General features: G+C 37.3%; 1 protein-coding gene, 1 long non-coding RNA gene and 1 pseudogene across 3 annotated transcripts; 1 reads left to right on the top strand and 2 right to left on the bottom strand.

Annotated features, from left to right (window-relative positions):
- Positions 1–52,235: 52,235 nt before the first annotated feature.
- On the bottom strand, positions 52,236–55,642 carry FSCB (fibrous sheath CABYR binding protein). Its single transcript, XM_055361874.2, is given in 2 exon segments — positions 52,236–54,496; positions 54,499–55,642. Coding segments are annotated over 2 exon segments (2,565 nt in total). The 5' UTR covers positions 55,367–55,642; the 3' UTR covers positions 52,236–52,799.
- Positions 55,643–55,725: 83 nt separating this feature from the next.
- LOC134757104 (uncharacterized) lies at positions 55,726–96,764 on the top strand. Of its 2 annotated transcripts, none has more exons than XR_010130714.1 (4): positions 55,726–55,847; positions 57,031–57,108; positions 57,346–57,515; positions 96,387–96,764. It is a non-coding gene; the product is annotated as an uncharacterized lncRNA (long non-coding RNA). The 2 variants fall into 2 exon arrangements; XR_010130713.1 differs by lacking the exon at positions 96,387–96,764 and adding an exon at positions 86,626–86,833.
- An 18,680-nt stretch (positions 96,765–115,444) lies between these two features.
- On the bottom strand, positions 115,445–115,529 carry LOC115930732 (uncharacterized; annotated as a pseudogene).
- Between the last annotated feature and the right edge of the window lie 7,625 nt (positions 115,530–123,154).

Below are 123,154 nucleotides of genomic sequence, written 5' to 3'. Positions count from 1 at the left end.
GAAGCTACACCAGACTCATCTCTGAAGCTGCACTGTCAAGCTGCCCCTCTGAAGTCAAACTGCTTCTCTCCAATGTCCAACCATAGTTTCTGTCATCCAGCTGCTTCTCCTCTCTCCTGGCTGAGTTCTGGGATTTTTATAGGCACATGATGGGGGCAGAGTGGGCTATGGGTGGTATCAGAAAAGACAACATTCAAGCAGGAAAACAGGGATGTACCTTCTCACTTTGGGCCGCAGTATCAGGCTTTTTGGCTTGAGGGTGGGGCCCTTGTCCGGGACCAGCCCTATTGTGCCCAGAATTTCCCTGCCTCCTGTCTCTATCATTATCTCATCAGCACGTTATTTGTATTTCCAAAATTATTTCCTCCTAAACCTTATTCATTAGCATTATTTGTGAAATGTGGTTTCTTTTCTTTTTAGCCAATACTGAATCGAGTTTTCTGTTTCATAAATTCTATTTTCTCAGCACATTACATATGAAAAAATTGAAGCACAGAGAAGGTGAATATACCAAAATTCACACATATCTTAACTACCGGGTTAGAACTGCAACCGAGACCTGAGTTCCAAGTGATTCCCTGTCCCATTATATGACTCTGCCTCCCTCAAGTGCTGGTAGAACAGCTGAAGCAATGGGAAGTTTAATGTGAGAAAGAAGTGCAAAAGAGTCAATAGGCTGGATACGTTTCTACACGGGAGCTGGCTGTTCAATTCCAAGCTTTGGAACACAGGATATGCTAAAGACTCCAAGTTTGTTTCTGTACCTAGAAGGTACATGAAAAGTTTCAGCAGCTCCGCAAAAATATCTGGCATGAGAAAGCTGTGCCACTATGACTCATCTGAATAATGAAAGCCCATTAACAGTATAGTCAGGGCGCCATCTGGCAAGGTGAGGAAATGATCAAGAATATATATATTGAGTGTCCGTCAGAGGCAGCATTGTGTAGTTGTTAGGAAAGCAGATCTTGAAATCAAACTACCTGGGTAAGAATTCATTGTTCACATCATTGTATTCTTGTGACCCTGAGAAAATTATCTAATATCTCTCTGCTTCAAATTATTTACAAGTAAAATAATAAGAAGAATAGTATCTACCTCACAGCTTTGTGTGAGGATAAGTTAATATATCTAAATTGTTAATAAACCTGCTTACTATTTAGCAAGCCCTCAATGTGAGTTATTCTTATCATCAATGAGGAAAATGAAACTAGAGATTCATCTACTTTCTATTCTGCTTTTACCATCTTAGACTATCATGCTTCAGGCACTGTAAATGGGTACACTGAATAATCAATAAAGTAGTTAGCAAAAAGAAGTGGTTTTAAAAATGCACAGATGCTATATAGCAGGTAAGATAAGTATGGAAAGGCAGATGCCCACAACCAACATCTTTACTCAAAGCCTGGAAAACCTGACAGGTAATCTACCTAACTTTAAAAAAAAAAAACAAAAAAAAAAAAACAGGCAAATTCTGAATGTATTTCCATAACGGATTAGGGTCAGAATGGTTCAGTGGTCACACAGGTACTTATGCTGAGCAAGCTGAATACTTGGATTCAAGGCAGCAAGACTCATCCAGTGTAGACTGATGGCATTGAGGCCACTGAGAATCACTCAGACTCATTTAGGATATGCTTAGTTCAATGCACATTTGGTATATTTCCCACCAAGCTTTTACTGGCGTTATTTAGGGTACCACACCCTGAATTTCTTTAGAAAATGACACCCAACTGATTCTCAATCTATCTGGTTCCAGTGGTGATCCAACCTCAAAAAGGGGCAGAAACCCATGCCCTACTAGTTCTTTAGTTCAAGGTTAGACATGTACCCAGGTTGTTCCAATCAGAATGAAGGCCAGGATTTGATCAGAATACTCAGAAAAAGACACTTTCACTTCTATGGGATTGTAACCCAGGAAAATGTAGGTTTAAAACTTCTGTGTGACAACTTTCTTCTCCCACCCCATGAAGACTAAGAATGAAACCAACAGGGAAAAAGATAAGAAATAAAGAGGAGAATAAAATCTTGATCACATTGTTTGAGCCTATAACCAGGCCACACTTAAAATGAAACTATCCTCTGGATTTTCAAGTTATATAAGACAATAAATCCCCCATATTTTTAAAATCAGTTAGTTAGTACTCTGTCTTGTGCAACAGAAAGAATCTTAGCTGATACACTTAGGAACTGAAAGGGAAGACTTAGATGAAGACTGATTTCTGTAGCTGGCAAAAACTGGAATAGAAAAGTCATGGAGTGACATCAGTGAAATGCCAACTAGAGTTACCTGGCTCTCCCCACCTCAACAAAAAGGGACCAAAACAATAAAAAAAAAAAACAACAACTATATTTCGAGTGGAGTGACTAATCAAGTACCCTAGAGAACACCAAGGAGTGGTAAAAACCCTGTGGACCACAGACAATTAGGATACCACCATAGACAGGGGTGCAAGCTACCCTGCCACTTTACAATGCCTCCCCTACCAGGATAAGCTCGGAGATGGAGGGATTTCTTCTCACAGGAAAAAGAAAAGTTGAACCAGGAGTCCCATTATCATCACAGACGCTGGTGGTCCTTTCTATAGAAGAATCCCCTAGCCCTCACAGGACCCAAACTCACTTTGGAGAGTTGCTAGAAGTTGGCACAGCTGCATTGCTCTGGAATAGGAACCCACATTGTGAATCCCCCACTCTTGTGATGCTACTACATAGCACCATCTTAACACCAGACCAACTGCTAGAATGTGTTCTGCTCTGGGGGCCAGAACACACTGCCTTTATCCATTGCCTAGGTCCCAACATCATTCTTTCATGTTCACATGCATGCCTGAAACACTATGACCCTGGGTACTAGCAGTATAGGCCGGACAAAATGATTAAAACCCAAGTGTTTGAAACCATATGGCAACCAGCTCCTCTGGGAAATAAGCAGACTTGAACAACAGGGACACCACCAAACTACCAGCCAGGTTACTGCTCCCACATGTGCCCCCGTCAGGCAGCCAGACAGTATACAGTACATGTGAGAGCCTGTGGACAGCTTAACAGCCACTTCAGCAGAGCCCTGCTTTGCCAGAGGGTCCATCACTAACAATGGCCTGACACATCTGTGCCCACACTGACAGCCAGTCTGTTGGTAATCCAGCTCTGGGAGAGACTGCCACACTGCTGGCCGACCAACCATGCCTGCATGTGTCTGGCCCTGCAACCAGCTTGGCAGCCCTTCCCCCAGCAAAAATGCACCCTGGCTGTCACAAACTCCCACAGCTAAGGCACCAAGGCAAACACAAATATCGGCCGATGAGAAATATAGTTGAAGAAACTACACAGAGACCACACTACTGAGTCCACACAGACACAAAGCCAAGGCACCATACCCAACTGACACCCAGGATCCTCTACGAAAAAAAAAAAAAATGTTCCCCCTACAAAACCATTCCATAAAATTGGAAAAAGCAAACCTGTTCCACTAGATGTGTAGATATCAGTAGATGTGAGAAACAAACAAACAAAAACATCCAGGAAACAGGATGCCCCCAAAAGAACACAATAATTCATGAGCAGTAAAACCCCCACAAAGGATATTTACAAAATGCCTGAAAAGAAATTCAAAATAATTACCTTCATGAAACTTAGCAAGATACAAGAGAATACTGACAAACAATTCAATGAAATCAGAAAAGCAATTCATGATATGAATGAGAAATTCAATAGAAAGAAATAAGAAAAAAAGAAAACAAAAATATTAGAGCTGAGGAATTCAAAAAGTAAATTAAAAATACAGTAATACAATTAAGACCTTCAACAACAGACTCGATCAAGCAGAAAAAAAGAATTTCTGAACTTGAAGACAGCTCTTTTGAAATAACCCAGTCAGAGGGAAAACAGAAATAAGAATAAAAAAGAATAAAGAAAGCTTATGGGACTTTGGGAACACCATTTACAAACATATGTTCACATTATAGGAGTTCCAGGGAAAGAGAGATGAAAAAAAGGCACAGAAAACTTATTTAATAAAATAATAGCTTAAAACTTCCTAATCTTGTAACAGATATAAATATCTAGATCTCAGAAACCCAAAAGTCCTCAGTTAGACTCAACCCTTTCCAAGGCACATAATAATTAAACTTTCAAAAATAGAGAATTCCAAATGCTGCAAGACAAAAGTGTTAAGTTACATATAAGGGAATTGTCATTAGACTATCAGAAGATTTCTCAGCAGAAGACTTACAAGCCAGGAGAGAATGGGATGATATATTCAAAGTGCTGAAAGACATAATCGTCAACTAATAATACCATATTCAGCAAAACCATCTTTCCAAAATAAGAAGAAAATAAAGGCCTTCACAGATAAGCAAAAGCTGAAGGAATTCATCACCACTAGACTGGCCTTATAAGAAATGCTTAAGGGGCCAGGCATTGTGGCTCATGCTTATAATTCCAGGACTTTGGGAGGCCAAGGTGGAAGGACTGCTGAAAACCAGGAGTTCAAGACCAGCTTGGAAAACAGAGTGAGACCCTGTATCTACAAACAATAATAATAATAACCTGGGCATGGTGGCATGTGGCTGCAGTTTCAGCTACTCATTAGGCAGAGGTGGAAGGATTGCCTGAGTCCAGGAGGTCGAGCCTACAATAAGCCATGATCACACACCACTGCACTCCACTGTACACTCCTGGGTGGCACAGTGAGATCCTGTCTCAAAAAGAGAGACAGAAAAAAAGAAAGCATGAAATGCTTAAGGGAGTTCTACAACTGTAAGTAAAACAACAATAATTACTATCATGAAAACATGTGAAGGTATAAAACTCACCAGTAGAGGAAAATTCATATTTAAACTCAGAATACTGCAGTACTGTAATGATGCTTTATAAATCTTCCAATTTACTAGTATGAAAGGCTAAAGACACAATATTAAAAAAATAGCTAGCAGATAAAAATGTAAATTTTAAAATTTTAGGGCAACAAAAATATAAACTGTGGGGCAGAGGAAAAAATTCTACAGTATTTTCATGCAACCAAAGTCAAGTTGTTATCAGGGTAAAATAACCTATTATAATTACAAGACTATGTTAGTCCATGGTAACTACAAATAAAAAAAATTATAACTGATGCACAAATCAGAAAGAGAAAGAAAACAAAGTGTAGCATCACAGAAAACCTATAAACCAGAGGTAAACAATGAGAGAGAGAAAAGAACAAAAGATTTTAAAACAACCAGAAAACAATAAAGTTGGAGAAGTCTTTACCTACCAATATGTTTCTAAATGAAAATGAATTAAATTCACCAATTAGAGGAGCCAGGCACAGTGGCTCATGCTTGTAATCCCAGCACTTTGGGAGGCCGAGGGGGGTGGATCATGAGGTCAGGAGGTCGAGACCAGCCTGGCCAATACAGCGAAACCCTGTCTCTACTAAAAATACAAAAATTAGCTGGGCGTGGTGGCAGGCACCCATAATCCCAGCTACTTGGGAGGCTGAGGCAAGAGAATCGCTTGAACCCAGGAGGCGGAGGTTGCAGTGAGCTGAGATTGCACCACTGCACTCCAGCCTGGGCAACAGAGCTAGAATCCATCTCAAAAAAAAAAAAAAAAAAAAAGTGGCTAAATAAATTTTTTAAATGCCCAACTACATGCTGCCTACAAGAGACTCACCTCATTCTTAAAAACAAACAGTGAAAGTGAAGAGATGGAAAAAAGACATTCACCATACATGAAAACCAAAACTAAGCAGGAGTGACCGTAACAGATAAAATGAATTTTAACTAAAATACTGTAAAAATAGGCAAAGTCATTTCATAATTATATAAGGATTTATTTAATAAGAGGATATAACAAATGCAAATATATATGCACCAAACACTGGAGCATGCAAATATGTAAAGCAAATATTCTTAGTACAGCAAATGTAAGGTATTAGGTTCAGCTTAGTGCCTCAGAACTGTTTTCTCCCTAGCTGAAGCATATGCCAGTCCATTTAAATAATGGACAGATCATCCAGACAGAAACTCAACAAAGAAAGACTGGACTTACACTGCACCATAGATCAAAGGGACCTAATAGACATTTACAGAACATTCCATCCAACAGCTACAGAATACACATTCTTCTCAACTTCACATGTAATGTCCTCCCATATAGATCATATGTTAGGTCACAAAACACTCTTAACAAATTAAGAAGACAGAGATCATCTCTGATATGATTTGGCTCTGTGTCCCAACCCACATCTCATCTCAAACTGTAATCCCCATGTGTTGGGGTAGGGGGCTGGTGGAAGGTGACTGACTCATGGAAGTGGACTTCCCCCTTGCTGTTCTCATGACAGTGAGTTCTCATGAGATCTGGTTGTCTGAATGTGTGTGGCACTTCCCCCTTCACACACTCTCATTCTCTGCTGCCACCACGTGAAGAAGCTCCCTGCTTCCTCTCCACCTTCCACCATGACTATAAGTTTCCTGAGGCCTCTCAGTCATGCTTCTCATTAAGCCTCTGGAACTGAGTCAATTAAACTTCTTCTCTTCATAAATTACCCAGTCTCAGGTAGTAGCTCTTTTATAGCAGTGTGAAAATGGACTAACACAATTTCTTCTTTTCTGAGTAAAACCACGTACATCTGGAAATCAACAAGATAAATTTCAAAAACTTTGCAAATACATTAAAATTGAACAACATGCTCCTTAATAAGCAATGGGTCAATACAGGAATTATAAGAGAAATTTAAAACTTCCTAGAGAAGTGAAATGAAAACACAACATACCAAAACTTACAGGACACAGCAAATTCAGTTGTAAAAAGAAAGTTTATACCAATAAATGCCTACATATAAAAAAATTATAGTAAAAAAACCTAAAGATGCACTTCAAGGAACTAGAAAAACAAGAACAAACTAAGCCCAAATGGTAAAAGGAAATAAATAATGAAGCTCAGAGAAGACAAAAACAAAATAGAGACTTAAAAATTCAAAAGATCAATGAAATAAAGAGTTGGTTTTTGGAAAGATAAAAAGAATAAATTTTTATCTAGGTGAAAAAAAAGAAGGTGCAAAGAAATAAAATCAGAGATGAAAAGGAGACATTAGAACTGATATGACAGAAATACAAAGGATCATAAGATACTGTTATGAAAAACTATACACAAACAAATTTGATAACGTAGAAGAAATGAGTTAATTCCTGGACACATACAGCCTACCAAAATTAAATTATGAAGAAATAGAAAACATGCACAGACTAATAACAAGTAAGGAGATTGAATCAGTAATAAAAAGTCACTCTTCAGAGAAAAGCCCTGGGCCTGATGTCTTTACTGCTAAATTCTTCAGAACCTGTAAAGAACTCAGCAATTCTCCTCAAACTATTTCAGAAAACTGAAGAAGAGGAAATTATTCCAAACTCACTTTACAAGAATAGCATTACCCTGATTCCAAACCCAGACAAAGACATAACAAAGAAACAAAACTACAGGTGAATATCCTTGATAAAACGTAAATGCAAAAATTCTCAGCAAGATATTAACAAACCATATTTAATAACACATTAAAAAGATCATTCATATGACAAAGTGGGATTCATCCCAGGGAGTCAAGGATGGTTCACCATACACAGATCAATAAGTGTTATATATTACCTTAACAGAAAGAAAGGCAAAAACCATGTGATCATTGCAACAGATGCAGAAAAAGTGTGTGACAAAATTCAACAACCCCAACAACACTTCATGATAAAAACTCTCAACAAACTGGGTATAGAAGAAATATACCTCAACACAATAAGGGCCATATTTGACAAACCCACAGCCAATACCATACTGAACGTAGAAAAACTGAAAACTTTAAGATTAGAAACAAAACAAGGATGCCCACATTGCTATTCAACGTTGTACTGGAAGTCCTAGACAGAGCAATTGGGCAAAAGAAGGAAATAAAAGAAACAAACTGTACGTCAGAAAAGGGGTAAGTTTCCAAAATATATAAAGAATTTAAACAGTTCATCAGCCAAAAATAAAACTCATTAAAAAATGGTTGAAATACTTTATGAGACATTTCTTCAAAGAAGACATACTAATGGCCAATAGCTGTATGAAAAAAATGCTCGATATCACTAATCATTAGGAAAACGCAAATCAAAAATACAATTAGATAATCACGAATCACTGGGATGTTGTCACATACTACATTCTTGTTTAATTATGCATAATCAAGTTTTCCTTTATTTTATTATAGTGTAGTTTAATATCTCATTTATAGATACTTATAAGAAGAAATTTTTTTCTAATCTCCCCCAAAGCGTTGCAGTGATAGCATTGAGGGAAGCCGGTAGACCTAGAGGCCACTACCAAGTTCCCCTCCATGTGATTTGTTGAATTCCAGGTGGGTGCTCTAACTTTTGGACCATACTCTGAGATTGGCATCTTACAAGGCCAAGATGGTAGTGCCTGTCCTTGTGCCTGATATAGACTTTGGTTTTGCTATTTTATATCAATTATTTTAGACAATTAAATATTGCAAGATATGTAATCTGTCCGAAATCTTTTCTTTTTTTTTCCTTTTTTTTTTTTTTGAGATGGAGTCTTGCTCTGTTGCCCAGGCTGGAGTGCAGTGGCGTGATCTCTACTCACAGCAACCTCCACCTCCCAGGTTCAAGCGATTCTCCTGCCTCAGCCTCCCAAGTAGCTGGGATTACAGGCATGCGCCACCATGCCCAGCTAATTTTTGTATTTTTAGTAGAGATGGGGTTTCACTGTGTTGGCCAGGCTTGTCTCAAACTCCTGACCTCAGGTGATCTACCTGCTTTGCCTCCCAAAGTGGTAGGATTACAGGCGTGAGCCACCACGCCCAGCCTGCAATCTTTATATGCCATAGGATGTTATATTCACAAGACTATTGAATTTGATAATTAATAATTTATGATTCTGAAATTTCTAAATCAATACAGCTAAAAGAATCAAAATGCAACCTTGTCCAGAGATAGGAGGCAGTTCCAAATTTGAAAAATCCTCAAAAAGTAGACAAATGTGCTTCTCAGTCTGAAATTTAGATAAGACATATTGAGGCAGGCAAATAGGGTCTTTAGGCAGGGAACATAAGGCCAATTCACACTTCAGATATGACCGGAAAATATCTTCTCCATAGGGTGTAGGCCAAGTAAATAACTCTGCAACTTTACTTCATCCTCATTTACATTTACTGCATATCCCAAGTAACCAATGGAATCCTCTGGAGGGTACCTAATCTCCCCAAAATTCTGTAACAGGGCCCTTGAGCCCCTACGCTTGAGCCTGCTCCCACATTGTGGAGTGTACTTTCATTTTCAATAAATCTCTTCATTCCTTCCTTGCTTTGTTTGTGTGTTTTGTCCAATTCTTTGTTTAAGACGCCAAGAAGCTGGACACCCTTCACTAGGGACAATATGATGTACAGAGTTTGAAAGTCAGCATATTAGCTTTTATTGAAGCATGGGACCGCCTAGAGAAAGCTTTAAGGAGAGATTAAAATGATCACCTTATGTTGGGTTCCCTAGAAACAGTGTCTGAGATGGAAATTTTTGTTCAAGTTATTTATTGAAGTAGTGCTGTCAGGAGATGGGGAGTGAGGAAAAGGCAATGCAGGAAAAAAGCTATGCAAGTATGTGGTCTTAGACAAAGCCTAGCTCCATGAGGATCTCTGAATCTGCAAGATATTACAGAGTCGGCCCCACCTTAAGCAAGGAGGCCAACCTTTTAGAGCCCCTCTCCCATCAGAGAAGTGTTAGCTGCAGGCTGCACTGGGAAGGAAGCAGGTCATGGCTCCCACTTGAGGTGGCTCCTTATTCAGACAAATATTTAGAGAATATTTGCTCAGTTGTGAGGCACTGGCAGCAAACATCAACAGCAGCTGTTGAATTGAGTGCACTGGCAGTTAAAGAGGACCTGGATAGAGCATGAACTGTATCCACAACAAAAATTTAAAAATAAACTTTGGAGAATTCAAATGGAAAAATGTCATATGAATGAGGGACACCAATGTCCACCATATGAATGAGGGATGCCAAGAAGTCTAAGAAAGATGACAATAATGAAAGAGAATGGTATTAGTAGCATCCATAATAGGTGTTTCTGACCATTGCAACAGAAATGACAAAACTGAAAATAGAGCAAGGTGGAGTAGTTACAAACAGTGTGGTCAATTTATTGTCAGATATATAAATAGAATACAGAAGTCCCCATTTATCCACAGGGGATACATTCCAAGACCCCCAGTGGATGCCTGAAAACTCAGTACCAAACCCTCTATATGCTGTGTTTTTTCTTAAACATACCTATCTATGATAAAGTTTAGTTAGTAAATTAGGTAAACTAAGACATTAACAACAATAACTAATAATAAAATAGAATGGTTTAGTAAAATAAACACTGTAAGAATTAAAGAAAGAGGAGAGAAACAGGAAGGGTGGCTTTTTAGTCAACAGGGACAGGATTATTTTAAATCAACCTGAGAGGGGTGGCTAGCCGAGTTAGATCAGAGCCACACTCTCTTACAGATTAAGAGTTTTTAAGGATTCAGGGTGGGAGAGTTTAGCAGAGGCTTGGACTGCTTCTGTGTCTCTTTGTTGTGCTTATCTGGGAGGGAGAGTTGTGTGTCTGTTCCCACACATCTTTCTGCAGCTGCAGGCATATCCCTCAGTCTGCTTTTGGCCTCCCTATCTTAGTGCACCTGAAGGGAAAGGAATGTGCTTATTAAGGCCCACTGTTTTACTTGGGCCCATTGTATGAGGGTGAAGTTTGGCAGTTACCCAAGAGACTTTCCCCCCACCTCCCTCTGTGCCCCAGCTGTCTTATCTGTGTTTTACTGTCTGCTCTTTCTGGCTGCTTGTAATAAGAGAAGTGATTTCCTTGAAATGCATGACGCTAGAAAGGGAGCTGGAACTTAAATAGGCAGTGTTTGTCCAAGGTGATGGTGCTCCTGGTCTGTCACTATAATATCACACAAGCACTATAATATCACAGCAGTCAATTTGATAACTGAGAAGGCTACTAAGAGACTAATGGATGTTTAGCGTACACAGCATGGATATGCTGGACACAAAGATGATTCATGTCTCAGGCAGACAGAATGAGACGTGAAATTTCAGCATACTACTCAGAATGGCATACGACTTAAAATTTATTATTTATTTCTGGAATTTTCCACTTAACATTTTCAGATCATGGTTGACCATGGGTAACCATAACCAGGAAAAGCAAAATCATGGATAAGGAGAGACTACTTTCCTTTTTTAAGATTACATATCTTGCAATATTTAATTGTCTAAAATAATTGATATAAAATAGCAAAACCAAAGTCTATATCAGGCACAAAGACAGGCACTACCATCTTGGCCTTGTAAGATGCCAATCTCAGAGTATGGTCCAAAAGTTAGAGCACCCACCTGGAATTCAACAAATCACATGGAGGGGAACTTGGTAGTGGCCTCTAGGTCTACCGGCTTCCCTCAGTGCTATCACTGCAAGGCTTTGGGGAGATTAGAAAAAAAATTCTTCTTATAAGTATCTATAAATGAGATATTAAACTACACTATAATAAAATAAAGGAAACCTTGATTATGCATAATTAAACAAGAATGTACTATGTGACAACATCCCAGTGAATTGTGATTATCTAACCTTGAAAAAAGTCATAAGAATTTGTGTTTAGAATGTAATACTTTATTACATGAACTAGATAAAGAAAGGTACTGATTGAAAATTAAGGCTTTCAATTTCCAGTTTTACTAAATGTTGTTTCCTTATTAAGATTACAGCAATTGAGCCAATAATAATTATTAACCTTTAGTTATTTAAGGAGGTCTTGGGACTTACACACATAGTATCTTACCAAGCAGAATTCATGGAATATAATCAGAACACATTATGCTTTTGCCTCGAATGCCCTCTAAATGTATTATCTGGGGGTAGTTTTCCTCTCCCTTTGGCAAAAACTCAGTCAGGTCCCACAGTTTCCTCAGTGCTTGTTGATTACACAGCCCTAAACTGATTTCCCACACTCTTGATCCAGCAGATATTTACAGCTGGCTTTATCTGATGCGGTGAATTTTGGAGTTCCTCAGAGATGTCCAGCAACAGTGTTGACTCTCACATGCAGCTCCTTGACCCAAACAAATTCACTCCTTCCCAGTGGTTTTTAACTCCTTCCTAAGTCTCTGTAAATTTTGCAGTCACTTCTATCTTCTCTTGAATGTCCCATAGATCACCCTAGCCCTACTTAAGCTCCCTTGAGCCTGACTCACTCCAGTCTGGGATAACCTTTCCTTGGATGTGGCCTTCACAACCTGTAGGTGTGTAATCTGAGCCCAATGTCCCCTTCAGCCCATTTGTCAGCAGATATCCAAATTAAGCTTCCTGAATCCCCCCTCTCTTGCTTAAAAATGAAGGAAGACATGCCCCATGGGAAGAGAGTTACTGTGCAATTTTTAAAAATCCACTCTATTTTAATTTTTTTGTAGAGATGGGAGTCTCATGCTGTTGCCCAGGCTGGTCTTGCTTAAACTTCCTACAGCATCATCTGTTTCATGACTGACACTGGTGTTTGATATATGGGTGTCTCTTTTAAAACCTCCAATTTAGCATCCTTTTATATTTAAAAAAAATGAGAATTAAGCCCTGTATCTTATATAAAAGCTTTGGAAGTTGAAACAGTGAGAACACCCCAATATTAATAAACTAAAGTAGAGGAGAGGATGATAGAAGCACAGGGTTGAACCTTGGTGACAAGAAACAATCATGTAATGGTTCGCGGGAGATCCATGAAATCCTTTTAGCTCCATTCCATCTGTGCAGGAGAACTCTTAGAATGTGTGAGTAACCTGTCTCACAGCCTGGAGACAGGGGAGCTAGCGGGCATAGGGAGCTGTCCACTAACTAGAAAGTCAGCTTTCTTCACTTCTCTGTCCACTATCTCTTATACAGGCCCCCTTTCTTTCTTTTTTTTTTTTTTAAATATATTTGCATTAGGTACTAAATTTGGTTCACTGCTGTAGGTGGGTTAGGGAAGACTGGCTCAGAGGTTACCCAAAGGAACATTTTTAGCCTCATTAAACTTAATATTTAAGGAGAATCACTTTCTCACTTGAAGTATTCTGGTAATTATTTTAACTCTCTTTTTTTTATTGTTACCAGTATGAAACTATCCTAAGTCAACTAGAAATAAAGAAATCTGTGATGGAAATATATCCAATCTTAATAAAATTTGGATAATTAGCCTATAGGATTGAGCCAATATACTTCCCCCAAATGAACTAACTTTTGCATTCAACCGCAACACTTAAGATTTCTTTATAATTCACGTTTCCTTGTTTTTAAAACTCAACAATATACTCAAAACTTCACAGATTATAAACCAAGAGGCTGAGCTAATGTTTTATATTCTTTCATTGGTGCAAAAGACTATCATGGGGACCTATAAGGATATGAAATTTTTCTTCCAAAGTAATGACCTTATATTGCACCAGATAGCTAAAATACCACACTCATACATTTCATATTGCATCAAACTCCATATATACTTGAAGTTTTTCACTTTCTTCTAGAATAGTTATGAACAAATAAAATCATTCTGAGTAGAAATAATTTAGTCCTCACTAGTCTATTTTTACACTTGTCACTTTAAAGAAATTTTAAAAAGGAAAAATCTAATCAATCTAATGCAAGAGAAGATTATAGTACTTACCAAAAATGCCTTCTCCATTTACTAGTAAGCTTATGGAAGAAATGGTTGGTCATTTCTGTATCACCTGGTCAGACCCTAAACTTTTAACATGTGATAAATTCCAGCCGTTTTAAAGGCTTAGATGAAAAACAGCCTTTTTTCAGGCAAATTTAAATGTTCCCACCCAAAATAATTATGTTCTATTATAGAAATCAATAATCAAACTTGTCTCCAGTGTGAATTACATGAAAATTATCTTTGAAGTATTAACAAAATAATTTCATTGAGGTAGCAATAACCAATTTCACTTTTTTCCACAACTGTCAAAACTGTAACATAAACACATAAACGTTTTATACTTTTTTTTTAAGTTACCTTTTACATAATGGAAAAAGTAATAAAAGTAGAGCTCAAGTTTCAAGAAGAAAAGTTTTGTAGGAAAGGATTAGGCAGGGTGATGAGAGACACCCAGGGAAACTAGAAAAATGAAAGAACAGGAATAGAATTTTTAAATTTTTATTGATGTTCTTACAAGGCTTACAGCTGAATGAAGTTAAGCATTCTGCATTTCAATTATTTTTATAGCAGTAAGAAGAATGTAGAAAACAGTTACACATTCATCTTAACTTGTTGTCAGCCTACTGAGAGCAGTCTTCGGAGATTCTCCTCCAACACCACCTAGCTTCATTCTTCTGGTCTCAACACTCACATCAGTATTCCAAAAAGCCTGTGTATCTAAAATCAGAAAAGTTTATCATTTCTAGGTGTCTATACATTTACTCTATAGTAGTACTTATCAAATGTTAAAGTGCATAAATCTCATCATGTAAATGTGTTTAAAATACAGTCTAGCATATAGATTATCACCATAACCATCTCTAAAGATTCTAAATCAATTAATCTACATTTTAATAAAAGTATAACTTGTTCAAGGTTTGAACCACACTAGAGAAACACTGATCTAATTTTGGGTTCACATTCAAATTATTTAGGAGCTTTTAATATTATGACAACTACAATCAACTTTAACCTGTTACATCTTGGAGGATTTGATATAAGAATCAAATTAAATACACAGAAATAGCTAGATGATAGGTGGATGGATGGATACATACATACATACATACATACATACATACATACATACATACATACATACAATGAGAAGTGGGAACAAGAGATGAGGAGGGAATAAGGGGAGATGAAAATAAGTTTTTTTTAAAAAAAAAAGGTAGCTAAGACTAAGGTCTGCAAAATGCAAAACAACAATTTTAACTAAGTTTTACACTTAATTCATTGGTTGTTTAGCAATGTGTAGATACTTCCTTTAGCTACTTTAGAACCAGAACATAGTTTTGAGGGTTCTGTCTCTCTCTCTCTCTTTTTTTTTTTTTTGTTGAGATGGAGTTTCGCTCTTGCTGCCCAGGCTGGAATACAATGGCACGATCTTGGCTCACTGCAACCTCCGCTTCCCAGGTTCAAGCAATTCTCCTGCCTCAGCCTCCCGAGTAGTTGGGATTACAGGCACCCGCCACCACACCCGGCTAATTTTTGTATTTTTAATGGAGATGGGGTTTCGCCATGTTGTCTAGGCTGCTATTGAACTCCTGACCTCAGGTGGTCCGCCCACCTTGGCCTCCCAAAGTGCTGGGATTACAGGCGTGAGCCACCGTGCCCAACCCTGTCTCTTTTTTAGTCCTTCTGCATCTTCATGTCTCACTCATAACCAGATTCTCTCTCTCTCTGCTCAGCTTTCTTATCCTTTTGTGATTTCTTTCACTCTTCCCATTTTCTTAGTCACTTTATCAATTTACTATTTTACTGTCTCTTGTTCCTATGTTCACCTTTATTATGGGTGGTCTCCTGTATGGTATGGTTGAAAGTACTTCTGCTATTATTATGTCTTCCCCATGCCTTCTGGCCCCACTCTTGAAATCTTAGAACTCCTATCTTTTAGGTTAAGAATTGCCTTATTCACCAACTTCCTTTTAAAATCTATGTGCTTCTGGAAGAGATATATACTTCTGAAAGATCAAGTCACTATCAGCTGGAGACCCTTTATTTCTGTCAGTCATGAACCACTAGGCTTAAATGGCTTTGGACTTCTAACTGACATGGACAAAAGATGTCTCAGCCTTCCTTAAAATCTGCAGACATCTCACAATATGTACATACACACATTGAGCAACTTATTTTTCCATCTTCACTTAATTGCTTTGGACACAATTTTGATTGCTAGGAATAGCAAATTTTAACATTAAAACATTTTACTAGACTTACAGAGTCAGAAAAATTAAAGAAATAAACTAAAAAGATCAACAATCCATCCTCGAACTTCCTCCCCACCCCCATACTTTATAAAAAGAATTAAGCAATCTCTCAAAAATACAGTCTTAAAATACATGTACACATACATACACTCACACACTCAGGCTAGGGACATTAATAGTCACATACCCCTATATCTTCACCTCTTTTCTTGTCTAAAAATGTTCCACAACCTGCATTAATTGCCCAATCTAGCATTGCATTAGGCAATGATCATTGTTGAGAAATCTTTCCCATTATCAACTAAAAATTTCTTATGGTTTTTTTCCTTTTATTATGCCCATAGTGAGGATGAATAGCTAATCATTATCCTTTAACATTTTTCCATACTCTGTGCTTAAAGACAAAGGTTATACCTATCTTTATTTGCCCTTTTACAATGTACTAAACACTTCAGCAGAGGTCCTGCTAAGGATTTTTATTGTCTCTCCTTCCTCACAACGACCCACAGCTAGAATCATTATTAAAGCTCATTTTCATATACTGCTTATATTATCAAGAGATGCCTTCAGCATTTTAAAAATATTTTTAACACTCAGCACTTAAGAAATAGCATCCTTCAATATAAATGAAAATAGAAAATGATTAAAGCTTAAATTCATTAGGCACTCAATAAGTGTTTATTGAATTTAGCTGAAGTGTCATATTTTTCTATTTTTAATATTCATTATGATTTATTTTCTATTTTCATTTATTATGAGAAAACTTTCCATATTCTAAAAGATTAATTATATTTAATTTCTTCTCCCTTGAATAATTCTTTATTCCCCTGCTATTATGTGTAATATTTCAAAGTAAAGTATTCTTACTACAAGTCTCCTGTCTTCATGTGTCTTTTTCTTGCAACAAATAAACATATTAAATTTCTTCTCTTCTTACTAGTAATTCTTGCCACCTACCTGACTTACAGGAATATTTTGAAGATTGATGGGGCTATCAATAAAACACCTGAAATTCCTTGATGTTGTTTAAAAAAAAAAACAGGAGTGTATAAGGGAAGATAGTAATGCTGTATTTGGGGGAGTGTTTGTTTTTCTAAACATCCTACAGTAATTCCTTAGAGGATCCTTCTCTCCCCTTTGTCCTTGTAATAAAATTATGAGTAAACATGAACTTGATAGAATATGGATCCCCTTAATAAGAGCTCATTCATTTCTATTTGTTACAGAAGATAGGTTCACCATTGTCCATTCAAATAACAACTAAATGGGGCATGACCAGACCAACAGATTTCAAATTAAGATACAGCAGTTTAATAGTATATCGCAGCAGTTGGCTTCTTTATAGCCTATCAACTAACAGAAGAATGCTGTCTCTTAAAAATCAAGAACTATAAGGCTCCATTGTCAGGAAATTAAAGATTTTCAGGTAAATTCTTTACTGCTCTCTTTGTTGATTCTCCTCTCATAGTATTAATCTGTTACAACGGTTACATCTGTCATTTTGCATGAGTGGCATAGAGTAAACTGGACACCAGAAAACCTGGGTACAAATCCCTTTCCACCACTTACCAATTAAGCAACCTTGGCAAGTGTTTGTAAATCTAAATTGCCACGAAGGGATAGAATATTTTCTCTCACCAATTTATAAAGTTTTTGAGAGAATGGAATTAGAAGATGTCTGTGAAGGCACGGAATAAATTTTTGATTGCTGTTATGTATAAGACATTACGATGCCAGCCTACCTAGCTTTTTGGCACTCTACCCCTCAGTTCTATCAGTTGTGAATAGAATTGTGATTCTATTCAATCACATCATAATTCTCACATAAGAAACAAGTAGGAAGAAATCATTGGCACATTTAATCAGGTCTTCTATTTACTCAGAGCTGATCTACATGTCAATGTAAAGAGACTGTGATTTTACAAGGGGCTTAAAACACCTCTCAGTATTTTGCATGCTCCTTCCAACTTCCTGACCAACAGTCCTGTCTGTACCCTTAGCCAGCCCTGGTCTTTCCACCTGGAATAGCTTTCCTCTTGTGCTTACTGGAATGATACTAACCTTTGAAAGTCCAGCTTAAAAGTCACCTCCATTAAATAGTCTTCACTCTCTCAATCAGAAGTATTTTTCATCTATTTTTGTTATTCTAGCACCTACATTTATAGTCCATGTACTTCAGACTCCTCTCTAAGACTATGACCAAAGTGAGTCATAATATTTATCATATTTAGTCATATTTATTTATCACTAAATATTAGTACCAAATAGAGGAAGTTTAACATGAAATTTACTAAACAAATATCTGTTACTTTTACTCATGTCTCACACAAAATTACAAAATTAGTCTTTCATTTGTTTTTCCCACATATGATGCACAAAAATATCTGTAAATATATAATTTTACATCACCTATGACTCTAATTTAAATGTCTCAGTCCTAAACTCAAAGCCTTACATTTCTATTCACTTCCCCCTCCATCTTTCCTTTTTTTTTTAAATTTTATTATTATACTTAAAGTTTTAGGGTAAATGTGCACAATGTGCAGGTTTGTTACCTATGTATACATGTGCCATGTTGGTGTGCTGCACCAATTAACTCATCATTTAGCATTAGGTATATCTCCTAATGCTATCCCTCCACCCTACCCCCACCCCACAACAGTCCCTGGTGTGTGATGATCCCCTTCCTGTGTCCATGTGTTCTCACTGTTCAATTCCCACCTATGAGGGAGAACATGCAGTGTTTGGTTTTTTGTCCTTGCGATAGTTTGCTGAGAATAATGGTTTCCAGCTTCATCCATGTCCCTACAAAGGACATGAACTCTTCATTTTTTATGGCTGCATAGTATTCCATGGTGTATATGTGCCACATATTCTTAATCCAGTCTATCATTGTTGGACATCTGGCTTGGTTCCAAGTCTTTGCTATTGTGAATAATGCTGCAATAAACATACGTGTGCATGTGTCTTTATAGCAGCATGATTTATAGTCCTTTGGGTATATACCCAGTAATGGGATGGCTGGGTCAAATGGTATTTCTAGTTCTACATCCCTAAGGAATCGCCACACTGACTTCCACAATGGTTGAACTAGTTTACCGTCCCACCAACAGTATAAAAGTGTTCCTATTTCTCCACATCCTCTCCAGCACCTGTTGTTTCCTGACTTTTTAATGATTGCCATTCTAATTGGTGTGAGATGGTATCTCATTGTGGTTTTGATTTGCATTTCTCTGATGGCCAGTGATGATGAGCATTTTTTCATGTTTTTTCTGGTTGCATAAATGTCTTCTTTTGAGAAGTGTCTGTTCATATCCTTCACCCACTTTTTGATGGGGTTGTTTTTTTCTTGTAAATTTGTTTGAGTTCACTATAGATTCTGGATATTAGCCCTTTGTCAGATGAGTAGGTTGCAAAAATTTTCTCCCATTCTGTAGGTTGCCTGTTCACTCTGATGGTAGTTTCTTTTGCTGTGCAGAAGCTCTTTAATTTAATTAGATCCCATTTGTCAATTTTGGCTTTTGTTGCCATTGCTTTTGGTGTTTTAGACATGAAATCCTTGCCCATGCCTAGTCCTGAATGGTATTGCCTAGGTTTTCTTCTTGGATTTTTATGGTTTTAGGTCTAACATGTAAGACTTTAATCCATCATGAATTAATTTTTGTGTAAGGTGTAAGGAAGGGATCCAGTTTCAGCTTTCTACATATGGCTAGCCAGTTTTCCCAGCACCATTTATTAAATAGGGAATCCTTTCCCCATTGCTTGTTTTTCTCAGGTTTGTCAAAGATCAGATAGTTGTAGATATGCGGCATTATTTCTGAGGGCTCTGCTCTGCTCCACTGGTCTATATCTCTGTTTTGGTACCAGTAGCATGCTGTTTTGGTTACTGTAGCCTTATAGTGTAGTTTGAAGTCAGGTAGTGTGATGCCTCCGGCTTTGTTCTTTTGGCTTAGGATTGACTTGGCAATGTGGGCTCTTTTTTTGGTTCCATATGAACTTTAAAGTAGTTTTTTCCAATTCTGTGAAGAAAGTCATTGGTAGCTTGATGGGGATGGCATTGAATCTATAAATTACCTTGGGCAGTATGGCCATTTTCACGATATTGATTCTTCCTACCCATGAGCATGGAATGTTCTTCCATTTGTTTGTATCCTCTTTTATTTCATTGAGCAGTGGTTTGTAGTTCTCCTTGAAGAGGTCCTTCACATCCCTTGTAAGTTGGATTCCTAGGTATTTTATTCTCTTTGAAGCAATTGTGAATGGGAGTTCACTCATGATTTGGCTCTCTGTTTGTCTGTTATTGGTGTATAAGAATGCTTGTGATTTTTGCACATTGATTTTGTATCCTGAGACTTTGCTGAAGTTGCTTGTCAGCTTAAGGAGATTTTGGGCTGAGACGATGGGGTTTTCTAGATATATAATCATGTCATCTGCAAACAGGGACGATTTCACTTCCTCTTTTACTTATTGAATACACTTTATTTCCTTCTCCTGCCTGATTGCCCTGGCCAGAACTTCCAGCACTATGTTGAATAGGAGTAGTGAGAGAGGGCATCCCCGTCTTGTGCCAGTTTTCAAAGGGAATGCTTCCAGTATGATACTGGCTGTGGGTGCGTCATAGATAGCTCTTATTATTTTGAGATACCTCCCATCAATACCTAATTGATTGAGAGTTTTTAGCATGAAGGTTGTTGAATTTTGTCAAAGGCCTTTTCTGCATCTATTGAGATAATCATGTGGTTTTTGTCTTTGGTTCTGCGCATATGCTGGATTACATTTATTGATTTGCGTATGTTGAACCAGCCTGGCATCCCAGGGATGAAGCCCACTTGATCATGGTGAATAAGCTTTTTGATGTGTTGCTGGATTCAGTTTGCCAGTATTTTATTGAGGATTTTTCCATCCATGATCATCAAGGATATTGGTCTAAAATTCTCTTTTTTTTGTTGTGTCTCTGCCAGGCTTTGGTATCAGCATGATGCTGGCCTCATAAAATGAGTTAGGGAGGATTCCCTCTTTTTCTATTGATTGGAATAGTTTCAGAAGGAATGGTACCAGGTCCTCCTTGTACCTCTGGTGGAATTCGGCTGTGAATCCATCTGGTCCTGGACTTTTTTTTGGTTGGTAAGCTATTAATTATTGCCTCAATTTCAGAGCCTGTTATTGGTCTATTCAGAGATTCAACTTCTCCCTGATTTAGTCTTGGGAGGGTGTATGTGTCGAGGAATTTATCCATTTCTTCTAGATTTTCTAGTTTATTTGCATAGAGGTGTTTATAGTATTCTCTGATGGTAGTTTGTATTTCTGTGGGATCGGGGGTGATATCTCCTTTATCATTTTTTATTGCATCTTTTTGATTCTTCTCTCTTTTCTTCTTTATTAGTCTTGCTAGCGGTCTATCAATTTTGTTGATCTTTTCAAAAAACCAATTCCTGGATTCATTGATTTTTTTAAAGGGTTTTTTGTGTCTCTATTTCCTTCAGTTCTGCTCTGATCTTCGTTATTTCTTGCCTTCTGCTAGCTTTTGAATTTGTTTACTCTTGCTTCTCTAGTTCTTTTAATTGTGATGTTAGGGTGTCAATTTTAGATCTTTCCTGCTTTCTCTGTGGCATTTAGTACTATAAATTTCCCTCTATAAACTGCTTTGAATGTGTCCCAGAGATTCTGGTATGTTGTGTCTTTGTTCTCATTGGTTTCAAAGAACATCTTTATTTCTGCCTTCATTTCGTTATGTACCCAGTAGTCATTCAGGAGCCGGTTGTTCGGTTTCCATGCAGTTGAGCGGTTTTGAGTGAGTTTCTTAATGCTGAGTTCTAGTTTGATTGCACTGTGGTCTGAGAGACAGTTTGTTATAATTTCTGTTCTTTTACATTTGCTGAGGAGTGCTTTACTTTCAACTATGTGGTCAATTTTGGAATAAGTGCAATGTGGTGCTGAGAAGAATGCATATTCTGTTGGTTTGGGGTGGAGAGTTCTCTAGATGTCTATTAGGTCTGCTTGGTGCAGAGCTGAGTTCAAGTCCTGGATATCCTTGTTAATCTTCTGTCTCATTGATCTCATATTGATACTGGGGTGTTAAAGCCTCCCATTATTATTGTGTGGGAGTCTAAGTCTCTTTGTAGGTCACTAAGGACTTGCTTTATGAATCTCGGTACTCCTGTATCGGGTGCATATATATTTAGGATAGTTAGCTCTTCTTGTTGAATTGATCCCTTTACCATTATGTAATGGCCTTCTTTGTCTCTTTTGATCTGTGTTGGTTTAAAGTCTGTTTTATCCAAGACTAGGATTGCAACCTGTGCCTTTTTTTGTTTTCCATTTGCTTGGTAGATCTTCCTCCATCCTTTTATTTTGAGCCTATGTGCTTCTCTGCACGTGAGGTGGGTTTCCTGAATACAGCACACTGATGGGTCTTGAGTCTTTATCCAATTTGCCAGTCTGTGTCTTTTAATTGGAGCATTTAGCCCATTTACCTTTAAGGTTAATATTGTTATGTGTGAATTTGATCCTGTCATTATGAAGTTAGCTGGTTATTTTGCTCGTTAGTTGATTCAGTTTCTTCCTAGCCTCGATGGTCTTTACAATTTGGCATGTTTTTGCAGTGGCTGGTACCGGTTGTTCCTTTCCATGTTTAGTGCTTCCTTCAGGAGCTCTTTTAGGGCAGGCCCGGTGGTGACAAAATCTCTCAGCATTTGCTTTTCTGCAAAGTATTTTATTTCTCCTTCACTTATGAAGCTTAGCTTGGCTGGATATGAAATTCTGGGTTGAAAATTCTTTTCTTTAAGAATGTTGAATATTGGCCCCCACTCTCTTCTGGCTTGTAGGGTTTCTGCCGAGAGATCCACTGTTAGTCTGATGGGCTTCCCTTTGAGGGTAACCCGACCTTTCTCTCTGGCTGCCCTTAACACTTTTTCCTTCATTTCAACTTTGGTGGATCTGACAATTACGTGTCTTGGAGTTGCTCTTCTCGAGGAGTATCTTTGTGGCATTCTTTATATTTCCTGAATTTGAATCTTGGCCTGCCGTGCTAGACTGGGGAAGTTCTCCTGGATAATATCCTGCAGAGTGTTTTCCAACTTGGTTCCATTCTCCCCGTCACTTTCAGGTACACCAATCAGACATAGATTTGGTCTTTTCACATAGTCCCATATTTCTTAGAGGCTTTGTTTGTTTCTTCTTATTCTTTTTTCACTAAACTTCTCTTCTCGCTTCATTTCATTCATTTTGTGTTCCATCGCTGATACACTTCTTCCAGTTGATCGCATCGGCTATTGAGGCTTGTGCATTTGTCACGTAGTTCTTGTGCCATGGTTTTCAGCTCCATCAGGTCCTTTAAGGACTTCTCTGCATTGGTTATTCTAGTTAGCCATTCGTCTAATTTTTTTTTCAAGGTTTTTAACTTCTATGCCATTGGTTCGATCTTCCTCCTTCAGCTCGAAGTAGTTTGATCTTCTGAAGCCTTCTTCTCTCAACTTGTCAAAGTCATTCTCTGTCCAGCTTTGTTCCATTGCTGGTGAAGAGCTGCGTTCCTCTGGAGGAGGAGAGGCACTCTGAGTTTTAGAGTTTCTGGTTTTTCTGCTCTGTTTTTTCCCCGTCTTTGTGGTTTTATCTACCTTTGGTCTTTGATGATGGTGATGTACAGATGGGTTTTTGGTGTGGATGTCCTTTCTGTTTGTTAGTTTTCCTTCTAACCATCAGGACCCTCAGCTGCAGGTCTGTTGGAGTTTGCTGGAGGTCCACTCCAGACCCTGTTTGCCTGGGTATCAGCAGTGGTGGCTGCAGAAAAGCGGACATTGGTGAACCACAAATGCTGCTGCCTGATCATTCCTCTGGAAGTTTTGTCTCAGAGGAGTACCCGGCTGTGTGAGGTGTCAGTCCGCCCCTACTGGGGGGTGCCTCCCAGTTAGGCTACTTGGGGGTCAGGGACCCACTTGAGGCGGCAGTCTGCCCGTTCTCAGATCTCAAGCTGCATGCTGGGCGAACCACTACTCTCTTCAAAGCTCAGTTGGAAATGCAGAAATCACCCGTCTTCTGCGTCACTCACACTGGGAGCTGTAGACTGGAGCTGTTCCCATTCAGCCATCTTCCGTCTTTCTTAACTTCCTGTATATCATGTACCCAGTGTTCCTCCTCCTTAGCATCCTGGTGTTTTAAATTGCTATCTCCATTTTCCTATATTTTTGTCCTTATAGAATAGTCTATTTTATTAGTTATTTACAATCTAGTATAAAAGTTAGCTCTTCCAAAAGACCTCACCTGATTAACCCTTTCATACAGATCTTTTATAAACTCTAAGCTCTCAGACACCAGGATAATTTCCTTATAAAATGAAAAAGAGCATGTGACTTCATATTAGAAATGCATTAGGATAAATGGCCTAAAAGCATAATTGCCTTAAGGCAACTTATCAGTATCCTTCAGGGTTTGTTTCTACAGCATGAAACCAATAACAGCAGAGAATAATTTTTAACAGTATATACGGACAAATATTTTTCATCTTTACATTTTTGTGTGCATAAATAGCATTTCTTGAGATCAGAGCATTTTGCACTATCCCAAGGTTTACACTATGAAGATAAAATGTACAAGTAATTCCTGCTTATTTATCATATCTTTCTGGAAATTATTTTGTGAATAAGATTTTCAAGAGTGAATCAAAATTGCCCATTGAAAGACTACCATACCAATAGTGAACCTGACAAAGACTCCAGCATCAAATAAGTCATAGATATAACTAACAGTACTTTGAAGACATAGTAAGAAGTTTAAAGTTTTTTAACATTAAAATAATATTTTAATTTAAACAATAAAATATAATTCATGTTCTATAAAATTATTTAAAATCTCTAAATAATACTCTAATCATTAAGGATTCTAAATGACATGGAAAATATTTCTGAAAAACTGAATCTACTCTGCTGGATATAATAATATTTAATAGTTATGTTTCAAGAAATTTGGCAGGTGGCTCCCATGCAGGGACAATGGCTAAGCCTTGGGCCTGGCAACACATTCCCTCCATGCTAAATAGCAAAAGGCCCTTAATTTGAACTCTGTTATGAGATCTATAATCTGTAGGTCAGATGGTGAAATGCAAAGATGAAAAGGCAAATGTTGTTCTTTCCAAATAGAAAAGAATACAGACTTTCCTATTTCCACCTGGGTGTACATTCTACCTTGTAGCTGTGCAAATGTAAGTAAGCTCTTTAAACTCTAAACTCTTGTCTCCATAGCTGCAAATTGAAAACAATTATACTTAATAATAACTAAATGAATATCAAAAATTAAATGAAATAAAGTGCATAATGTGCTTAGCAAGTATCAAGTATATGTAGTAAATAAATATTCAGTAAAATCACTATTATAATATCATTATCATTATCATCACATAGGGTACACTCGCCCACTGACACATTGTAGATTACCTAATACATGTAGTCCATTCCTACCTCACACCTAGGAGAACAATTAAGTGCTCTCCTCAATACTAGGGATATGATCTAATAGACTCACACTGGTCTCAAGAGACAAAGGGCCTGGTGAGCTAACAGCAGAAGGAATGCTGACTCTCATAAATTTTGTCAGATATTTTTCATATGAATTGACAGAAAACCTCCTTTAGTTACTGAGGAGTAATTTAAGCTATGTATCACTGGCCAGCCACTATAATTAAAGTTAGATATCCTGAGTAAGATTTTTTTATGGCCTAATGATCAATTAATTATTTCTGCATGGGAAATTTTCCACACTACGATAGTCTCAAAGATGCTCTAAGGGTTTAAACTATGAGGATTCAGTCTTTAATTTGTTCAAGTGTTGGAGCCAACACAAAATTGAGTCTAGTTTTAGGAATGTTTTACTTTGCCTATGGTTGGAACTATAGACTGCTATCTCTTCAATACAGTGTCTTAAACTCCTTTATTTTAATAAAAGTATGAGAACGTTATCCTGTACTCGGTAAATATTTAAGACTTATGAATCTTCCCACCATCACTAACATAGAATAACAATACTGAAAGATTTGCCAGAAATTACCCAGGGTACCTCTCTGCTGCATCCTCAGAGGCCCCTGTAGAGCATGGCCTGCTGCATGCATGGTACAATTCTGCCGCTCTCTTGTTCCTCTGTGTTTATCCAATCAATCCAGACTATATTGTCTAGGCCTTCCTAGACAATAAAAGAATCACTTTTTAAAAATTGTGCTTTTGTTTAATGACGTATCCTATATTGAAAAATGCTATAAAAATGTTGTAAGAAAATCTTGTTGCACACTGTTTCATTCTGTCTCCCTTGCAACAACTATGGGGGAACTTCCTTTAGACTTCAAGGCCACGGCCTCCCCTCAAGCTGGTATATGTTATCATATGGACAATTTGAATCTTGCAACTTGTCCTGATTCCCTCTTGGTTTTGGCTCATTAGGAAATTCAAAACTGATGTGGTGTCCCACCTTCAGACACTGTGAGAATTTTATAGCACATAACTCTAGTTCTCTCTCTTGTAGCCCCATTTTATTATTCTTCCTTATTTTCCTTTCACCTTGTCTTTTATATTTTTTTCAGTCATTATGGCTTATGCACTATACTTTTGCTTGTCTCTTTAGAACTTAGGAGAAGTATTTGTAAGAGTGTCATGTTTTTAAAAAAAGAAAAAAAGGCTCTCCAGGGAAATGTTTCCCAGATTCTCAAATATATTTGCCAATGAACCTCCTCTAACAGTACAGAACCATTGACCCCAATTCCTGCACCAATTCTTACCAAGCTAAATATATCACTTGTCTACCTGGATTTACATTGCGAATGAGTCCTAGGTTCTCTTATGGTATGTATAGCTTGTAAGCTTTTTCTTCATCATCATTTTTACCACCAAGCCCTTGCCACTCCTATCAGGCTACCACTGGGTGGCATTCTGCCTTGAATGGACAGATCATCTAAATAAAAAAATGTCATTACCTATCTTATTTCAACCACCTGAATATTTTCTGTTGCTTGGCTAGTACCAGCCAGATTTCAAGTAGCTATCAGGATGTTACCATAGATAACGCAATACACACCTGGTCTTGCTGCACACATTATGCATTGTGCATTGAACTACCCTGTGCCTTGTGACAAATGGCTTGTAAAGGCCAATTAATTTTCTCAGCACCTATCTTATCTGGTTCCTGCTTTATCCTTCTACACAGGAATCAAATCCCCGCACACCTGGCACTAAAAACCTCTACCACCACCAAAATTCAGAAACATGAAATTGACCACCCAAGCGCTCCATTCAGAGATTATAACTGACATTTTAAAAACAGCCTATAGTTCCCTTATGTCAACACTAGATAGAGATTGGATTCCTGGACTGAATACAAAGATGAACTTTGTTAGAAAACTGAAAACAAAATGTAAAAAGCAACAAAGCAGAAGTGGATTGCTCCTATATATTCATATCTATGAAATGTATCCATATTTTCATATACGGTATAAATACATAGTTATAATTTTAAGGGCCCATCCTAATGGCAACAGTAAAGAGAAAGAATAGTAAGTTCACAATATTTCTTTTATTGTGTTTCCAAAGCTGTTGAGTAAGTTATAATGCCATAATTCTGGCAGAATTGTCTATTTTATATAAAATTTTTAAGATTTCCCCACAAAGAGCCAGGTTCAGACAACATATTGATGTAATAAAAATGTCTCCTAGAAATAGGAGTGCTTTTTAAAGATACTACTAATCCACAAAAATTACTCAACATTTCATTTTCAGCCATAAAACATATTTACACATACTTATACAATACTAACTATGGAATTTAACCCAACAGTTTCCAATTATTTACATTAAGATACACAAGAAATCACTACAAACTAAAACTAGCCCAATCCTTGAAGATAATTCTTAAAGTGTGGTCTACAGACCACCTGTTTCAGAGTTACCTAGGAAGTCTGCTTAGAGTGCAAATTCATGGGACATAGTCAGACTTCTAGAATTAGAATTTCTGGGGTTGGAACCCTGGAATCTGATTTCTTTATAAGTAAGTTCCCTTGATTCTTGAGTGCAGTAAAGTTGAAGAATCACAGCACATGGAGAAGGCAAGTGAAACAAAAAAGTCAGACTTGTAGTGAGAGTCCTTGTAACAGGCACTGCATAGCACACAAAGAGTGCAACAAGTTACTGTAGTCCACATAGGCAGCTGGCAAAATGAGGGAGGGTATCCTCAACTGCATCAATGCAACTGGGTTTGAAGCTTCACTACATGCTAGCTATGTGAATTACAAGGTTTTTCTTTTAACTCAATGACTTCTGCAATTGTAAAACAAGAATAATCTAACTTAGGCGTGGTTGTAAGGATTAAACAATTTAACACACGTAAAGCACTTACAGCAGTGATCTGGGAGAATATCACATAGGAAAGAATCATTCCAAAATGACTATGTCATTACCTATCAATACTACACTGCTAGAGGTAAGTAACCATGATTATCCATATTCTGGGCTATTAAAGCAAAACTGTGAGATGAAGTTCATCTTCATATCGTCCCCTTCCTTTTGGATATCTTCCATTCTTAGTATAAAGATCTGCCCTTCCTAACCTATACACTGTGTTTGTTCTCACCCGCCCACAATGGTGGTTGTTACAGTTTTACCCCACTGGAAATTATCTGTTGTATATTACATCATCTTATGACTTTGTGTTTCAATAATGGAGCTAAAATGATGTACTACGTTTTTAGAGGGACCGTTGCCAGGTATACATATCTAACGGAGGTTTGAGGAGACTAATCCTTTCCCCCATAGTTTTCTAATGAACTAAAGAATGTAATGGTGAAAAGCAAAGGAAGGTGAAAAAGATATTTCAGAGTAAGCATATCTCTTAGCAACCATCCACGAACCAGGCGTTTCATACCTGCAAATAAAACCTTGCAAAGAACAGTACACCAGGAGAAAAGCTACTTATACCAGATTAATTTTACCATGAAGAGTTTATCTTTTATCAGCTTTCCCACTCCCATTCAACTCAGGGATTAGGCATACTTTTTCCTTTCCTCCTGAATTTCACTCCTTCACTCTGAGTACATGATATTAAGAGTTACCAAGTAACATATATTTCGCCTTCCTGCTCTGCAACCTTAGAAGCTACCTGTGCTGCTCCCAGCTATTCCTCTTTTCCTTGAACCTCAGGGTAAAACATCTTCCTCCTTTTGAGAGTTGTTTCCACTTAGACTCTGAGTCCGATGTATTTTGATCTAACTTGGAGCTTTTTAAATTTAATTCCTTCTCTCTCTTCCTTGTCTTCAGATGACTCCTTCCCCTTATGCTATGTTCAATCTTAAAAATTCCCTTGATTTTTCAAGCATTCATACCTTCTTTCCCACAGCTTTCCTTACCTTCTATCAGATTTTCAAATTCCCAACACCCTGTTTTTGCTTTTATCATTCTACACACACACACACACACACACACACACACACACACACACCCATGACACTTAAACTTGATTGGCAATGGCCACCACTGACTTTCACATTGCCAAACCCAACTGACTGAAAATTCCACCATTTGACACTGTTGACTAGTGTTTCCTTCTAAAAACATTGTTCTCCCTTGACTTCTCTAACATCATCCAAAAATAAAGATATTTATTTCCCATCTCTTTTACTAGATCTTTTGACTCTGCTCATCCTTAAAATGTTTGTGCCCACCTGTCTTTTCACCTTACAATTCTTCCTTAATGTTTAAATTTAGTCTCATAAATTTACATCTATAAATATATGACTCTCAAATCAGCACCTCTAGCATCAGATACTTCTGAACTCCACAACCAAATATCTAGTAACCTACTGTAATTTCTACCTTGATATCTTTTGTCCTGTGGGTCATATCTTGATAAAAGAAATTATCTATGTAATCACTCATGCCAGAAATCGGGGAATCATTTGTGAACCCTCATAATTCATCACTTCCCATGTCTCATCAGAGCACTAGGTCTCATCAGTACAAAGCCTGTATACTAGGTCTTGTCAGTACAAAGCCAGTACACTAGGTTTTGTCAGTACAAAGTCAGTATAAAGCACTCTCTACTTTACTGCCTTCCCGCCATCTGCGTGTGCCACCACTGCCTTCAGAGGAAGCACATTGTCTCTTCACTTAGGACAGACAAGTTAAAAAAAAATTTAAGGTAACATGATAACTTTCATACAACTATAAAATAAACATGTGTCATAGATTTTATTTAACTAATTAATGAATGAGGGAGCAAGTAAGATGTTACAATGAGTTCAAAGGAGAAGTTAAAGTACCACACTTACATAGGTTAATAAGGGATGCTGAGAAGAATTTACCAATATATTCAAGCCTGGCTTTTTCCACAGTAGGGAGGAAAATTAATTTTCCATTCTCCAGACAATTCCTTTGCACATCTATGGACAAGAGTCATTTGCATCGACATGATCTGCAATTTACAGAATTTTAAATAGCTCAAAGACAATGAAAGATGCAAACTCCATAGAATCAAATAACTCAGAAGGGTGTGCTCTGTCCTTTAGACAACATATATTTCGATTGAAGACACCTAGTACAGTTTTTTGTCTATTTCAAAGTCTTTCACAACTTTTTCTGAAAGACTTTCTCATCGTTTGTAAAACTAAAGTCTAATAAAATCTCTCCCCCGTTAAAAATTCCTCATTGTCTCCCTACCAACACAAAATATCTAGCCTAGCTCTAACTGGCCATTCTGATCTCCTGCCTCACCACCCCACCCCACCCCACTTCACCCTCACTTTATATCAGTTAGAGAAATAACAAAATGCTCATTCTTTCCCTAATACACTTTGCTGTTTTATACTCATTTTATTTCACATGCCAGATTTTTCCTGGAATGTACTTTTGTCCAACTAATGAAGCCTCATTATTGTATCTTTTATGAATTTTTTTATTTTTAATTTTTATGGGTATATAGTATGTGTATATATTTGTGGAGTGCATGAGATGCTTTGATACAGGCATGTGGCCAGGCACGGTGGTTCACGCTTATAATCCCAGCACTTTGGGAGGCCAAGGTAGGCTGATCACCTGAGGTCAGGCATTCGAGACCAGTCTATCCAACATGGCAAAACCCCATCTCTACTAAAAATACAAAAAAAATTAGCCAGGTGTGGTGGCAGGTGCCTGTAATCCCAGCTACTTGGGAGGGGGAACAATATACAGGCAGGCCATGTGAGATAAGCACATCATGGAGAATGGGGTATCCATCCCCCCAAGCATTTATCCTTCGTGTTACAAACAATCCAGTTATACTCTTTTAGTTTATTTTAAAATGCACAATTAAATTATTATTGACTATAGTCACACTGTGCCATCAAATATTAGGTCTTACTCATTCTATTTTTGCACCCATTAACCATCCCCACCTCTCCCCCAAGTCCCCATTCCCCTGCCCAGCTTCTAGTAATGATCCTTCTACACTCTTTACTCATGTGTTCAATTGTTTTGACTTTTAGATTCCACAAGTAGGTAAGAATATATGATATTTGTCTTTTGTGCCTGGCTTATTTCACTTAACATCATGACCTCCAGTTCCATCTATGTTGTTGCAAATGACAGGATCTCATTCTTTTTTATGGATGAATAGTACTCCACTGTGTATAAATAACAGATTTTCTTTATCCATTCATCTGTTGATGTTCACTTAGGTAGTCTCCAAATCATGGCTATTGTGAACAGTGCTGCAATAAACATGGGGGTACAGATATCTCTTCAATATACTCATTTCCTTTCTTTTGGGTATATACCTAGCAGTGGGATTGCTGGATCATACAGTAGCTCAATTTTTAGTTTTTTGAGGAACCGCCAAACTGTTTTCCATAGTGGTTATACTAATTTGCATTTCCACGAAAAGTGTACACGGGTTCCCTTTTCTCCACATCTCACCAACATTTGTTATTGCCTGACTTTTAGTTATAAGCCATTTTAACTGGGGTGAGAGGCTATCTCATTTTAATTTTGATTTGCATTTCTCTGATGATCAATTATGTTGGGCACCGTTTCATATGCCTGTTTGCCATTTGTGTTTTGAAAAATGACTATTCACATCTTTTGCCCATTTTTTGATAAGATTATTGTTTTCCTATGGAGTTGTTTGAGCCCTTTGTATATTCTGTCTATTAGTCCCTTGTCAAATGGGGTCAAATGGGTAGTTTGCAAATATTTTCCCCCATTCTGTGGATTGTCTGCTCACTTTGTTGATTGTTTTCATTTCTATGCAGAAGGTTTTTAACTTGAGAGGATCCCTTTTGTCCATTTTGCTTTGGTCGTCTTCACTGGTGTGATATTAGTCAAGAAAGTTTTGCCCAGACCAACGTTCTAGAGAGTTTCCCCAATGTTTTCTTGTAGTAGTTTAATAGTTTGAGGTCTTAGATTTAAGTATTTAATCCATTTTGATTTGATTTTTGCATATGGTGAGAGATAGGGGTCTAGTTTAATTATTTTGTATATGGCTATCCAGTTTTCCCAGCACCATTTATTGAAGAGACTGTCTTTTCTCCACTGTATGTTCTTGGCAACTTTGTTGAAAATAAGTTCACTGTAGGTGTGTGGACTTTTGTTTCTTGGTTCTCTCTTCTGTTTCATTGGTCTGTGTGTCTGTTTTTATGCCAGTACCATGCTATTTTGGTTACTATCACTCTGTAGGTATAATTTAAAGTCAGGTAATGTGAATCCTCTGGTTTTGTTCTTTTCACTTAAGATAGTTTGGCTAGTCTAGTTCTGTTGCGGTTCCATATAAATTTTATAATTTTTTTCTATTTCTGTGAAGAATATCATTGGTATTTAGATAGGGATTGGATTGAATCGGTAGATTGCTTTGGGTAGTGTGAACATTTTAACAATGTCGATTTTTCCAATTCATGAACATGGAATATCTTTCCATTTCATGGTGTCTTCTTCAATCTGACTATTTACAAAGCCAAGTTCAGAGGCCATATTTTTCAGGAAGACTCCAGTCTCTCCAAATAATCATTTCCTAACAATGCCAATTATTCATTTTCATATCTTACTTTTCTAACAGACTGAGAGCTGCCTAGGGACAGAGACTGAAAAAGTTTATTGTATGGTGAGTAACAACAGAGACTTTACAATCAGATCTGGATTCAAATTCTGAATCCATCACCTACTAGTTGAGTGGCACGGGCAAGTTACTTAATCTAAATTTGCCTAAATTTCTTCCCCTGGAAGTGAAAGCATTATTGTTCAGAATATTGGTTTGAATTAGAACAACTGTTTGAATGTCTCTCACTCTTTACAATTACTCTCCTCCAAGGCAAAACACTTATCCTCGTTCCCTCAATTTCTTGATCTGTAAAACTCAGTTGATAATAATACCTCACGGAGTTCCTAAGATACAATATATGTAAAGCAGTGTGGTGATTAACCTTATGTGTCAACTTGTCTAGGCTGTAGTACCTAGACATTTTGTTAAACACCAGTCTACCTATTACTATGCAATCTATCTTTGGATAAAATTAACATTTAAATCAGTAGCCTTTTAGTGAAAGCAGATTATCCTCCATGGCAAGAGTGGCCACATCCAATCAATTCAAGACCATAAGAGCAAAAGATTTAATCCTCCTGCTTCCCCCACAGAGGAAGAGGGATTTCTGCCTTTGGACTTGAGCTGTAATGTCAACTCTTTTCTAGGTCTCCAGCCTGCTTCTTTCTCTGCAGATTTCAGACTTGCCAATTTCCACGACCTCATAAGCCAATTTTTAAAAATAAATTTCCCTCTCCCTCTCTTTCTCTAACTCTATCTTAATACACACACATACATGCACACACAGACTGTCATCCTTCAATATCCATGGGGAATTGATTTCAGGACCTCTCACAGATACCAAAATCTGCAAGTACTCAAGTCTCTGATATTAAATGATACAGCATTCATATAACCTATGCATATCTTCTTGTATACTTTAAATCATCTCTATATTACTTATAATGCCTTAAAAATGTAAATGCTATGTAAATGATTGTTATGCTTTATTGTTTAGGAAATGACAAAAAAACTATACATGTTCAGTATAGACACAATTTTTTAAAAAATATTTTCAGTGTGAGGTTGGTTGAATGCATGGATGCAGAATCCATGTAGGGCCAACTACACACACACACACACACACACACACACACACACCCCCATGTAGGGCCAACTACATAAACACACACACACATACATTCAGTTGGTTATCTAAATAACTATTTTATACAATCAGTCATGCAATATCTAGTGCATTGGAAGCACTTAATACATGTAATTTTTATTATTTGAACTTTCCAGAATAAATGAATTAATGTATACAAAACACAGCACATCTGGAACATGAGTCAATAGATATTATATATTCATAGTTCTTTATCATTTTTTATTTCCAGGGCCTAAAATAGTACTTAGTATAACTAATTATTGGAAGTTTGTTCACTGAGCAAATAGATGAATGAAAAAAATAAAATAGGCAAAATATAACAGTCACTTTTTTAAAGCTCACATATATAGTATATATTTTCATGTTTATTATATGGTATTTAATGTTAAATACTAAAGGTTTGTGTATTAGTCCATTCTCACACTGCTATAAAGATACTACTTGAGACTGTAATTTATAAAGAAAGGAGGTTTAATTGATTCACAGTCCTGCATGGCTGGGAGGCCTCAGGAAACTTACAATCTTGGTGGAAGGGGAAGCAGGCACATCTTACATGGCAGCAGGAGAGAGACAAGAGAGCATGAGAGAGCAGGAAAAATTACCACTTATAAACCATCAGATCTCATGAGAATTCACTCACTATTACTAAAACAGCATGGGGGAAATCGCTGCTCCAATCACTTCCCTCCCTCAACACATGGGGATTACACTTCAAGATGAGATTTGTGTGGGAACACAGAGCCAAATCACATCAATTTTATTCAGCATATTCTCCCTGTGGAGTATAAGAAACTCAAAGAGATGAAGTGCTTGCAGAGAGGTCAAAAGGTCAATTGTACTTTGTAAAGAGGACTGGGCTGGGGTTAGAAATAAGCTATGCAAGTACATTTTATTTTAATTACTTTTTTATTGTAGATTCCAGGGGTACATGTGCAGGTTTTTTTACGTGGTTATATTGCATAATGCTGGAGTTTGGGCTTCCAGTGAACCCATCCCCCAAATAGTGAACATTGTAACCCATAGGTACTTTTTCAACACCTCTTGCCCCTCTCATCCCCTTTATGGATTTCCCAGTGTCTATTATTTCCACCTTTATGTCCACATATACCCATTGTTTAGCTCCCACTAATAAATGAGAACATGTGGTATTTGATTTTCTGAATAAAAAATATTTATATATTGGCTCTAACTCCATCCATATTGCTGTGAATGACATGAATTGAATAAAAATACATGAATATTAATGAAAGATTTTATTTTCTATATCCATGCAGTATTCCATGGTGTATATATACAACAAATTCTCCTTATCCAGTCCATCACTGATGGATACTTAAGTTGATTCCATGACTCCGCTATTGTGAACAGCCCTGTAATAAATATGCAAGTGCAGGTGTCTTTTTGTAAAATTATTTATTTTCCTTTGGGTATATATAGTGGATTGCTGGGTCAAGTGGCAGTTCTATTTTTAGTTCTTTGAGAAACTTTCATACTGTTTTACACAGGGATTGAACTAACTTGCAGTCCCTCCAAAAGTGTGTACATGCTCCCTTTTCTCCATATCCTCGCCAATATCTGTTTATTTTTTGACTTTTTAATAATAGCCATTCTGACTGATGTGAGATGGTATCTTATGATGTTAATTTACATTTATCTAATAATTAGCGATTTTTTTCATACATTTGTTGGCCACTTGTATGTCTTTTTTGAGAAGTATTTGTTCATGTACTTTGCCCATTTGTAATGAGGTTATTTGTTTTGTTCTTGTTTTTTTATGTTCTTCATAGCCTCTGGATATTAGTTCTTTGTTAGATGCATAGTTTGCAAATATTTTCTCCCATTCTGCAGGTCGTCTGTTTATTCTGTTGTTTATTTTGCTGTACAGAAGCTCTTTAGTTTAATTAAGCCCCATTTGTTATTTTTGTTTTTGTTGTATTTGCTTTTGAGGTCTTAGTCATAAATTATTTGCCTAGGACACTGTGTAGAATTTTGCCTAGGTTTTCTTCTAGGATTATAGTTTCAGGTCTTACATTTAAGTCCTTAATCCACGTTGAGTTATTTTTTGTATATAGTGAAAGTTAGGGATCTCATTTTGATCTTCTGCTTGTGGCTAGTCACTTTTCCCAGCACTGTTCATTGAATAGGGTATCCATTCCCCATTGTTTATTTTTTGTCAGTTTTGTCAAAGATCAGTTGGTTGTAACTATGGCTTTATTTCTCGGTTCTCTATCCTGTTACATTGATCTATGTGTCCATTTTTGTATCAATATCATGTTGCTTTGGTTACTATGGCCTTGTAGTATATATAGTTTGAAGTCAGATAATGTCATGCCTCCAGCTTTATTATTTTTTTTAGGATCGCTTTGGGCATTCAGGCTATTTTTCAATTCCATATGAATTTTACAACTGTTTTTTCTAATTTTGTCAAAAATGATATGGTAATTTGATAGGAATTGTATGCAATCTGTAGATTTGGGCAGTATAGTTCATTTTAATGATATTGATTCTCCCTATCCATGAACATGGGAGGTTTTTCCAATTATTTTTGTCATGTATGATGTCTTTCAACTGTGTTTTGTAGTTCTTCTTGTAGAGGTCTTTCACCTCCTTGGTTAAATGTATTCCAATGCAGATCTGCCAATTTCTTCTTCTAGCCATGGCCCTCTGTTATGCAGGAAGTATATAGTTCTTTTGGGATATGCTTGATCTCAACATTGGTAACCTCCGTGTTCTATATCTCCTTATATTAATATCAATTATTCCCAATCCTTACACTATCTACCTCTTAATTTAAGTTCTTCACCATTTGTAGATACTTGCTCCCTGAAGAGAACTCTCAGGTTATCTGCTTCACCGATACTGTGGTTCCGAAATCTGAGTGAATCTGAGAATCACCTAGAACCACTTGTTAAAAATAAAATTTCTTGAGTTCCATGTCTGGAGATTCTATATTTTCAATAAATACTCAAGATAATTCCAATGGATCTGATCCTAGAACTAGAATTTTAAAACCACTTTTAAGGGAAAGATTCTACTTTGACTACTTTTTCATTTTGTCACTGATATTGTTAGCTATATATTTATTTCCACTCTTTTTTCTTACTGGTGATAGACAAGTAAACTTCAGATAAGTTCTGCAATTTGAGTTACAAAGCCCAAGTTTTCTGGTTGTAAAATTATAATACATATGTCTTCAGGAGCCCAAACACACTTTTCTCTGAAATGTTTCCGTGTTGAAACAACTGCAGGACATTGAAAAAGGCATCAAAGAAAACTAGCTAAAAATCTGCGTGAGATTTCTTTTTTTCAACTTAATACAGAAAAGCTATCTGCCCATTAAACTTTGTGAATGTATTAAAACTATCTGAGTCACTCAATAGCTACTAGAACTGATAGCCCAGAAAATTTTTAATAATTTTAACTACAAACTGCACAAGAAGATAGCAATCAGTTTAAGTGGGATAGCAGAGGAGGACAATGGTCTTGGAAAATGACATGAATTTTGGTCTGACAAGTAATAGAAAAAGTTTGTTTCTGTGTAAACATTAAGACCAAGTTTTTTGTTATTGTTGTTTTTTCAGATGAAGTCTCACTCTGTTGCCTAAGCTGAAGTGCAGTGGCGTGATCTCTACTCACTGCAATCTCCGCCTCCCAGGATCAAGCGATTCTCCTGCCTTAGCCCCCCGAGTAGCTGGGACTGCAGACACGTGCCACTATCCCTGGCTAATTTTTGTATTTTTAGTAGAGATGGAGTTTTATTACGTTGGCCAGGTTGGTCTTGAACTCCTGACCTCGTGATCCGCCCACCTCGGCCTCCCAAAGTGCTGGGATTACAGGCATGAGCCACTGTGCCCAGCCAGAACCAAGTTTTAAAATAGAAAGTCATGAGTGATTCTCTAAGTCACAATAACTTTAGATTCAGAAGGAATGTGCTGTAATAGTGATGTAAACTAGGATAATTACCCTAACGTTATTGTGTCCAAGATTCAGTGGAGGCATAGAAACACATCTTTAGCAGTTAAGTAGTCAGTAAGATTGTGCTGCTTTGTGAAGGTACCATCATGACCCAAATTTTATTCAGTCTCTGAGAAGACAAAACCAGTCTGTCCAATGACAAATACAATCACAAACCAAAACTATGTAGGCCTGGGCACTAGCCAAAACAAATTTTCTGATTCGCCACATGGACATTCATTTTAGGCACATAAACAAAATGCTTCTCAATTGCCTTTATCATGTCAGGCTAACAGAAGCCTTTCTAAGCATCTATTGAGTCCCAACAAATCACTGGCAATATTTTCCAAAGGCTGGTCATGTGTTCTCAGCTGATTCCAGGGTCTTGTGAATAATGCCTTTCATGATGTTTGTACAGCTTTGAGATCAAAAGAATCCATGGAACTTAAAAAGCTAGGCTCAAATTCTGGCTCATCTGTTACTAGCTGTGTGATTTTGATCATGGGTACTTATGATAATTTAAAGTTTTATGTTAAATTTAAATATTTTAAAACTATGATGAATATAATTTATGTGAAACATTGGTCTTGAAAAATGGAAAACTGGTCTGACAACTCATTGTAATAATGGGAGACATTCTACCACTATTTAAATACAACAGCTGATTTAAGTTTAAATTTTAAAAAAATAGTAATAATAATGCTAGTTGAGCATGTATAATCTGAAAATGTACTATCTGAAATGCTTCAAAATTTGAAACCTTTTGAGTAGTGACATGACACCACAAGTGGAAATTTCTACATATGACCTCATGTGAGGGATCACATTTAAAATACAGTCAAAACTTCTTTCATGCACAAAATTATTAAAAATATTATATCAAATTACCTTCAGGCTATGTATATAAGGTGCATATAAAACGTAAATTAATTGACTGTTTAGACTTGGGTCTCATCGTCAAGATGTCTCATTATTTATATGCAAATATTGCAAAATCTGAAAAAAACCTGAAAAAAATCTGAAACCCAAAACACTTCTTGTCCTAAGCGTTTCAGATAAAGGATATTCAACTTGTACAACACATGAGATAAGATTGTTATACTTGTGGCCCCTAATACTATGGCTTATCTTATAAATAGATGCAGGATTTCAAGAATAGTATGTGTGGAAATATCTGAAGCATAATGGATTCTTAAAAATTACATACATATGTATCATACTTAGGCTCTATAAATAAGTTTGTATTGCTCAAATCTGCAGTAAAGAATTCGACCTTGCCCAAAGAAAGGCCTGGCTTTTGCCTTCAATTTTTGGGATGTAATGTATGTCATAACTGAGAGAAGTATCTTTGCTTGGGGTAGGGGCTGGCCACACCCTGAATTTTACACCCTAAAATATGGTTGTCTTTGGAGTGTGAAATTTGGGTCATGCATCTGTCAACCTGGCAACTGAAATCAAACACAAGGGCAATGAATCAATCAGTCATGCCTATGTAATGAAGCCCTAGTAAAAACTCTGCACACTAAGGCTTGGGTGGGCTTCCCTGGTTAACAGTACTCTGTGCATATGGTCACACATCAATGCTAAGAGAGTAACACATCCTGAAGACACCAGACGTTTCACATCTATAACTGTCCCAGACTTTGCCCTATTTGTCTCTTCCTTTGGCTGAATTTGATTTGTGTCCTTTATCTGTAATAACCCATAATCATGAGTATAATAGCTTTCAATGAGTTCTGTGAGTAATTCTGGTGAATTCAAAACTGAGGGTGGTTCTGGGAGTTCCCCAAAGATGCAATCGGTGTCAGAAATAAGGACAGTCTTGGGGACTGTATCCTTAAAGCTCACATTTTGCTAACTCTGAGTAAAATGATATTGTATCATTTAAGTTCATGTAAATGACAACCCTCGACACAAACTTTACCATTTGTTGTAAAGCCTTAAACAAAGATAAAATAAGTGAATTACTGAACATTTCTTAAACATTACTATTCTACCAATTATACATTTTTATTATAAGTTAACCAATAAAAAGATAAACCTCTAATAACAATCTTTGGTTGGCTGAAGATATGTTTATTTAATTGTGTCTGAAGGCCATTCCCTAGGATCAATCCAAATATTCAAGTTTTTGCATAATTAAAAAAGAGTTAAGCCAACAGCAAAATTTTGTCTTTCTATAGAATCATGATGAATTAGTCAAAGTTGCCATATCCAGGTCACAGTCTGTGACACCTCACAGATTTTTTATATTCAGGAAACTACATCCTATCTACTTCTTTTCTGTATTTGGAAAGCATTTATATCCCACCAAGGTCAAGCTTCACAGTCTATATAATGTCCTGGAACTATCTAGAGGGGTAACAAGCTAAAAGACCAGATGATTACTACAGCTTTTTTTTTAATTTTCGGTACAAAGATTGTTGAAGTTTTATTAAATTACAATCAATGCTGTAGCATTTCTCTAGAGTAGTGGTACTCCAATGAGTGTGATTTTTCCCCCAAGGACATTTGGCAAATCTAGAGATATTTTTGGTTGTAAAAATTAGGTGGTGGGTTCTACTGTCATCCAGTGGATAGAGGCCTGAGATGCCACTAAACATTTACAATGCACCAGATCGCCCCTCCACAACGAAGAATTGTCCAGCCCCAAATGTCAGTAATGCTAGGTTTGAGAAACCTTGCTCTTAACATAAGTCTTAGTTTCAAACTGAACTTTCATCGCCAAGATTAGTATAAAGGAATTTTATCATGGTTCTTTCTGAATATATCACTCTTCCCTTATTTAAAGGGGGCAATTTTATCTACAGACCCAAATCAAATATCCTTCCTTATTTGAAATAAAATTCTGAAGTATTTAAGCTTCACAGGGGCTACATATCAGTATCTGCTGAGAAAATTGAAACTAGATTTCTTGGCCCGGGCTCAGTGGCTCTCGCCTGTAACCCCAACACTTTGGGAGGCCAATGCAGGTGGATTATATATATATATATATATATACGTATATATATATACATATGTATATATATACACGTATATATATATACATATATATGTATGTATATATATATACGTGTATATATATATATATACTTATATATATATACATATATATGTATGTATATATATATACGTGTATATATATATATATATATATATATACGTATATATATATATACAGCCAAATTTGGCCCATCAAATCCCAGAGGAGCTGGGACCATTAATTTTTTGGTTACAAAAATAAATTGAAGTCTGATAGGACTCCACAGGATAAACTGCTTGACCTCTCCTCTTTGGAGGTATTGTCCCTGGTTCTGTTATAAATGTACTTTATACAGAGAAGTGTCATCAGTAACTTTTCCTTCTTATGGATATTGTCAGGAGAATATTTAGCCACTACTTTGGATTCTATAACTAGAATTGTATATATTAACATAATGGTCAGTAAAGACAATTAAGAAAATCAGACAAGGGCTCATGACATGCTCAACTCTGTCAGTGTTGAAGCCCTTCAAAATTAGAATTCCCAAGTGAGCTTATTAGACATGGGTGCAATAACTCAGCCTTGAAGTACACTTGGCTAATATTTCTTACTCAAGCACTTCAGACACAGCTCAGTACTGATGAGTATCTAGACAGCTCACTTGTGTCAGGCTTCCTACCATCTGATTAAGATCCTATAAATGAGTCATATTTCATAAGCAGTGGCCATATCCAGTACTGGGCAGCCATAGAAAATAAACTAATCATCCAGAGGCCAGCTGTTCCATAAAGCTATAAGAAGCAGACAGTACTCATTGAAAACTACTGCTGTTGATCTTCAGTATATGGTCAACTGCAGACACACAATATCAGCTTGAAAAGAATATGAGCTATCATCTAATTCAGCCACCAGATGTTCAAATATTCACTACATGAACCAGCTCAGTGGTCCCAAATCTGGCTATGTGGCAGATTTTGTTTTTGTTTTGTTTTTATTTTTAAAGATTTACCTTATTTTTAATTGATGAATAATTTTGCATCTTTATGGAGCACAAGGTAATATTTTGGTACATGCATGCATTGTGAAATGATCAAATCAGACTAATTTACATACCTATTATCTCAAATACGTATGATTTTTTCTGGTGAGAACATTTAAAATCTATTTTTTAGCCATTTTTAAATATAGAATACATTATTATTAACTATAGTCACCATGCTGTGTAATCACCTGAACCTATTCCACCTAACTGAAACTTTGTACCTTTTGATACACATTCTCCAGCCTCACCAGCTCTGCTGCACTAAAAATCCCCAGAGGTGGTAGAATATCTAGCTTAAGGCTGCACTTTCTATCTTTAGGCAGCTTTTTAAAATGCCTCATTATATAGTCATAAAATGGTTCTGCACAATTTCCAATCATTGGTAGATGTTCAATCACCTGAGGCCTGTTCTGTTTTCCTTTCTCTCAACCAAATGTTGCCAATCTTTCCACTATTCAATATGTGACATAATATTGAGTCAAGTTCTTAACATCTTCTTGGTCTTCCATGAATGTTTTCTAGTTAGAGTATTATAGCCCAGAAGAAATGAATATTCTAGTACAGAGTGGGGCAGGATAGGCACCTCCCTCACACTTCTATTAGCACAACCCAGCTGTTCCATTTAGTTATCACATTGACCTTACCTTAGCTACAGCTGAATGTCTCTTTGCAATCATTTTACATTTTCTTCTTTCCCATTTCACAATGCACACTAGTCAAAGTCTTTAACATTCTATTTAAGTCCCACCTCCAATCCCTTTCTCTTAGCTGAGGGCACAGTTTTCACAATCTGCGGAGAAAATACATGTATCCCAACCCACCAAATTAAAATACCCTATCCTAATCCACCCAGTTAACATCTGAGCACCACAATGAGTATCAAATTACCAAATCAGAACCACACATATGAGAGACCTTACCTAACAGCAAGTTTTATTAACAATGTCAAGCACATAAGCAATCAAGAGGCACAGACAAAGGGAGAAATCAAGAACATCCTGCGTGATTTCTCAGGTCCTTTCTTTCCACATTGGACAGGAGTCATCTGGCCGAGAAGAACAGATGAGGTCTCTGAGTGAGGTTTGGTGGTCACTTTCCACATTTGGGGGAATATGATTACAAACCATTTCTATTTTATGCCCTCAGAGAGTTGTAGAACATATGCGATAGTTTTCATGCCTTACAAATCCGTAAACTATAGATGTATTTATTATAAGTAATCTGAAGTCAGAGACAACCTGTAAAGGACATTCCACAGGTAAGAACTCTTCTCCTAACAAATGTTAGTCTATTTACCCAAAATATAGTTACCATGTTTACATGGAGATTTGACTGGCTCAAGAGCCTTCTTTGCTTTCCCTCAAAAGCATCACTCTTGGTAATCAGGGCACAAATGAATCATAGGTCTACAGCTTTAACTCCATCCTCCCCCAAATCTATACTTATCCATATTTGTTCTTGTCATAAGGGAAGAAGTCCTGCTTTACACTAATCAGGTGCTCTGAATACAATTCCCTCAGCTATTCGCCTTCATTATACCTTCTGATATAATTTTGTTTTCATTTTTATTATGTGCTCTTTCTCTTTTACTGTGCCCTCTGATATAGCTTTAATGTATTCCTACCTAAAAACATCTTTTCCTTACCATATAAATATATTAATTATCTCTCACTTAAAAATGATTCCTTAATGGTTATTATTCCAGAGACATCTAACATCTCTCTGTCTTTACTATTACAATTAAAATTGTTGATACTTGCTTAGACCTAAATGTGACTGTTATCCCTAATATGGAACATTTATTTATGTGTTACTTAAACCACAGAAGACATTTTTAACTGCCTACTGAATACAGTCATCCCTCAGTATCCTTGGGAGATTGGTTCCAGAACCCCATGGATACGAAAATCCATGAATGCTCAAGTCCCTTAAATAAAATGGTGTAGTATTTGCATATAACCTAGGCACATCCTCCCCTATACTTTAAATCATCTCTAAATTACTTATACCTAACACAATGTAATGCTATGTAATAGCTGTTCTACTCTATTTTTTACTTGTATTATTTTTATTGACAATGAGTACATGTCAAAGAAGATGGCCACTTGATTCAAGGGAGTTCTCATAGAGAAGATACTGGTTGAACTAAGAGTTGAAGGATAAATGGGATCACATAAGTTGGAGATAATGTTGACAAAAGCATTTAAAATAAGAAAAACAAGACTTTTAGTTCTAACAAGATTTCTCTCTGTTTTACCATGCTAAGTACAACGATAAACACTGGAAATAAAATGAGACAACCAAAAGATAACTTTGAAAGGTAGAGAGCGAAAGGCAAACTGGTTAGCCACCCCAGGACTAAAGGAAAAACACACTGGCAGAGCATCTCTTACCCCCACCCAACTGAAGAAGGTGATGTGATGCAAGCCCAATACTTCCCAATTTCCCACATAGCAACAGAAGGCAGCCCAGGTAGGGTCCTTCCTCCCCTGGATGGAAAAAGAGTTCTACCCATAAGACCAGGCAAGTCCTGCAGGCCCCACCCCAGCCCCAGCAGTGCAGATCAATCAGAAGCCCCAATGATAATGAGGAGCCAGAGGAAGCATTCTCTGTCCAATCTACACACACACATTTCCCTACTTAGAAACAGTACTGAAAGTGACAAGGAGGAATCCTGCCACAGAATTGGCTAGCCCAGAAGTCTCTTTGTCCCCAGAGGCCTCCTCACACAATAAGAGACATAGGGTGGATGTACCCATATGGGAAGCTTCTTCTTTTTGGTGGAAATGAAACTTCCCTCCCCAACTTATAGGTTCCAGGCAGCCTGACCAAGGGATGCTCCTTCTGCCCCCTCAGATGGCACTAGTAGGAAACAGTAGGAGTCTCAGGTAAATTAAGCAGACCAAAATAACACCACAAAGTCTCTGATAATTAAATTTTCATTGGAACCACTGTCCACAAAAGATGGCCAAGACCTGTCTGCTAAAACTAAGCATGTCTGCTAAAATCAAAAATTTAAATAGGATCCAGTGTGTCCTAACATACTAATAGCAAAATGTCCAGGATACAAATGACTAAAAGACAATGAACAAAGAAGAGGCCTGGGAGTATAAAAACCATTGTCAAGTACAGCAAGAATAGAAAAAGGATATCACAAGAAAGAAAGTATCCAGGTAATAATAATGAGAGCTAAAGCCACATTTGTTGCTGATAGTGTACTAGACACCGTTCTAGGAACTTAAAATGAATGAACTCTTCTGTTAAAACCATTCTATTGATTAGGTATTGCTCTTATTATTTCTGTTTTTGCATGGATAAACTGAGGCATAGGGAGGTTAATTAACTTGAACTAGCCAAACAGCTCATAAGTGATGGAATCAGGATTTACAAACTTTCAGTCATACTCTCAGCTTCCACTCTATACTTAGAGTGATATAAAGTAGGATAGAGTAGATTGTGAATGGCCATGACTGTCTTTTTAAGGGATCTAGATTGTATTTTGTAGGCAAATGACTACATGAGCAAATCTGTGTGTTAAAAAAAATAACTCTGGAAATAACAAAAAGGATTAATTAGAAGAAGAAACACTAAAATAGAAAAAGCAGATAATGGCCATAAGTAAGCAAAGGAAAGGATATTAAGAATCTAAACTAAACAAGTAACAATATCACTGAGGAGAGGCTATTAACAGGAATAAAAGGAAACTTTAACAGGAAGACATACTAACTCTAAACATTTATACAGCTAATATCAAAGGTTCAAAACACCTGAAGCAAAAACTGATAGAACTTCAAGGTGAAATAGATGAATACATATTATAGTCAATAATTTTTTTTTTTTTTTGAGACGGAGTCTCGCTCTGTTGCCCAGGCTGGAGTGCAGTGGCACGATCTCAGCTCACTGCAACCTGCGCCTCCTGGGTTCAGGCCATTCTCCTGCCTCAGCCTCCCGAGCAGCTGGGACTACAGGCGCCTGCCACCATGCCCGGCTAATTTTTTGTGTGTGTGTATTTTTAATAGAGATGGGGTTTCACCGTGTTAGCCAGGATGGTCTCGATCTCCTGACCTTATGATCTGCCCGCCTCAGCCTCCCAAAGTGCTGGGATTACAGGCATGAGCCACCGTGCCCAGCCTATAGTCAAGGATTTCAACACACCTCTCTCAATGATCTATAGAACAGGTGGATAGAAGTCAGTAATGATATAGAAGAACAGAACAACCCTATCAACCAATTGTTGATTCTAAAGTTGATATTTACAAAACCTTTCAACCAAAACCAGCAGAATATTTTAGAACACAGAGCACTTACCAAGAGAGGTCACGAGTTAAACCATAAAACAACTCTCAATAAGTTAAAAAGGTACAAATTAGACAAGTATTTTATGGCAAAGAAGTAATTAAATGGAAAACTAATAGCAAAAAGAAATATAGAAAACCCCAAAATATTTTGGAATAAAATATACCCTCTTAAGTAACACATCTGTCAAAGAATAAATCAAACACAAAATTACCAACTCTTAACTGAATGAAAATGAAAATACAAAGAATTGGAATGTGTAGAATACAAATAAAACATGCCCAAAGAAAAATTAAGACCTATATTAGAAAAGAAGTAAATATTAAATTACTAACCACAGATTTATCTGAAGAAATTATAAAAAGAGGACATAAGTAGAAGTAAGTAGAAAAATAGAAATAATAAAGAGTGGAAGTTAATCAATAAGGGAAAAAAATAAATAGCAAAACCAATAAAACCAAAAGCCAGTTCTTTGACAAGATCAATAAAACTAGTAAATTTCAACCCATACTAATCTGGGAAGAAAGAGAGACAGAAAGGCAGAGACAGAGAAAATAGAAGTTACCAATATTTACCCATATAAGATATGAATAATTATACCATAACTAGAAATAAAACATCATTACAGATCCTATAGACGTAAGAAGGATAAAAGGAAATAACAAACAACACAAAAACCCTATTTTTATTAAAGAAATCAAATTTTTAGTTAAAAATTCTCCCAGAAATAAAACTCCAGGCCAAGATGGCTTCCCTGCTGAATTCTGTAAAATATTTAGCAGAGATCACATACCAATTCTGCATAATACCTATCAGAAAAATAAAGCAGAGGAAACACTTCTCACTTCATCATGTGAGACCAGCATTATATTGATACCCAAACTAGACAAAGACATTCAAAGGAAAAGAAAAAAACTATAGATCTATTCCTCATGAACATACTTGTAAAAATTACTAACAAAATTTTAGCCCAATTAAATCCCCAAATATATAAAACAAATAGCACATTATGACTGTATTAGTTTGTTTTCACACTGCTGATAAAGCATACCCAAGACTGGGAAGAAAAAAAATATCTAATTGAACTTACAGTTCCACATGGCTGAGGAGGCCTCAGAATCATGGTGGGAGGCGAAAGAAACTTCTTACATGGCAGCGGCAAGAGAAAAATGAGGAAGAAGCAAAAGCAGAAACCCTTGATAAACCCATCAGATTTCATGAGACTTAATTCACTATCATGAGAATATCATGGGAAAGACCAGCCCCCATGATTCAATTACCTCTCCCTGCATCCCTCCCACAACACGTGGGAATTCTGGGAGATACAATTCAAGTTGAGATTTGGGTGGGGACACAGCCAAACCATATCCATGACCAAGTAGGAATTTTCCAGGGAATGAAAGGTTGTTTTAGCATTTGAAAATCAATCAACAAAATTCACTGCATTAACAGACCAAAAATGGAAACCATATGGTGATCTTAATAGATCCATAAAAAGCATTTGCCAAAATTCTACATTCATTTCGAATGAAAAAACTCTCAGCTAAGTAGAAATAGAAGGAAATTTCCTCAACCAGAGGAAAAAGGCATCTATGAAAAACTCACAGCTAACATCATACTTAAAAAGTCCTAATGATTTCCCCCAAGATCAGGAACAAGGCAAACTGTTTGCTCTCACCACTTGTATTAAGAGTTCTAGCCAGTACAATAATACAAGGGAAAGTATTTAAATAAGAAAGGAAAAATTAAAACATGTATTTGCAGGTGATATGATTGTCTATATAGAAAATTCTGAGTAATCGGCCTGGCTCGGTGGCTCATGCCTGTAATCCCAGCACTTTGGGAGGTAGAGGCGGACAGATCACAAGGTCAGGAGTTCGAGACCAGCCTGACCAAGATGGTGAAACCCTGTCTCTACTAAAAATATGAAAATTAGCCAGGCATGGTGGCATGCACCTGTAATCCCAGCTACATGGGAGGCTGAGGCAGAGGAATTGCTTGAACCTGGGAGGGAGAGGTTGCAGTGAGCCGAGATCGTGCCATTGCACTCCAGCCTGGGCAACAAGAGCAAAACTCCGTCTTAAAAAAAAAAAAAAATTAAAAGAAAATTCTGAGTAATCTACAAAAAAAGCCACAAGAGCTAATAAATGAGATTAGGAAAATCTCAGTATTCAAAGCCAATACAAAAAGTCAATTGTATTTCTATATGATAGCAACAAAAAATTGGAAGGTAAAATTTAAAAAAATTTAATAGCATCAAAAAAATAGAATGCCTAATAAATTTTATAAAATCAAAAGCTACAAGTCATCTCAGAGAAACTAAAGAAAGCCTAAATAAATGTAGATATATATTAATAAGTGTATTCATGAATCAGAAAATTTGTTATTAGTAGGATATCATTTCTTTCCAAGTTGGTCTTTAGATTCAGTGCAATCCCAGCAAGCGGTTTTGTGGAAATAAACTAATTCAAAAATTTGCACGAAAGTACAAAAGACCTAGAATGGTTAAAACAACTTTTAAAAAGAAGAAAAATATTGGAAAACGAACACTACCTGATTTCAAGATTATAAATCTACTGGCTTCAAAACAATGTTAATTGATGTAGAGACAGACATAAAGATCAATGGAACAATAGTGTACAAAAATATACACCTACATATATGATCAATTAATTTTCAACAAAGGCTCCAAGGCAGTTCAATGAGGACAAGATAATCACTTAAATAGTGTTGGGAGAAGGGGCTACCTGTACGTCTAAAAAAATAAAAGTTAACCTCATATCTCTTCTCACACCACATAAAAAGATTACTGATGACAGATCTTAGAATTAAGTATAAGATACAGAAAAATAGCATTTTTAGAAGAAAACTTAGGAAGAAATCTTAGTAATACTCAGTTTGGCAAACATTTCTTAAATTTGACACATAAAAAAGAAAAAGCATGGGCTTCACCAAAGAAGATATGCAGATGGCAAATAAGCACATAAAAGGATGTCCCAAATTATTAGTCATTAGAGAAATGCACATTAAAATTACAAGGAGATAGCACTATCCTCCTAGTAAAGTAGCTAAAATGAAAAAGACCAACCAGCCCAAGTGTTGATGAGGATGTAGAACAGCTTTAACTCCAACAGCTGTTGGTCAGAAAGTAAATGGTTTGTCACTTTGGAAAACAGTTTGGCAGTATTTTAAAGTCAGACATACACCTATCACACAGCCTGACCATTCTATACCCAGGTATTTTCTCTAGAGAAATAAAAGCATATGTCCACACAAAGACTCATACGTGAATGTTCATAGCAGCTTTATGTAGAATAGCAAAAACTGGAAACAACCCAAATGTGTACCAAATGAATTTTAAAATTTTGCAATATTCATATAATGGAATACAACTTCGCAATAAAAGTAAAAATATATTTTTACTATTTATATAACAGTCTAGAAAAATGCATAAAAATTTCCAGTGACAGAAAACAGATCAGAAATTGCTTGTATGTGTGGGGTGGAGGGGTGGAAGCAGGGAAAGAGAAGTTACAAATGATCATAGCGGGAACTTTTGGCTTATGGCCATCTTCATTGTTTTCATTGTGGTGATGGTTTCACAGGTGTATACATGATGTCAAAACTCATCGAATTGTACAATTTAAGTAAATGTTATTTATTTTATGTAGGTTATATCTCAGGAAAGCTGTCTTTAAAATACCTCACATTTAAGAAAAAAAATTTAATGGTTAGCAGCCTGACGTCATTCTTCCATTTGGTAGAGACTATCACCTGTATGTGTTTCTATTCACACCGAATTTTTGCCAATGTTCAATGTATTCAGATTTTCTTACTTATACCTGTCTCTTAGAAGCATCAAATCAATGTTTCTTGCCCTAAATTTTCACAGCTACTCCTGTCGGAACTTATATTTGCCGCACTTTTTAATTTGATCTCCAGAATCTTACGAATATATTTGTTTACTATTTATACAGTGTACTATATATATACTCAGATAAATACAAGCTCCACCTCAGCTCCAGAAACATCCAACTTTTAAGTGTTGAAAGCTTTCTCATGTTGCCAGTTGATAGATCCCATCTTTATTAAACATATTCTCATTCTAGTATAATTCTGTACTCTCATGTGGCTTCTGAATTTAAAAAGAAAACAAGCCACAACAGAAAATCCAAAATAGAAACAAAAAGACCTAATTTAGAAAAACAAGTTTAACTGGATTTAAGTATCTCAGAAAACGTAAAATGGAGGACTTGTACATTGCAAAAAAACAGCCCTCATTCTACATAGTCTAGAACAACATTTTCAACCTCAAATTTGGCACATACAAGAAAGAATGTTCTTGCAATAATTTTTGTAAAATTCTCAAAAACTTACTTAAGTTTGTTACTTACTCTTGATTACTGAGGTAATGAAGAATGTGACAAAAATCCAACAATGATAGGACATCAAAGCTTAGTGAGGTTTGAAATCATCAACCTAGAGTTCCCACTAAATAGAGAAATACACTGATAAAATTTTAAAATTTTTGAGAAAATTATCTTAACATTTCAGCACATTGTAATTAATTTGTAGCTAGAGAAAATATTTTCCCAAAGTTGTTATAACCATGGAAAACTAGATACCCTTTAATAACAGACATTTTAGAATACGTATTATTATTATTATTATTTTAATTTATTTTTTTATTATTATACTTTAAGTTTTAGGGTACATGTGCACATTGTGCAGGTTAGTTACATATGTATACATGTGCCATGCTGGTGTGCTGCACCCACTAACTCGTCATCTAGCATTAGGTATATCTCCCAATGCTATCCCTCCCCCCTCCCCCCTCCCCCCACCCCACAACAGTCCCCAGAGTGTGATGTTCCCCTTCCTGTGTCCATGTGATCTCATTGTTCAATTCCCACCTATGAGTGAGAATATGCGGTGTTTGGTTTTTTGTTCTTGCAATAGTTTACTGAGAATGATGGTTTCCAATTTCATCCATGTCCCTACAAAGGACATGAACTCATCATTTTTTTATGGCTGCATAGTATTCCATGGTGTATATGTGCCACATTTTCATAATCCAGTCTATCACTGTTGGACATTTAGAATACGTATTATTAAGGCTTGATGCCCTTTAAAAACTTCAATAGCTTTTACTACAGTAATTTGATTTTATTCTAAGTTGCTCTTCATTACCAGTTCATAGAGCAAAAAGCATAAGCCAAACTTCCCAAGGACTCATCACATTCTCACTTGAAATCAAATGAAAAACTAAACACAGGGATGTGCCCTCAAGGCCATCTAAGTATATTTTTCTTTATTTGCACACTTTTTAGTACTTTATCTATGACCATCTTCATTTCATTAAACTGAAGATTTTTACAAAAGAAATAAGGTTTTCTATCCAGACATTGAAATGTAAAACATGCAAGAAGATAAAGAAGAACACTTAGGCTAAAACCAGGAAAGTAATGCTTGTCTCAGAAGGATTTGAATGAAAAGAGAATAAGAGATACAATGAATTATAATAAGGAGAAAGAGAACATCACATAACTTTAGATGTGTGACTAAGACTCAAGGAATTTAAAGTAGATGACAGATCTGCAGAAAAGACACTGGCTTTTCCACTAGAAACTATATTTACTTATAAAGGGAAGGCAAAGACAAGAAAAGATGGCTGCAGATTAAACTTTACTTGTGTCAACAAGTTTACTGTAGGAAGGATATTTTAAGTAATTTTTTTCAATTATAAACTTACTTTCAAAATAGGTATTTTTCATGCCATAAATCTGAATGAAAGTAACACAAGTAATTTTATGCTGCTACAGTTTTTATTGTTCATTTTCCAACCTGTATTCCAAGTCTTGGGGTCCCCTTTAATTTGCCTTATTGACAAAGCTACTTCCCGCTGCCCACCCTTTTCTAAAGTATGTTCTTCCAAAACCATGTAGCTTCTGATTGCTAGCTTAGGTACAACCTGACTACAGTTCAGGAGGACGTTGTTTTAATTCTATATGAAAAACACCTTCTATTTCAAGAGTGGGAGCCTGTCCATCATTGGTATTAGACAAATCTTTAAGGACAGAATTGATTTTTGAAACCTCTTCAAATTTTGCTTCACCTTCCAAAACAACTGATCCTAATTTTACTGCTGGAATTCCTGCCACTTGCGGTGACTGAAATTCTGTAGACACATTCTCTACCAGAGCCTCATCTTCAGGGGTTTGTTCAGATGGTGGAGGTGAAACTTCAGCAGAGGCCTCTCGTGTAGGAAACTCCTCAGTCAGAAGCAAATCAGCTGGTGGGGAATGTTTGTCAACGGGGGCCTCTTTTGCAGGGACATCATCAGCTGGGGGAGAGTGTACTGCAGCAAGGGTCTCTTCTGTAAGAGTCTCCTAAGCTGGTAGAGACTGAACTTCAGCGGGGGCCTCCTCAGCTGGTGGAGGCTGAACTTCAGCGGGGGCCTCCTCAGCTGGTGGAGGCTGAACTTCAGCGGGGGCCTCCTCAGCTGGTGGAGGCTGAACTTCAGCGGGGGCCTCCTCAGCTGGTGGAGGCTGAACTTCAGCGGGGGCCTCCTCAGCTGGTGGAGGCTGAACTTCAGCGGGGGCCTCCTCAGCTGGTGGAGGCTGAACTTCAGCGGGGACCTCCTCAGCTGGTGGAGGCTGAACTTCAGCGGGGGCCTCCTCAGCTGGTGGAGGCTGAACTTCAGCGGGGGCCTCCTCAGCTGGTGGAGGCTGAACTTCAGCGGGGGCCTCCTCAGCTGGTGGAGGCTGAACTTCAGCGGGGACCTCCTCAGCTGGTGGAGGCTGAACTTCAGCGGGGGCCTCCTCAGCTGGTGGAGGCTGAACTTCAGCGGGGGCCTCCTCAGCTGGTGGAGGCTGAACTTCAGCGGGGGCCTCCTCAGCTGGTGGAGGCTGAACTTCAGCGGGGGCCTCCTCAGCTGGTGGAGGCTGAACTTCAGCGGGGGCCTCCTCAGCTGGTGGAGGCTGAACTTCAGCGGGGGCCTCCTCAGCTGGTGGAGGCTGAACTTCAGCGGGGGCCTCCTCAGCTGGTGGAGGCTGAACTTCAGCGGGGGCCTCCTCAGCTGGTGGAGGCTGAACTTCAGTGGGGGCCTCCTCAGCTGGTGGAGGCTGAACTTCAGCAGGAGCCTCTTCTGCAGAAGCCTCTGTAGCTGCTAGAAGCTGAATTGCAGCAGAGGCCTCTTCTGCAGTGGTCTCTTCACCTGATGGAGGCTGAAGCTCAAGAGGGGACTCTTCTATAGAAACTCCCTTAGCTGATGGAGACTGAACTTCAGCAGGAGCCTCTTCTGCAGAAGTCTCCTCAGATAGTGCAGACTGAGCTTCAGCAGGAGTTTCATCTGCAGGAGACTCTATAGCTGCTAGAAGCTGAATTTCAGCAGAGGCCTCTTCTGCAGTGGTCTCTTCAGCTAATGGAGATTGAACTTCAGCATGAGCCTCTTCTGCAGAAGTCTCCTCAGATAGTGGAGACCGAGCTTCGGCAGGAGTTTCATCTGCAGGAGGCTCCGTAGCTGCTAGAAGCTGAATTTCAGCAGAGGCCTCTTCTGCAGTGGTCTCTTTAGCTAATGGAGACTGAAATTCAGTAGGAGCCTCTTCTGCAGGGGTCTCCATAGCTGTTGAAAGCTGAAGTTCTCGAGCCTCTTCTCTAGGAGCCTCTTCAGGTAATAGAGGCTGAACTTCAGCAAGGGTCTCTTCAACAGTGGGAGGCTCTACTTTAGCTGGGGCCTCTTCAAGGGCGCCCTCAGCTGGTAAAGGCTGTACTTCAATGGGAGCCTTTTCTGCTGAGGGAGACCGAATTTCACCAGGAAGCTCTACTGAAGGAGACTTTTCAGCTGGCGGAGGCAGAATTTCAGCAGGAGGCTCTTCTGAAGGAGACTCTTCAGCTGATTGAGGCAGAATTTCAGCAAGAAGCTCTACAGAAGGAGACTCTTCAGCTGATGGAGGCTGAATTTCAGCAGGAAACTCCACTAATGGGGCCTCTTCAGCAGGTGGAGGCTGAACTTTAACAGAATTCTCTGCAACTGCAGTGGCTGCCTCAGCAGCAGGAGTCTGTTCAGTTGATGGCTGTACTTGGAATGGGTCTCTTCAGCAGGTCTGGGCTCCGCTTTAGCAGTGGCCTCTTCAACTAATGGAGGCTGTATTTTAGCTGGGAATTTTTCTGTTGATGGAGGCTCTATTTCAGCAGAAGCCACTTTTTTAACAGCAGAACCTTCTTGTACAACAGGTACAGTTACTTCTTCCCTAAGCTCATCTTCTAAAAGTACCGGGGGACCTTTTTTAGTCTCCTGAGTAAATGAAGTTCTGCTGATACTTTTCTGCCCAATTTCTTCATTGCTGCTTGTTGCTGGTTGAAATTCAGGGTGTTCACTAGCAAAAATCTTTCCTGACGATTTATGTTTCAGGGCATCTTCCTTTGACTTTGTAGAAGAACTATCTGGCCTGGAAATAACCACTATTTCTGATTCACTAAAGTATGTCTGTTGTTCCTTGTCCACTTTTTCTACAGGGGGGATGTTCATCATGGTCCAGTATCCTGTATGGCTGGTCTGCTGAGATCTGTCCATTTTTAGTTGAACTGAAGGTATGTTTGGTGGAATTTCTACATCCTGAACACTCTCTGGCAATTCAATAGCAGCTTCTCTAACATCAGCTGACTTTTCTTCAGGTACCACGGTTTCCTCAACTAACTTGACTTCTTTTTTCTCTTCTACAATGGTGTCTGTCTGGAGACACTTACTAGTCATTTCCTGTCCACGCTTTCTCTTTGTCCAAGTTTGCTGAAGCTCAGAAGATACTCTAATAGACTCATAGGCTTTGGCACAGTAGCTGCCTTTGCTTCCAGAAGTATTACCAATACGATGGGTAGTTTTGGGGCTAGATGATTTTGGTATGGCCATGTGTTTCTTTTTCTCTATTACATCAGTTTGCTGGGATTTGCCTACCATTGGTTTGCTGGGTCATCTTCTCTTTCGAATTTCTTGCCTACACGCTGAGATAGGCTGATAGAGTCATCACTTTCTTCCATTTCTAAGACTAGTGATTTCAAACTTATTAATTTTCAAGTAATGACCAAAAATCACAAACGTACCAAGTGTCAAAGACTTTCCCTTCCTTAGGTGTCATTCTGTTGAGCTCTCTCAGAAAAAAAGTAATTCATAAGCTATTGCATTCCATACTACACTCTTGTTGGATCCCACCTTATTCAGTAAGCGTCTTTCTTCTTTAGTCTCTGTTATAACTAAATATCACTTTTAGAAGTTTCCTTCAAGGGTCTATGACATCATAGCCAGTTCTGCCTTCAGGATTCCATCAGTGGTATTCCTAGGACTTTTAAACTTAGTATACATCCATAGGTAATGGCTGCAAGTGAGAATCTACTTTTTGAAACAAGTCGAAAAAAAGCATTTGTCTACAAAAGAACATCAGGTAAATTCCAGTAATGCCACTTTCTAATTGCTGAAATTGATGCTTTTTTGAACTTTCAATTCTGTTCTTTTCATCCTATTATCAAAGACAGTAATGCAGAACTCAGAATGCTGCAGCCTATTTTCAATTGTACAAAACAACCCATAACATGCGTGAGGATGTTCTATCAATGTATTTTATATGACTTGAAAGGAAGTTACTACTGTTTGAAAAACTTGAATTCTGAAGTTCATCTTCATATAAGCTGCTTTTCTACATCCTTAGCCTTCAGTAACACAACAGCCTATTATCAAAATATGGAAGGCAGGTTTATCTTCTAAAACATCATGAGATATTTTAATTTTTATTTAACTATTTTAGAGTGTAGCTGCATCCAAAATTTGCCAACTAAAAGAATGAGTCTAAATACATGCCAAGTGAGACAAAATGCACCTTTTGAAGTAGTCACATTAGACTCTGCTGAGTATCTACATGGGAATGAATGCCCCAATGTAGATAAAAACTTTATTTTTATCTTTGTCTTGTTTTTTGAGATAGGCTCTCACTCTGTCACCCAGGCTGGAGTGCAGTGGTGCAATCATAGCTCACTGCAGCCTCAATCTTCTGGGCTTAAGCAATACTCCTACCCCTGCATCCCCAGTAGCTGAGATTACAGGCATGAGCCACTGCACCAGCTGAAGATAAAAACATTAAATTGAAGCTATGAAAAGGAGGAATTCCAGTCAAGCAGTTTGTAGATGACATTGTATTAGATTTGGAATACAGATAAAATTTTAACTCATATCACTCAAGAATTTTACTAGAAAGATGAATATTGATCAAACAGTATGCAAAAACATTGTGCATTAGTCTGAGGAAAATCAAGAAGAGAAAATAGACTTTTAAAATACAGTTATAGGAGACAATGTAATAACCATATGCCAAATAATAATTATGACTGCATTAATCTGGGAATTTTTAAAATTTCTTTATGCCATATTGCCCCTAGAAAACATAGTGAATTGAATAATTCCCCTTTTTTTCACATGCAAATGCGTGTTATGAGCTGAATGTTTGTGGCCCTGCCTCCTTACGCACAAATTCATATGTTGGAACCCCCAAAGTTATGGTATTTAAAGATGGGATCTTTGGGAGTTACAGGCATACCTCATTTTATTACACTTTGCTTTTTTGTGTTTTACAGATACTGCACTTTTTACAAATTGAAAGTTTGTGGCAAGCCTGCATCGAGAAAGTCCATTGATGCCACTTTTTTCAAACAGTATGTGCTCATTTCATTTCTTTGTGTCACATTTTGGTAATTCTTGCAATATTTCAAACTTTTTCATTATTATACTATCTGCTGTGGTGATCTATGATCAGTGATCTTTAATGTTACTACTGTAAATATTTTGCAGCATCATACCCTATATATAACAAATGTAATAGATAAATGTTGTATGTGTTCTGACTAATCCACCAGCCAGCTGTTCCCCCATCTCTCTCTCTCTCTCCTCAGGCCTTTCTATTGCTTGAGACACAACAATATTGAAATTAGGCAAATTGATAGCCCTACAATGGCCTCTAAGTGTTCACGTGAAAAGAAGAGTCACAGACCTCTCATTTGAAATTCATGTTGTTTTCATGCCTGCTAACACAACATCCATTCTGCAGCGCATGGATCAAGGGGTAATTTTGATTTTCAATTTTATTATTTAAATATATTTCATAATGCTATGGCTGCCATAGATAGTGATTCCATTAATGGATCTGAAATTGAAGGTAAATTTAAATCCTCTGTAAAGGATTTACCACTTTAGATGCCATTAAGAATATTTATGAATAATGGTAATAGGTCTAAATATCAACATTAACAGGAGTCTGGAAGAAGCTGATTCCAACCCTCATAGATCACTTTGAGGGCTTCAAGATTTCAGTGGAGAGAGTAACTGCAGATGTGGTAGAAATAGCAAGAAAATTTAAATTTTACGTAGAGCCTGAAGACATGACTGAATTGCTGCAATCTAATGGTAAAACTTTAATGGATGAAGGGCTGCTTCTTATGGATAAGCAAAGAAAGTAGTTTCTTGAGATGGAATCTACCCCTAGTGAGGTGCAGTGAACATTGTTGCAATAACAAAGGATTTAGACTATTCCACAAACTTCACTGATAAAGCAATGGTACGGTTTGAGAGGATTGACTCCGATTTTGAAAAAAAGTTATGACACTATAAAATAGTATTGCATGCTACAGAGAAACGTTTCATAAAAGGGTCAATTGGTGGGGCAATCTCCATTGGGTTGTTTATCAACATCTTTGTGATCACAAAGAGAGAGCCTGGTGTTTCTCTCAATTATATCTGACAAATATTGCAGGTGTGTTTTGTAATCAAGTTTCTGAAATTTCATGTAATATCTTCAAAGTCTATTTTGGGTCAATTCACAACAAGAAATAAATGTCAAAGCCAACATTGCACTAATTGGGTTAATATAAGATTACATGTATTGGATTAGTTTTGCTTCTTTAACTTAAATAAGACTTTTCCAAATTTCCTTAAACTGAATTGTCCATTTCAATGAAATTGAATTCTCAATTTCCAGTCCTTATATTTTTATGTTTTCTTGTCTGTCTTTTTCATATAAGCCATTTTGACAGGGGTGAGATGATACCTCACTGTGGTTTTGATTTGCATTTCTCTGATTAGTGATGTTGAGCATTTTCTCATATCACTGTTTACCATTTCTATGCCATCTTTTAAGCAATGTCTATTCAGATATTTTGCCCATTTTTTGTATAAATTTATGTGCTACAAGTATAATTTTGTTACATAGATATATTGCATGTGGTGGAGTCAGAGATTTTAGTGTTACAATTACCTGAATAATATAAATTGTACCCATTAGGTAATTTCTTATCATCCCCCACTTCCATCTCCCACACACTTCTGAGTCTCCATTGTTACATCATTCAACACTCTGCATCCATGTGGATGCTTTATTTAGCTCCCACTTATAAGTGAGAAGATGCATTGCCTTTCTGTTTCTGAGTTGTTTCTGTTAAAATAATGGCCTCCAGTTCCATTCATGTTGCAGCAAAAGACATGATTTTACTTTTTTAAATTTGCTACCAGGTTAAGCTTTATTATTTTTTAATTTTACTTATACTTTAGGTTCTAGGGTACATGTGCACAACGTGCAAGTTTGTTACATTGGCATACATGTGCCGTGTTGGTTTGCTGTACCCATTAACTCGTCATTCACATTAGGTATTTCTCCTAATGCTATCCCTCCCCCTTTTCCACACCCCATGACAGGACCTGGGGTGGGATATTCCCCGCACTGTGTCCAAGTGTTCTATTTTGTTCAATGCTCACCTATAAGTCAGAACATGCAGTGTTTGCTTTTCTGTCCTTGTAATAGTTTGCTCAGAATGATGGTTTCCAGCTTCATCCATATCCCTGCAGAGGTCATGAACTCATCCTTTTTTATGACTGCATATTCCATGGTGTATATGTGCCACATTTTCTTAATCCAGTTTATCATTGATGGACATTTGGGTTAGTTCCAAGTCTTTGCTATTGTGAATAGTGCCGCAATAAACATATGTATGCATGTGTCTTTACAGTAGCATGATTTATGATCCTTTGGGTATCTACCCAGTAATGGGATTGATGGGTCAAATGATATTTCTAGTTCTAGATCATTGAGGAATCGCCACACTGTCTTCCACAATGGTTGAACTAGTTTACACTCCCACCAACAGTGTAAAAGCATTCCTATTTCTCCACATCCTCTCCAGCATCTGTTGTTTCCTGACTTTTTAATGATCACCATTCTAACTGGTGTGAGATGGTATCTCATTGTGGTTTTGATTTGCATTTCTCTGATGACCAGTGATGATGAGCATTTTTTCATGGTCTGTTGTCTGCATAAATGTCTTCTTTTGAGAAGTGTCTGTTCATATCCTTTGTCCACTATTTCATGGGGTTGTTTTTTTCTTGTAAATTTGTTTAAGTTCTTTGTAAAAGATCAGATGGTTGTAGATGTGTGGTGTTATTTCTGAGGCCTCTGTTCTGTTGCATTGGTCTATACATATGTTTTGGTACCAGTACCTTGCTGTTTTGGTTACTGTAACCTTGCAGTATAGTTTGAAGTCAGGTAGCAGGATGCCTCCAGGTTAGTTCTTTTGGCTTAGGAGAGTCTTGGCAATGTGGGCTCTTTTTTGGTTCCACATGAACTTTAAAGCAGTTTTTTCCAATTCTGTGAAGAAAGTCATTGGTAGCTTGATGGAGATGGCATTGAATCTATAAATTACCTTTGGCAGTATGGCCATTTTCACAATATTGATTCTTCCTATCTATAAGCATGGAGTGTTCTTCCATTTGTTTGTGTCCTCTTTTATTTCGTTGAGCAGTGGTTTGTAGTTCTCCTTAAAGAGGTCCTTCACATCCCTTGTAAGTTGGATTCCTAGGAATTTTATTCTCTTTGTAGCAATTGTGAATGGGCATTCACTCATGATTTGGCTCTCTATTTGTCTGTTATTGGTGTATAGGAATGCTTGTGATTTCTGTACATTGATTTTGTATCCTGAGACTTTGCTGAAGTTGCTTATGAGCTTAAGGAGATTTTGGGCTGAGATGATGGGGTCTTCTAAATATACAATCACGTCATCTGCAAACAGGGACAATTTGACTTCTTCTTTTCCTAATTGAATACCTTTATTTCTTTCTCTTGCCTGATTGCCCTGGCCAGAACTTCAAACACTATGTTGAATAGCAGTGGTGAGAGAGGGCATCCCTGTCTTGTGCCAATTTTCTAAGGGAATGCTTCCAGTTTTTGCCCATTCACAATAATATTGGCTGTGGGTTTGTCATAAATAGCTCTTATTATTTTGAGATACATTCCATCAATACCTAGTTTATTGAGAGATTTTAACATGAATTCTGTTGAATTTTGTTGAAGGCCTTTTCTGCATCTATCGAGATAATCATATGGTTTTTGTTGTTGCTTCTGTTTATGTAACAAATTACGTTTATTGATTTGCATATGTTGAACCAACCTTCCATCCCAGGAATGAAGGCAACTTGATTGTGGTGGATAAGCTTTTTGATGTGCTGCTGGATTTGGTTTGCCAGTATTTTATTGAGGATTTTCACATCGATGTTCATCAAGGATATTGGCATAAAATTCTCTTTTTTTGTTGTGTCTCTGCCAGGCTTTGGTATCAGGATGACGCTGGCCTCATAAAATGAGTTAGGGAGTATTCCCTCTTTTTCTATTGATTGGAATAGTTTCCGAAGGAGTGGTACCAGCTCCTCTTTGTACCTCTGGTAGAATTTGGCTGTGACTCCGTCTGATCCTGGACTTTTTTGGTTGGTAGGCTCTTAATTATTGCCTCAATTTCAGAGCCTGTTATTGGTCTATTCAGAGATTCAACTTCCTCCTGGTTTCGTCTTGGGAGGGTGTATGTCTCCAGGAATTTATCCATTTCTTCTAGATTTTATAGTTTACTTGCGTAGGGGTGTTTATATTATTCTCTGATGGTAGTTTGTATTTCTGTGGGATCAGTGGTTATATCCCCTTTATCGTTTTTTATTGTGACTATTTGATTCTTTTCTCTTTTCTTCTTCATTAGTCTTGCTAGCGGTCTATCAATTTTGTTATCTTTTCAAAAAACAAGCTCCTGGATTCATTGATTTTTTGAAGGTTTTTTTGTGTCTCTATCTCCTTCAGTTCTGCTCTGATCTTCGTTATTTCTTGCCTTCTGCTAGCTTTTGAATTTGTTTACTCTTGCTTCTCTAGTTCTTTTAATTGTGATGTTAGGGTGTCAATTTTAGATCTTTCCTGCTTTCTCTGTGGCATTTAGTTCTATAAATTTCCCTCTACAAACTCCTTTAAATGTGTCCCAGAGATTCTGGTATGTTGTGTCTTTGTTCTCACTGGTTTCAAAGAACATTTTTATCTCTGCCTTCATTTCGTTATTTACCCGGTAGTCATTCAGGAACAGGTTGTTCAGCTTCCATGTAGTTATGCGGTTTCAAGTGAGTTTCTTAATCCTAAGTTCTAGTTTGATTGCACTGTGGTCTGAGAGACAGTTTGTTATAATTTCTGTTCTTTTACATTTGCTGAGGAGTGCTTTACTTTCAACTATGTGGTCAATTTTGGAATAAGTGCAACGTGGTGCTGAGAAGAATGTATATTCTGTTGATTTGGGGTGGAGAGTTCTCTAGATGTCTATTAGGTCTGCTTGGTGCAGAGCTGAGTTCAAGTCCTGGATATCCTTGTTAATCTTCTGTCTCATTGATCTCATATTGATGCTGGGGTGTTAAAGTCTCCCATTATTATTGTGTGGGAGTGTAAGTCTCTTTGTAGGTCTCTAAGGGCTTGCTTTATGAATCTGGGTGCTCCTGTATTGGGTGCATATATATTTAGGATAGTTAGCTCTTCTTTTTGAATTGATCCCTTTACCATTATGTAATGGTTTTCTTTGTCTCCTTTGATCTTTGTTGGTTTAAAGTCTTTTTTATCAGAGACTAAGATTTCAACCTCTGCTTTTTTTTTTTCTTTTTTTTTTGCTTTCCATTTGCTTGGTAGATCTTCCTGCATCCCTTTATTTGTGTGTGTCTGCATGTGAGATGGGTCTCCTGAATACAACACACTGATGGGTCTTGACTCTTCATCCAATTTGCCAGTCTGTGCCTTTTAACTGGGGCATTTAGCCTATTTACATTTAAGGTTAATATTGTTATGTGTAAATTTGGTCCCGTCATTATGATGTTAGCTGGTTATTTTGCCCATTAGTTGATGCAGTTTCTTCCTAGTATTGATGGTCTTTACAGTTTGGCATGTTTTTTGCAGTGGCTGGTACCAGTTGTTCCTTTCCATGTGCTTCCCTCAGGAGCTCTTGTAAGGCAGGCCTGGTGGTGACAAAATCTGTCAGCATTTGCTTGTCTGTAAAGGATTTTATTTCTCCTTCACTTATGAAGCTCAGTTTGGCTGGGTATGAAATTCTGGGTTGAAAATTCTTTTCTTTAAGAACGTTGAATATTGGCCCCCACTCTCTTCTGGCTTATAGAGTTTTTGCTGAGAGATCCACTGTTAGTCTGATGTGCTTCTCTTTGTGGGTAACCTGACCTTTCTCTCTGGCTGCCCTTAACATTTTTTCCTTAATTTCAACCTTGGTGAATCTGACAATTATGTGTCTTGGAGTTGCTTTTCTCAAGGAGTATCTTTGTGGTGTTCTCTGTATTTCTTGAATTTGAATGTTGGCCAGCCTTCCTAGGTTGGGAAGTTCTCCTGGATAATATCCTGAGGAGTGTTTTCCAACTTGGTTCCATTCTCCCTGTCACTTTCAAGTACACCAATCAAACATAGATTTGGTCTTTTCACATAGTCCCATATTTCTTGGAGGTTTTGTTTGTTTATTTTTACTCTTTTTTCTCTAAACTTATCTTCTCCCTTTATTTCATTTATTTCATCTTCAGTCACTGATACCCCTTCTTCCACTTGATTGATCAGCTGTTGAAGCTTGTGCATGCATCACATAGTTCTTGTACCATGGTTTTCAGCTCCATCAGGTCATTTAAGGTCTTCTCTACACTGTTTATTCTAGTTAGCCATTCATCTAATCTTTTTTAAAGGTTTTTAGCTTCCTTGCAATGGGTTCAAACATCTTCCTTTAGCTCAGAGAAGTTTGTTATTATCAACCTTCTGAAGCCTGCTTCTGTCAGCTCATCAAAGTCATTCTCCATCCAGCTTTGTTCTGTTGCTGGCGAAGAGCTGCGATCCTTTGGAGGAGTAGAGGTGCTCTGGTTTTTAGAATTTTCAGCTTTTCTGCTCTGGTTTCTCCCCATCTTTGTGGTTTTATCTACCTTTGGTCTTTGATGTTGGTGACCTACAGATGGGGTTTTGGTATAGATGTCCTTTTTGTTGATGTTGATGCTATTCCTTTTCGTTTGTCGGTTTTCGTTCTAACAGTCAGGTCCCTCAGCTGCAGGTCTGTTGGAGTTTGCTGGAGCTCTACTCCAGACTCTTTTTGCTTGGGTATCACCAGCAGAGGCTGCAGAACAGCAAATATTGCTGCCTGATCCTTCCTCTGGAAGCTTCATCGCAGAGAGGCACCCGCCTGTATGCGAAGTCAGTTGGCCCCTACTGGGAGATCTCTCCCAGTTAGGCTACACGGGGGTCAGGGACCCACTTGAGGAGGCAGTCTGTCCATTCTCAGAGCTCAAACACCATGCTGGGAGAACCGCTGCTCTCTTCAGAGCTGTCAGACAGGGACGTTTAAGTCTGCAGAAGTTTCTGCTGCCTTTTATTCAGAGGCAGCAGGCCTTGCTGAGCTGCGGTAGGCTCCGCCCAGTTTGAGCTTCCCAGGATGCTTTGTTTACCTACTCAAGCCTCAGCAATGGCACATGCCCCTCCCCTGCCAGGCTGTCGCCTCGCAGGTCAATCTCAGACTGCTGCGCTAGTGGTGAGCAAGGCTCCGTGGGCATGGGACCTGCCAAGCCAGGTGCGAGATATAATATCCCGGTGTGCCATTTGCTCAGACCATTGGAAAAGTGCAGTATTTGGGTGGGAGTGTCCCCTTTTTTTCCAGGTACAGCCTGTCACGGCTTCCCTTGGCTAGGAAAGGGAAATCCCCCAACCCCATGCACTTCCTGGGTGAGGCGATGCCCCGCCCTGCTTCAGCTGACCCTCCATGGACTGCACCCACTGTCCAACCAGTCCCAGTGAGATGAATCAGGTACCTCAGTTGGAAATGCAGAAATCACCCATCTTCTGTGTTGATCACACTGGGAGCTGCAGACTGGAGCTGTTCCTATTCTGCCATTTTGAAACACCTAGCAATTTTATCATTTTTTATGGCTGAAAAGCATTCTATCATTTATATACACTACATTGGCTTTATCCAGTCATCCAATGACGGACACTTAAGCTGATTCCTTATCTTTGCTACTGTGAATATTGCTGCAGTAAACATACTAGTATAGGTATCTTTTTGAAACAATGATTGCCCATTCTTTAATTTGATAATTTGGTTTTTTTTTTTCTAGTGAGTTGTTTGAGCTCCTTGTATATTCTGGTTATCAATCTCTTGTCAGATGATTAGTTTGCAAATGATTTCTCCAATGCTATGGTTGTCTTTTCACTTTGTTGGCTGTTTCCTTTGCTGTGCAGAAGATTTTTAGCTTGATGTGATCCCATTTGTCTGTTTTTGCTTTGGTTGCCTGTGCTTGCCCAGACCAATGTCCTGGAGTATTTTTACTAGTTTCATAGTGTTATATCTTAGATTTAAGTCTTTAATCCATTTTAATTTGATTCTTGTGTATGGTGAGAGATAGGAGTCTACTTTCATTCTTTTGCGTATTGTGATCCAGTTTTCCCAACACCATTCATTGAAAAGACTATGTTTTCCCCCATTGTGTGTTCCTGTTGTCTTTCTCAAAAATGATTTGATTGTATGTAAATTCTTGGATTTATATCAAAGTTCTCTATTCTGTTTTACTGATCTATGTGTCTGTTTTTATGCCAGTACTGTGTTATTTGGTTACTATACTTTGTGGTAAATTTTGAAGTCAGGTAGTATGATGCCTCCTGTTTTGTTCTTTTTGCTCAGGACTGCTTTAGCTATTCAGGGTCTTTTGTGGTTTCGTGCAAATTTTAGAATTTTTTTTTCTATTTCTGTAAAGAATATCATTGGTATTTTGTTAGGGATAGCATTGAATCTATAAATTGCTGAGTAGAATTGTAATTTTAATAATGTTAATTATTCCACTCCATGAGCATGGAATATCTTTCCATTTTTTGTATTATCTTTTATTTCTTTTATTAAAGTTGTATAGTTTTCCTTGTCTAGATCTTACACTTCATTGTCTAGATTGACTCCAAGGTATTTTATATTTTTTCAGCTACTGTAAATGGGATTGCTTTCTTGATTTCTTTTTCAGATTGTCCATTACTGGCATATAAAAATGTGGCTGATTTTTATATATTTATTTTGTTTCTGCAACTTTACTGAATTTATCAGTTGAAACAGTTTTTTGGTGGAGTCTTTAGGTTTTTTTATGTAGATCATGTTATCTGTGAACAAGGCTAATTTGACTTCTTCCTTTCCAATGTGGATGCTTTCTGTTTCTTTTTCTTGCCTAACTGATCTATCTAGGACACCCAGTTTTATGTTGAATAATGGTGGCAAAAGTGGGCATGCTTGTCTTGTTCCAGTTTTTCCCCATTCAACACAATGCTAGATGTGGGTTTGTCATATGTGGTCTTTATTATTTTAAGGTATGTCCTTTCTATATCCACTTTGATGAGGGTTTTTATCATAAAGAAATGTTAAATTTTATCAAGTGCTTTTTTGGCATCTATTGAAATGATCATGTAATTTTTGTTCCTGATTCAGTTAAGGTGATATACCACGTTCATTGATTTACATATGTTGAACCACCCTTACATCCCTGGGATGAATTCCACTTGATCATGCTGAATGATCTTTTTAATGTGTTGTTGCATTCAGTTTGCTAGTATTTTGCTGAGGATTTTTGCATCTTGTTCATCAGTGATATTGGCCTGTAGTTTTCTTTTTTGCTGTGTCCTTCTCTGGTTTTGGAATTAGATTAATGCTGGCCTTGTAAAATGACCTTGGAAGTCCTTCCTCCTCTTCTATTTTCTGGAATAGTTTAAAGAGAATTGATATTAATTCTTGTTTAAAGGTTTGGTAAAATGCAACAGTGAAGCCCTCAGGTCCTGGGCTTTTATTTGATGAGAGACTTTTTATTACAGCTTCACTATCATTACTTGTTACTGGTTTGTTGAGGTTCTGTATTTCTTCATGGTTCAATCTTGGCAGGTTTTATGTGTCCAGTAATTTATCTGTTTTTTCAGGTCTTCAAATTGGTTGGCATATAGTTTTTCATAATAGTCTCTAAGAATTATTTGTATTGCTGATGTTTTGGATGTCGGGTCTCCTTTCTTGCTTCTGATTTTATTTATTTCAATCATCTCCTTTTTTTAAGTCTAGCCAAAGGTTTGTTGATTTTATTTTTCAAAAAACCCTTTTTGGTTTTGCTGATCTGTATTGTTTTTTAGTCTCCATTTTATTTATTTCTGCACTGATATTTATTATTTCTTTCCTTGTACTAATTTTGGGTTTTGTTTGTTCTTGCCTTTCTAATTCCTTGCAGTGCATCATTAGGTTGTTTATTTGAAGGCTTTCTACTTTTATCATACAGGCATTATTGCTATAAACTTCCTTCTTAGTACTGCTTTGCCATATCCCATAGATTCTGATGTGTTGTATTTTCATTTACATTTGTTTCAAGAAATTTTAAATTTCTTAATTTCTTCATTGATTCATTAGTTGTTCCGGAACATGTTGTTTAATTTCCATGTGTTTGTGTATTTTCGAAGGTTCCTCTTGTTACTGATGTCTAATTTGATTCCATTGTGGCCAGAAAAGGTACTTGATATGGTTTTTATCTTTTTAAATTGATTCAGACTTGCTTTGTAGCCTGGTCTATTCTAAAGAATGTTCCATATGCTGATGAAAAGAATGTGTATTCTGCAGCAGTTAGGTTAAAAGTTCTTTAAATATCAGTTAGGCCTATTAAATCTAGTATATTGTTTAACTCTGTTTCTTTGTTGCTTTTCTGTCTGGATGATCGGTCTGTTACTGAAAGTGGAGTATTAATGTCCTCTACTATTTTTGTATTGCAGTCTGTCTCTCCCTTTAGATCTATTAACGTTTGCTTTATATACTTGGGATCTCCAGTGTTAAATGCATAGATATTTAGGATTTGTATACTGTCTTGCTGAATTGATCTCTTTGTAGTGACTTTCTTTGTCATTGTTACAGTCTTCGATTTGTAAACTATTTTATCTGATATAAGAGTAGCTACCCTTGTTCATTTTTGGTTTCCAGTTACATGGAATATCTTTTCCACCACTTCACTTTCAGTTTATGTGTATCTCTATAGGTAAAGTGGTTTTCTTGAAGTCAGCACTTAGGTGGGTCTTGTTTCTTAATCCATGCAGCCACTCTACCCCTTTTAATTAAAGAATTGTAACTATTTACATTCAGTGTTATTACTGATAAGACTTACTATTGCCATTTTTTGGCTTGTTTTCTGATTTTAAGATTCCTCTCTTCCTTTTCTCCTTCCTTTCTTTCTGTCTTCCTTTGTGGTTAAGTGGTTGTTATCTGGTAGTATGTTTTAATTTTCTTTATTTTTAGTGAATCTAGTGTAGGTTTTTCAGTGTAGTTACCACGAGGCTTACAAAGAACATCTTATTTACATAACAAGTTATTTTAAGGAGGCGACAACTTATCTTACATCACAAGCAAAATAATAGAAACAAAAGTAAAAAAACCCACACAAAAAAATTCTACACTTTAACTCTACCTTCTCCCCAACCACACTGTGACTTTTAGTTGTCTCCATGTACACATTTTTATATTATCTATCTCTTAGCAGGTTGCTATAGCATTATTGTTCTTTGTCTATTTGTCTTTTGGGCTTCATGCTAGATTTATGGGTGGATTTCACACTACAAATACAGTAATAGAGTACTCTAGATTTTCCCATTTACTTAATTTAACCAATGGGTTTTATACCTTAAAGTCTTCTTTTACACATTAGTGCTTTTTTCTTTCAGACTGATGAACTCCCTTTAGCGTTTCTTGAAAGACAAGTCTGGTGTTGGTGAATTCTCTCAGTTTTTGTTTGTCTGAGAAAAAAATATATATGTCTCTCCTTCGTAGTTAAATGTTAATTTTGCTGGTTGCGGTATTCTTTCATGACAGTTTTTTTTTTCCTTTGGGCACATTGAAAATGTCATTCTAGTCCCTCCTGCCTATATGGTTTGAGGAGTCTGTTGCCAGATGAATTTGGAACTTCTTCCTATGTTGTTTCTTTTCTCTTGCTGCTCTTGACATCTGTTTGTCTTTGACCTTTGAGAGTTTAATTATTATATGCTTTATGATAAGTAGCCATATTTGGGTTGAATCTGTTTGGTGCCCTAAGACCTTTCTGTACATAGTATTTCTTTCTTTCTCAAGTTTTGGAAAGTTTTCTGTTCTTATTTACTTGAATAAACTTTCTACACCCTTCTTGCTCAGCCCCTTCTTGAACACCAATAATTCTTAGATTTGGTCTTTTGAAATAATTTTCTATGTCTTGTAGGTGGCCTTCATTCCTTTTATTCATTTTCTTTTTCCTCCTCTGTGTATTTTCAAATAGCTGGCCTTCAAGCTCACTGATTTTTTTCATTGGTTGGTTCATTCTGCTGTTGAGAGCCTCTAAAGAGTGCTTCAATTCAGCAAATGTATTCACTTCAGCAATGTCTTATTATTTTAATCTTTTTGTTAAATTTCTCTGCTAGATTTCTGAATTTCTTTTCTGTGTTACCTTGGAGCTCATTGAGTTTTCTTAATATTGGTATTTCAAATTCTTGGTCAGAGAGCTCACATATCACCATCTTGTTAGAATCAGTCATTTAATTTTTACTTTGTCCTCATGGGGAGGTAATGGTTTTCTGTTTGCTGTTGTTTCTTGAGGGCATATGTCTATGTCTTTCTATTGAATAATTAATTATTTATTCTAGTTTACTCTGTCTGGCTTGTTTGGGCTTTTACTGAATATGTTGGCTTAGCAAATCTTGTAGGTCACTGCCTCCTTGTTGATGCTGAGTGACATCTTAGACCCAGGTTCACTTCAGCTATAATAAATGGTCAGAGTGCTGCCTGTCCCAAGCGGGGGATGTTCCAAAGGGATTATCCCAGCAGTGTGGGAAGAGTGACTAGGGGTTTTTGTCCAGTGGATCCAAAGAACATACCTTCTACAGTGTGCTGCTGCTGAACAGTCATTCTGATTTGGCATCTCCTTTGGCCAAGTTACACAGCAGAGTTTGTAGGATTAGGAAATGGTAGTACCAGCTCCCCTCATTGTCTCTGCCTGTCCTCAAAGATATTTCTCTATTCAGGCAGTCATGATGCTTCCTATGAGAACTCAAGAAGGTGGAGAAGCTGGTCAAGAACCTCAATTTCACTTCTTCCACTGTATAAATCATGAGTTGTGGGGAGATTTTTTATATGCTTGGTGCCGGGCAGAATGGAGGTGGAGGGGCATTATGGATGTGGAAGATCAATTCTCCTACCATCTACTCAGAGTTTTTCCACTTTTCTGAAGCCCGAGCAACTGTCTCTCATCTTTACACTTGAGCTCTGCGTTGTTGGTGGTGAAAATCTTAGTGTTCCATGTTTGTTTTTGGTTTTCTGTATGGAGGAGAGGGAGGGGAAGCCAGCTTGCCTCTACACTGCCATTTTGGAACTGGAAGTCAGAACTTGATCTTTCTTAATCATGTACCAAACTGTCATAGTAAACAGCCTTTTGCTACTAGTATTAGCTTGTTCATAAAAATATCATGCATAGATAATTTTAAAAATTACCTAAGATTTCAAGTAGAATAATGAGATTTCATGGAGCAGTTTCTCATTCCATTCTTAAGACATACATATGTTTCTTTTGCTCGAATCATCTACATGACCCCACTAATCATTACACAAACTCTCTTTCAATTTAGGACTTGGCATTTTATCTTTTGTTCTAGAAATCCCAGATGATTCAGCTCTTTCTCCCTCACTTGGTTCACATCTGTTATGGATTGAATTGTATTTCCCCAAAAGATACGTTGAAGTCCTACTGCCAGTACCTGTGAATATGACCTTCTTTGGAAATAGGGTCTTTACAGATGTAATTAGGTTAAAATGGTATCCTTATAAGAAGAAAAATATTGGGGCTGGGTGCAGTGGCTCACACCTGTAATCTCAGCACTTTGGGAGGCTGAAGCAGGTGGATCACTTGAGGTCAGGAGTTTGAGACCAGCCTGGACAACATGGCAAAATCCTGTCTCTACTAAAAATATAAAAATTAGTCAGGCATGGTATTGTGTACCTATCATTCCAGCTACTCAGGAGACTGAGAAACAAGAATTGCTTGAACCTGGGAGGTGGAGTTTGCAGTGACCCAAGACTGTGCAACTGCTCTCCAGCTTGGCTGATGGAGTATGTCTCCTTAAAAAAAAGAGAGAGAGAGAAAGAAAAATTTGGACACAGACACAGAAGGAAGATGGGCATGTAAAGATTGAGAGATTAGAGTTATGCTGCCACACAGTAAGGAATATCTGGGACTATAAGAGGCTTCAGAGGGACCATGGTCCTGCTGCCACCTTAATTTGGGATTTCTAGCCTCCAGACTTTGAGGGAATAAATTTGTTATCATAACTCAATTTGTGGTACTTTCTTGTTGCAGCCCTAGGAAACTATTACAACATCATTTTGTAGCCCCATGTTTCTGACTCTTGCCTGACACACCGTACTTCTGATTCTCACTCTCTGGTGTTTGTTTCTTTATTTTTTATTCAGGCTTGTCATTACCATGTTTGACCCATTTCTATAATCAAAAAACCAGAGAGATTTGCTGAAAGGACTCCTCCTGATGATTTAATTTTATCAAAACAAGTTCGCTGAATAACATTTAATTTTACTTATAATTCTAATGACTTTGAAAGCTATGATTTAGTGATGGCAGAGATGCTACGAATTAATATAGGGCAAATATCTAAACTGTGACCTATATTGCCTTGTTTTTAACCGAATAGAACAAGTAAGATGAAGCCTGAAAAAATGCCTATTTGATATAACAATGAAGAGGTTATTGGGTTATTGGTAATTTTATTAATAGTAAGAGCAACTTCAGTAGAAGGGTGAGGACAGAAGTCATAAAATTTTAAAATCTCTGTACATTACAAATAAAATGCAATATGAGAAACTAAGAAAAATAAGTGTGAAATTTCACATATTTAGCCTTAATATCCAAAATCAATATAAAAATAACACAATAGAAAAATTAACAAAAGGCATAAATAGAAAACTTGAAGAAGAAAAATAAGACCAATAAATACATGAAAGAGATCAAATTCACTTCTGAAATAAAAATTAAAATAATTCCAATGTAAAAGTAGCAAAGATTTATTTTAAAGATACCCAAAAAATAAAGTGCTAGTAAACGGATAATCTCCCACATTTCTGGCTAGAGTTTGAATCGATATAATCTTTATTCTGGATAATTTGAAAATACATATCAAGTTTCTAAATTCCGTAGATTTAATGTACAAGGTAAGTATAGTTAATAATGTATTATATACTTGAAATTGCTAAGGGAGTAGATTTTAAATGCATTTACCACAAAAAAATAGTAACTATATGAGGTGATGAATATGTTAATTGTGATAATCACTTCATAATACATATACCAAAACATTACATTAGGCTGGACACAATGGCTCATACCTGTAATCCCAGCACTTTGGGTAACTGAGGCAAGTGGATGGCTTGAGCTCAGGAGTTTGAGACCAGCCTGGGCAACATGGTGAAACCCTGTCTCTACAAAAAAATTTAAAAATAAGCCAGTCATGGTGGCTCATGCCTGTAGTCTCAGCTACATGGGAGGCTGAGATGGGAGGATCACTTGAGCTCAGGAGGCAGAGATTACAGGAGTCAAGATTGCGCCACTGCACACCAGCCTGGGTGACAGAGGGAGACCCTGTCTAAAAAACAAAACCCAAAAAACAAAAAACACATCACATTGTGCAACTTACATGTATACAATTTTTATGTGTAGAATATATAAAGTTTCTAAAATATGCACACAACTTATCAACAATTCTACTTTCAAGAAACTTGAATTTTTGAAATAATTATTTCCTGAAGAAATATTTTTGAGCACCTATATATTCCAATGACTGCTGCTAGGTATTAGGGAAACAAAAACACTAGACATTGCTTCTTGCCTTCATGTACCTTACAGTTTAGTGGGAGAAACTGAATATATAAACAAGTTTAAAATCAAGTTTAAAAAGTATATTAAGTAGTGAAGAGAGCATATACTTTACCTAGGTTAATAGGAGCTGAAGGGGTTTGTAAGAGAGAGCTTCTATTAGAGAAAGCAAAAAAGAGGCACATTAGGAGGCAAATGCCATGTTCTAGAAACTGTAAGAAAACTGCTGTGGCTGGAGGGAAGGCCAAGTAAGGAAAGCATGCATGACATATGCTTGAAGAAGTAGACAGGAGCCTGATGATGCAGCGACTTACAGATTCTACCAAGAATTGTTATTTTGTTTTAAATGCCACATAAAAACATTGAAGAGTTTTAAGTTTCCTCTGTCCTCTGTGTTTATAATGATTGTAGGAACAAGGAGGAAGTGTATTAATGCCTATGCTGCAAAACAAATGACCACAAATAGCCCATCTTAAAACAATCCAATTTTATTCTGTTTCTGTGGGTCAAGGATCATGGTACTGGTGACATGAGTCCTCTGATCTGGATCTCGCCAGGCTGGAATCAATGTCAGCTGCACCTTCAGTTAAAGCAGAGATGGATGTAGCAGGCCATCAGTATATTGACAATGTCTGAAATCTTTTGTGAGGGTTAGGGAAATGCCCAAAGTAAAAGGATTGAATTGGATGGGATCAATGAAAGATTAGAAAAGGAATCAAATGAGTATGAGAGTTGACCAAGATGGCCTATGTCGCCCTCAGCTTGACTAAATTTCAGATAGGCTTCTTCTCTGGGACCTGTTTTCTTAGAGCATTTATTTAAAAAATAAACTCGCAATTGTAAATTCTTTCCCTGCTCCTCTAAGATATAAATCTTTCTTTCTAAAAGCAAATCTTTCTAAAAGCGTCCTGCCAGTTTTACAATCCAGGACTGCTTTCTCAAAGACCTGCGAGCCATCCTTTTGAAATACAGTCACCTAAGAAGATAGTGCCCCTATCTTCCATTCTCTGTGGGAGGATAGAAGACTACATTCAGCTCCAAACTGTAAAACTACCTTCTGTCATGAAGACATGAGAAAATTTACTTTTCCTTTCGGTAAGGCCAATTAGCAAGCACAGATGACCTAAGCTTTGCCCCACCCCAGGTCTTTGTCTCTCAAAAATCCTCCCGTCATTTGTTTTAGTGAAGTTGAGTTCAGACAATGTGTTCATCTCTCTTTTATAACATTGAACAAAGTCTTCCTTGCTGGTTTAGCTTGCTTCGATGCGATTTTTTGCTTTGACAGAACAAAAGAATAGATTTTTTTTCAGGCAAAGTTTAGCATGTGTAGTAGCCAAAGGAACAAAGACATGAAGCATCCTGAGATAGTGTAGTCTCAATGTTACCAAATATCTCAGACTAAAAAGTGTTTTATTGTAAGTGTAGGCTGCAATGTCTTATTCTGGTAACCCTTGTTTAATCACAGGCTACGGAACTATTTTTGTCCCACCCTTCTTTCTATTGTTTATGGCAAAAGATATATATATATATGTGTGTGTGTGTGTGTGTGTATATGTGTGTATATATATATGTGTATATGTGTGTATATATGTGTATATATACGTATATATACGTGTATATATATGTGTATATATACGTACATATATGTGTATATATACATATATATACACATATATGGCAGAGTTTTTTTTAGATATTGTTTTGGTCTGTTTTTTTTTTACTAAAAGAAACGTCTAGAAAATGCAAATAAGTCTGGGATAGAAGGATATTGGGTTTTTTGTGTGTGGATGATTTTACAATTCCTCACTTTACCTCTATAACAAGATGCCAGGGGTGTCTGTATGTGTGTGTGTTTATTAATTCAATAAAGTTAGTTCCAGAATACATCAGTAAGTTAGTACATATTCAGAATAATTTCAAAAAAGTATACAATTCAAATCAATATTCATATGATTATTCACAAACATTCAGAAATATTTGAGTGCCTCTGAATCTTCAAGTTTTAAATTAAATATTATTCTGTCTTCTATTTATTATTATAGATCTTCTCTTCACTCTTTTCCCTACATTTTACCCCAGGAGTATGGGCCAAATGGACCTCAACAATGAGTGGTAGTGCTCTCTGACTTTGATTGGATTCAGCAAATGAGGTGCACTTAGCAGAGATCTGATGGAGGCAGAATAGTGAAGTTCTCCCAGCTCCTTTACTGAAGAGTTGCTTCAAGCTGGCTGAGTCTCTCAGACAAACATCACAGCTTTTATAAGATCCCTCTCACTTAGCTTTCTCCATACAGCATTCCCACTTTTTCTTGCCTCCAAACCAATATTCTCCTTCCCCTTTCAGCCTAGGGATAATGATGTTACTAGCCTCAAGGTAACCTTTGTGATTTCCCTATACTCTGCTCAGACATCTATAACTAGTTCTCATTAAACTCTTCTTAAATTACACAAATAGAGCATTTTCCTGCAAAGCCAGTTAATGATACACTTATCATATTTAGGGATCTGAGGATGTTATTATGTCATAAACTTTGAAGTCACTGGTATATGATTTAAATTATAACTCCCAGATAAGAATGTACAGTTACCAATACTCTTTGTCTAAGTGTTTTAGATTAATAGTATTTCTTTCAGATTAAATCAGAATTTAGCTAGAGAAATAAAGGAGGTGAAAAGGAAGTTTATGTCAGTTCCTTGTAATGCACCATATGGGAAAATCAAATTGAGTATTAGTTCTATTACATCAATGTAATAGATGTAGCCTTTTATTACGCTACATTACAAGAGTCAGACAGCAGGAGCTTAGTGACAACAGTCAATCATCTCCCTTTCCTAACCTAATCCAGCTTCAACAATCCAGGAAGTCTCTTTTAGGATGGATATTGCTTAGCAATAGAGACAAATGTAGTACATTCATTTGGGCTATGCCATAGTTGCCACTGGGCCCTCAGGTTAGTCTTTTTTACAAAGAATATGAGTTATGTGAACAAAGAAGGATACACACCAAATAGTCCTGGATTGTGACCAGAATTCAACTGCTTACAGAGTAATTTTTTTTTTTTTTTTGAAACAGAGTTTTGCTGTGTTGCCCAGGCTGGATTGCAGTGGGACGATCTCAGCTCACTGCAACTTCTGCTTCCCAGGTTCAAGAGATTCTCCTGCCTCAGCTCCCAAGTAACTGGGATTACAGGTGCAAGCCACCACTCCCAGCTAATTTTTAGTAGGGACAGGCTTTCACCATGTTGGCCAGGCTGGTCACGAACTCCTAACCTCAAGTAAACCACCGACCTCAGCCTCCCAAACTGCTGGAATTACAGGCATGAGCCACCATGCCTGGCCACAGAGTAATTTTTTACCTAGGTAGGTTCTGCTCCTCCTTAGTTCAAACCACCAAGTTATGACATTAGAATCAGAACCTACTTCTAATCCAAAAAAAAAAAAGCCCAACACAAAGGACTAAAACATTCTTGTATGCAGCAACTAATAATCAACATAAGGTCTTAACATTTCTATTTTTATCTAAAGACTTACAATCCCTATACAGATTTAACATTTTTTCTCTTTTCCATTTCTCCTGAGAAAATTAAAGAGAATTTAACAAAATCCCATATGTAGATTTAAAGCTCAACATATATAAAACCACTCAAGTGGTTTTGTCAACAAAATGGATATATAATAAAACATTAAATTACTCCTCCAGATTATCTCTAAATCTAAAACATTGTCTCTCCCGGTTGAGAGAATATCAGACTTAATCAAACCTATTAATGAAAATTTTCATACCTGTTTGGGTAACTTATTGAACTCCTCCTAACTCCAGTTTCTCCTTAGACAAATGATATATGGACAGGTTCAAATATTCCATGTATAGCAATTTGAAAGAACTCTTTGGATGAAAATTTCTGTTTAGTCCAACACACTTTTTAAAACTTTTTATTTAACATTATATAGTTTTAAATAGAACATTGTTTTGACAGAAATTTGAAAAGTATAAGCTCTACTTTGAATTTTTCTAATTATATAGAAGCAGAAATGCTCAAGCAGAAAACTATTGAAAATGCAAATTCAGCAATTTGAAAGGCTATTAAAAATTCTTTATTAAAAAAGAAGACCAAAGTTTTTAAACATTCTCAGAAAAAAAAAAATGCTTAGAAAAAATCCCCCAGGGACAAATTATGAACTTGCTGAGAAAGAACTTTAAAAGTATATAGTTATCCCTTCTATTAATTCTGACTTTAGATTGTGGATGACTACAGATCATTTTCATAAATATATCTACCAGAAGTTTCTACAAAAACAATATTAGAGTTAGATTATACTTATGAAAAATCCACTGCCCCATCCAGAATAAACCCACCTTCTGACTACTCTGCCCTGCATAAGTCTTCACTGAAGAGAAGGCTAAAGGAGCCAGTCTTGGACTAGAATTTTTGCAATAGGATGGTAAAATCTGAGGTACAGCTGTGTTTTATGCAAATTACATGTGACCCCAAAACTTGAGTACCCTTTGATGATTTGCCCACAGAAACAGCACCCCTCAATTAACTTCCAGCATTTGCCTGCTTTAAATAGCCCCAACGTATTAAGTAGGTTAAAAAATATCCACATCAACTCTTCGTGAAAATATACAGCCTCACATACACATAACAAAGGTAGCATTAGAGCAATTGAGAAAAAAATATACTCCTACCACATGAAGGCATTTGAAATAATCCTTTGTTTAAGGGATTGAATGTACAATGGATTAAAGTTCTAGCTCAGCTGAACAACATAAGTCCTTATGTTGGGCATGCTCAGCTCTTGCTGAAAGGTCAAAGCTCTCCATGGACAATAGAGGCTACTGCACACACAAATGGGGCATAGCACATGACTCTGGAGATTCATTCTAAAAGTATGACTTGTCAGCTCTAGCATTACAAAGCATTAAAACCCAAACACTGTTCTCTGATGATAACATTGTTCCTAACTACTTGGCACCAGGAGTCACAGTGAAAACCACTGACAGCAATAAAAGGCAGACTAAGGAAATAGGATCCCTACTTCTCTGAATTTCAACATGACATTACACTATATTGCATTCAGTGCACAGCTAGATCTTTTTAAGTGTGAAGCCCATGGGACTTGAGAGAAAATTCTGATGATGCATTTGGAAAAACTGGAAAGCATCCTCACCTCAACACTACATGTAAGCTTTCTGCTTCAATCATACAAATAAGCAACTATACCACCACCCTTCTGGTTTGTGTTCTGTTGTTTTAAAAGAGTTATGTAAAACAAATTTTTCCAATTCCAGCCTCAGAATGAATGCCAAATCAATTAACAGAGATCAAATCACAACAAGCTCAACCCGCAGAGATTTCAAGTAGGCATTACTTGAAATCAAGTATTTTGATGCAGACTGAATATTAATGTTGCATCAAATAAGATAGAATAGAAATTTCTAAGTTTCCAAAAATGGGATTGAATCCAGATTGTGAAAATCAGAGAGGGTACACAGATCTGTATGGTGGATTAGTTCTACACATATATTTATGTGACTGTAAACATAAAAGCCTTCTCCTAATTCTGATGCTGAAAGTTTCTTTAATAAGAAGCAAAGGCATTACATAAGAGATGCAGTCTAACATGCAAATATCCTTCAGAGAAGAAAAACATTTGTAATAAGCTTATAAATGGCATTTCTGTGGATTTTCCTTTTTTCAGAGCAGACTTTGATAGTGAAAAGAAGGAAGAAAACATGTAGGCCCTAAAGATCCTTAAAAGAGGGAAAGAGGTGACACAAGGTAAAAAGGTGTAGAAGATCCTGCAAATAAATAAACATAGCCTCATAGCTTACTGCACAATTTTTTCAAGGTTTTATTATACCATAGAAAATTGCCCCAAAACATACTGACATACTGAGACCTCTAATATTTTATATATGTATATATATTTTTTAAAATATTAAACCAACATACAAGTTTCCAGTATATAACAATAAGAAACATAGATAATAAGGAAAACATAATTTTGCCAGACCAACTTAAGTGTTTTTTTAGAGAGCAATTTCTCAGTTTAAGCAGATCAGATATCTGCAAGAACATTAAGAGGCAGGATTAGCAATAACAAATAAATGCTTAACATTTATATTCAACCAGACAAATATCAAATGATGTATACATCATTTGATGTATACAAATATCAAAATGATGTATACCTGGTGGAACTTTAAAAAATGACAACATATTTACTGATTTTGTTAAAAAGTAGGCTTCTTTTTGTTAAAAAGTAGGCTTCTTTTTGTTAAAAAGAAGGCTCAAAGGATAGGGGCTGTCCCATGTAAGATAATTCAGATAAAGCTTGGAAAAGGAGAGAGTCCAAGATGAGCCCCAGGGACAATCCGTAGGTGACTAATGCTCTCCTCATCCAGTAATAAATGGATTCATCCATACACTAGTCATCATCTGCATAAATCTCCCAGATTGCTCATGTTCTTTTTTCCAATTATCTAAAGAAATATTTTAGAACTTTGGGCAGTACTAAAAAAATAAATCTCTGTTAATGACCTACTATGTGTCAGGAACAGTACTAAGCACATCATATAAATTATTTAACAAATATTTGAGTGTGGTGGACAGAATAATGGCCCTCCCAAATATGTCCATGTCCTAATACTCAGAATCTCTGAATATGTTAGTGTATATGGCAAAGGAGTATTAGGGCTGCTAATCAGATGACCTTGATATGAGGGGATTATCCTCAATTATCTGGCTGGGCCAAATGTCCTTATAAGTAGGAAAGGGAGGCACAAGAGTGAGAGATTTGAAGATGCTATGATGTTGGCTATTCTCTGTTGGCCTTGAAGGTGGATGAAGGAGCCATGAGCCAAGGAAAACACAGGTGGCCTCTAGAATCTAGAAAAGTAAATGAATTCTCCCATAGAACCTCCAGAAGCAATGCAGCCCTGCTGATACCTTGATTTTAGCCAAGATCCACTTCAGACCTCTGACCTTTGGAACTGTCAGAGAACACAGCTGTGCTATTTTAAGCCATGAAATTCGTGGTAGTTTGCTAAAGCAGCAATAGGAAACCACTACATTGACTGTTCCATTATTTCATTTAATCCTTATGAAATTCTATAAATGTATTATTATTGCTATTTTACAGATAAAGAAACTGAGTCCGAGAGTTTAGTTAACTTGCCCAAATTTACCCAGCTAGTGGGTACCTAAACCAGGTTTCAAAACTATTCTAATTCCAAGGTCTATCCATTTAATTATTATAATTCTTCTCTCATGGGTTGATATTACCATACACTCAACATTACAACTCCCCACCATGTATTTATTCCAAGAAAAGATTTCATCACTGGGGCCTTATTCTGTACCTGCACATGAAGCAGCTGGTGCAGACTGTGGCTCTTCCAACTCAGAATGAATGAGAATGTGGTATAAAACAGTAAAACGGTGACTTATTGGAGGAGCAAAACTAGGAGTTTTACACATATAGATGTGAGCAATGAAGCAGGGAGGCATTCTGACAGCTGCTGATGACAAGCAGATTGGCTGCTACAGCACATCAGACGCCATGAATCACAAGAGAGCTTTCAGTAATAGTTCCCACCAGTACAGCCCACTGACACCATTTTTCAGTGTTGACAAACTCAAACATTCCCATTTCCAGTGACTCATTGGGCAGAGACAATCTGACATATGGACTGACCACTCCTGGATAGAGATCCCTCTACTAAAGAACATTAATGTATATTGCAGTTTTACTATTAATCATTTAAAGTACTATTGTTTTTCCTTCTGATTTATATTAGTTTTCATGGAAATAGCCATTGACTAAACCTCATGCTAAGTATGAATCCACTCAGATGTCTCTACTCCAAGTCTCAAGGTTTCACTCTTTTCCAATCAATTCTCTATCACATAAGAGATTTGGCAAGATTGCAACTTATGTTGTAATTCTGCAACCTGCACAATTAAATTTTGTGCCTGATTTTCAGTAAGCTATAAGAAACAAGGAATTTTTTAAGCAGCTCTCTGGTTCCTGATAATGACTTTGGCTGGGAGCTTAAAGACCTGGGTTTGAATTTCTTCTCTGAGTGCTCCAGTGCATTCAAAGAAAAGCATTCCATACCACAGTGCTTGTAGTCGTCATCACTTCCATAATGGTCAGCACTACCAATGCACTTGATTATTAGGCACTTCCACACAATTAACAGCAGATGAAAATTTTATTAATCCTGATGACACTATATACCATATATTACTAATATCTCATTACACATTTGCACAGAACTCAGTACTGTATTCAAGCTCAAGCATACAACCAATGCAATCCCCAAATCTCATCTTTGAAGGTCTGTTTCCTGAGACTACTCCTAATACCAGCTTTGTATTGGTTGGGAGACAGGAGAGAAAACCCACACCAGTTACTAACACAGAGAATATAACATAAAAAATTATTAAGGATAATTTTTAATACTTAATTGGAAAACTGAAAAGACAAAAAGGAATATTAAGAAATCATTGAGATAGTCATACAAAGAGCAGCTACCACCTCCAGTAGCTGGGAATAAAAAGGGGGAAAGGTTGTAATGATAAAACTTAGATGCTTGGAGAAGGGACCCATGGAACTGAACTCAGATCTCTGAGGACGGGGCAGTGTTCAGCTAGCTCTGGTGTCCCTGAGTAGTCATAATAAGGCTGGTTACATGAGTGTTAGAAAAACTGCAATCTGATATCCACAGCAGCTATGGAAAGAACTGACACTGCTTCTGAGATAAAGAAACTTTGCTGGGGAAATGCTGGAGGGAGCAGGCATGAGTACCCCTACCTCCTCTATCTTTGCAAACTTCTAGTTGCCCCTATTGGCAAACCCTAACAGAGAACCAGCCTGCCTGCAAAGCAGAAAGGTGGGTTTGCAGTGTCTCAGTTCAAGCAAAGAAACACATGGTATACTGTTTAGCTCATTCATTCACTCACCAAACATTTTTAAATGCCTACTATATTCTGGGCACTGGTGACCACTGAACAAAATAACAAAGTCTCCACTTTTGAGGTTGACATTTTGGTAGGGTGAGGCCAATAATAAATAAATAGACAAATATTTAATATTTGAGGTGGTAAAAAAATGCTTTGAAGGAAAATAAATCAGTGATGGGGTGGGGAGAAATGGGTGCAGAAGCAGTAGAGATGCAGGCTGTGTAGATAAAGCATGAGCAGTAGAGCCACACTGCCAGCACCTGAGTCCTATCTCTGCTTCTTACTAAACCTACGATCTCAGGCAAGTTACTTAGCCTCTCTGTACCTCAGTTACTTTACGTGTCAGATGCAGATAATGGTGACAAAAATATCAACTTCATGGAATTGCTGTAAAGATTAAATAAACGGGTATCTATAAAGTGCTTAGAATAATATGTGGTGTATAATAAGTTCCATATTGTTAAAGAGTGGTATCATATAATGACAAAGACTACAATGAGCCTAGATTGGGAGGAGGGAGAGTGTGGTTACGGTAAAAGAAGACATAAAAGGTATGGAAACGGTAATGAGGAACAAAGAAGACCTGAACTCCAGGCCAGTGATATGAGGGATATAAAAGAGAAAACAGCTAACTGTGAGAAGTCTGAGAGGGAGGCAAAGTCTTCAAAGGAGATTCAGGTTTAAGCCACATTCAGAAAAGAGGCTGAGAATACTGCACTGTAGATGATAGTGGATGCAATTTAGAGAAAGACATAGAAGTGTGAAAGAAGTATTTGCCACTTATTACCTTACTTTTACTAAAAGTAAAAACGCTATGATTAGAATGATAAGGCCGGGCGCGGTGGCTGACGCCTGTAATGCCACCACTTTGTGGGGCCAAGGCGGGCAGATCACCTGAGGTCGGGAGTTCAAGATCAGCCTAACCAACATGGAGAAACCCCGTCTCTACTGAAAATACAAAATTAGCCGGGCATGATGGCACATGCCTGTAATCCCAGCTACTCAGGAGGCTGAGGCAGGAGAATTGCTTGAACCTGGAAAGCGGAGGTTGCTGTGAGCCAAGATCATGCCACTGCACTCTAGCCTGGGCAACAAGAGCGAAACTCCGTCTCAAAAAACAAACAAACAAACAAACAAACAAACAAAAAGAATGATAATAGTTTTCTGACGGTAAAAACACCAAAACATTTATTATGAGCAATAATATAATTTCTATAACACTGTCTAGTTTACAAAATGTTTTCACATCTACTGTGTTATTGCTCATAATAAAATTGTGAAACTGAGACAATATACATTCACAATGAGAGTGAAGACATGGGCAAACCTAGTATTAGTCCAATAATTCTCAAACATTTGACAGTTGCTAGGAGGGTGAATATATCTACTGAAAACTAAAATAAGGCTTTAGGGAAAATATGTTGTAGACACTAAGATGTTTTCACATTGTATATGTAAAACAGTAGATGGATTCTGAGCTTCTGGTGTTTCCAAATAAAAAAAGGCTTTCTGGTAGAGCAATATACTAGTTAAACCACAAAGTACCTAGATAGTGGATCCCTAATGGCCCAACCACTTTTCAGAGGTCCTACCATATTGGAAAACAGCCCTTAAAATATGGCCATTCTGCATACTTGTCAACACACTGAAACCTCAAGGTGACCCACACTAAAAGGTCTGTCTCTGCTCTCTTACTCAGCTGTCATTCCCAGCATAATTTCAAGGGACTTCAGGGACTTCCAACATGTACTTTATATAGATCATGTAGAAGTCCAAAATGCCACAATAGTATCAAAAAATAGATTTTTAGAATAACATAATCAAAATTAGTTTCCTAGTATGACACAAGATCTTAAAGAACCCTCATCTAATCTCTCACATTATTGATTTGAACAATGAAGTAGAGTGAAAGAAAGTGACTTTACTCAAGGGCGCACAGATTCACAGCTACATAGTGACAGCATAGGGCTAAATTTCTGGTTTCCTAGATACTGAGTTCAACATTCTCATTCAGCTCTACATGCTGCCTTAATATTATTGGGAGAATGATACAGGAAAGGGAAGCAACCTGGAATTAAAACCGATACAGGAAAAGAAATATTGGTGGGAGGACATGTCTTACAGATGCATATGACTAACCTTACAGAAGAGAAAAAAGTGGCTCATCAGTGTATTTAATCACTGTGTAACATGCACACATATTCTGCAGATTTCTCAAGTGACGGGACTTAAAAATTTAATTTCTACAGCTTATTATTTCTACATTTGAACTGATTTGTAAAAACCTTGAAGACAACTCCATTTTCCAAGTCTTGGTATTCCCTCAAGCCCATCACAAACTGGGCCCACAATAGTTACTCAATAACTGCTTCCTATGTATGTACCTGATTATAATACTTGACAAAATATTCACCCTTTGGTTATGAAAATTATTTTTAATTTTTTCTTCTTTGTTTAGCAAAGCAACATTTAGAGTTATTCTAAAACTGTCTACTGATATATAGATTTTATTTAGAAAACATTTGTTTTATTCAGTTAGTCATTTTTTAGCAAAATTCACAAATCAAAATTATGATTTAGATTAATATAAAGTAACACATTTGAAGTTATGAAGCTTTGCTTCATGAAAGATTTAAGAAAACAAAGATTATTCTACATGACATGCCACATAAAGCAATTTAGCAGACTTGAAAAACAAGAAAGGGGAGGGAATATGTGCAAAGAACTACATAGGAATGGAGCACTTTTAGTTTCTATAGTAACCAACATAAATGAATACTGTTTTGGAAAATGTACTAGCAAAGTCAGTGAGACGTAAATTTATGAACACAAAAACCAAAGACCCAATTCAATCCTATGGTATAAATCCACACTTTTCCTCTAAATGGAGCTGAAAATTTTTTAAAAGCCCTATTGCTAACTGGTCTGTTCAAAGGATTTTTTTTTAAATTTGCTATTCTGCCTTCTGGGTATTTGTCTACTACACAAACATTTATCAATAACTAGAAATGACTTTTTTATTGCCTGCTGGATTGTTGATTAAAACTCTAGTGGAGAAGCCAATGAGAACATAATTGTCTAAAAATCCCTTCTTCCCAACTGTGTGTGGTAAATTGACTCCAGAGACCAGGACACACAACATGATAACTTTTTCAAAATTAATTGAAATATTAATAATAAAACAACAAAAGAGAAATATGTATATATTATTTACTTTTATCTAAGCGAGTAAATCTCCTTTGTTATAAAAACTATACTAAATGTATGTTTTCAGTTTTTTAGATAGAGAGAGGCCTATGTGAAGTTATTTTCAGAGACAGAGCAAAATCCATTGCCCAGGCGCCCTGTTGTTCTTCTGACTTGTGTATGCTTAGCCTACTCAGTAAAATAAAGATGGTCAAAGATTATACAATTTACACCCATTTAAACATATATACTTTTCTCCTAAAGTAAATGACTAAAACAAGACATTTATCTGAAGAAGAAACTTCCTGTAATCACATAAGTGTTACAGTGATGAAGAGAGCTGAACAGTTATTTCAACATTTCATGTAAAATTGTCATGAAAAGGAAAAAATTTCACAATGTACAATGCAAAACACTTTCATTTAATACTTGTTTTATTAATATCATTCAGTTGTCTAGAAATCAGTGTCTTTAAGCATATTGAGTTTGATTTTCAACATGCCAATTATCTTACTCCAAGTGTTTATTGCAGTGCTTTAAAAAGAAGGAATTACATCTAAATGCCTTGTGTCTGTATATTGACCTACCTTGATGAACTGGTGATGCTGCTTCCTTCAGCCTCATATTGTAAAGTGTTCTTCCTACATCCTTCACAGTTACAATGTAATCAGATTTTCTAAATATCTAATTGTTAATATTCATCTTATTCCATAATGATGCTACTGATAGAGACTATGTGCAGACTAATAAGATCAAAGTCAAAATGATTGATCTTGCCAAAAGATCTTTTTTATTTTCTATTATGTATTAAGAAACACTATAGGAGGTGCTGGAAATGTAAGAATGAGTAAGATGCTCTGCTGTCCAGGATAGCACAAGCTAGCCAGAAAAAGAAACAAAAAAAAATGGCTATCAAAATATTGTGGTTGCATAAGAATTCAGTAATCCAAAGGAAAAATTCAAATTAAAACAAGTTTTCAAAATTTGTTATAATGCCTACTACTTGGTTTTGAAATATTTCTAGACTTGAAATTCCTAATTTTCCAAAATTGATATTTGTGAGAAAGTAATCACTAATACTCTGAAATGTTAATATGATCTATATTTAGAAGAAAACCTTCAGACAAATTAAATTTAGCAGAGTTTATTTAAGCAAAGCTTATGAATCAAGCAGCACATTGAACAAGCTGAAGATCATTTAGCTCCACCCGTCAGTGTAGGCAGGCAATATTTGTAGACAGAAAAAGGAAGTAATGTACATAAAGAGCTTGGTTGATTATAGCTCCACATTTGGGCCTGGTGTGATGAGGCATTTGCTTTATATGGACATGGTCTCATCAGTTGGTAGTCTGTGATTGGCTGAAGCTCAGCTGCTATGATTGGCTAAGACTCACCTACTTGTTACAAGAATATATTCTTAAGTTAGGTTACAGTTTGTTCACATACTAAGATAGGTTGCTTTTTGCTACTTAGAGAGGCAGCTCTAAGCCAAATTTAATTTAATAGGACAGTTTCAAATATATGTGAGGCAATATATGTGGAATTGCTTTCCATGAAGTATTTTGAATGAGCCTTTTTCAAGTGTCTGAAGAACTGTATACCATGTTAGTATAATTAAATTTTACACAACAGAAAATTTTTATATAAAAAATAAATACTAATTATTCATATATGTTAAGATTTAGAAATCATATCCTTTTCTTCAATAAATACATTAACTTTACTGTAAAGAAAATTTGTTGCCTTACACGATCATCTATAATTTTAGTATTTCAAAGATGACATTATTTATTTTGTTATATTAAGGAAAAGTAAAGATGTTTCTGGAAGGCACCAGGAGTCCTGTCCTCACTGAGCACCATGAAGTTCACCTGCATTGAGTTCTTTCCCTTTGTACAACACTTACTCCCAGACCAAAAAATAACTCCTTCTCTCCAATCTGTGTTCCAGGCAAACCAATAGACTCCAATTGTCTCCCGAAATGCTTAAAGTGCTTTTCCAATATCCACTATGTTTGGGCAACATATTAAAAATATAAAACAAAAAATTCTTGCTGTGTTTTTCTTCTTAAGCATGTAGGACACAGGGCTCAAAAGTAATGAATATTTCAATGTTACCAAATTCTTCAACTTCAGTTTTCATTATTGTTGATCTTGTCCTTCTGGGTGGGCATGGATAGTATTAAAACACTTTGTATGAAGATTGGTTTGAAAATTTTGGCTACTTTAGTGCAATGCAATCTGTCAGTTTTCCTAAAGACTTGTTAGGCATGATCTAACATCACACCTAGAGGAACTGGAGTAACAAGAATAAACTAATCCCACAGCTAGCAGAAGAAAATAAATAACGAAAATCAGAACAGAACTGAATGAAATTGAGACCCAAAAAATTGATACAAGAATCAACAAAACCAAAAGTGGAAAGGATAAACAAGATGAATAGACCACTTGCTAGATTAACAAAGAAAAAAAGAGAGACTAGATCCAAATAAGCACCATCAGAAATAACAAAAGTGACATTGCAACTGATCCCACAAAAATACAAAAGATTTGCAGAAACTATTATGAACACCTCTATGCACACAAACTAAAAAATCTAGAGGAAATGAAAAAATACCTGGAAACACAGTCTCCCAAGATTGAATCAGGAAGAAATTGAAATGCTCAACAGACCAACATCGAGTTCCAAAATTGAATCAGTAATTTAAAAACCTATCAATGAAAACAAGCCCTGGACCAGATGGATTCACAGCTGAATTCTACCAGACATACAAAAAAGAGCTAGTACTGATTCTACTGAAACTATTAAAAATAAAACTGAGGAGGAGAGACTCCTCCCTAACTCATTCTACAAAGTCAGCATCACCAGGATAAAAAAAACCTGGAAAAAACACAACAAAAAAGGAAAACTACAGGTTGGTCAATATCCTTGATAAACATAGACACAAAAATCTTCAACAAAATAATAGCAAACTGAATTCAATAGCACATCAAAAAGTTAATTCATCATGACAGGATGAGATGCAAAGTTGGTTCAACATATGCAAATCAATAAATATAATTCACCACATGAATTAAAATAAAAACAAAACCCATATGATTATCTCAATAGATACAGAAAACCCTTTCAAAAAGATCCAACATCCTTAATGATGAAAACCCCTAAGGAACTAGGCATCAAAGAACCGTACCTCAAAATATCCTTAATGATAAAAACCCCTAAGGAACTAGGCATCAAAGAACCATACCTCAAAATATCATTAATGATAAAAACCCCTAAGGAACTAGGCATCAAAGAAACATACCTCAAAATAATAAGAGCCATCTATGACAAACCCACAGGCAACATCATACTGACTGAACCAAAAGTAGAAGCATTCTCCTAGAGAACTAGAAATAAGACAAGGGTGTCCACTCTCACCACTCCTAATCAACATAGTACTGGAAGTGCTAGCAAGACAATCAGGCAACAGGAAGAAATAAAAGGCATCCAAATAGAAAAAGAAGTCAAATTATCTCTCTTCACTGATGATATAATTCTATACAGAGAAAACCCAAAGGACTCTGACAAAAGGCTATTATAACTGATAAGTGATTTTATGAAGATTTCAGATGCAAAATCACTGTACAAAAAGCTGTAGCGTTTCTATACACCAATATAGTTCAAGCTGAGAGCAAAATCAAGAATGCAATTTCATTTAAAATAGACAGAAAAAAATAAAATAAAATACCTAGGAATACATCTAACCTAGGAGGTGAAAGATCTTTATAAAGGGAACTACAGAACACTGCTAAAAGAAATTGTAGAAAACAGAAACAAATGGAAAAACATCCCATGTGCATGGATTAAAATAATCATTAAAATACCCATACTGCCCAAATCAATATACAGATTCAATGTTATTCCTATCGAACTACCAAAGTCATTTTTCACAAAACTGCTAAAAACTATGCTAAAATGTATATGGAATCAAAAGAAAAAAAAGAAGAACCTGAAAAGCCAAAGCAATACTAATCAAAAAGAACAAACCCAGAGGCATCACACTTGACTTCATACTACTCCATAACCCAAACAGCATGGTACTGGTACAAAAACAGACACATAGACCAATGGAACAGAATGCAGAACCCAGAAATAAAGCCATACACCTACAGTCATCTGATCTTTGACAAAGCTGACAAAAATAAGTAATGGGGAAAGAATTCCCTATTCAATAAATGGTGCTGGGATAGCTGGCTAGCCATACATAGAATGAAACTAAAGCCCTACATTTTACCATATACAAAAATTAACTCAAGATGGATTAAAGACTTAAAATGTAAGACATCAAATCATAAGAATACTAGAAGAAAAACCTAAGAAACACCATTCTGGACATTGGCCTTGGGAAAGAATTTATGACTAGGTCCTCAAAAGCAATTGCAACAGAAACAAAAATTGACAAGTGGGACCTAATTAAACTAAAGAGCTTCTGCACAGAAAAAGAAATTATCAACAGAGTGAACAGACAACTTACAGAATGGGAGAAAATATTCACAAACTATGCATCTGACAAAGATCTAATATCCAGAATGCATAAGAAACTTTAATAATTGAACAAGCACAAAACAAATAACCCCATTAAAAATGGGCAAAAGACATGAACAGACACTTCTCAAAATAAGAAATACAAGCAGTGAACAAACATAAAAGAAAAAATTTTCAACATAACTAATTATCAGAGAAACGTGAATCAAAACCATAATGAGATACAATCTTGTACCATTCAGAATGGCTATTAATAAAAAGTCAAAAACAATAGATGTCGGTGAGGCTGCAGAGAAAAAGGAAGACTTACATACTGTCAGTGGGAAGATAAATTAGTTCAGCCACTGTTGAAAGAAGTTTGGAGATTTCTCACAGAACTACCATTCGATCCAGCAATCCTATTACTAAGTATACATCCAAAAGAAAACAAATCGTTTGACCAAAAAGATACATGCACTCTCACGTCCACTGCGGTACTATTCACAATATCAAAGACATGGAATCAACCTAGGTACCCATCAGTGGTGGACTGGATAAAAAAAATGTGGTACAGATGGATTAAAGACTTAAATGTTAGACCTAAAACCATAAAAACCCTAGAAGAAAACCTAGGCAATACCATTCAGGACATAGGCATGGTCAAGGACTTCATGACTAAAACACCAAAAGCAATAGCAACAAAAGCCAAAATAGACAAATGGGTTCTAATTAAACTAAAGAGCTTCTGCACAGCAAAAGAAACTACCATCAGAGTGAACAGGCAACCTACAGAATGGGAGAAAATTTTTGCAATCTATCCATCTGACAAAGGGCTAATATCCAGAAACTACAAAGAACTTAAACAAACCTGCAAGAAAAAAATGAACAACCCCATCAAAAAGTGGGCAAAGGATATGAACAGGCAATTGTTAAAAGAAGACATTTATGCAGCCAACAGACACATGAAAAAATGCTCATCATCACTGGCCATCAGAGAAATGCAAATCAAAACCACAATGAGATACCATCTCACAACAGTTTAGAATGGCGATCATTAAAAAGTCAGGAAACAACAGATGCTGGAGAGGATGTGGAGAAATAGGAACACTTTTACACTGTTGGTGGGAGTGTAAACTAGTTCAACCATTGTGGAAGACAGTGTGGTCATTCCTCAAGGATCTAGAACCAGAAATACTATTTGACCCAGCAATCCCATTACTGGGTATATACCCAAAGGATTATAAATCATGCTACTATAAAGACACATGCACATGTATGTTTATTGTGGCACTATTCACAATAGTAAAAACTTAGAGCCATCCCAAATGTCCATCAATGATAGACTGGATTAAGAAAATGTGGCACATATATACCATGGAATACTATGCAGCCATAAAAAAGGATGAGTCCATGTCCTTTGCAGGGACATGGATGAAGCTGGAAACCATCATTCTGAGCAAACTATCACAAAGACAGAAAACGAAATACCACATGTTCTCACTCATAAGTGGGAATTGAACCATGAGAACACTTGGACAGAGGGTGGGGAACATCACACATGGGGGCCTGTCATGGGGTGGGGGGCAGGGGAGGGATAGCATTAGGATAAATACCTAATGTAAATGACGAGTTAATAGGTGCCACAAACCAACATGGCATATGTATACCTACATAACAAACCTGCACGTTGTGCACATGTACCCTAGAATTTAAACTATAATTAAAAAAAAAATGTGGCACATATACACCAAGGAATACTATGCATCCATAGTATTTGCAGCAACATGGACGCAGCTGGAGACCATTATCCTAAGTGAATTAATGCATGAACAGAAAACCAAATACCATATGTTCTCACTTATAAGTGGTAGCTAAACATTGGGTACTCATGAACATAAGGATGGCAACAATAAACACTGGGGAGGTCTAGAGGTGAGAGAGAAGGAAGGGGGCAAGGATTGAAAAACTAACTGTTGGGTACTATGCTCAGTACCTGGATGACACAATTATTCCTGACCCAAACTTCGGCATCACACTGCATGCCCAGGTAGCAAACCTGCACGTGTACCCCCTGAATCTAAAATAAAAGTTGAAAGATAAGGAAAAAACAAAAACAACAAAAAACAGTTGTTAGCATGGTTCCTTCCTTCTTTGTTAATCACTGTATCCCTGTGTACTGGGCTTAAGTGAGTTTGGGGATAGCTTTCAACTCTGCTATGCTTGCCCATATATTCACAATTTCTCCTGCTCTTTATTCCTCTCTTTAGATCTATATTTCCATCTGATATCATTGTACTTCAGCCTGAAGAATACCTTCGACATGTCTTATAATGCTCATGTGTTCATGATTAATTTTTTCAGCTTTTGCTATAGCCTGGAAACTCAAGATAATATACTGAGGCATGGAGTTCAGCTTTTCCCTTCTCACCATTTGTTTCCCTTTTCTCAGGAGTTTCTGTCCTATGTTGCTTATTGTTAAAGGTCTGGAAACAGTTGTTTGACGTATTTTGTCTGTTTTTGTTTTTATTATTCAAGGCAGGAGGGTAAATCTGGTCCCTGTTACTCTATCACAGCTAGAAGCAGAAATCTTACCCTTTCATAGACAAAAAATGGATCTGACTCTTTTTTTCCAGCTTTATTGAGGTGTAATTTAAAAATAACAATTGTATATATTAAAGATGTATGATGTCATGTTTTAACATACATACGCATTGTACAACGATTACTATAATCAGATTAAGACATCCTCACCACACAGTTACCCTTTTCTGTGTGGCAGGGGGGTGGGGTGTGAAGATCTACTCTCTTCACAAATTTCAAGTAAACAGTACACTAGTATTAACTATAGTCACCATGTTTCAACCCTAGCAACTACCGTTCAACTCTCTGCTTCTATGAGTTCAACTCTTCTAGATTCCACATATAAGTGAGATCATACGGTATTTGTCTTTCTATGTCTGGTGTATTTCACTTAGCATAATTGCCTCCAGTTACATCAATGTTGTCAAAAATGGCAGGATTTCCTTCTTTTATATGAATAATGTTATATTAGTCTTTTATATGAATAATATTTCATTATATATGTGTATATTATATGTACATATATGTATGTGTATATATTATATATGTATGTATATATAATATATATGTATATATGTATATATACATACACATACAAATATATGTATATACACACACACATACACATATACACACACAAACACACAACAGTTTCTTTAACCATTCATCTATTGATGGATACATAGGTTATTTTCGTATCTTGGCTATTGTGAACTTGGGGGTACAGATATCCTTTAGAGACATTAATTTCATTTCTTTTGGATATATACCCTGAAGTAGGATTGCTCGATCATATGGTAGTTCTATTTTTAATTTTTTGGAGGAACTTCCATACTTTTTTCCGAAACAGTTGTAACAATTTACCTTCCCACCAACAGTATTAAAGGTCATTTCTCCACATTCTTGCCATCACTTGTTATCTCTTGTCTTTTTTATAATAATCATCATAATGGGTGTGAGGTGAGATCTCATTGTGGCTTTGATTTATATTTATATTTCTCTGATTTATATTTATATTTCTCTGATGATCCATGATTTTGAACATTTCTTCCTATACTTGTTGGCCATTTGTAAGACTTTTTAGAAAAAATATATCTATTCAGGTTCTTTGCCCATTTTTAATAGGATTATTTGGTTTTATTGCTACCGAGTTGCATGAGTTCTTTATATATTTGGACATTAACCTTTTACTCAGTACATGGTTTTGCAAATATTTCCCCCCATTCTGTTTTCTTTTTATTGATTGTTTCTTTTTCTGTACAGAAACTGTTTAGTTTGTTGTAGTCCCACCAACTTTCGATAAAACCTATGTCATAGAATATGTTGTTTTCATCTTTGTGTTAAGTGCCTTTTATGATTTATTAAGAATGTTATAAAAATAAATGTAACAGGATGCAAAGAAAAGAATTTTTGTCTGTACAAAAGACCACAGGTACATCCCAAAGGGTATGCTAGAACATATGCATGATTTACAAAGAATTTCACAGTTCAAACCCCTCATTCATATTGAGGTTACAAAAGGATTTGAATTTGAAGGATATGAAAGAAAGCATTTCTCTAAAGAGAACTGAAGCTCTACTGCTCTGGGGAGAAAATGGGCTTTCATCTTGGCAGAAGGATTTCAGTGAGGTACCTCAGAGTACTTAACGTGTCATTTGCAATTGGAGGACCTAGTGGTCTGTTGTCTATTTATACCTGTGCAATCTACATCATGATTTACTCTGGCTAGCTGTTCTAATGGCAAAGCAAGGAAGAATTTCCTGAGTTGCACATGGCTTGTACCCTCAGAGAATGCATGAATTTCCCTTCAAAAACCAGGAGGAAAAAGCTGGCTTTATTGATCTTAGGCCCTGTCCAAAAAACTAACTAGAGGTACCAAATAGATCTCAGTAAAAACAATCTGAAGGTACTGCTGGGTTACACGGTGCTAAAAAAATAAGTAAATGACTTAGTATAAATTAGATATGCTGTCCTCTATAAGGAAACTTGTCTTAGGTGAAACATCACCAGCATTTACAAGAAATAGACTTGTTTTTAAACACCTATTGAACCCAGAAGACAGCACAGGTGCCAGACAAGGATGACAATGCCAATTGAAAGAGAACTCTTTTCCTACCTCCTCTCTACCTGAAGGGCCACAAAAAGGGTTTATGAGATGAGAAAGAAAAGGATTTAGGAATGCTAATTAGAAGCCTCAATTTTAAAGCAAGTTTGGATATTTGATAATTACAAAGAAAAGATCATATCAATTGCTATATTGAGATGCTGTGATCTCTAGTGACTATTGAAACTTTTATGTTACCTAAAAGAGACCAGAAATGTTATGGGGTCTGCCCAAGTTTTCATTCAGGGGCAGGGGAAGAACTAACCCCATAGTTTAGATTTAGAGGACAGTCAATATGAGAGGAGTCAAAAATAGGGTGGCCTGGTATTACATCCCATAGATTGTTCTTGTTCAGTATAAAGGTTTTGTATATTTTTGTATACAAAATACACAACTTCTACCTCTTCACTGAAGTTAATATTAGATATGGAAAGCTAAATCATAATTCTGCTGTATAAGAAATACACCATAATGATTAAGGAAATAATAATGTTTATTTACAATCATATAAATATGTAGAATAGCTTTTTAGTTATGTAAATTTACCGAAGAAGGTAGTTGAAATGAAAGTAAGAGAAAAGCCTATTATGAGCTCTTTTTTAAACCTCTTCATGGTGTCCTTTTAAGTTGTTTAATTTTAACAACTCTATTCCCTTTGGTGTAAACATTTTGATTTCAGCAACATTTCATAATTTATCCAACATGTAAAATCACATTAATGCAATGTTTGACTAAATTTGATTTTTTTAAAAAAATTTGTTCATTTTAGACAAGAAAATGTACTTCAAAGAAATCAGAAATTATTATCACATTATGTATTACAGCCATTTATTTGTGGAAATGGAGCATGAAATAACTATTTAGTTCATTAGCTCCAGTAGGAGAGCACTGTTCAAGCATGTCGTCCATTAATCATTGATAACCAGTGTTTAGTGTGCAGACATGCAAGACTGCTAATCTGGCTAAATAATATAGAATCCTCTTTATAAACATCATAGTATGTGCAACTTTTATGTGTCATTTATCACAGTCCCCCTGGCAGAGCCCATGGAAAAAAAGCTTTGAATTGAGATTAATTAAATAGTAAAGCTTTATGTGTTTTCAGAAAACAGATTTTGAAATTTTCAAATATTTTCCTTGTTCTTTTTTTTTCTTATGATATCTCAAACGAAATTTGGCAAGACATCTGTGTGACCAGTTCAATCTCTAACTCCCTTTTGAAATCATGGTCTACCCTGTTCTTATAACAAATGATTGATGTCCTGTCAATAATCATCTCCTGATGAATGCTGCTGAATAATCATCAGTAATATTGAATGGGAGGAAAGCCAAATGAAATCTTGCACACAGTGTATTCAAATAATCATTTTCCTCAGCATCGAAATACTAGAGGTAGATTGATTATACTTTAGAGATAGAGCAGTGGATATTTTCTTCCCAAGGTTATCAATAAAATCACTTATAAAATTAACTCTGCCACTTTCCAAATATACTGCCCACCCTTAATAGCAAAAACTTTAAATTCTCTTTAAAACAAAATAGCAGCACTATTCAAAATTGTGATACTATGGAAATGTCAAAGTTCCTATGACAGCTTAATAATAAGCTGGTATAGTCACATAGTGGAGCACATAGAGCAATGAGAATAAACACCCTGCAACTCAACAATATAGATGAATCTCACAAACACGTTAAGCAAAAGAATCAAGACCTCAAAGCTATATACTGTATGATTACACTAGTATAGAGTACAAAAAAGCAACAAAATTGAATTGTGCTATTAGAAGTCAGGGTGTGGTTACTTTTGATGGAGGCATCAGTGGTGAGGAATGGTTAGTGACTAGCAAGGAATGTGTGAGAGTTTTCTGGGCTGCTGGTGATATCTGTTTTGTGAGCGGGGTGCTTCTTGAACACACATGTTGACGTTGTAAAAATCCAGTGAGCTGTATACTTATGGTATGGGCTGGTTTTTTTTTTTTTTTTTTTTTTTTTTTTTTTTGAGACGAAGTCTGCTCTGTCGCCCAGGCTGGAGTGCAGTGGCGTGATCTCAGCTCACTGCAAGCTCTGCCTCCTGGGTTCACACCATTCTCCTGCCTCAGCCTCCCGAGTAGCTGGGACTACAGGCACCCACCACCATGCCCAGCTAATTTTTTGTATTTTTCAGTAGAGATGGGGTTTCACCATGTTAGCCAGGATGGTCTCGATCTCCTGACCTCGTGATCCACATGCCTTGGCCTCCCAAAGTGCTGTGATTAAAGGCATGAGCCACCGTGCGATATGGGCTGTTTTCTGTATGTAGGTTATACCTCAATAGAATGTTAAAAAATGATTCTACATGGATGTAGAACAAAATATATAGGTCTCTTTCTTTTCATAGACAGAGGATCTGGGTGAAGAGGGACTGAGACACAGGTGTCCTAAAGCAGAGGACAACAGTGTAGAAAGAGGACATGCAAGTTGAGGGCAACAGCAACAGAGGACCTGTGCCATCTGAAGGCACGCCTAACAGCAGAGAAACATCAACTCACCTGAAAGGAAAGCAATGGACAGTTGCATTAATGAAATTGGATCACGCTTTCTGCTTGTTATTAAATTTTACTTTCTGATAGTTAAGGAATGCTTGTAACTGAGGAAGTACCGACTTTTCTGGAAGGCATATTTCCAGATTTATTGTGAGAAGAGTTAGAACCACAAAAAACATGATAGCAAAAAAGGTAACTCACCATGTCTTTTGGGCTTCGGGTACCCCAGCCTGAAAATTTGGTTCTATTTCAGCAATCAGGTAATTTAGTAGTATGTGTCTTTTTATATTCCCATTTAAATAAATCTAGACTGTACTACATCTGCTCTTTCTGAATATGTATAAACCACATCCTAAGATCTGCTGGCTGTGGAATTTAAATATTTGCCCAAATTGGCCACTTCACTTTCTCTGGTCTGGTAGTCCTGTAACACCAAGTCAATCGCATATATAAGCTCCTTTTATTTCCTCTTACATGACCAGGCTTGGACATGTTTTTAGCTTGCCTTCAACACTCTCCTTCAAGACTTAATTTTTAGCATCTTCCATTGGCAGATAAGGGTCCCTTTCACATCCAGGTTTTCAGATACAGCTTCCAAACACCAAGTGGCCACAGACCCCATCTTCTACCACACCATCCTATCAGGGGAACCAGACTAGACAAAGAAAAACTTAAAGGAAGTGCTAGTCCTGTCAAACTCAGAGGACACTTTAATAGCATTTGCTCTGAATTTTGAATTGAATTAATTCCCCAATTTGTACAGACTCACAAGATGGAGAGAGAAGTAATCACTGTTAATTGTAATAATAATAATATTGACTAACATTTAATCAGCCTTTATAATGTGCTAAGGACTGATTTACTGTGGTTATATGAATATCTTCTTTAAGCTTTACTACTGACAAAGATTTTCTCCTTGATCAAATTTTGGTCAGGTTACTATGAGCCCTCTGCTGAACTGGGACCTTGGCCCAGCCTATCTCAGCCTAGCCCAGTTAAGCAAGAATCTTGTTAACTCCATTTAGCAAGAATCTCCCAACCCTTAATACACGATCTCCCTTAATGTCTGATCAAATTCATTATCCCCCACCTTTGATGTATAAATCCCTGGCCTACCTTTAACAAAAATTCTTTTAGAACAGTTAAGCAAGAATGCCCCTACCCTTGATCTCTCCTCTTAGTAATTTTCCATTCACTGTCCCCTACACTCTGTTCTTTGGCTATAAAATCCCAGCTGCTTTTGTGGTAGTCAGAGGGAGCTCAGTTGCTCCCCACTATTGTGACAGTCATGACCCCTATTGCAATAGTCTTGAATAAAGTCTTCCTTACAGTTTTAACAAGCATGAGAATAATTTTTCTTTAACACAACCACTCTATGAGGCATGTAATGCCTGCATCTCCGTTCTACCAAGATAAAACAAAGACAGAAATTTCAAATAAAACATTTAAGTACACACAATAATAGCCAGGATTGGAAGCCAGGCACTGTGACTTCAGAGGTTAAGCTCTTAGCTATTTTCCTTTGTAGGAAAATACTATTCTGCTTCAAATTGTGTTTTAGCCACACACACACACACACACACACACACACACACACACACACACACAAAAGTTCAATTGTGGTGATGCTAGACTAGGCTTTTATGGCTTATGAAGATGTAGGTTAGCAGGAGAGAAAAACAGACTAAGTTAATCTTTCTCAGACAACCTCTTTTAAAGAAAATGATGCTACATGAACTTCAATGGAAATAGAATTTAGTGCAATGAAAACTTAGCAAGTGAGAATAAAGTGGAGAAAACGCTGTTTTGACAACACCCAGAGATAGTAAAACCTTCAAGTTCACTGTTTTGTTGTTGTTGTTGGTGTTGACAAAATGTAGACTCTACTGCTGAGAAGTTTAATAAAAGAAAATATATTAGCTAGCTTTTAGGTATAGGTCACTGAAATCCATATTAGGGACCACTTTTGTTACATATCAGAAATCTTTTTATTAGGTACAATGCAGTTCTTTCACTCTCTGTGCCAGACAATCTGGCTGGTTAAAACAATTTCATGTTTTGGAAGGTCATGCTTGAGGTGGGAGTAACAGGTTTAAGAGCTCAAATACCCACAAGAAGAATAGGAAAAATTTTACTCCTACTCAAGCAGCCAACCACTGTCAAAACTGAAAGAAGCATCAGTAAAATAAGAATACATTTACTGTAGTATCAGCTGTGAAGAAATTGGGCCACCTAATGGGGAAGTGTGAGGCAGAGAGAGGAAAAGAAGAGGAAGTAGCAGGAGGACAGAGAAAATCAGTGTTTTGGGCCCACACTGTCATGGCAAACAAGCTAAGTCTGTGGGTCTGAGGACTCCCAGGAACCTACATGTACTCAGGGCATCTCATATCCTGTGAGAACTGCTCTGAACCTACAAAAGGTGTCCTACCTCCACGTTCTAGGGCATAGGAGGACATATGAACGCATATCCACATATGTGAGCAGGGGTAGGTAAAGACCATTCTTTCTCCCCTTCTCCCCGTTGGTAATAGAGTCCCCATGTTTTAGGTGGCATCATGACCTACCAGCTTGAAGCTACATTTCCTTGGCTCCCTTGCAGATAGTTGGATTAGAAAGATCTTGCCAAATGAATGTGAGCTAAAGAGATATGCACAACAACTGGGACTTGTCCTAAAGTCTTGCTCTTTTTAACTGGGAGACTGACATCAAGAAGCTTAAAGTAAAATTAAAAATTGGATGGCAGTAATAGGATTCATAATGGAAGCAAGGAAATAAATGTTTTTGTATTCGTCCATTTTCATGCTGCTGATAAGGACGTACCCAAGACTGGGCAATTTACAAAACAAACAGGTTTAATGGACTCACAGTTCCATGTAGCTCACGAGGCTTTACAATCATGGTGGAAGCTGAAAGACATGTCTCAAATGGTGGCAGACAAGAGAGCTTGTGCAGGGAAACTCCCCTTCATAAAACCATCAGATCTCCTGAGACTTATTCACTATCATGAGAACAGCATGGGAAAGACGTGCCCCGATGATTCAATTACCTACCACCAGGTTTCTCCCACAACACATGGGAATTGTGAGAGCTACAATTCAAGATGAGATTTGGGTGGGGACAGGGCCATATCATATCAGTTATCATGTTACATAAATGGTATAAATAAATGCTACCATGTCACCAATAAATAGATGCTACCATGTTAACTTAGATGGAAAAACAAGACATGCCTGAAACTAAACATGTCAATGGCAGTGGGGGAAACAGGTCAGATTTAAGAAATAATTATAATTAAGGCCAGCCGTGGTGGTTCACGCCTGTGATCCCAGCACTTTGGGAGTCCGAGGCAGGCGAATCACCTGAGGTCAGGAGTTTAAAACCAGCCTGGCCAACATGGGGAAACCCCACCTCTATTAAAACTGTAAAACAATTAGCCAGACGAGATGGTGCATGCCTGTAATCCCAGCTACTCAGGAGGCTGAGGCAGGAGGGTCGCTTGAACCCGGGAGGCCGAGGTTGCAGTGAGCTGAGATCACGCTACTGCATTCCCATCTGGGTGGCAGAGCGAGGCTCCATCTCCACAAAATAAATAAATAAATAAATAAATAAATAAATAAATAAATAAATAATTAAAAAGCAAACTTTTTTTTTTTAATTTTATTATTATTATACTTTAAGTTTTAGGGTACATGTGCACAATGTGCAGGTTTCTTACATATGTATACACGTGCCATGTTGGTGTGCTGCACCCATTAACTCGTCATTTAGCATTAGGCATATCACCTAATGCTATCCCTCCCCACTCCCACCACCCCACAACAGTCCCCGGAGTGTGATGTTCCCCTTCCTGTGTCCATGTGTTCTCATTGTTCAATTCCCACTGATGATTGAGAACATGTGGTGTTTGGTTTTTTGTCCTTGCAATAGTTTGCTGAGAATGATGGTTTCCATTTCATCCATGTCCCTACAAAGGACACGAACTCCTCATTTTTTATGGCTGCATAGTATTCCATGGTGTATATGTGCCACATTTTCTTAATCCAGTCTATCATTGTTGGACATTTGGGTTGGTTCCAAGTCTTTACTATTGTGAATAGTGCCGCAATAAACATACATGTGCATATGTCTTTATAGCAGCATGATTTATAGTCCTTTGGGTATATACCCAGTAATGGGATGGCTGGGTCAAATGGTATTTCTAGTTCTAGATCCCTGAGGAATCACCACACTGACTTCCACAATGGTTGAACTAGTTTACAGTCCCACCAACAGTGTAAAAGTGTTCCTATTTCTCCACATCCTCTCCAGCACCTGTTGTTTCCTGACTTTTTAATGATCGCCATTCTCACTGGTGTGAGATGGTGTCTCATTGTGGTTTTGATTTGCATTTCTCTGATGGCCAGTGATGATGAGCATTTTTCCATGTGTTTTCTGGCTGCATAAATGTCTTCTTTTGAGAAGTGTCTGTTCATATCCTTTGCCCACTTTTTGATGGGGTTGTTTGTTTTTTTCTTGTAAATTGGTTTGACTTCATTGTAGATTCTGGATATCAGCCCTTTGTCAGATGAGTAGGTTGCAAAAATTTTCTCCCATTTTTGTAGATTGCCTGTTCATTCTGATGGTAGTTTCTTTTGCTGTGCAGAAGCTCTTTAGTTTAATTAGATCCCATTTGTCAATGTTGGCTTTTGTTGCCATTGCTTTTGGTGTTTTAGACATGAAGTCCTTGCCCATGCCTATGTCCTGAATGGTATTGCCTAGGTTTTCTTCTAGGGTTTTTATGGTTTTAGGTCTAACATGTAAGTCTTTAATCCATCTTGAATTAATTTTTGTATACGGTGTAAGGAAGGGATCCAGTTTCAGCTTTCTACATATGGCTAGCCAGTTTTCCCAGCACCACTTATTAAATAGGGAATCCTTTCCCCATTGCTTGTTTTTCTCAGGTTTGTCAAAGATCAGATGGTTGTAGATACGCAGCATTATTTCTGAGGGCTCTGTTCTGTTCCATTGATCTATATCTCTGTTTTGGTACCAGTACCATGCTGTTTTGATTACTGTAGCCTTGTAGTATAGTTTGAAGTCAGGTAGTGTGATGCCTCCAGCTTTGTTCTTTTGGCTTAGGATTGACTTGGCAATGCGGGCTCTTTTTTGGTTCCATATGAACTTTAAAGTAGTTTTTTCCAATTCTGTGAAGAAAGTCATTAGCAGCTTGATGGGGATGGCATTGGATCTATAAATTACCTTGGGTAGTATGGCCATTTTCATGATATTGATTCTTCCTACCCATGAGCATGGAATGTTCTTCCATTTGTTTGTATCCTCTTTTATTTCCTTGAGCAGTGGTTTGTAGTTCTCCTTGAAAAGGTCCTTCACATCCCTTGTAAGTTGGATTCCTAGGTATTTTATTCTCTTTGAAGCGATTGTGAATGGGAGTTCACTCATGATTTGGCTCTCTGTTTGTCTGTTATTGGTGTATAAGAATGCTTGTGATTTTTGCACATTGATTTTGTATCCTGAGACTTTGCTGAAGTTGCTTATCAGCTTAAGGAGATTTTGGGCTGAGACAATGGGGTTTTCTAGATATACAATCATGTCATCTGCAAACAGGGGCAATCTGACTTCCTCTTTTCCTAATTGAATACCCTTTATTTCCTTCTCCTGCCTAGTTGCCCTGGCCAGAACTTCCAACACTATGTTGAATAGGAGTAGTGAGAGAGGGCATCCCTGTCTTGTGCCAGTTTTCAAAGGGAATGCTTCCAGTTTTTGCCCATTCAGTATGATATTGGCTGTGGGTTTGTCATAGATAGCTCTTATTATTTTGAGATACGTCCCATCAATACCTAATTTATTGAGTTTTTAGCATGAAGGGTTGTTGAATTGTGTCAAAGGCCTTTTCTGCATCTATTGAGATAATCATGTGGTTTTTGTCTTTGGCTCTGTTTATATGCTGGATTACATTTATTGATTTGCGTATGTTGAACCAGTCTCGCATCCCAGGGATGAAGCCCACTTGATCATGGTGGATAAGCTTTTTGATGTGCTCCTGGATTCGGTTTGCCAGTATTTTATTGAGGATTTTTGCATTCATGTTCATCAAGGATATTGGTCTAAAATTCTCTTTTTTGGTTGCGTCTCTGCCAGACTTTGCTATCAGGATGATGCTGGCCTCATAAAATGAGTTAGGGAGGAGTCCCTCTTTTTCTATTGATTGAAATAGTTTCAGAAGGAATGGTACCAGCTCCTCCTTGTACCTCTGGTAGAATTCGGCTGTGAATTCATCTGGTCCCGGACATTTTTTGGTTGGTAAGCTATTGATTATTGCCACAATTTCAGAGCCTGTTATTGGTCTATTCAGAGATTCAACTTCTTCCTGGTTTAGTCTTGGGAGAGTTTATGTGTGGAGGAATTTATCCATTTCTTCTAAATTTTCTAGTTTATTTGCATAGAGGTGTTTGTAGTATTCTCTGATGGTACTTCGTATTTCTGTGGGATCGGTGGTGATATCCTCTTTATCATTTTTTATTGCATCTATTTGATTCTTCTCTCTTTTCTTCTTTATTAGTCTTGCTAGCGGTCTATCAATTTTGTTGATCCTTTCAAAAAACAAGCTCCTGGATTCATTAATTTTTTGAAGGGTTTTTTGTGTCTCTATTTCCTTCCGTTCTGCTCTGATTTTAGTTATTTCTTGCCTTCTGCTAGCTTTTGAATGTGTTTGCTCTTGCTTTTCTAGTTCTTTTAATTGTGATGTTAGGGTGTCAATTTTGGATCTTTCCTGCTTTCTCTTGTGGGCATTTAGTGCTATAAATTTCCCTCTACACACTGCTTTGAATGTGTCCCAGAGATTCTGGCATGTTGTGTCTTTGTTCTCTTTGGTTTCAAAGAACATCTTTATTTCTGCCTTCATTTTGTTATGTACTCAGTAGTCACTCAGGAGGAGGTTGTTCAGTTTCCATGTAGTTGAGCAGTTTTGAGTGAGTTTCTTAATTCAGAGTTCTAGTTTGATCGCACTGTGGTCTGAGAGACAGTTTGTTATAATTTCTGTTCTTTTACATTTGCTGAGGAGTGCTTTACTTCCAACTATGTGGTCGATTTTGGAATAGGTGTGGTGTGGTGCTGAAAAGAATGTATATTCTGTTGATTTGGGGTGGAGAGCTCTCTAGATGTCTATTAGGTGTGCTTGGTGCAGAGCTGAGTTCAATTCTTGGGTATCCTTGTTAACTTTCTGTCTCGTTGATCTGTCTAATGTTGACAGTGGGGTGTTAAAGTCTCCCATTATTAATGTGTGGGAGTCTAAGTCTCTTTGTAGGTCACTAAGGACTTGCCTTATGAATCTGGGTGCTCCTGTATTGGGTGCATATATATTTAGGATAGTTAGCTCTCCTTGTTGAATTGATCCCTTTACCATTATGTAATGGCCTTCTTTGTCTCTTTTGATCTTTGTTGGTTTAAAGTCTGTTTTATCAGAGACTAGGATTGCAACCCCTGCCTTTTTTTGTTTTCCATTTGCTTGGTAGATCTTCCTCCATCCCTTTATTTTGAGCCTATGTGTGTCTCTGCATGTAAGATGGGTTTCCTGAATACAGCACACTGATGGGTCTTGACTCTTTATCCAATTTGCCAGTCTGTGTCTTTTAATTGGAGCATTTAGCCCATTTACATTTAAAGTTAATATTGTTATGTGTGAATTTGGTCCTGTCATTATGATGTTAGCTGGTTATTTTGCTCTTCAGTTGATCCAGTTTCTTCCTAGCGTTGATGGTCTTTACATTTTGGCATGTTTTTGCAGTGGCTGGTACCGGTTGTTCCTTTCCATGTTTAGTGCTTCCTTCAGGAGCTCTTTTAGGGCAGGCCTGGTGGTGACAAAATCTCTCAGCATTTGCTTGTCTGTAAAGTATTTTATTTCTCCTTCACTTATGAAGCTTAGTTTGGCTGGATATGAAATTCTGGGTTGAAAATTCTTTTCTTTAAGAATGTTGAATATTGGCCCCCACTTTCTTCTGGCTTGTAGAGTTTCTGCTGAGAGATCAGCTGTTAGTCTGATGGGCTTCCCTTTGTGGGTAACCCGACCTTTCTCTCTGGCTGCCCTTAACATTTTTTCCTTCATTTCAACTTTGGTGAATCTGACAATTATGTGTCTTGCAGTTGCTCTTCTCGAGGAGTATCTTTGTGGTTTTCTTTGTATTTCCTGAATCTGAATGTTGGCCTGCCTTGCTAGATTGGGGAAGTTCTCCTGGATAATATCCTGCAGAGTGTTTTCCAACTTGGTTCCATTCTCCCCGTCACTTTCAGGTACACCAATCAGACATAGATTTGGTCTTTTCACATAGTCCCATATTTCTTGGAGGCTTTGTTCATTTCTTTTTATTCTTTTTTCTCTAAACTTCCCTTCTCCCTTCATTTCATTCATTTTGTCTTCCATCACTGATACCCTTTCTTCCAGTTGATCGCATCGGCTCCTGAGGCTTCTGCATTCTTCACGTAGTTCTCGAGCCTTGGCTTTCAGCTCCATCAGCTCCTTTAAGGACTTCTCTGCATTGGTTATTCTAGTTATCCATTCATCTAATTTTTTTTCAAAGTTTTTAACTTCTTTCCATTTGGTTTGAATTTCCTCCTGTAGCTCGGAGTAGTTTGATCATCTGAAACCTTCTTCTCTCAACTCGTCAAAGTCATTCTCCATCCAGCTTTGTTCCGTTGCTGGTGAGGAGCTGCGTTCCTTTGGAGGAGGAGAGGCGCTCTGCTTTTTAGAGTTTCCAGTTTTTCTGCTCTGTTTTTTCCCCATCTTTGTGGTTTTATCTAGTCTTGGTCTTTGACGATGGTGACGTACGGATGGGTTTTTGGTGTGGATGTCCTTTCTGTTTGTTAGTTTTCCTTCTAACAGACAGGACCCTCAGCTGCAGGTCTGTTGGAGTTTGCTAGAGGTCCACTCCAGACCCTGTTTGCCTGGGTATCAGCAGCGGTGGCTGCAGAACAGTGGTGGCTGTAGAACAGCAGATATTGGTGACCCGCAAATGCTGCTGCCTGATCATTCCTCTGGTAGTTTTGTCTCAGAGGAGTACCCCACCATGTGAGGTGTCAGTCTGCCTCTACGGGGGGGTGCCTCCCAGTTAGGCTCCTTGGGGGTCAGGGACCCAGTTGAGGAGGAAGTCTGCCCGTTCTCAGATCTCCAGCTGCATGCTGGGAGAACCACTCCTCTCTTCAGAGCTGTCAGACACGGACATTTAAGTCTGCAGAGGTTACTGCTCTCTTTTTGTTTGTCTGTGCCCTGCCCCCAGAGGTGGAGCCTACAGAGGCAGGCAGGCCTCCTTGAGCTGTGGTGGGCTCCACCCAGTTCGAGCTTCCTGGCTGCTTTGTTTACCTAATCAAGCCTTGGCAATGGCAGGCGCCCCTCCCCCAGCCTCACTGCCGCCTTGCAGTTTGATCTCAGACTGCCGTGCTAACAATCAGCGAGACTCCGTGGGCGTAGGACCCTCCGAGCCATGTGCGGGAGATAATCTCCTGGTGTGCCATTTTTTAAGCCCCTTGGAAAAGTGCAGTATTAGGGTGGGAGTGACCCGATTTTCCAGATGCCGTCTGTCACCCCTTTCTTTGACTAGGAAAGGGCACTCCCTGACCCCTCGCACTTCCCGAGTGAGGCAATGACTCACCCTGCTTCGGCTCGCGCACGGTGCACTGCACCCACTGTCCTGCACCCACTGTCTGGCACTCCCTAGTGAGATGAACCCGGTACCTCAGATGGAAATGCAGAAATCACCCATCTTCTGCATCGCTCAGGCTGGGAGCTGTAGACTGGAGCTGTTCCTATTCGGCCATCTTCGCTCCACCCCCGAAACTCTATTAAGATTTAGTGAATATGGCTTAAGGGATAAGTGATAGCCAAGATGTCTGAGCACATATATCTAGCTGACTGGGTGGTGGTGCCATTCATTGAGATAGAGAATACATAGAAAAAAGCAATTTTAAGGGATTGACTAGAAATCTTGGTTAGTTACCACAACAAAGCTGATGCATCTGACACAGGAATAGAGCCAAATTTTCCCTTCTTTGCAAAGAGTACCAGTGCCCCGAAAATACAGAGAAAAGACCTCATGCACCCCTTCTTCCACAGGTTGGAGGATGATCTCATGCTTAAAATGAAAGAACTATTCATTAATGGCAAAAACAGAGGCACCCGCCTCCAGGAAGCATATTAATTGTACAGTCACTGTCATAATATGAGAGACTTTGCCTTCTGCATCTGAAAATGCCTCTCCATGTGGGGACTCAAAATCCAGTATGACAGGTGGAGTAGAACCCAAAAGCACACACAACGGAATTGAGACATAAAAGGGAGGCATGAAAATTTTATGCCACGGAAGCTCCAGTAAAGAAAGAGTAATAGCAATCAAAGATCACTATATAAGATGATTAAACAGCCACTCATTATTTTCTCCCATTTGTATTAGAAAAGGGTGCTGATCTTCATGCTATTCACTGTCATCAATAAACCTCTTTTTCTTGTTTTCTATAACGAACTTGTGCTGCAAGTGTAATCACTGCCATTTGAATTAAAAATATGGCCACACCCTCAATAGGAATTACCTGTGGGTGGTGGTCACTGTGTGGAGTTGAATGGGAAAATGAGTTTGATAAACAGCTGGGCCTGCTGGACCAGTGCCTCATCTGTGACACTGCCATAGCCCAGCAGTATCTCTTTTTTTAATCTGTTTAGAGGAATATATTAGTCCAAGTCCCACTTGGAAATAGAAAACATCCTTCCTGTGGTTGAAGTAGATATAAGGGAAAATATTATGTAGAGTGTGGCACCTGACAAGACAGACACCCTCAGAAAAGTTGCCTGCAACTTTCACAAGCACAAAACAAAATACAAGCACAGTTCCCAGCTTGGTGGGTGCAGAAAACTTGCATCACATCATCCCCTGGGTGTCTTGAGTTTGCCAGAGCCCTAAGATTATCCAACAAGAAGCACCGAAATATATTAATTAAAAACACTAACTCTGGAGCCAGACAACCTGGTTCAAATTCCAATACTGCTACTCAACTTAGGCAAATTCCATATGTTCTTTGTGCCTCAGTTTCCTAATCTTTAAAAATGGAGATATAATAATCCACAAGACTCACAGGCTTCTGCGTTAAATGATTTAAAATGTAAAATGTGGCCGGGCACGGTGGCTCATGCCTGTAATCCCAGCACTTCGGGAGGCCGAGGCGGGTGGATCACGAGGTCAGGAGATCGAGACCGTCCTGGCTAACACAGTGAAACCCCGTCTCTACTAAAAATACAAAAAATTAGCCGGGCACGGTGGCAGACGCCTGTAGTCCCAGCTACTCAGGAAGCTAAGGCAGGAGAATGGCGTGAACCTGGGAGTGCAGTGAGCCAAGATAGCGCCACTGCACTCCGGCTTGGGAGAAAGAGTGAGACTCCGTCTCAAAAAAAATAATAAATAATAAAAAATAAAATTTAAAATGTAAAACAGAACACTCCCAGGTACTCAGTGAGAGTTGTTTACGCATTCCTGCTACTGGAAAAGGAGGTGGGGGACCCGAAAGGACCTGTTTAAAAATCAGCAGCAACACTGCCATCTAGAGTCCATCCTGAAGGGTTGTCATATGAACACACCATAGCCCAGGATCAGCCTCCTTCACGTGAAATCAACAATAGCAGTATAGAAGTCCGAGGCATGGTGCACAGTCTCCCACTAAGTTGAATAAACATTTTCCTTACCAAAAAGTTACCTAGTTGGGGGACGTTTTTCTCTATATTCTGGCCAAGAGCAGTCACTCTTATAACTTCCATACCTGCCAGAAGGCTGCATCTCTTTTGGCCTGTTTAAAATTTTGAATTCTGGAACCTAAAACTTTCGGATACCTCAAGTTGTGGAGAACATAAAGCATCACATTAAAATGTGTGGGGTATGGGACTAAACCTAAACTCAGACATGGAAACATAAAGGGTTTCTCTACTGCCTGCTGAATTTGGGGCCACTGTAGGTTTCTAACATAATAAATGGTATCTGGGAATTCCTTGCAATACAGGGCTACAATTTGATCTCCCTGGTCATTAGCAAAGTCCAAAAAAATGGCTCACAACTTGGACCTCTCTGAAAACTTGTGCTGTCCATGAGTTTGCTCTGAGCATCTGCTGTCTCCGCAAGCTTCATACCCAGATGACTTTGTGGCATGAGAGCTACTTTGTTTCCTACTTTGGAAAGTTTTTTTCTTTTTTTCCTGGTGAAAGTGCATTTATTACTATAATTTTTCAAGGGCAAACACATCCATGGCACCATGGAAGCTACCTGTGGTCCTATGTCACATACTCCTCCTCCCCACTAAGTTTACCTTATTTGATTTAATGTAACGCCTCCTCCACCCAAATTAAGGTTTCTAACCAAGGTGTTTAGGATTTTTCCTCTCCTCCATCTTCCTCAGCAACAAATACTTTGGGGAAACTTCAAGAAACACATCTTTAATAGGACAAAAGACCACAAGACATGATCTAAAAAACAAGTGCTTTTGAGGAATTCTCAACATAAAGAAGGGAAATCTGATTATTAAACAAATATCTCCATTCCATTCAATCCTCCAAAAGAATAATTCCTAGTCCTCAATATGCTTATCCATAAAATCTGGAGACCTGTAAAATGCAAAGCCTGCCACATGCCCCAAATCTTTTCATTGATTTTCCCTTCCAGACTTGACAATCGCGAACTATTATATACTCCCCTTCTTGACTAGTGGACAATAGAGTGTGAAAATTATACCATCCTGTATGTCCTGCATCACTACAAGTGGCTCCAGTACCTCAATGATGGAAGGTAATTGGGTCCAAAGTACATCCTTAAGTTAGTGAAGGCATTCTCCGAAACTCAGATTAGCACCACACCATGTACATAAACTGGGGCAAGGACCATGGGCACATGTCAGAGCCCACAAACAACTCCTTTGGTCATCATAGCTGGAACAACATCTGCCAGTCTCCAAAGTCAGCTTGGTCCACACCCAAAATTTTGACTACAGTTTGTTAACATATCTCACTGAACTAATTCCCCATCTATTGTTTCAAACACACACACACAACCCACAGAGGGAAAAACCTCTCCACTCCATTTAGGCAAGTAGAGATAATTTTTCTTTTTTTTTGTCATGCCATCACTACAAGTTGGTCCTATACACAACACTCTCACCATAACCATTCTCTTTATTAATACCTCTCAGGTCTCCCTTTTCCCACTTTATTCACTTTAGTTCTTGCATTAACAGAACCTATGCTTCATTTTTTTTAAGGAAGTCATAATGGATAATTCAGGAAATGTTCCAGGAACACAACTATCATAAAAATCAAGAATTATCTTTGAAGTTCTCCTCCAGAAAGAGTAGTAGCTAGAGAAGCAGTGCAATATCATGGTGAACTGCAAGGACTGTGGGGCCACATTCATGGTTTCAAATTTCAGCTCTGGCACTTATTAGCTGTTTGACTTTGGGAAAACTCCTTAACTTCCTTACGGCTGTTTCTTCATCCATCACATGGGGATATTAATGAGACTGCATCATAGATTTTTTTATGAGAATTATGAGTCTCGTTATATCTAAAGTGCCTAAAACAATGCCTGACACACAGAGAACATGATATAAGCGCTAGCTCATATTGTTGCTGACAACCACTGTGTTATGCTATCTCCTAAGGTAGAGAAGATAGGCTCTGGAGAAACAGACTTGGGTTTGAATCCTGACTCTGCCTCTCTCTAGCTGAATAGCCTCGGACAGGTTACTTATGAATATGATGACACCCACCTTATAGGTGTTTAATAGGATTAAACAAACAAACAAAAAAAACAAGTATACACTCCTCAAAAACCACTAGCAATTATTAGTATTAAAAAGTTTTCCCAAGATATAAGAGAAAGAAGGGCTAAACTAAAGCAAATAAAAATTTAAAAACTGAAACTGAAACCCACACAGTTTCTAACTTTGCAATTGCTTAAACTAGGGAGTTAACACTTAGAAAGAAAGCTAGGGATGGAGGAGAATGGGATAAGTAGTTATTAATGAAGTACAATGACAGCATTTCTAAAATCTCAGCCTCTTCCCCCATGGCTTCTAAGTAAATCCAAGCTATTCTCCTGTTCCAATATTCAAAATTGCCTGCTTATCACTATGCACCAAGAGAAACGCAATTGTGGATCCCAAATGACAATTCTAATACAAAGGTCCTGATTCTCAAAATGAACTTTTTAAAGTTATTCAGTCATTTAAAAAGTTTTACGTTGATACCATAGTGTAAAACTAAGTTAGGTTATCTAAATCACCTCTTTAATTTTACAGATAATGTCATTGAGAGCAATAGAGGCTGAAAAACTTACCTAAAGTTATACGACTAATAAATAGTGGAACTAAAGTTAAATTAACACAGATTTCTAATTCCTAATTTCACTATGTATGTAGGGTGCTTGCTTCTTTCTGTCTCTTTTTTTAATCATGTACCGGAAAGATGTTTCTCCTCTTTTATTGATTCATCTCTTTGGAATGTACATGTCTCTCTATCCCTGGGAAGGTGAAACAAGTACATACAGAAAGTAGAATTAAATGCAGGAACACAGAAAGTGGCCATGCTTCATTAAGAGCAAATGGAGTAAACCTATGTGTAGCAGAGCAGCGATTTTGCCATAGCTATCTGATTTTCCATCTTACAGAATCTGTGTATTCCTTGCTCATGTCTCATTAAAAGTTGCTGCTGGTTTGCTGGGGTAATTTTAAAAGTTTGGAAGATGAACTAAAGTTATTGCCCTACACATGAGGACTTAATCGCACTTGAGGTTCGTTGACCTATTTACTTCCCTCAAACATTTTGTGCCTATGATAATGAGAACTTGAAACAGACCCATAGTCAGTCGGAAAGACAGCATCATCTGCTTTTCAATTAAATTATCCAGCTCAACAATTTCTTATTTACACCAATGCTACAACCAGATGGAGGGGAGGACCTCTCACATCTATAGTTGACACTTTATTTTCTTTTCCAGATTCTAAGCTCTTACAATTTTCCTCATTTCAGTCTGCTGGGGGAAAATGTTCATTTTCTTATTTGAGAGACACAATTTTCTGGTAGGGGTAAAATATAAAGCCTTACTAAAGTAGACATCATTCTAAATGCTGTTTTTGAAACAAGCAACCTTAAAGATTTCATTATGACTGCTTTTCAGAGCAACTGAAATGCCTAATATACAAATTGCATTTTATCCATGCTATAAGCAAGGAAATAAAACTGTAAATGCAATGTTTTGTTTTCAAAATATACAGTTTAGAATCATGCAATTTTTTTACTAACAGAGACAATGCATTTTTTCATTGTTAAATTAGTATAGGCCATAGTGAGAACCAAATTCTCATAACAGTCTTATCTTTGTAATGTTAATATTGTGATACCTGCTAACCACCAGATGTGATACCATCGCACCATCTTGCTTATATTAACGGGTCCTCAACTGGCTTTCATGTCATGGCTCAAAGATGAAGGTACACGCTAATCAAAGGACTCTAAATTCCAGCCAAATAAAAAATCTATATCCTCTTATTGATTAAAAACTTGAAAAAAATGGAAATCAAAGAAAAAGAAGAATTTAGATAAAGGACGACCCAAGAAAACACCTTTAGTGAGACTCGCTTGAGAAGGCTTAATCTCGACTCAGATACTTTCCAGAACTTATTCTAGACTCCTCGCAGGATGCTAAGAGACTATGTGGGATATCAGGAAGTATGACTTCAATGAAAGCTCAAAGAAATTGCCTTTCTATCCTCAGATAGAATGTTTAGGCCCATTCAAACAGACATGAAGGCAGAGGCAGAACAATACAGAACTGCCAGTATAACTTAGTTTCAGATGCTCAACTTCATAAAGGATCTCAGTGGGTCTGAAGGCTCTCTAGATTTCTCAGGCCAATTCCATGACCAGAACAATCTTATAGATATTTCACATCCCATGTGCCTCCAATATAGCATCATCTTTGGTGCTACAAGCTGCCCTATTTTAACAATAAATGATATAAACCCCACATCTTTGGGACATCAAGATGGCCTGCTTTTTTATTACTGACTATTCTTTGAATGTCCAAGTCATTGGGGCTCATTGGGAGGAACTCCAATTAATGTGCGCAATTAAAAGAAACCAGCTAGACAAGAGCAAACAAATTCTGTGAAACCTTCATCTGATCAAAAGATTGCCTTCACAATGGTTCCTCAATAGTCTATCCAGTAGCAGTCACCCAGGAGACATAACCCTCTTCATCCTATAATAATAGGAATAGGTTTAAAGGGCATCAGGCAAAAGTCTCCTAGACCTCAGTGGTGTCAAAATTTTGATGTCTTCCAGGGACTTCATCGCCTAATCTGAGACTGACTGACTGACTGACTATACATACACACACTGACTACATATCTGACTACATATACTGACTGTATATACATACTATACTGACAATATACACACTATACTGACTATACATACACACTGACTATAATTGACTATATATGCACACACAAATAGACACACATATATATATATTCATTATAATTTAGATATATAGAAAGATTTATGAAGTTGTATTAGATATTTATCATATTTTCCTGCCCTACATCAAATCCCTCTTATTCACATAATAGCAGTTAGGGATATCTTGTCTTTCCCCATTCTGAGTTCATATAAATGGATCTACCCCTGGCTCTGAGCTTCCATATGCCTCAGGCCTTGTCCATTAGAGCATAACACCTGATGACCAGACGGATTTAATTTAGTAATGAGCATAACCCAAGCTACAGGGCCAAAGAAACTCAATCCCAGGGAAATTTAATTATAATTTTAGAAAACAAATTTTTGCCTTTAAAAGTAGGGAAAGTGGTAGTGGAGGAAAAGTGGCTGGTTAATCCACCTGAAATGAAGCTGATGCGGAAGGAAGGAAAAAAAAAGCTGAGAGGTAAAGATAAACTAAACTTTGAGGACTTTGTTTTAGTTTTAAAATACAGCTCTGCCAGAAGACTGACCTATGCCTAGAATTTTCTATTATATGAGTCAGCAAACTCTTTTTTTCCCTTTAAGTCAGATCATATTACATGCAATGAAGAGTCCTCACTACGATATTTTATTAAACCTCTTTAGCTTCATTCAAGCCTTACTTTTCAGATGAATCATAGTGCAAGCTTTTCAAAGAAAGCTAACTTTATTAATGAGTATCTTGTAAATAGATACACACAGACATATACTGTAAGTGTGGGTAATCTATCTTTCTTCCCAAGAAAGAAATGGAGTAATAATCTGAATATCAGTTAGAGAATTGGATTTTTTAATATCTTAAATTCAACCGAAAAGGGTACTTTGAAACAAATCTGAAAATTTTCAAAATATCTTTAAAATTTTTGATATCAAGCCATAGAATATCTTTCTGATGATAATAAGGCACATCTGAATTTTGGTAGAAAAACATAAAAAATCAGAAGACTATACATTAAACAATAACAGCTTTATTCAAAACATGTAAGACTTCCACAAGGGCTGTTTTGCTTTATAGTATGACAAGTGCTACCTTGTTGGCATTCTAAAGTGAACGGTGATGTGGAGAAAGGCAGTCCTTTCCATTCTAAAAAGGAAAATATTTGCATCTACTCTAATAATTTTCTGTCAAGTTAAGAAAAAGGACTGTTCTCATTCTTTGTGTTCTCCCCAAAGCAGGCACAGAATATGTAGGAAATGAAAAAAAAATGTTTAGAAGAGCTCGTTTTCATGCACTACGGATTCTAACCTTGTCTCCAAGAGCCAAGGTTGATGCATCCCATGCCAAATTAAATCTAAGACGTATGCAGTAATGAAAAGGGTAGCGTTCCATGAAAAATTTCACTTTTCAGTTAAAGTACCTAGCGTTTATTAAATATGCAAAAATTACAATGTCAATATAACTGCACAAATTAGGGTTTTCTTTTTAAATGTTTAAGCACTGCAAAGAATGAAACAGCTGAAGACTTTCACAGCTTGTTACCTGTATCTTTTTCTCAAAAAACCTGCACTAATAAATAGGCCATACACTTCCCAAAGATAAGGGATTGTTGTTCATATCCCAGTGAGCAGTTTACTGAATACATTTGAACAAATTGTCTTTGTTCAATGACCCTGACTAATTCTCCTGCTAGTTGGATCAGCGTGACAAACCTTGGTACCCTGTGATTCATAAGCATTCATATTTTTGAGCTGGTATATCCTCTCCATGCAGCTGATCATTGAGCACAAAGATGTTTTATATTAGAATAACATGTACCTTATTTTTTAAAACTGAGATCTGCAAAGGCTTAAGGAAGCTGAGGCAACAATATAAAAGATCTGAAATAAACATGTATTTGAATACTGTACCAATAACTGATTTTTTTTCTTCTTAAATTACTTTTTCTGATAACAGTCAATAAGTTTCAGTAGGAAAATGCAGAAAACACAGAAAAATATACAGAATAAAAATCGCCTGTAATTCCTACAGGTGATTTTGAGAATTAATTTTAGAATTAATTTCAAAAATATTAAAGTTCTAAAAACTTCAAATTCTTCCAAAAATTTTTAAATCTAGGGTGAAGAAATCTTTCCAGGCATTTTTTTATTGTTCCTTTTTTTCTTCCAAATTTTATTTTAACTTCAGGAGTACATGGGCAGGATGTGCAGTTTGGTACTTAGGTTAATGTGTGCCATGATGGTTTGCTGCACAGATCATCCCGTCACCTAGGTACTAAACCCAGCATCCATTAGTTCTTTTTCCTGATGCTCTCTCTCCTTCCAGCCCTGACCCTCCAACAGGCAAAATATGGAAATAAATAAAGACCCTTTTTTTGAAAATTTAGATTATATGCTAAATACTATTTTGTACTCTTTGAGGTTTTTTTTTGTAATTCATGTCAGACAGGTAATGTGCAGACATGGTAACAGAGTTTGAAGGAGGCACATCTCACACATGAAAATCCAACATCATGCTTAACATTCTTTGTTTTTTATAGTACATGTATCATGAACATTTCTTTACATCATTAATTATAAAATATGATCACTAACAACCTATAAGAATTTACTGACCTTTTCATTTAAAAATACTTTTATTGGTTTACTAGAGGGAAGATATCAGGAGACAAGGCTGATGTGTAGCTTCCACTTGGACAGAAAGAACAGCATGTGGAGACTCACACCATGGACTTTTACTCCAGAAACAGCAGCAGGAGCATACCAGGAAGACTGAAAGAAATAACAGATCCTTTGAAAGAAGCAGCAGGCCACTGCAAATGCTGCAAGATAGGCAAAAAACGGAGTTCACAAAGTGTGAAAGGGGAATACCTGCCTCTAAACACATCCCCACTGGGGAACCTGAAAATCCAGATTACAGGAGAAGGATTTAACCTTACCTGGAGCTGCAATGGATTTAGTGTGAAATACAAAAGTAGCAGCAGCAGTGGAAAGAGCATCGTATGCACTCCCATTCTCCAGCTCAAGCCCAGGGAAGCCATCCCTGACTGTATTTCACAGGAGCCCTTGGGGAAAGCAGCCAACAGAATGTGGGAGGGGTCACAGGGTAAAAGAAGCTTCCAACTGAACTTTGTAGTAATTTTGGCTGGGCGCAAACTCTTGTGAGCAAAATCCGGAGGTGAGGGGAACTGCTGCAGAAAGAAGAGCAGGAGTCTAGCAGACAAGGTGGGCAGATGGGCAGGGGCATGGCCTGAAAGCCATGCTGCTTTCTCAGTGGGGAAACTTACAGCATGGGGCTAGCTCTGAGTCCCACTCTGCAGGCTGCCTGGAGATAAGCTTGTGTCTGTTAGAGGTGGGAGCAAGACCAGCCATGCCAATTGTGTGAGAGCTGGGTGAGGCCTAGTGCTACCAGCTTTCCCCACTTCCCTGGTGACAGAGGCAGCCATAATCCCTCTTCATAATAACCCCATTGGCCTGAGAATCACTCCCCATTCCTTGTAGTGGCCATGGCAAGCCCTACCCAAGGAGAATCTGCCTAACCCCGCCCCCTGCTGATGATATTTCTCTACTTGCCCTGATAGATCACAGAAGACATAAACTCCTGAGAGCTTTATGACCTTGCCTGTCACCTGAGAAACCCAAATTCTTATCCTTGCCAACTTAGGGCAAGCTTATATTCCCCTTCTACTACCAAGCTAGTGCTTTCTCAAAAGCTCCACCTCCTGGCAGGAGGCCAACCAACTCAGGAACTCAGGACATTACTGAAACTCATGACAAAACACCCCTGCTCCAAGGAAGGAGAGAACAACAGCTAATTTCACTGCCTGCAACATCCTGAGTAACCAGTGGTCCTAGTTTGTCCATGAGACAACTTCATTGATAGCATAACCAGCATTCAAGAAAACCAGCACACTATCTACACACATATCCACAACCAAGGACTCTCACAGAGTCTACTTTGTTCCCTTGCCACCTCCACCAGAGCAGGTGCTGGTATCCATGGCTGGAAGACCTGAAGACAGATCACATCACAGGACTCTTTGCAGACATTCTCCAGCACCAGCCCAGAGCCTCATAGCCCCACTGGATGACTATACCCAGAAGAACAACAACAATCACTGCATCTGGCTTGCAGGAAGTCCCATCCTCAGGCGAAGTGTACCATATCAAGGGATCACTCCATAGACAAAAGAATCTGAACAGCAGCCTTTGAGTTCCAGGTTTTTCCACTGAAATAATCTACCCAAATAAGAGGGAATCAGAAAAGTAATTCTGATATGACAAAACAAGTTTATATAACACCCCCAAAAGACCACATTGGCTCTCCAGCAATGGATTCCCACCAAGAAAAAATCTCTAAACTGCCAGATAAAGAATTCAGAAAGTTATTAAGCTTCTCAAGAAGATACCAGAGAAAGGTGAAAAATAAAAAACTTTAAAAAAATACAAGATATGGATTAAAAATGTTTCAGAGAAATAGATATTATAAAGAAAAAACAATCACAACTTCTGCAAATAAAACAAACACTTAGAGAAGTACAAAATGCACTGGAAAGTTTCAACCATAGAATCGAACAAGCAGAAGAAAGAACTTCAGAGCTTGAAGATAAGGCTTTTGAATTAACCCTGCAGAAAAAGACAAAGAAAAAAATAATTTAAAAAAATGAGAAGACTCCAAGAAATTTGGGATATGTTAAATGACCAATTCTAAGAAGAATTGGTGTTCCTGAGGAAGAAGACAAATCTAAAAGTTTGGAAAACATATTTGAGGGAATAATCAAGTTAAACTTCCCTGGCCTTGCTAGACATCTAGGCATCCAAATATAGAAGCTCAAAGAACATCTGGCAAATTCATTGCAAAAAGTTCATCACCCAAGCACATAGTTATCAGGTTATCTAAAGTCAAGACAAAGGAAAGAATCTAAAGAGCTATGAGGCAAAAACATCAGATAACCTATAAGAGAAGACATAGCAGACTAACAGCAGATTTCTTAGCAGAAACCCTACAAGCCAGAAGGGACTGAAGTCCTATCTTTAGCCTCCTCAAACAAAATAATTGCCAGACAAGAATTTTGTATCCAGCAAAACTAAGCTTCATAAACGAAGAAGAGGTAGTCTTTTTCAGACAAATAAATGCGGAGACAATCTGTCACTACCAAAACAGCACTACTAGCAATGCTAAAAGGAGTTCTAAACCTTGAAACAGAACCTCACAATACACCAAATCAGAACCTCCTTAAAGCATAAATCTCATTAGGCCTATAAAACAATAACACAATGAAAAAACCAAGGTATTCAGGCAACAACTAGCATGATGAATAAAACAGTACCTCACATCTCAATTCTAATGTTGAATGTAAACAGCCTAAATGCTCCACTTCAAAGACACAGAATAACAGAATGGATAAAAATCCACCAACCAAGTATCTGCTGTTTTCAAGAGACTCACCTAACACATAAGGACTCACATAAACTTAAGTTAAAGATTAGCAAAAGGTAGTCCATGAAAATAAAAGCCAAAAATGAGCAGGAGTAGCTAATTCTTATATGAGACAAAACAGACTTTAAAGCAATAACAGTTAGAAAAGACAAAGAGGGACATTATGTAATGATAAAATGATAAGTCATACAGGAAATATCAGAATCCTAAATATATATGCGCTTAACATGGGAGCTCCCAAATTTATAAAACAATTATTACTAGACATAAGAAATGAGAAGAATGACAACACAACAATAGGGGGTACTTCAATACTCCACTGACAGCGCTAGACAGGTCATCAATACAGAAAGTCAGCAAAGAAAGAATGGACTTAAACTATACCCTAGAACAAATGAACTTAACAGGTATTTACAGAATATTCTACCCAACAACTGCAGAATATACATTCTTTTCATCAGTATGTGGCACAGTCTCCAGAATAGACCACATGATAGGACACAAAACAAGTCTCAATAAATTTAAGTGAATCAAAATTATATCAAGTACTCTCTCAGACCACAGTGAAATAAAATTAAAAATTAACTCCAAAAGGAACCTCAAGACTATACAAATACATGGAAATTAAATAATCTGCTCCTGAATGATCTTTGGGTCAATAATAAAATTAAGATAGTAATTTAAAAATTATTTGAACTGAACCATAATAGTGACATAACTTACCAAAACCCCTGAGACACAGAAAAAGCAGTGCTAAGAGAAAAGTTCATAGCATTAAATGTTTACATGAAAAAGTCTGAAAGAATACAAATAGAAAATCTAAGGTCACACGTCAAGGAACTAGAGAAACAGGAACAAACCAAACCCAAACCCAGCAGAAGAAAAGAAATAACAAAGCTCAGAGCAGAACTAAATGAAATTGAAACAAACAAAAAATACAAAAGACAAATGAAACAAAAAGTTGGTCCTTCGAAAAGATAAACAAAATTGATAGACCATTAGCAAGATTAACCAAGAAAAGAAGAGAGAAGATCCAAATAAGCTCAATTAGAAATGAAACAGGATATATTACAACTGATACTGCAGAAATATAAAAGATCATTCAGGGCTACTATGAACACCTTTACGTACACAAACTAGAAAATATAGAGGAGATAGATAAATTCCTGGAAATACTCAACCCTCCTAGATTAAATCAGGAAGAAATAGAAACTCTGAACAGACCAATAACAAGTAGCAAGATTAAAATGGTAATTTAAAAAATTGCTAACAAAAAACATCCAAGGCCAGATGGATTCACAGCTGAATTACATTAGGCATTCAAAGAATTTGTATCAATCTTACTGAAACTATTCCAAAAGATAAAGAAAGAGGGAATCCTTCCTAAATCATTCTATGAAGCCAATATCACCCCAATATCAAAACCAGGAAAGAACATAACAAAAACAGAAAAGGAAAGAAAACTACAGACCAATATCCCAGTTGATAGATGCAAAAATCCTCAACAAAATACTAGTTGACCAAATCCAGCAGCATATCAAAAAGATAACACACCATGATCAAGTGGGTTCATACCAGGGATAGAAAGATGACTTAACATCCAGAAGTCAATAAATGTGACACATCACATAAACATAATTAAAAACAAAAATCATATGATCGTCTAAATAGATGCAGAAAAAGCATTTGACAAAATCTAGCATCCCTTTATCATTAAAACCCTCAGCACATTCAGCATAGAAGAGACATACCTCAAGGTAATAAAAGGCTTCTACGACAAACCCACAGGCAACATTATACTGAATGGAGAAAATTTCCATTCCTCCTGAGAACTGGAACAAGATAAGGATGCCCGCTTTCACCACTTCTATTCAACATAGTACTGGAAGTCCTACCCAGAGCAATCAGACAAGAGAAAGAAATAAAGGGCATCCAAATTGGTAAAGAGAAAGTAAAACTGTTACTGTTCACCAATTATATGATTATATACCTAGAAAACCCTAAAGACTCATCCAAAAAGCTCCTAGATCTGATAAATGAATTTAGTAAAGTTTCAGGATACAAAATCAATGTACACAAATCAGTAGCATTGCTATACACCAACAGTGACAAAGCTAAGAATCAAATCAAGAACTCAACCCCTCTTACAACAGCTGCAAAAAATAAAATAAGATACTTAGGCATATACCTAACCAAGGAGGTGAAAGATCTCTACAAGGAAAACTATAAAACACTGCTGAAAAAAATCATAGATGACACAAACAAATGGAAACACATCCCATACTCATGGATGGGTACAATCAATATTTTGAAAACGATCACACTGCCAAAAGCAATCTATAAATTCAATGCAATTCCCATCAAAATACCACCATCATTTTTCATAGAGCTAGAAAAAAAGTCCTAAAATTCATATGGAACCAAAAAAAAGCTCACATAGAAAAAGCAACACTAAGCAAAAATAACAAATCCGAAGGCATCACATTACCTGACTTCAAACTATACTACAAGGCTATAGTTACCAAAACAGCATGGTAGTGGTATAAAAAATAGGCACATAGACCAATGGAACAGCATAGAGAACCCAGAAATAAAGCCAAATACGTACAGCCAACTGATCTGTGACAAAGCAAACAAAAACATAAACTGGGGAAAGGACACACTACTCAGCAAATGATGCTGAGAAAATTGGCAAGCAAGCCACATGTAGAAGAATTAAGCTGGATCCTCATCTCTCATCAACTCAAAATGGATCAAAGACTTAAATCTAAGACCTGAAATCATAAAAATTCTAGAGGATGGCTGGATGCAGCAGCTCACGCCTGTAATCCCAGCACTTTGGGAGGCTGAGGTGGGTGGATCACAACATCAGGAGATCGAGACCATCCTGGCTAACACCCTCATCTCTACTAAAACACAAAAAATTAGCCGGGCGTGGTGGCAGATGCCTGTAGTCCCAGCTACTCGGGAGGCTGAGGCAGGAGAATGGCATGAACCTGGGAGGCGGAGCTTGCAGTGAGCCGAGATCACGCCACTGCACTCCAGCCTGGGCAACAGAGCAAGACACTATCTCAAAAAAAAAAAAAATTCTAGAGGATAACATCAGAAAAACTCTTATAGATACTGGCTTATGCAAATACTTTATGACCAAGAACCCAAAAGCAAATGCAACAAAAACAAAGATAAATACATGGGACCTAACTAAACTAAAAAGTTTCTGCACAGCAAAAGAAATAATCAGCAAAGTAAACAGACGATGACAACCCACAGAGTTGGAGAAAACATTTGCAAACTATGCATTTGACAAAACACTAATATCCAGAATCTACAAGGAACTCAAAGAAACCAGCAAGAAGAAAAAAAATAATCCCATCAAAAAGGGGGCAAAGGACATCAATAGACAATTCTCAAAAGAAGATATACAAATGGGCAAGAAACATATGAGGAACCACTAAACATCACTAATTATCAGGGAAATGAAAATCCAAACTGCAATGAAATACCACCTAACTCCTGCAAGAATGACCATAAATAAAAAGCAGAAAAATAACAGATGGTAGTACGGATGTGATGAAAATGGAACACTTTTATACTGCTGGTGGGAATGTAAACTAGTACAACCACTATGGAAAACAGTATGGACCTTCCTTAAAGAACTAAAAGTAGAACTACCATTTGATGCAGCAATCCCACTACTGGGTATCTACCCAGAGGAAAAGAAGTCATTATATGAAAAAGACACTTGTATATATGTTTATAGCAGCACAACTCACAATTCACAACTGCAAAAATATGGAACCAGCCTAAATGCCCATCAACCAATGAGTGGATAAAGGAAATATGATATAGCTATATATATCTATACCTATATCTATATCTATACACACCATGGAATACTACTCAGCCATAAAAAGGAATGGAATAATGGCATTAGCAGCAAGCTGGATGGAGTTGGAGACCATTATTCTAAGTGATGTAACTCAGAAATGAAAAACCAAACATTATACGTTCTCACTTATAAGTGGGAGCTAAGCTATGAAGATGCAAAGGCATAAGAATGATATAGTGGACTTTGGGGACTAAGGGGGAAGGCTGGGAGGAGGGTGATGGATAAAAGACTACACATTGGGTACAGTGTACACTGCTCAAGTGGTGGGCGCACCAAAATCTGAGAAATCACCATGAAAGCACTTATCCATGTAACGAAACACTACCTGTTCCTCCAAAACTAATGAAATAAAATTTAAAATCATATATATTTTTATTGAGAGCCGAATGTCTACTAAGCACTATGCTAAACGTTCAGCGAGGAGAAGTGAATGGACGGACCCTTATGGAGATACAAACATTAAACCATTAATTACATACTTGTGTACTCTGATCACTATTTTTTAAAGACACAGACAAGGTACTATAAGAGCAAATAATATAGGCGCTCAGCCTAATCTGAAAAAATCGGAAAGGCTTCCCTGCAAAAGCACAATTAAAGACGATGCTTTATGGAGGAGTAGGTGTTAAGTCAAATGAAGAGAAGAGGGGAAAGTAAGAAAACCAAACAAGATGTATGAAGTCCCTTGACTGAGAAAAGGTTTCAGAGTGTGCGAGAACAGAAAAGTCAGAGTGGTAGGAGTGTATAACACTGGCACAGGGGGTGGGAGTTCAGCAGGATATTAGGCCAACAGAGTAGTCAGGCGCAGAGCCCTCAAGGT

Source organism: Gorilla gorilla, chromosome 15 (assembly GCF_029281585.2).
Source record: "Gorilla gorilla gorilla isolate KB3781 chromosome 15, NHGRI_mGorGor1-v2.1_pri, whole genome shotgun sequence".
NCBI lineage: Eukaryota > Metazoa > Chordata > Mammalia > Primates > Hominidae > Gorilla > Gorilla gorilla.
This window is presented reverse-complemented; position numbering and strand designations above follow the sequence as displayed.